Source organism: Gasterosteus aculeatus, chromosome Y (genome assembly GCF_964276395.1).
Source record: "Gasterosteus aculeatus chromosome Y, fGasAcu3.hap1.1, whole genome shotgun sequence".
NCBI lineage: Eukaryota > Metazoa > Chordata > Actinopteri > Perciformes > Gasterosteidae > Gasterosteus > Gasterosteus aculeatus.
This window is the reverse complement of record NC_135709.1, coordinates 3672100-3816278: the sequence shown is the minus strand read 5'-3', so window position 1 is coordinate 3816278 and position 144179 is coordinate 3672100. Positions and strand designations below refer to the sequence as shown.

The window sequence follows — 144179 nt, the reverse complement described above, 5'->3', positions numbered from 1 at the left end:
CTGCCAAGACACGAAAATAATAAATTATTGGATACATTTTTACAATAAATATAGATCAGTTGAAAACGTTGCAAACTTGTATATAATTGTATGTTGCATGTTTCGAAAAGAATGAAGCCGGATTAAGGATTTGATTGGGGCCTGGTCTTGGGGAAAACGGAGCACATGTTTTTGGAACATTACAAGATGGCGGGCGGAGATAAATAGAGAAAACAGTTAAAAGATGGCTGAGAAAGAAATTCTCAGCTTGGTCTACAGAGGGGATAACAATGACTTGTTATCCACCACTACTGGGGGTAGAGAACATGTGCTTTGGAGATTTCCAAAATGGCAGCCGGCAACAGTTAAAACAGTTTTTGTATTTCCCACCTCCACTCTGTATTTCCATTAAACAGTGTCCATTTCCAAATGATTCTAACATTTTTTTTCTTCCTCCATCCTTAGGACCATGTGATTTTTGCTTGCATTACAAACGGTCTATTGACTTTTTCTAGGCTCTATGTGATTCTTTATGTTTTAACATGTATATAATTGTTCTCTGCTTACATTAACTCAATTTTCCCATTTATTGTTTAAACATTTTTACAAATTACTGAGTTTAAGAGAGACTCTAATCAGAGTCTGCAACACATCACACATAGGCACACAGCAGCAGCACACCTGAAGATGCACATTAGCATGCACATTAGCACACACACCCATGGGTCTTGGGCAAGAGACAAAGGACAGGACGCTGTCTGTGGAGCCGGTCTGGTAAGACAAAAGGGAGTCGTTCCGAGAGAGGTGCGACCCATAGGGACGTAGAGACGGTCAACAGTCCAGTGGGTGAATATATGTAAATAGTTAGCACAGAGGGAGACGTTTAAATGAGTGGGAAATAATGTGATTTGAGCCAAATCTATAGACCTTGTTGTAAATAATTTGTTATTTTCTCTTAAACTTAGGCTGCAAGTTGTTGAGTGTGGATATGAGATGTACAGTGCACAGTACATCTCATACAGCATCTTGATGACGGAAGCAAATTTTAGATCATAGGGCAGTACAGAATGGGAAACTTTGTTACAGACCATCATCCTGTAATTATTTTGTCAACAAACCATACACACATGTAACTACATATGATATATTGATATCGTTTTCATTAGGAATAAATGAATGTTCTAGGTCACTAACAAACCATAAGTTGAGTTTTGAGTTCACAGGTAGAGAACGCAAGTAAGTTGCCCTGACGACTGAGAATGCAAATGAAAGTCCAATTGTGATGGAAAGTCACAAAGACAATGGAAGAGCTCGCCAGCCAGCGTCAAACTTTGAGACAATGCAAAGAAGTCTGAAGCTGACCTGATGCTGATTATGACACATTTATTTTGAGACATGTGTTAAAATAACACATGCCTCAACAGGAGGGATGTAGATATAGAAATATTTTTCCAAATTGAACGATGGGAAAACTTAACAAAAGAAGAGAACCAACACACACACACACACACACACACACGTAGGCACCCCATTGTGCTTCTCTATTCAACAGGTGACCAGGGAATCCTGATCTTCCAACACCTCGGATCCCCCGATCAGTCTGGTCACAGGACCTGCGAGATTCTCAGGATCAAGAAGACGGCGGATCTCAATCACACGTCAATGACGATCACTACGCGTCGCCTGACCAAGCAGAGAGGGATGACACAGAAGAGGAGAGACCACCTGTCAACAACCTGAGCGGCGCCAAAGGAACCGTGAGCAGTGACCAAACAACCGTCATCTCGCTGAGAGGAAGGACTTCCTCAGCCCAGAGTCTGCTTGACCACCGTGCAGGACCAGGAGGAAGCATCAGGACCCACAGAAGCAGAACCAGCACCGCAGAGCCGGACCAGAAGCAAGACAAGCATCGTTCTAGGAGACCAGAAAGTGTCCCAGCGAATCTCCCGGTCTCCCTTTTGAGCGACAGCACAGTTCCAAGACCACCTCACACTAATGGGGGACATTGACAGCCCAGCACAGACATAACCTCAGACCCACGGGTCACATCAGAGCCATCGATTTCCAGTACAGACACTTCCAAGTTTCCAAGCCCCTCTACAAACACTGCCCCATGGACAACAACAACCATTTAGCATAAGAGATCTTGAGAATGATCGAGAAAACACCCGCACACACAACTGGAGGTGAACCACTGCTGAAAGCTCTCACTGAAGAACCAGCAGAGAACAGTGGCATGGACAACCACTTCTCAGGTTTATTGGAGTAAATACAAACAATTGTTTATTTCTGTGATAACAGTCTCCATTATGGCCAGCATTCTATTCCTAGGTGGATGCTGTTGCATCCTCTGCATTAGGACACTTATCATTAGAATCATCAGAGAAGACCAGCCCCATGATGCCATTAGGTTTTATTAAATTAATGTGTCCTGTATCAATTTATACTGTACACATGACATCCGTGATGAAATGTTAAATCCTGGGAGAAGATCTTTCAATCTCTCCAACAGATTTCTTCCTCGTTTTATTTCCAAAAAGGGTTTTCGAGGGAGTTTTTGTTCTGTGCCAGGTACAAGTTAACAAGGTGTGTCCAGATGCACATTTTATGATTAGAATGTGTAGGATCAAGCGTATCATATTGGATCGAACGTTATGCTAAACAAATAGAGACGACACATCTGACAAAACTGAGGAATTTGATGAACCGATCCCTCTGATTGGTTTTTACACCAAAATTGGTGTAAAGGGATGGATTGTAGGATATTAGAAACAAATATACGACCCGGTTCATAAAATTAATAAAAATGCATATAGTGTACACCAGAATACAGCCATGATTCTGAAACTGTGTAATCAATAAAGTAATGACAATATTGTAAAACCACTGTAATTCTGCAACTGTAATAGAATAATACCAATGTACAGTTATGATTGTATTTGATGTAATGTAATCAACTGGAATGCATGCATGTAATACTTGCACCACAACTGATATTGACTATGGATCATTCGAAATCTGAGTTACATTGAACTCACCAGAAGACCACTCCCAGAGGTGTGGACACTGACTTTCACACCTTTAAGCATTGTTATAAATACCTGTAGGAACCATTGTTCTCGAGTTGGCTGGTGGAGGCGACAGACGGGCACTAGGGATGGTCAAAAGGACTGACCTGGGGCCTGTTGGTGGCTGAGACCAGCGGCTCCTCAGCTGAGATGTTCTGTTTACCGCAACGCCATCTCCTTTATTAAATACATTTGATTTAACCTTTTGATCAGCGATGACCTCTGTCCGTCCGGCGTTTCTTCATTTTTGAACACAACAGTACCCAGCAGCACCGTCAGGAATCTGGGAGTTCTCTTCGAACAGGATATGACCTTCAACTCGCATATAAAGAAGACTTCAAGGACTGCCTATTTTCATCTACGTAACATATCAAAAATCAGGAACTTCCTGTCTCAAAGTGAAACACCTTATTGCCCTACAAGGCAGCTGCGCTCCATAGATGCTGGGTTACTTGTTGTTCCTATGGTTTTAAAAAGTAGGCTGGGGACCAGAGCCTTCAGTTATCAAGCTCCTCTTTTGTGGAACCAGGTTCCACTTTCAGTCCGGGGGGCAGATTCGGTCAGCTCTTTTAAAGTAAAACTTAAACTTTCCTCTTTGATTCTGCCTATAGTTAGGGCTGGTTAGGGCAGGTTAGCCCGGACCAGCCCTTAGTTAAGCTGCTATAGGCTTAGAATGCCGGGGGAATTCTTAGGACACACCAAGCTCCTCTCTCACGCTCTCGTTCTACCATAATTCAAGTTTTGTTATTTATTCGGCTGAATTTTTGATAACCCCGACCAGGCTCCAATTCTTGAACACGTATTCTTTACATACCCCCCCCACCGGACCTTCTCGACCGGTCCGCGAAATATTGTCGGACATGAAACTGGTCCGTGAGGTAAAAAAGGTTGGGGACCACTGCTCTAGGCTTCTCACAATAATTACGGTGTCTCTAGAGAAGACTGTTCTTGTAGGAGCTATAAACATTTGGTATTATTTCATTTAATTTTGCTCTGTGCCACTAGGGGGCTGTATGTGCTTTGTGGCTCAGCTGACCTCGGATCAGCCCAGGTAGCTCATTTAACCTGCAGGAATCTCAGACACAGGTGTTACTAATTTGGGGAAGCAAACTGTTTTCGACTGTGCCAGTGTGCGTGTGTGCCTTTGTGGTGAGCAATGCGGTTTGTTATTTTGGGTACATGTATTATCAGTTAAAGTTTTGCCGTTTTATAATATTTGGATGTAAAATAAACATGCAAGGTAATTGTAACATCAGAGAACTCCGTTTTGCTGTGTTCGAGCGCACCGGGCGCACGTCTAAACTAATCCACCATATTAGCAACCAGTACTAGACTTCGTTTAGGACTTCGTCAGTACACTTTAGGTCGAAAACTGCTTCGATTTGGATAACCATTCATTGAGACGACGTGAACCTGTTACACTGTGGATTAACGGAGTTCGTTTGGAACCCACGGATGTGAGGTGGGCAAAATGTTTGGAGTTGCCGATTGTTGACTGAAGCTGCACCGGAGCCAGCTGCAGGGGCAAAAATACCAGCATCAGCTGACCGGGACAACATTCATCAAAGCCGGCCAACGCTCGATTGGGGTATGTGGTGATCAGCGCTGATATTATGAATGGCCATGGTTATTTGTGTGCACACTCGCAAACTCGCAACCGTCTAAAAAGAACTTTGCGCGTCTGGACGAGTTGTTGCGCAACATAAACTATTTTTCGGGCTTGTTGATTAATAAGCCAATTCACTTTGCGTGGTCATTATGGCCGAAGAGCAAAAGGGCCAACTGGGCCTTGAGACTGAACTTGTAAGTGCACGGGTAAAAACTGTAACTGAAAAACGTGTGGTTAAATTAACACCCAAAGCTTTGTTGGAAAAAATAAGCATTTTAGAAAAGGAACGAAAGTCTAAATTTTGTAAACTGTCGAATGCAAAAGAATCTATTTCTAAATTGATGGGTGATAAAGAGAATGTAAGTGAGGTTGAAAAAGAATTCAACATGTTCAATGGGTTCAGTGGCAAAATACAGCAGGTGCATACATCTTTAATGGGTTTATTGCCTGCCGATGAAGCAAGCAAACATGAAATATGGTACCAGGCTAAAATGTTAAATATCCATGAGTTTATTGCGGGTACAAATCAATGGTTGTATGACATTAAAGGATGTCCAGCCACCAAAGTAGGTGATGATCATGATGATGATTTCCCAGGTCAAACTGAAATTCAAACTGAGGGAAGTGAAAATGTAATTGGACCAACAGAAAAACTCACAGTTGTTGACAACACTTTAAAGGAGCATGAAAGGGATGGTCCTCAAACCGTTGATGTCAATGATGGAAGGGGAAATGAGGCTGATGCCAGCAATAGAATTGGAGTTGCTGGTGGAAAGGAAGAGGAGGATCAGATTCAACCTCATGACAGCATTTCAAATGTCCAGTCAAGGCACCATGGCTCAAGGAGCGGATCCTCAAGCAGCAGATCCTCCACTTCTTCAGCCAGACGCAGGGCGAAGGCGGAACAGGCCGCACTCTTGGCTCGAGCTGCCGCTTTAAAAGATAAGCATGCATTGGAGGAGCAGGAGCTCATCTGGAGGAGAAAAAGGGAGCAGCTCGAGCTAGACACGGAGATAGCCGCCACTTATGCTAAGCTAGCAGTGCTACAGGTCGGTAGCAGCGTCCATTCAAGGCAATCTAATGGAATCGCTTCCTACATCAGGAAAGGGGCTAGATCAAAGCTCCCGCGCACCCCTTTCAATCCACAGGCCTCGATATTTGTGCCTCAGTCCTCACAGCGACACGCATCTCTACCACTACAAAGCAATGCTTCACAAGTAGCCACGCCAACTATCATGCCAAAGCCAACCGTCATTCAAGGCTCTCAACTCCCTCAGTTACAAACAAAGACAACCTTCAGTCAAGGCTTTCAACCCACTCTAGGCCAACAAGTGTTTCAACCCCTGCAAGGCCAAAATCAAACAGCAGGTCTCTATAATGTGCTGCAACAACAGAACGACATAACAGCTCTCCTTGTTCAAATGCAAACCTCGCAACTGCTGCCACGCCGAGAAATTCCAATTTACGATGGAGATCCTCTAAGGTTCAATACATTCATGAAGGCGTTTGAGCACTGCGTGGAAGCAAAGACCAGCTGTAAAGGAGACTGTTTGTACTACCTTGAGCAATTTACTAGGGGGCAGCCAAGAGATATTGTGCGCAGCTGCCTTCATATGACTGCAGATAAAGGATTTGCTATTGCTAAAAAATTGCTCAAGGAGCACTTTGGAAATGAGTTTAACATAACAGCGGCCTACATGGAGAAGGTCACAGGATGGCCAAGTATCAAAGCTGAGGACCCCAAAGCGCTGAAAGCGTATGGACTTTTCCTCCGTGAGTGTTCTAACGCTATGGATGATCTTCAGTACTTGGAGGAACTTAACATGCCAGCAAACATAAAGATTCTGAGTCAGAAGCTTCCTTATAAACTCAGAGACAAGTGGAGAGCAAAGACATGTGAGATACTGGAGAAAACTGGTCGAAGAGCACGATTCTCAGACATGGTGAAGTACATCGAGCGCCAGGTCAGAATCACTTCAGATCCAGTCTTTGGTGACATACAGGACACTTCACCTGTTATCAAAGGAGCTAACAAAGCAAGCAAGTCACAGGTGAAACAACATCTGAGAAGAAACAGCTTTGCAACACAGGTGGTCATTGAGGATGGATGCAGCAAACCAGATGGTAACACAAAGGAAAAAGCTCAGAACAAAGTGACATCCTTTGCCAAGACTGATTCTATTTCCTGCCTGTATTGTGCTGCTGGTAATCATGTTCTGGAACAATGTTTTAAACTTTAAATAATATAATAATATGCAACAAGTGTAACCGAACGCATCCCAGTGTTTTGCACATAGAGAAGGAAAGGGTTACTCAGAAAGCCCAGAAGGATGGCGAGCAGAAGAATACTGAGAAGCCAAGTACTTCAGACAGTTGTACAACATCCTCCGCTTGTGGTCTTACAGGGGCTGGCCACTGCAATGGAATTCTTCCCATTTTGCCTGTTAAGGTGAAGTGCTCAAAGGGAAACAAAGTTATTGAAACCTATGCTTTTCTGGACCCAGGGAGTACAGGAACTTTCTGCACCAGGAAGCTCATTGACAAGTTGAACATGGAAGGACGCAAATTCAAGATTCATATCCGCACTTTGGGCCATAATAACGCAGTAGAAAGCTCTGTTGTTGAAGGTCTGGAGATTTCAGGATTTTCTGGTGAGTGGTTCTATCCACTTCCCAAAGTGTGTACCCAGAAAGAGATGCTGGTCTCTACAGCCAACATAATCGGTGAAAGGGAGCTGAGAAAATGGCCTTATTTAGAGGATGTTAAAATTCCCCACGTAAACGCTGATGTTGACCTGTTAATTGGCACAAATGCCTCCAAGTTGATGGAGCCTTGGGAGGTGATTAACAGTCGCGAAGGTGAAGATGGACCCTATGCGATCAAAACCCTACTGGGGTGGGTAATAAATGGTCCGTTACGGGGAAGTAGCGACTGTGGAAGTGAACACCCTTCCATTTATGCCAACAGAATTGCCATTGACAGAATTGAAGAACTGTTAACTAGCCAGTACAACTATGACTTCAATGAGTGAGCGTCTGCAGAACAGGAAGAAATGTCAAGGGAAGAAAAGAAGTTTGTGGAGATAATGGAAAGCTCTGTTCAGCTTCAGAATGGACACTACGTGTTTCAAATGCCTTTCAAAGGGAAAGATGTTTCGATGCCGAACAACCTCGGTGTTGCCATGCAACGTGTTCGTGGTCTGAAAAGGAGACTTCTGAAAGACGCAAGCTTTCATGAGGAATACAACAACTTTCTTGTTGATGTCATAAGCAATGGCTATGCCGAAGAAGTACCGCAGCATCAGTTGGAAACGCCAACAGGAAAGGTGTGTACCATCCACGGAAGGGAAAGCTACGGGTGGTGTTTGACTGTGGAGCAGAGTACAAAGGGATCTCGCTCAACAGTCAGCTTTACGCAAGGAGAAGGTGGAAACAAACACAGTACATCTCGGATCTCTTTTGGAAGAGGTGGATCCGCGAATACTTACCACTTTTACAGGAGCGTCAAAAATGGAACCAGGAGAAGAGGAATTTTGTTCCTGGAGACCTGGTCATGGTTGCGGACTCCACAGCACCACGTGGATCATGGATGCTAGGAAGAGTCCTGGAAACCTTCCCTGATAAGAGAGGTCTGGTACGTCTGGTTCGTTTAAAGACCAAGACAAACATCATTGAACGACCCATAACCAAAATATGTGTGATGGGTAGAGCTCTTCCCTCCCCCCCCTGCCTGTTTGGCCACACCACCTTAATTGGTGATGCCTAACAGGTGTGACCAGGTGCTCTTTAAATGGGAGCTTTTGCCCCACTAGAGCTAGAGGGGGGCTTGCTGTAGGTCTCCCACGGCATAGGCACAGCACTCGCCACGTGCGGATGGGTTTGAGCGGAATCTAGAGGTATGTCAGGGGTTTTCTGTTTCATGTTTTAATATGCTTTTTAGCAGTGAAATGTTTATTGGCGTTATTTACCTTTTCTTTCTTTTATACAAGAAATGATCAGGTGGTGCAACGCTGAGCCTGGTCACTGCTGTTTTTGCCTTTGATTTAAAATAGATTATGGTTACCCGGTTTATATAGTATCTTTGATTATGAATTGCTAATTTGTTTTCTTTCTGGGTTAGTGTCTTTGTTTTGTCCTACATAAACAACCATTACTGCGCCCTATACTGGGGGTCCCTTTAATGCCAGTGCAGGGGGGCATATAGTAGGCCTACAGGGGGTGGCTCACGAGGTGGAAGGCCCTTTCAGTTTATTTTGTTTGTTTGCTGTGTTTTAATTCTTTTTGATTTGCTGTGTTTTCTTTCCTTTGACCTGGTGGTGGCCCCCTTGTCCCCTTTCACTCCCCCGCCCCGGTGGGCCTCAAGTAGTCACCTTGTACTGGTAGGGTACCCCAGTATAGTAATCCTTTTTCAAAGCATAGATTATATTTTGCCATAAAACCGACCAATGTTTCTGGATTGATTATTCCTTTTCTTTTAAATATTAAACCTACTTGTAAATAAACAAAACATTGTTACAAAACTGGAACTTCACCTCTCTGCTCCCTTTCTTTTTCATTACAACTGATATTCTTTGGGTGAGAGTCCCAAAGTGACGTTGTCACCCTTGTGACCAGGCGAACGGCCGCCCCGGTTACAAATTGGCGTTGCTGGCAGGACTCTTTTTATTTATTTATTTTTTTATTATTATTTTTTTTTTTAGAGCAGAGACGTGTCCTTCTAGTTCACTTTTCTGACAGTTGCTTTATGTAGGACCCCCCCATGTGTATATTTTTCGGATAGCTTACTATTTATTTCTTTTTGGGCAAAAACAGCAGTTGGCCAAAGGTTCTTCTTAAAGAGGAAGAGGAACCTGTATCCCTGTTGGCTCCCAGGTGCCAAAACCACCCAAGTCTATAGAAATGGAGGAAGGCCAGCTGGACTTACGGGACTTGGTGATTCAACTCCGGGCTCAAAATGAACAACTTTCACAAGAACTTTCAGCAACGCAAGCACGTCCAGCAAGCTTGACTCCTGGCTCTTCTGAACTCCCTGGCCCCTCTGGATCTGCTGGTCTCCCAGGGGCAGCGCCTGAACGCCTACTCTACATCCCCAGAGAAAGGAAGTGCCCCATGTTTAGGGGGAATGTGGGTATAGGAGTGGTAGAATGGGTCGAAGAGGTCCGTGCTAGCATGTGGGCCAGGCATTTAGCTCGCATAGATCAGGCCTATTTCATTTACGATCATTTGGAGGGGTCTGCCAAAGATGAGATCAAGTATAGGCCCCAGCAAGATCGTGAGGATCCAGAGAAGGTTTTGACTATACTGCAGGAAGTGTATGGATGTTCACTGTCTTATGTTGCTTTACAGAAGGATTTCTTCTCCAGAAAACAGCTAGAGGGTGAGTCGTTGCAGGACTACTCTCATGCTTTATTTGAGCTTATGGAAAAAGTCATGAGGAATGCTCCTCAGGCTATACCTAACTCTGCCATTCTATTGAGAGATCAGTTTGTGGAACATGTTAATGATTCAGATCTCCGCAGAGCTTTAAAACAGGTTGTACGTGCTAAGCCATTAGTTACCCTCTTGGATGTGCGAGGGGAGGCAGTCAGATGGGAGAGGGAAGGTAGACAGCTGGAAAGTAGGCCCCGCAGTTTTTCCGTCCCCTCCATCTGTGCTACCCACCTTTCAAGGGTGTCTGAGCAGACGAGTACCTCATCTCAAAGTGAAATGGCGGAGATAAAAGAGATGCTTAAAGCACAACAAGAACAAATTAATCAGCTTTCCACCCACCTCTTGCAATTACAGAACCCCTCCAAATGGTCTCGGCCTTCGAATACAGGCCCTGTTCTCTGTAGACGCTGCCAGCAGCCAGGGCATTTTGCTCGTAATTGCGATAATGCAAGGGTCCCTTTTCAGCAACAGCGCCCCCAGGCGCATCCTATGCAAAGGGCAACTGCTCAAAATCAGCAGTCGGAAAACTAATGCCCTCTGTTTTGCAGAACCACGATTCAGAAGGGACCATTACAGGTTCATGTTATCCAGTGGATGAACAGTGTCTCTCTCAACTTGTTAGTCCTTGTCCACATGTTGCAGTGGTCATTGGTGGGGTTGAGGTAGACTGTCTACTGGATACGGGGTCAATGGTCTCCACAATTAAGGAGTCCTTTTTCCACCAGCATTTTGACAACTCTCCCCAGGCATGCCAGTGGCTACAACTTACAGCAGCTAATGGACTTAGCATTCCATACGTGGGGTATGTAGAGCTCGATGTTTCTGTAATGGGTACAGTTATTCCCAAAAGGGGGATTCTAGTGGTTAAGGATCCTCCTGGTTCTTTGCCCGAATCTGACGTTCCTGGTGTCTTAGGCATGAATGTATTACGTGAATGTTATGCAGAGTTGTTCGGGCAACATGCCTCACCCCTTTTTGATGTCTCACTTGTGAAAGAGGCCCCTGAGGCATGGAAGAAAGCTTTCCAAAAGTGTCACGAGAGCCGGGCCAGACCTGCAACAGGTGCCAGTGGAGTTGCTAGGGTGAGGGGGAAACATCCAGTCTACATACCCGGGGGGACAGTTAAATTGGTGGCCGCGACCTGTCCGCAGAGGTGTCTTCCACCTTTCCAGGCTTTGTTTGAACCTTTTGCCAACCAAGAAGCTCTTCCTGGTGGTTTGTTAGTATCTCTTGCGATGGTCACAGTGCATCATGGTACTGCTTACATCCCAGTTGTGAATGTTGGTGACACTGATGTTAAACTTTACCCCCGCTGTGCCCTAGGGATGCTAAACCAGGCCCAGATAGTGAGTTTACCTACAGGCATCAACGAGGTTCCCAGGAAGCCAGCAGGAATGGGTACCCTGGCGACCATGAGTTCTCAGACGGGGCAGGTGAAAAACATCTCTGATACACTAGCTTCTCTTGATCTTAGCAATGTTCCAGAGACAGAGCAGGCTGGGATACGGTCCATGTTTGAGAAACATCATGCTGTTTTTTCGGCATTTGAAGGGGATCTGGGATGTACTAACCTTATAGAGCATGAAATCCCATTGCTAGATGATGTGCCTGTGCGACAGAGGTTTAGGAGAATCCCCCCCTCAGATTACGATTCTGTTAAAAATCATATCAACCAGCTCTTAGAGACCCAGATAATCCGAGAAAGTTGCAGTCCATACGCGTCCCCAATAGTCCTCGTCAAAAAGAAGGATGGAAGCCTACGGATGTGTGTGGATTATCGTCAACTCAACAGCAAGACACGCAGGGATGCCTTTCCTTTACCTCGGATAGAGGAGTCCCTCGATTCCCTGGCAGGAGCACGTTGGTTCTCAACTATGGATTTGGCAAGCGGCTATAACCAGGTACCGGTCGCAAAGAAAGATAGGGCAAAAACAGCCTTTTGTACACCTTTCGGCTTGTTTGAGTTTAACCGCATGCCCTTCGGCCTCTGTAATGCGCCTGGTACATTTCAAAGGTTAATGGAACGGATCTTTGGTGCACAGCATTTTCAGACACTGTTACTATACCTGGATGACGTGATTGTCTTCTCTTCCACAGTAGATGAGCACTTAAAGCGCCTCGATGCCGTGCTGTCTCGCTTGCAACAGGAGAAACTGAAAGTAAAGTTCGAGAAATGCTGCTTCTTTCGCACGGAGGTAAACTATCTTGGTCAGATGGCGTGGCCACAGACCCAGGAAAATTATCAGCTGTGGCAAATTGGCCGAGACCAACAAATGCAACGGAGTTAAGGTCATTTTTAGGTTTTTGTAGCTACTATCGACGTTTTGTGGAGGGTTTTGCAAAAATCGCAGCCCCCCTACATCGCCTTGTAGCCAACATGATAGACGCTCGCACAAAAAAAGCATCTCGGAAGATAATTGGGGAGCTTTGGACTGAACAATGTGAGAAGAGCTTCCAGGACCTTAAATCCAGATTAATTAGTGCCCCTGTGTTGGCGTATGCTGATTTTTCTCTGCCTTTCATTCTAGAGGTGGACGCTAGCCTCAGTGGATTAGGGGCAGTGCTTTCTCAGGAGCAGGATGGAAAAGTGAGGCCGGTAGCATATGCCAGCAGAACCCTGACGCCAGCAGAGCGAAACATGCCCAATTACAGCTCCATGAGGCTTGAGTTTTTGGGCCTAAAATGGGCAATGGCTGAAAAATTTCGGGACTATTTGTTGGGTCAAAAATGTGTTGTATGGACTGATAACAACCCACTTAGCCATTTGAGCACTGCAAAGCTGGGGGCAACAGAACAGCGGTGGGCGGCTCAACTAGCAGCTTTTGACTTCTCCATTAGGTATCGCTCGGGTCGCTCTAATGGTAATGCTGACTCCCTTTCCAGGCAGCCTCACCATGGCAATAGCCCAGGTAGGCCATTTAACCTGCAGGAATCTCAGACACAGGTGTTACTAATTTGGGGAAGCAAACAGTTTTCGACTGTGCCAGTGTGCGCGTGTGCCTTTGTGGTGAGCAATGCGGTTTGTTATTTTGGGTACATGTATTATCAGTTAAAGTTTTGCCGTTTTATAATATTTGGATGTAAAATAAACATGCAAGGTAATTGTAACATCAGAGAACTCTCCGTTTTGCTGTGTTCGAGCGCACCGGGCGCACGTCTAAACTAATCCACCATATTAGCAACCAGTACTAGACTTCGTTTAGGACTTCGTCAGTACAGTTCTCTTCATTTCCCCTCTCTGTGCATAAAGTCCTTCACAATTAGGTATAGCGGGATTTTAATAGATTGGGGGAGGGAGGAGCTTACTCTACAGGATTGGGTTACGGTAAATTCCAGTGGCGTCTGGATTTGGTTCTGCTTAACATTTTCCACCCTCTCTAGAAATCCTATTCAATTAGGTACATAGGATATTTAATAGAGGGAGGGTGGCAGATAAGCGCTTTTAGTGTAAATAATAGTGTATATATTTGCTTGCTTGTGTGAGTGTTTGAGCAACGTGGTGCATGTGTTTGCTTGATGAATAGATGTTCCGGATTGTGAATTGCTGTGTGTATGTGATTGCCTAATATTGTGTATATATATATATAGAGAATCCGAACTGGAGACTGATCATCTCCGCGTCGGTTTGTAATACAGTATCAAATTAAGGTATTGGTGAACAGTCCAACCTAGATCACACGAGGCTGCATTGCTAGCAGCTAACGACTAGATCTAGATCACGACTCTTTGCTGTCCTGCTCCGAAATGGTGGAACGAGCTCTCTGAAGACACCAGGACCACAGAGAGCCTTCACATCTTCCGCCGCAAACTAAAGACACACCTCTTCAGACTCTACCTCGACTAAAAGAATTAACAAATTGTAGCACTTAAATTGTACTTATAACGCCACTCGTCTATAGCAAATTGTAAATTGGCTTATTTGAGGAAATTGCACTTTCTTGTTTCTTGTTCTTCTGAGTTTGTACCCTATGGTTGAATGCACTTATTGTAAGTCGCTTTGGATAAAAGCGTCAGCTAAATGACATGTAATGTAAGGCTAACCGGGTGTCTCATTGGTACTTCCACTGGCGATATAATGGGGCTGGCGGAATGCTGATTGCACGCTTGACAGATAGCTTGACTACTTCGTGGGTTAGCAGATAGCTTGATTCCATTGTTCCAGCATGCCGGCGTGCCCAACCAGTCGATCACGGTCTACCAGTCGATCGCAGGCTAAGTTGCAGTCAATCGCGAGAAATTAATGCCCAGGACACCCTATACAGCCGTTGAACACAGAACTTGACCCACAGCCATACGAAGTTGGGTCATGCTGCCAACACTCTTACACATTAAACAGTAACATTTCAGCACAACACAACAGAACCTATAAAAACACACATAAACTTAAACACTAGAACATGAACATAACAGATAGGGATTTAAATGGATCCAAAGATTGTCCCATAATGCAATGCGCCTACCAGCGCAGCCTAACGCGCTACTGTAGCGACTCTCCATAATGGAACTCGAGACATCAATTTGATTTTAATAGATTAATTTAGAAACAGGGAAACAGAGCTGCCGACTTTTACAAAAACCTTGGCGTGAGACCGGCCGGGGGGGGTCAGACGAACACCGACGACGCGCTTTCTGCTCCGCTGATGGGAGCGCGCGGACGTAGCCGTGCAGCGCGATACCGAGCGCGTTGTAAACGTGTCCATGGACAGGAAAGGGAACCTTACATTACTGTTGTGTTCTGGCGCCCCTCTTTTTCAATGGTAGTCTCCCATTTTTTTTTGGCGTGAGAAATCGGAGGTGTGGCGTGAGAGCGTGTGAAACAGATCAAATGCGTGGGTCTCACGGCCAATGCGTGAGAGTTGGCAGCCCAGGCTGTGGGCAAAGACTGGGCGGAGCTTGAGAGTGCACGTTATGATGAGCAAGTGCAGAGCATCTTGTCAGAATTTGACAGGCGCTTCACTGACTTTGCATCCATTGAGCCTGTTGTCATCTCTGTTTTCCATTTGGGGAAAATGTAGATGTGGATTGTATAACGTCCAAAGTGGCATTACTCTTCAACCTGGATAGCTGTGCTGTGGGGAATGAGATCCTCACACTGAAGAATGACATTGAGCTCAAATCCAGAGCAACACATGAATGTCCGATTCTGGAATCTAATGCAGAAAGAGAAGTACCCCAACCTCAGACAAACTGCAGAGAATATGACTGCACTTTTTGGATCAACATATTTGTGTGAGTCTGCCTTTTCACATATGAAAATCTTGAAGTCAAAATACAGATCCACCATGACTGATGACCACCTTGCAGTCTGCTTACGGCTGGCACTCAGCTCTTACTGTCCGGACTATGAGAGACTATAGTCCTCCTCTCAGTGCCAGAAAAGTTAGAGAAATGCCACTTTTCCAACTTTAATTAGTTCTTATAAAAGTTCAAAGAATTAGGCATTGTATTATTTGGGTTGTTTGTCTGTCGTGTTGTTACGGGCCAGTCCTAGGCCTACTTGTGCTTATTCTTTGCAAATTCACATTTACTTCAATAAATCTATTATGATTGTTAAAACTGTATCTATGTGTCAGAAAACAGTGTCCTATATAGGTGCGCAATAAATTGTGGCTACGCTACGGCTTTCGATATGGCTTGGTAGATCTCGATACACTATCAACTTTAAAAGTAGATCTTGGTTCAAAAAAGGTTGGGCACCCCTGTGCTAAGGTGTTGAGGTACTTCCTCTTTGGTAGTTCCTTGTTATATCGTCAGCTATTGTGTTAACAGCGCCTCATATGGTTTGGCGGAGTAAGTACATGATGTAGAGCAAATGTTGTCTGGGAGAGTCAAAGGGAAAGAGTGCATTTCATTTTCTGCATGTTTACCTTTTAACACTGATATACATAGAGTAGGTTTAAAAATACAACTTCAATTTTAATATCAGGGCTGAATAAGATTAATGTCATCATTGAATGTTACAGTTTGACTATGATACTTGGGTTTGTCATACTTTGGATTTGATTTGAACTTGATTAAGACTTAAAGAGTGGCTCTGATTTTGATTTGATGTACAAAATTGTATTAAATTTCAGATAAATAGGTTATCGTTGCATTAGGCTTTGAGGTAAGGTTACATCATCATTATTAGTTAAAGTTTGAATAGCATTCAACGTTTAAACATAAGAGGATTCAATTCCTGATCGATTATCATCGCATGTGGCTTAGACCTTCGCTTTCTTAATTTGAGTTTCATTTGAACTTTAGGGATTTCAATTTTACGTACAGATAATTCTGTTTTTTTGTTCTCCCCTTCTCTCTCCTGTGGCAGTGTTTACAGCGTAATTCTATAAATTTAGTCTTATCTTAATCGGTTTCCGACTAACATTGAGTTGGATTTTTATTTTTATTTTCTTAAGCCATAACTAGTTGGATTTCTTCAACGTTTGAGATTTTGCCATTTGATTTGATCTGTATTGTAGTTATTATTTTGACTCTGCGTTTTCATTGACTGTTTCCGTTTTAGATCCAGTAGTTTACCTTGCATTGCTGATTTCAGTTGGCAATTCAATGTAACATTTTGTAGGTTTCATTAATTTATCCTTACGTAATTTGCAGTTTCCTGCGTGTCAGTGACAGAGTAACACCTAGGACAGAAGGGACAGCTTGGCAGTTGTTTAGAGCAGTGGTCCCCAATCACCGGGCCGTGGGCCGTTTGGTACCGAGCCGCACCACAGAAAGCTTATATATATATTTTTTTCTGAAAAATGTTTTATCTTGAAAATTGACCGGATTTTCTCGTAATTATGTGTGCTCATGCCTCAGACAGATTCCCCACGCGTCACCAGGTCTGACATGAAAACGGTCCGTGAGGTAAAAAAGGTTGGGGACCACTGGTTTAGAGTACTGCAGGTTGCATGATGGCTGCGCTTACAACTCAGAAATTGCTTGGTAGGGCCAGAGAGTTCATGGAAGAACAAACTGAGTCCAAGGAAAGAGAAAGGGAGTGGAGTATAGGATGAAGAGATATTTGAAAAGATGGCAAAAGAATGGGTGGTTTCCAACTGTGTCGCCGCCAGCAGGTGAAGACAGGCGCAAGGTGTGGAGGGAGACTGTAACGGTGAGAATCAAGCCACTACGGCTTATGTAGAAGCCGGCCATTTAGATAGAATGAGTGAGAAGAGAGCCCTCAAAAGAGTGGATAAGAGATGTGTCCGCACCAAGCGGCTGCTTGCCTTCTGATCCAAACCTGCTGTTGGACTGATAGAAGAAGAAGCAGATTGTAAGCCCAGCGTATTTCTGCCGTGGAATCATCGAGACATGGAAACACTAGAAAAGGCACTGCCGCCATTGGATAGAGGAGCTAACCTATGGATCCTGCTCTTTGAAAGGCACACAATAGGTGATGAGTTGGTTCTTGGAGATATAAGAGCCTTAATAGCCCACATGGAGGGTGCTGAAAACCTAAAAGTCTTAGAAGCAAGAGCAGAAACCACTAACCAAGAAGATGAGGCTCCATTTGATAATGTCAGAGGAGTCTTTTGGGCCTTTTTTGCCTACAAAGCCAAGTATGTCGATCCTGGTGGGTCTGAGTATGAAACCAGATGAAGACATGTCTCAATATCTGAGGAGAGCAGAAACAGAATGGCATTTGGCCACAGGAGAAAGACACGACAATAACAAATCTACTGCAGTAATCTGGCGACACACTGTGCAGCAAAACTTGTCCCTGCCAATTCAAACAGCGTTAGAGGGAGTAGTGGGACTGGGAAGCATAGATGAGAGCACATGGAGAGACTGTCTCACCCATTACCACCAGAAACAGCAGGAGTGCCAACATTTTTGAACAAAAATCAAGAGACAGATGAAACGGCTTTTGAAGGTTTAACTGGCAGCAGCAGACGCAGAAGCAACGGAAAAACAGCGAGTCAGGAAACAACTGCCGGTGTACTGACGAAGTCCTAAACGAAGTCTAGTACTGGTTGCTAATATGGTGGATTAGTTTAGACGTGCGCCCGGTGCGCTCGAACACAGCAAAATGGAGAGTTCTCTGATGTTACAATTACCTTGCATGTTTATTTTACATCCAAATATTATAAAACGGCAAAACTTTAACTGATAATACATGTACCCAAAATAACAAACCGCATTGCTCACCACAAAGGCACACACGCACACTGGCACAGTCGAAAACTGTTTGCTTCCCAAATTAGCAACACCTGTGTCTGAGATTCCTGCAGGTTAAATGGCCTACCTGAGCTGATCCGAGGTCAGCTGAGCCACAAAGCACATACAGCCCCCTAGTGGCACAGAGCAAAATTAAATGAAATAATACCAAATGTATATGGCTCCTACACTCCAGCCCCTAATTGCGTCTGCCAGAGCAATTACCCCAAATCGAAAAGAGCCATGAACAAAACACAAAAAATAGTTACCAATAGAACCAATTACTCTTTAGTTTCATTAAGCAAGCATATTTTGGTTATGGGTCGTTCAATGATGTTTGTCTTGGTCTTTAAACGAACCAGACGTACCAGACCTCTCTTATCAGGGAAGGTTTCCAGGACTCTTCCTAGCATCCATGATCCACGGCATCGAAACATCTTTCCCTTTGAAAGGCATTTGAAACACGTAGTGTCCATTCTGAAGCTGAACAGAGCTTTCCATTATCTCCACAAACTTCTTTTCTTCCCTTGACATTTCTTCCTGTTCTGCAGACGCTCACTCATTGAAGTCATAGTTGTACTGGCTAGTTAACAGTTCTTCAATTCTGTCAATGGCAATTCTGTTGGCATAAATGGAAGGGTGTTCACTTCCACAGTCGCTACTTCCCCGTAACGGACCATTTATTACCCACCCCAGTAGGGTTTTGATCGCATAGGGTCCATCTTCACCTTCGCGACTGTTAATCACCTCCCAAGGCTCCATCAACTTGGAGGCATTTGTGCCAATTAACAGGTCAACATCAGCGTTTACGTGGGGAATTTTAACATCCTCTAAATAAGGCCATTTTCTCAGCTCCCTTTCACCGATTATGTTGGCTGTAGAGACCAGCATCTCTTTCTGGGTACACACTTTGGGAAGTGGATAGAACCACTCACCAGAAAATCCTGAAATCTCCAGACCTTCAACAACAGAGCTTTCTACTGCGTTATTATGGCCCAAAGTGCGGATATGAATCTTGAATTTGCGTCCTTCCATGTTCAACTTGTCAATGAGCTTCCTGGTGCAGAAAGTTCCTGTACTCCCTGGGTCCAGAAAAGCATAGGTTTCAATAACTTTGTTTCCCTTTGAGCACTTCACCTTAACAGGCAAAATGGGAAGAATTCCATTGCAGTGGCCAGCCCCTGTAAGACCACAAGCGGAGGATGTTGTACAACTGTCTGAAGTACTTGGCTTCTCAGTATTCTTCTGCTCGCCATCCTTCTGAGCTTTCTGAGTAACCCTTTCCTTCTCTATGTGCAAAACACTGGGATGCGTTCGGTTACACTTGTTGCATATTATTATATTATTTAAAGTTTAAAACATTGTTCCAGAACATGATTACCAGCAGCACAATACAGGCAGGAAATAGAATCAGTCTTGGCAAAGGATGTCACTTTGTTCTGAGCTTTTTCATTTGTGTTGGATCTGAAGTGATTCTGACCTGGCGCTCGATGTACTTCACCATGTCTGAGAATCGTGCTCTTCGACCAGTTTTCTCCAGTATCTCACATGTCTTTGCTCTCCACTTGTCTCTGAGTTTATAAGGAAGCTTCTGACTCAGAATCTTTATGTTTGCTGGCATGTTAAGTTCCTCCAAGTACTGAAGATCAACCATAGCGTTAGAACACTCACGGAGGAAAAGTCCATACGCTTTCAGCGCTTTGGGGTCCTCAGCTTTAATACTTGGCCATCCTGTGACCTTCTCCATGTAGGCCGCTGTTATGTTAAACTCATTTCCAAAGTGCTCCTTGAGCAATTTTTTAGCAATAGCAAATCCTTTATCTGCAGTCATATGAAGGCAGCTGCGCACAATATCTCTTGGCTGCCCCCTAGTAAATTGCTCAAGGTAGTACAAACAGTCTCCTTTACAGCTGGTCTTTGCTTCCACGCAGTGCTCAAACGCCTTCATGAATGTATTGAACCTTAGAGGATCTCCATCGTAAATTGGAATTTCTCGGCGTGGCAGCAGTTGCGAGGTTTGCATTTGAACAAGGAGAGCTGTTATGTCGTTCTGTTGTTGCAGCACATTATAGAGACCTGCTGTTTGATTTTGGCCTTGCAGGGGTTGAAACACTTGTTGGCCTAGAGTGGGTTGAAAGCCTTGACTGAAGGTTGTCTTTGTTTGTAACTGAGGGAGTTGAGAGCCTTGAATGACGGTTGGCTTTGGCATGATAGTTGGCGTGGCTACTTGTGAAGCATTGCTTTGTAGTGGTAGAGATGCGTGTCGCTGTGAGGATTGAGGCACAAATATTGAGGCCTGTGGATTGAAAGGGGTGCGCGGGAGCTTTGATCTAGCCCCTTTCCTGATGTAGGAAGCGATTCCATTAGATTGCCTTGAATGGACGCTGCTACCGACCTGTAGCACTGCTAGCTTAGCAGAAGTGGCGGCTATCTCCGTGTCTAGCTCGAGCTGCTCCCCTTTTCTCCTCCAGATGAGCTCCTGCTCCTCCAATGCATGCTTATCTTTTAAAGCGGCAGCTCGAGCCAAGAGTGCGGCCTGTTCCGCCTTCGCCCTGCGTCTGGCTGAAGAAGTGGAGGATCTGCTGCTTGAGGATCCGCTCCTTGAGCCATGGTGCCTTGACTGGACATTTGAAATGCTGTCATGAGGTTGAATCTGATCTTCCTCTTCCTTTCCACCAGCAACTCCAATTCTATTGCTGGCATCAGCCTCATTTCCCCTTCCATCATTGACATCAACGGTTTGAGGACCATCCCTTTCATGCTCCTTTAAAGTGTTGTCAACAACTGTGAGTTTTTCTGTTGGTCCAATTACATTTTCACTTCGCTCAGTTTGAATTTCAGTTTGACCTGGGAAATCATCATCATGATCATCACCTACTTTGGTGGCTGGACATCCTTTAATGTCATACAACCATTGATTTGTACCCGCAATAAACTCATAGATATTCAACATCTTAGCCTGGTACCATATTTCATGTTTGCTTGCTTCATCGGCAGGCAATAAACCCATTAAAGATGTATGCACCTGCTGTATTTTGCCACTCAACCCATTGAACATGTTGAATTCTTTTTCAACCTCACTTACATTCTCTTTATCACCCATTAATTTAGAAATAGATTCTTTTGCATTTGACAGTTTACAAAATTTAGACTTTCGTTCCTTTTCTAAAATGCTTATTTTTTCCAACAAAGCTTTGGGTGTTAATTTAACCACACGTTTTTCAGTTACAGTTTTTACCCGTGCACTTACAAGTTCAGTCTCAAGGCCCAGTTGGCCCTTTTGCTCTTCGGCCATAATGACCACGCAAAGTGAATTGGCTTATTAATCAACAAGCCCGCAAAATAGTTTATGTTGCGCAACAACTCGTCCAGACGCGCAAAGTTCTTTTTAGACGGTTGCGAGTTTGCTACCAATGCATTGGATTTACGCGAATGTGTCCACACAAATTACCATGGCCATTCACAATATCAGCGCTGATTGGTGTTAATCTTTCCTGAGTTGACTTGGGGGGGACAATAATCAGTTATGTCGGAGATTTCAATTCTTATAAATGAATTGCTCCTCAAATCGGTTGGAAACAAGGCTGTTTGAGACAGGCACTTTTTCAAAACAATGGGTAAATACTCTAGGGGGCAGATAAAGATGTGCAGAGGCATTCTTTACGTCAATGCATTACATTTTTCATTCAGCTGAGGCTCTAATCCAAAGCGACTTGCATTAAGCGAATTTGAAGAAGAGGGAACAGAACCAGAACAGCAGGAACAAAGAAGAGATTTTTCCTTTCAAGAAAGCAACATTTATGAGTGTCATCCAGGCGCTAATTACTTCAGTTGTAGTAGGTAGGTATGTGTGTTTAGCTCTACAGGCTTTACGTTGTCCTAATATCATTAGGGAACTCCTTCCACCATTTAGGAGTCGGGACAAAGGATGACTTTGTTTAGCTCCCTGTAAAAGAAACAACAGGCAGATGCTGAGTTGGGAGTGAATTAGGGACGAGTCTGAGAGGCTGCATTTCAGAGGAAATGCAGAGGTTGAAAGGTGATGGCGACTCGTCGTCGAGGAGGGAGTAAGCAGGCCTCCCTGAAAAACAATAAGGACTGATAAGAGGAAGAATCTTGGGGAAGTGTTGGAGCCATAAAATCCATCCACAGGTCGTATTTCGTCACACAACCAGGGTTAAGAATCACACACGGTTTGAATGGAAGCAATTATTTCACTATGATAAAATTAACTAACACATTTTTCCTAAAATACATGTGCATGACAATTATTAACTCTGTTTTGCTTCTCAATTAGGAACAGGCGACTTCAATGCAAGAAAGTCCAGATCGGCAATGACACCCAGTAGAAACGGCGTTGAGGGGTTTTTACGACATTGTTGGATAAGGCAGCAGGTGGCAAGGGGTGATTAGCATCACCAAAGGCTATGTGAAGAGACGTTTTAACACACACCTCAACATGAGGGACTGGGGGAGAACAGAATACAACTATCAAGTATCTGCCAAGTTGGGAATGATTGGATGGAGTGTAAAACACAATCATAAGGTTCTAAACAACAGAGATGTGTAGATGTCATTGATTTAAAGTGTTAAGAAGAACAATTAGTCTTTCTATCATAGAAACGACTCCCAAATTGACTAGAATGGTTTTAGCAAAACACCGGATGAGAGTTTAGATACTCAAGTGGCATTTTTGAGATAACAGCAGACGATGGCCAACGCAGGAGGAACCAACCTGACTTTTCTTCCTGGAACGAATGTGTAATGACATTGCTCTTCTCATTCACAGACACAAGGACTGATGAGACACACAGATGATACAATTACTCCACATTAAAAGAAATAGCTAAAACTGGGGAATAATTGGGTAAAATGTTGACTTCCAGCTATGTTTAAATGTGCACATACTAGGTGGTAGAACTTGATTGCTTGAAGAGTTTGGCAAACCAGAGTGAAGAGCAACAGGAATTGCGAGAGCACACACACACACACACACACACACACACACATCGAGACACAACTACACACACACACACACACACACACACACACACACATAGCTGCACCACTTGTGCTTCTCTATTCAACAGCCAATTGGGGAATCTTGTCCTAATGGGACCTCCGGTTTGCAGAGCAGTCTGCTCACAGGAGCTGAGGTGATCCGAGGACCAAAGAGGGAGCGTGAAGCTTAATCACACGTATAGGATGATAGCTACGTGTCATCTGACCAAACAGCTGACAACAACACTTATGGTAAAGAATGTTCAGTGTCGGGGGAGAATTTGTTGAGGTACATATTGTGAGAGTCTCAAGAACTCGTATGTGACCTTTCTTGGGAAACTCGTGACCTGACCTAGTCTACGATGAAATCCATATGTGGCTTGGACAGACCATATCATGTTCTTCTATTTACCTTTCTCCTCTGTTTTCCTGTCCGTCAAAATGATTGACTTGGTCCCACTAAGAGAGGGTCGCAGAGGTTTCCAAAACAACATCTGGTTACCATTCCTCGAACCTTCAGAGATGTATAAAAGCTCCTGGTCCCCCATAGAAACTTTGTCAGATCTTCCTGCTCCTTTTGGGGGAAGGAACATTCTGTCCCTTTTCAGCTGAATTGTAGTCATTTGACTTCTGTCTGTGCTTACGGCTTGTGCTGATGATTTCTGTATTCTTTATCATTTTTCTATATTCTAGTTAGTAATAAATACTTAATCACAAAGTAAGCTCGAGATACTTTTGATTTATCACATGGGCTAAATTCACAAATTTCCACCACATTCAGGAAGCAAACAAACAAATGCCAAGGATATTGAATTGAATTGAAGCCTGGCCGGGATTATCAAAAATTCAGCCAAACAACTTCTCTCGTTCTGGGAGATTTATTTGTCAGATCACAGGTCAAGTATCAGCGCTGCGTTTGCAAAGGCAGGAGCAGTTCAGGCAGCACACAGGCCGGAAGAACAACTAACTAACATCAGCAAGAACATCATGTTTTATAACCCTTGAAAGACAGAGAAGGAAAGATTTCTATTGGCCCTAAACTGGCGTAGAGGAGGACCTTCCACCTCCCGCATCTAAAGATCCGGTCACATCCAATGTCCAGACTCCTGACTTAACGTAAACATCAACGAACAGAGTGTGTATGTTGAATAGTGTTGGTGTGTCTCTAAACCCCCCTTAGGCTGGCAAATCTGCTAGTTGACCTGCAGACCTTGCATTCCTCAGCCAGGACAGAAACTGACTCCCCATCCTGTCAGACTCGTGTCTGCCTGCTCGGCACATCCTGCTTCCCCCTTAACTAACTCTTAAATCAAGACAAGACAGCGAACCCCCAACTAAGCCCATGAAAAGAACTTTTGATTATCACTGTTCGGTTGCAATGACCAATCATTACCAAGTAAGCAGCATTAGACACATTCACGGGGAACATCTGGACAGAAGGAGGAGAGAGAAGTTCACCATTTCATAGAATTGTGCCTATTCAGACAACTACACCATTGTCTCGGTTGAAAGGTATATATAATAATAAAAATTGTATTTAGGAGGCTAGAAGTTCTTGTATGTAATGTTTCTATTTCACACCAAACAGAGCTGAGATCGTCCTTGAATCCAAGTGAATCCACACAACAAGTGGAGAGGTTGTGTCAATCTATGAGGGAGAGTAAACTATGAAGGGCAGGGTCTCAACCGTTGACCCACTGGTTATGTTCTCCTCCTCAACATGAGTTTCCAACCTGAAGCATCACTGTGGCACTGCCACATATAGAACGGTTATTCTGTTTGATGACGTCATCCCTCCAGAGACCATCAGGGATGGGAGCATTTTTTGAAAGTTACATCCAGAGCTGTCCCTGGTGGGGGTAAATGATATGTCCTGTAGTGTTTTTCCTTTAGTTTCAGATACTTCGCCCCTATATAATGTGTTGATACGTGTTGAACTACTGAGACCAAATTCACTAAGAGATCCAGAGGAACATCTTCAGGAGTTTTTTCCAACAGCAGCCATGTGGGGAAAAGATCGAATAAGCTAAGAATTTATTTGTGTTAAGAACTACACTGATTCCTCAGGGGAAACTCGCGGTTTACCTAAGACACTGATGCGGTTAACAGTAGACACAATTACTGGTAATTAAGATCACATCACCAGGAATAAACACCACCAGAGAAAGCCTTAAGAAGGAAGACAGATCTACATTAGTTTGAAGGTCACATAAATAAGTGAAAAGGATGCTATGGAGGTGCCAAGGAGGGTGCCAGATGATCTTGAATTCCAGAATCAGATCACAGTTGAATTTGTGGACAATAATAAAATGTTGATTGGATAAAACTGCATTTAATAACAGGTGCTACAAATGAAGACCTGAGTTATTGGATGAAATGAGACTAGTCTTGAATGGCCTAGAATAATAAAGTAGCTTTAGACATGATGTTAGCTGGAAACCATAGCTTCTGTAAAATGTTTGGACCTGTTTGTTGTGCAATCACCTCCAACAACACAGCTCCTGATGGCTTAGTGACCAGAGCACCAGCCCCACTGACAGCTTGAACCAGCATCTGGCAGACAACTAAGGCGACGACAATCCTATCACCAACGGATTTGTCAGTATTTTTGCACAACGGAAAAGTGCATTCTTGTATACGTTAACCCTTCTTGTGTTACAGTCATGATCTAGTCCACTATGGATGAAGCTGCATCTCCTGCATCCCTGGATTCCTGCAGGGATTGGTCGATACTGCACTTAGTGAGAATAGTATACAGGGAAATCGGTAGCGAGTAGATGATGAGGGACAATCACTGTTGACGGATGTGACTGTATGATCATTTTTCAGTCCTTGAGAGATGCTCACAGTGAACTGTGAGCAAGGAGGAAATTGTTAGGGATTTAAGCAAGAAGTGCACCCCTAATGATGTGTTGTAATTAAAGTGTACTAGTTATAAGATGAAGACTTAAACTATGCAGTAATAGAGGATTCTCTGAGCAAGTCTAATGTGACTCATCAAAGCGGCTGCAGGAAAATTCTAACATTCCTTTCCCCGCTTTGGTCATTTGAAAACTCTTGAGGTGTGTCTTCTTGGCTGCGTTTGAATGTCATTGGCTTCTTCTTCAAAGTGTCTCCTCCTGGATTGTCCCCTTCACGTCGAGGTGTGAAGCTGCAGATGCAACCTAAATCCTCTCTGTCCTATCTGTCCAACACATTCAATGTGGATACATTTGGCTTCATGCCTCAATAAGTGAATATAACCAAGCATGCATTCACTTCATCTAACATGCTTTTGTAATAACTAATATCTAATAACACTAAACATTATTACACGTATTATAATTTCCACCACTAGGGGTGCACTTCTTGTTTAAATCCCTAACACTTGCAGTACTTGGTTGTCCATTAGATGTCCCTCCTAGGACAAGTCTATAGCAGGGGCCGGCAAACTTTTTGACTCGTGGGCCACAATGGGTTGTAAAATTTGATGGAGGAGCCGAGCCAAGAACAAATGACAAAAGTGTTTGTGTGAGCTAACATAAATTACATGTGAAAAATCATTACATGAAAGGATTTGGATTTTAACAAATAACAAAGCATTTATTTGCAAGGCAATTTAACAAATTGGCAAAGGTGTAACAACTTCATGAGGACCAGGGATCTAAACGCAACACTTTATTGTCTTTGTCTGTTTACTTGCAATGCTTTTGGCCACCGGAAACTTCATGGTCCTTTATTGTTTCCACTGTGAAATTGCTTGTCCCAACAAACGAGACTCCTTAACGTCCTACAATCGTTGCAATACATTATTTTCTTGGCTGCATCATAAACCAGCCATTCTAAACTGGAACCCCACTTTCATTCAACAGTCTTTTCTTTCTATTTGTCTCTTTGTTTATTTTTTGGTTTCATAACCAGTTCTTCTCTCTTGTGTCCTGCGGGTTTTCCTCCACCTGCTCTGTGCCGCCACATCCTTCACCTGCATTGCGCAGTTCTATCAAAAGCCTCCACCTGTCACGTGTGTGACACGTGTGTGGTGGAAGATTTTGCACAGACAATCGTTAAGTAAGAATCAAAGGCTCTGAGTCAAGTATGTCTTTTCTCCGTTTATTTCCTTGCAAGGGAAAAAGGGTCACAACAGCTACGTGGTCAGTAGACTGTCAAGAACCTCCTTTTTCTTCCCAACACATCGAGGCAGTTCTTATACCTAAACTTAGATATCGGTGGCGTCAACAGAAACCGTTAACCATCTTGTTGAGTCTCTACAGCCAGGGTACTGGGAACACCTTGTCCATGTGAGACACATCAGTTCTTTGACCGTATCCTTGCTCTCCCAACATGCTAAAACAAAGGTGGTCATAGACATAACAAACACTTTGTTCAATCTCTACAGCTATGACGCTGGAAACATCTAATCCAAGTGGGAGACATCAGTTTGTATGTCAGGGCCTTTGTGACCTAAGCACTTGCAACTAATAAACTGGTTATACAAATGAAGCATTTAAAAGGGTCACATATCATTTTCCCATTACATTCCACTCTTTTGATTACATAATAATCACAAACTACGCAATCAACTTAGAATGACTACTCTAAAAATTTACTATCTGATATCTACCACATCAAATATCACAAAACATGAACATCTGGACATCGCTCACAAAACTTTTCCTGCCACAGAACAAAAACTCCCTAAAAAAACCCTCCGAAATGGGAAAATAGGAAGAAATCTGTTAGGAGAAGATAAAGACTGGAAACCTTCTCACAGGATTTGAGCGTTACACCCCAGATGTCATGTGTACAGTATTGAAATAAAAAAGAAATGAAAACATGTTTAAATCACAATACTAGAACTTGATCCCCTTTCACACAATACAGATATAGAATATTGTGGAAAGGTCATTATATCAATCATATTTACGTTACATACTAATAAATGCAGGGATAAAAGCTGTTTTTGTGAGAATGTTATTTCTCATTGTTTTAGCAAGCTACTGTGAAACCAAAAACATTTAGAACACCAGGAATGCACACAGACAGTGTGTCACTATGTCACTATGCGTACGTGTCGAAGTCGTAAGTGTTCAGCTCGTCAAGGGAGTCCGAGTCACTGTTGGGGTTATTGTCAGAGTCGCGTCTAGGGAACAAGTTTGGTGGTGAGTCATCAGGTGACCCCATGCTGTACATAGCCATTTGTTTCGCCAGGAGTTGGGCAATCGTATGACGGATCAATGGGATACCGCAAATTACGAATGCGAAGAGAACACAGAGGATAGTAGCTGCTTGTATTAGTGTTCCTTTCCATGAATACCACACCCGTGTGAGCCAATCTGGGGAGGGAGATTTGTCTCTTGTCATAGATTCCTGAAGTTTTGTCATGTTTTGTATCGCCTGATGGATTATGCCTTCGTCTTTGTCATTCTCAGGGATAAACGTACAGCAATATTCTCCTACGATAGCACAAACACCTCCTTGGGCAGCGGTCAATTGGTCTAGTACCATGCGGTTCTGCATAATCATTCTTTGTCGCTATCATTGGATATATACAGGACTATGGGGGGCACATACCACCCACTAACCGAGAGCCCGCAGAAACATCCTTCAGACTTCCCCAGGGGGGCTACGGCTAGCCGTGGTTGATTAGTGCTGATGGGTAGCGGAGAACATACGTAACAGTCGGAAGCATTTTCTTTTGTCGCTACGTGTTGAGCATAGTGCCACCACATATTTGCAGAATATTTGTTCAATGGGTTCATCCCATTTTCGAACCGGTTGTCTAGGCGGGTCAGTGCTCGCTTGGTGGGGTTGCGAATGGTCGAGTTAGAGTGAGTTGAGTTGTTGCGTCGGTCAAGTAAGTCGTCTAAATGTTTCTGGTGGAGGACAAAATATGGAATCAACCCAAATAAAGTGACACCTGCAAATAAACACATGGTTACACGAGTCCCCCCCAGTCGTCTGAGGGGGTTCCATGAACGCTGTCGTTCCATGATAAGAGAGACCCACTCTTTAGGCAGCGGACTACGGAATCACAAAAAGATGCTGAGATTCAATGAAACTGAAGGAAGCAATAATATGAATAAAACTGTCGTGGCACAAACGACTACGGTGTCCATGTGGAGGGGTCCTGGCCGTGTTCTTCTTCTTGTGTTGGTCCGCAGGTACACGTTGGGATGTGGAGTCTGCCAACCCTCTTTCTTGTGAGGCATCCGCGTTGTAGACAGTCAACACAGATCACAATGCACTGTGTGTCTGTCGGTCAACTGCCCGTCCGTGGTCACTGGATCGGTGGTGTCGGTTGGATTGGATTGACACTTGTTGTGGGGTTAGGGTCGCCTGAGCCCACTGCTGGTACTGGATCTGGAACCTTCTTGCAATGGGATGCGTGGACCCAAGTTGCTCTTTCAGCTACCTTGACCGCTGTTTGGGTGACCAGGAGAATCTGGAATGGACCCTGCCACCGTTTAGCTTTCCAACTTTTCCTCCTGAAGTCCTTCACCACCACGAAGTCACCTGGTTGCAGTCGGTGTAGTGAACCTGTTGCTTCTCTTGGAAGTGCAGCTACAACCTGTTTTCTTACATCAGACAAAGTGGAAGACAGTCGAATGCAATAGGTTAACATGTCATTCTCGCACATTGTGGTGGAAGGGAGTGGTGCTCCTGGAGCTTCCACACCTATATGGGGAGGAACTGCGAAAAGGATTTCAAATGGGCTTAGGTTGCTGCGTGTTCGTTTCCTCATCCGCATGTACATCAGAACCAAGGGCAGTGCTTTTGTCCACGGTAGACCTGTGTCTGTGCAACATTTGGCCAGTTTTGTTTTCAATGTTCCATTTTCTCTCTCTACCGCTCCCCCACTAGCTGGGTGGTATGCGCAGTGTGTTTTTAAGTCAATACCCAGGTATGCACTTAATTCTGTGATTGCTTGGTTGACAAAATGTGAACCATTGTCGCTAGAAATTTTGCTTGGGATTCCCCAGCGGGGAATGATCTCTGAAATCAAGGCTTTAGCCACTGTGGAGGCTGTCTGCTTACTGGAGGGAAACACCTCAACCCATTTGGACCACATGTCTACCATTACAAGACAGTGTTTCTTACCTTCCGATGGGGAGAGTTCCACAAAATCCATCATTACATGTTCAAATGGTCTTGCAGGCGGTGGATGTGCTGCATGATGTGACACCTGTACTGAACGACCTATATTGTGAGTTGCACATGTTATGCATGCTTGGCAGAACCTTTGTGCGTAAGCTGCTAAACCTTTTGTGAACCATGTTGCATCAATGATACTTAACATTCCCCCTTTTGACACATGGTCTAACCCATGAGTCAATTTCGCATAGTGAGGGGAGAAATGTTTAGGTAAGCATGGATTACCATTTGGACCATACCAGATGCCGTCTATGAATTTGGAGCCTGAGGAGGACCAAAAACGTCTCTCATCTGAAGTAGAGAGGGACTGCACGGCTGCAAGAGAGGAGGGAAGAGAACACATGGCCGGAACTGGGCGTGATGGTTTGGGAAGAGGACGTCTAGCAGCCGCTTTTGCAGCTAAGTCTGCTCGCTCATTCCCCTTTGCGATGTCGCCTGTGCCGGATGTGTGCGCTGCACATTTACAAACGGCAATAGCTGTGGGCAACAAAATGGCATCCAATAGTTCTGCTATCAGAGTGTGGTGTAACACTGGTTTGCCATCCGATTTGAGAAAATTTCTGTGTCTCCACAGCGCGCCGAAATCATGAACCACGCCAAAAGCGTATCTGGAATCAGTGTGAATGGTTGTCGTTTTATCCTTAGCTAGTTTACAAGCTTCTGTTAGCGCGATTAATTCTGCTGCTTGGGCTGAGAGGTGACATGGAAGAGGGCCGGAACACAGAACAGTTGAGTCTGAAACAACAGAGAAACCCACAAGATTAGAACCAGTCAGGGGATCCCGTGAAGCAGATCCGTCAACATACATTACCATGTCACTGTTGAGCAGAGGTGTATCTGCGAGGTCTGGTCGAGGTGTGCACTGAGCTTCCAGCTCAGCCAAACAATTATGCTCCTCTCCATCCTCCGGAGTGGGGAGAAGAGATGCAGGATTGAGGACATTGCAGCGTTTTACTGTAACATTCGGCATGTCTAGGAGACATGTGTGATATCGAAGGTAACGCGCTGCAGATAAATGAGACGACTTCTGTTCGAGAAGAATCAGTGAAACCGAATGTGGAACCAATAATGTTAGCGTAGCATAGCCTACAATGTCACGAGAGGCTGTAAGAGCCTTTTCAGCAGCTGCCACAGCTCGAAGGCACTGTGGTAAGCCTGCTGCTACCGGATCGAGTTTTGCAGAGAAATAAGCTACTGGTCGTAGTTTATCGCCATGGGATTGTAGGAGCACTGATGTCATACATCCAGAACGTTCGTCAACGGTTTGTGTGAACGGTTTGTGAGGATCAGGAAGACCCAAAGTCGGAGGAACTTGTAACGCGCATTTCATGTCCGTGAAAGCTTGAGAGGCTGCAGGGAGCCCCTGAATTTTATCATGCGCGCTGAGATTTTTCCCATGTATCAATGCGGACAGAGGTTGCTCGAGTTGGGAGTAATTTGGAATAAATGACCTACAGTAGGAACACATTCCCAAAAATGACATCATGTGTTTCTTGGTTTGTGGTTTTGGAAGTGTTACAATTGAGGCGATGCGTTTTGGTGATAGTGTCTTCCCTTCACCGGAAATGTTACGGCCTAGGAAATGAACGTTCTGTGAAACAAACTGTAGTTTGGATAGGCTGGCCTTGTGTCCTTCCGCTGCTAAGTGTTGAAGCAATTTGAGTGTGTCCTGTTCACACTGCTGTTGTGTTGGAGCTGCAATTAAACAGTCATCAACATACTGCAAAAGCGCTGTTCCTGGAGACAAAGTGAGGCTCTCCAAACTTTCCCTGAGTGCCTCGTTGTAGATCGTAGGTGATTCTGTGTAGCCCTGACACAAGCGTGTGAAAGTGTAAGGCTTGCCATTGAAATTAAACGCAAACCAAAACTGACTGTCAATGTCCACAGGGACACTGAAAAAAGCATTTGAGAGGTCAACCACGGAAAACCATCGAGCATCAGGTGGAACCTGTGCCATAATGGTGTAAGGGTTGGGAACATTTGGGGCTCGTGCGTGGACGGCTGCATTAACTGCTTTTAGGTCCTGCACGAAGCGCCACTCAGTTGGTTTGCCTGGATCTCTGATCTTTTTAACTGGAAAAATAGGTGTTCTTACCGGCGAGTCAGGACATGGAACAATGACTCCGGCCTTTAAGAGGGAGTTGAACACCGGTGTTATACCGTCAATGGCCTCTTGGCGCAGTGGGTATTGATGTTTGTGGGGACGGAAGTCTGATCGAGGAGTGATGACCACAGGTTGAAATTTTTTGATGAGTCCCACGTCATATTTATGCGCTGCCCACAAGGTGTCTGGAACAGAACTGAGGGCAGGAGAAATAGAGGAGACATTAGTCAAAAATGTATCAGTGTGTGTGTCAGAAAATATGTTATTTTCATCCATGACATAAACAGATCTGAGAGCAGGTGTGCAAAATGCGAATGGCTGTTTAAAGAAGCCTGTCGACGGAGAGCGCATCACAAGTGGATCTGGTGTAGCCTCCCAATCTGTCAATGCCTCGCACGCTGCGACAAAAGGTCCCAAATCTCTCCATTGGTCTGTTGCTGCTTTAGACAAGGAGATGTGTGGGAAAGAAGAGTCCACATTAAAGAGGTGCTGCTGAGAGGGGGTGAGAGAAACGGAAACAGCACATTTAAGTGTGGACCAAAACAATGTCATACATGCAATTTGATCATTCAGATCCTGTAGAAATAATGCATCATATTGCTTATCTGGCCCATGTGACACATGAGCTGTGCAGTGGAGATATGAAGCATCCATGCACTCTGCCTCAGACTGGACGCGTGATGCTGCCAGGTGGGACAGTTCTGATTGTGGGTCAACCGGAAGCCACCACTGGTACACAAACATTGGATCACATATAACTGTCTTTGCCATCTGGTCAATGGCTCTGCATCTCACCACTTGCAACCCTGTAGGAGTGGAGATGAGGCTAATGCCGAAAGAACACATGAGGTCTCTGCCCATTAGATTAATGGGACAGCAAGAGGACAGCAAAAAGGAATGTTTTACTGTGATGTCTGGTTCAGGGTCAGTTGAGTCAGTGTGTGTACTGGTCATAGGTGCCGTAAATCTCTCTACAATAGTCATCCCTGAAGCTCCTTGTGAGAAAACCTGTTTTCCACTAAGTTTCTGACCTGGAAAATACTTCTGTTGTATTACAGAATGTGTAGCCCCCGAATCAACCAAAAACGATAAAAGTTTCCCTTGAATTTGCACCATAGTGGTGGGCATATTTTCAAATGATTTTCCTGAAAACTTTGCGTATGTGTGTTTAAGTGAAAGCTTTTGTTGTGTTCTCAATTGCTCTGTGATGTCCACGAGAGCTTGTTGTTGCTCTGGTGTGTGTGTGTGAGTGTGCGTGCAGGGAGTTAGTGCAGAAAGCGTTTCTTCATTGCAGGCTGCGGTGTGTGTGTGTTTTACTTCCCTTATCATGTGAGGCCTCAGCATGGTTGCCGTCTCCCCCTCACATGCAGCCTCCTCCCCCTCCGCCTCACGTCAATCGGAATGTGCGTTGCCACCCCTTCCTCGTCTGGCCAGTCCACGCCCCCATCCTCTACGAGGTGCGTTTTGTGGACATTCTCTGTGCCAATGTCCCTGTTCGCCACAGCGGAAACACGTATCATAGTCATTGGGTGGAGACAGCTGTGATCCCTCCTGGTTCCAGGAGGAGCGTCCCCTCGTCATATCCCGACCACGCCCCCTGAATCCGCCCCGTTGGTTGGGATCCCGTGGGCGGTCGTTTCTGGCAAGTTGAGTGACAGCTTGGAGCATAGTCAGTTGGGCGAGTTCAATCTGACGTGAGCGCCTTTTCCCCTCGTGGTCAGTTCTCTCTATGTCCATGGATTGGATCGTTTCTTTACATCCGCGAGTCGCGAGTCTTCCATTCCAGCCACAGAGCGCTGCACATTCATTTTTATGTCGGGCAATAGTCCATTCATGAAAGCACTCTTCAGGTGTGATTCCCACGTCCCCAGAGCGTCTCCTAACGCGGCGGGTTGTGGAATGCCACTGTTAAGATTAAACACTGTGAGAAGTCTTTGGTAGTAATCATGGACGGACTCACCCGCTGCCTGCTTGGTATTGTTGATGGGAGTCATATCCACTTTGTCAGGGAACAATGTCTTTATGCCGTCGCTCAAAGCCGTGAGTGCGTCTCTGTACGGCTTATTTTGATTTGAACTCCATTCAACGTCGGCCGCACTGGTGTCTCCTGCAACCAGCTGGTTGAGCTTCTGGTAGTGAGTCGGACCCACGTGACTCATTAGAACACGTCGAATTTCAGCAAAGTTGGGCAGGAATTGCTTACAGAAGTCCATGAATGCTTCAGCAAACAGTCTTCCCGAGTGCTGTATCGGCGGGAGATGAGCCATTGCAGCTCTAATGTCCGTATCAGTCCAAGGCCGGAAAACAAGTATGGGACCTGAGTGTCCTGGTACTTGAATCATTGGGGTTTGGAGCACAGATTTTGCATCCGGGGGAACTCCCTCTGGGTCGAAAGAGGGGGAAAAAACATCTGATGTAGATGGTTGCTCTGCAATCAGTTTGTTGATGGCAGAAGTGTCCCCTCCGGTTGCTCCTGGAGAGCGAGATCGAGTGAGGAGAGCAGCCTGTCTCTTTTCCTCCTCTTCGCCAAGGAGTCGTTCCTGTGCTGCTTTCACTGCCGCTTCCTTTTCCTCCCTCTGCCGGGTGTAGTGAACTTTTTGAGCTTGTGACCATGCAGACGAAGGTTGCTGGTTCGCAGATGAAGCAGGGTACGGTGGTGGGCATGTGTTGAGGAGAGGGCCCCCAGCCCCTGTGAGACTCGGATACAAGGGAGAAGAAGCACATCGGTCATTTTGTTCAATAACATTTGGATCTGGTTTTTCAACCAATGTGGTTTTTGCGCATGTCAATTCTTTAGCCATTTGTTTCCTTTCTCTACATTCACATTCATCCTCCCACCATTTTAACCATTTACTTTGTTTCTCAATGTTCTCCAAGTCTTTGCCTTTTATCACCCTCTGAGATTTTATACCCTTCTCTTTTCCCTCTAAGCCTGTTCGTAACATGTTCAGTTTTATTCTACTGAAAGAACCATTTGCAGGGAACCCAAAATCTTTTGACCACTCGGGCAAAAACTCTAGAGATTGATCTCCATATTTCCTTCTCATCAGATCCACAATGGGTCCCTCCGGAGAACCCATTTCCTTTTTACCTTTACCGTGTACACCACCCATCTTTCAGGCGTGGTGAAGTATACTTTTTATTACTTAAAATATAGTCGTCACTATAAGTCTTGATTTTCTTTTACGTAGGAAAAATACAAGTTAAAACCCAACCAGAACTATTGGTTAATAAATATAGGTCAAGGGCGCAAATATCTGTTTTCAGACTTCTGTCCGAAAACCCCGATATTGTTCCTGTCTTCCTGTTAGGTCAAGGGCTGAGATTTTGCGATTTCAGTGAACTCTCAAAATCCCTCCTATCTTCCCCTTCGGTCAAGGGTCACAATTGTCAATTGCCCCTGTCTTCCCCTTTGGTCAAGGGTCACAATTATGCGTTTTCAGAGTGTTAGTCTGAATACAATCGTAATACGCAAATTGCTCCCTGTCTTCCCCCTTTTGGTCAAGGGTCACAATTATGCAATTTTCAGATAGTTAGTCTGAATACAATCGTAAATGCGCACATTGCTCCCTGTCTTCCTCAGTAAAAAGTTGGATGCTGATGAACCGGAAATACTGTACAATTACTCTTATAATTTTATACACATTTTTCAAATAACCGGATAAAAAGACAAGTTATCATCATTAGAAGCCCAATCAAATAACCAAAATTTGGATTTTCTAAGAAGAGAGAAAAAAAATCCTAAAGTACTAAATACCCGTCTTTGTAATCTGTTACCACCCGTTATAATTCAGGAAGCCCCGTTTGAAAATCAGAATATCAACTTCTCACCCGATTCGTGTGAAAATCTTCCTCATCGGATCGTGTTGAAGCCAATCAGGTCTCTTTTGGTCGCCGGTCCCCTCTCTCTGAGTGTGATGAGGTATAGGGCAGAATCACGTTTGGTGGATCCTGAAGGGGCCCCTTCCCGGACGTCCTCGGAGTCCCGACGGAGCTTCAAACGATCCCACTTCTGACACCAAATTGTGGTGGAAAATTTTGCACAGACAATCGTTAAGTAAGAATCAAAGGCTCTGAGTCAAGTATGTCTTTTCTCCGTTTATTTCCTTGCAAGGGAAAAAGGGTCACAACAGCTACGTGGTCAGTAGACTGTCAAGAACCTCCTTTTTCTTCCCAACACATCGAGGCAGTTCTTATACCTAAACTTAGATATCGGTGGCGTCAACAGAAACCGTTAACCATCTTGTTGAGTCTCTACAGCCAGGGTACTGGGAACACCTTGTCCATGTGAGACACATCAGTTCTTTGACCGTATCCTTGCTCTCCCAACATGCTAAAACAAAGGTGGTCATAGACATAACAAACACTTTGTTCAATCTCTACAGCTATGACGCTGGAAACATCTAATCCAAGTGGGAGACATCAGTTTGTATGTCAGGGCCTTTGTGACCTAAGCACTTGCAACTAATAAACTGGTTATACAAATGAAGCATTTAAAAGGGTCACATATAACTGTCTTTGCCATCTGGTCAATGGCATTTTCCCATTACACGTGTCTATGTTGCTTATGTGACCAGATTTGACCAGATTTTTCCCCTCCCTCTTACCTGCACATAGGGGTGTGGACCAGCATACCTGGGGCTAATTCCGATTGATTGGGAGTGGCGGGGACATTACTTAAGCCTGTGGTGTGTGGACTCGTTCTGTTGTCTTCTCCTGCTGGGTGTCTGTGGAGACGTGTCTGGGAGGCGTGCTTTATGTTTTGGCCGCTGCCCTAGATCATCATTCTGCTGCGGTGTGGTAAGGGCACTTTCCCCATCTTTTGTGCCTTTTATTGTCCTGTGTCGCCGTGTATGCGGCACTAATGTGCATTCTTTCATATAGCGACACTGTCTTGGTCATGGATGTCCCTGTATGGGTGGATGTATGCCTGGACTGCTGGCGTTCGGTGTCTCGGTACGATGCATGCCTCCCTCTTTCGACACATTTGGGCGTTATTAAAACAGTGTGGGCCGCTGTCTGTGAGTGTGTGTGTGTGCGAGGTGGGTGCCACCGCCGGGGTCCGTGGGCGACCTGTACTGTAATTGGGTAAGTTGCTGTGTTTGCCTGTTTGCTGTACATTCATTGCGGTCGTGTTCTAACGGTGTGTTTCACAACACAGCTGGACCGGGCTGCAGCCTTGGACATGCTATTGTGGGGCTATCCTGGTGCCACGACTAATTAAAGGGCCAATATTCCCCAGCGCGTTCTCCCTCCCCCACTGAAGCTGTTCTGTTCTGGAAACTGGTACAAAACTGGCTCTCTATATTGTATTAACTGTTGTACATATTGCATGTGGGTCTTTTGCTTTTTGTTATTTTGTTTGAATTTGTTTGCGTCTTCCTTATTATGCATGCTGGTTTATTGATTTGAATTGTTTGTTTATTATTGTTTTCTTTATATCACTCATCTACTCACTTCTTAACAAAGAACATATTGTCATTTTAAAAAGAATATTTAACTAAATGAAACCGTATATTTCCAACATTTTTTTCCACCAATATTTTTGTCTCGTCTCGTTAACCAAAATTAGAACAGATTTAGTCATATTTTTTATTTTTTAAGATAGTTTTCGACTCGTCTTAGTCATGGAAAAAAAGGTTGTTAACGAAAAATTTTCATCGATGAAATTAACACTGGCCGACAGCAACAATGGGTCCGTCTGCCAGGAACAAATGTCCCCCCTGAGGTGAGAGCAGCTGAGCAATACCTCCGTCGATAAGCAGATCATAGACCTGATCAATACCTCCGTCAATATGCAGATCATAGACCTGATCAATATCTCTGTCAATATGCAGATCATAGACATAATCAATACCTCTGTCAATAAGTAGATCATAGACCTGATCAATACCACCATCAATACACAGATCATAGACCTGATCAATACCTCTGTCAATATTTAGATCATAGACCTGATCAATACCTCCATCAATATGCAGATCATAGACCTGATCAATATCTCCATCAATAAGTGCACAATAAAACTGAGGTAGATTATTATTTTGTTTTAAAACATGGTCCATCAGCACAACATCAATTCACAATTCTCCTTTCCAACAGGCAACAGTTTTTCTGATTTCTTCAGTGCCCGAACTGTGTCAACAATATCTAGACAGTCGCGGATGGCATCTAGATATTTCCCAGTAAAATCACCATGTGCTTTCCTGTATTCTGATCTCTAAACTCAGCAAACCTTTCAGGGGCAGCAATGGAAATTAAATTGTGATCCACTCCCACTATTTAGCCTCCATTGTAGCCTATACCCTGTACCTGTTAGCTACATCATGTAGTATCCTACCAAGAGGACCATCTTTGTGTGTCCTGCTTAGCCATTCAGTCCACTCAATAAGACAAAGATGGTCAGACAGTAAGCATTCGGTTTGATGACCTCTTTGCCTCCAAACTTCCAAAAAGCTCCTTAATGCCACGCCAGGCTCTTTCTATGTGCTGTGTGAGGGCACCTGTTTGGGGATCTACATACCACCTTGCGTGATTCACAGTCATATGATTGTAGCCAAGTGCAAGGAGGGAACGAAAAGCACGCCATTCATCACTAATGATGTTTGATCCTATCCTGACATGATGTGCATTCAGTGGGAGAAGGTCTTGTCGTCCTCTTCTTTCTACAAGGCGCAGCACTGGCTTTGCTCTCTTGCACCTCGGCTGCTGCACACCTAGCATGCCGAAGACCCATTGACCCCCATTCTTCCTCTCCCATACTGTTAAAAAAATAGAAAGAAACATAAATAGCTCCTGTGGTGTATTGACCAACCTTTAGGCAAACTCTATGACGACCTATGATGAACTAAATGTAAGAAATCAATGTATTTTTACTTTTTCCAGTGCGATCATATACAAATTACATGATAACGATAATGGTTGTTTTGTTTTGCATATATGAAAAACAATATGAGAATACTTATACATGCAGACTGAAAGTAGACTGAGAACGTTTACTGTAAGCTTTATGGTACAAGTAACCAAAAACATTCATTTTAATGAAAATTCTGTCCAGCCCACTAATTGAGACGGTGTTTTTACAATCAATTAGCATCACAAACCATTTACAGCAAGCCTTTTATTGCAGCTCTACACACCTTTCTCTTATGGCGGAAATGACTCTCATCAATTACAACAAATTCCCGCTGTCCACCAATGAGCTGTCCTTTTCGTCGTCTCATTCTCTCAACAGCCCTTCTGCAGACCTTAGTTTTTTGGCCATCTTGGAGAGGGTTGCAGTACTTGCAGCAATATTGTCCTCCATCATATCAACCTGTCTGAGACGTAGGCCCTGTGAAAATCTATAGAATACATAACACATCATGAGTTTACATTTTTTTCAAAAAGCTTTTCGAAGTAATGTAGCACTTTGAAATGTATCACCTATAAATGAACTGCATCCACTGAAAGAGTGAAAGTCTGGACTTACTGAAAAGAGATTGGTCCCTAATTGATTTCACTGTCTTGGTCCCTCGGTGCACTGCTCGCTGGCAAGTCCTTAGTAAGCGCACACAGTAAATAAACAGGTTATTGATATGATTGAGAGAATATCATTACTGTGCATCAATCACGGTAAATTTTACATACACCTTTGGCAAGTGAATGTCCGAATTTGACAAGGCATTGAACTGTTTTTTTGGCCGGTAAGTGCATATTTCACCAGGATTTGGCTGATGGCCGGTTTAATTGTGTGCACTAAATGCATCTAACAAATAGGTTGGTTAAGCATCCATCTTCCAAATACATTTGCGTCCCTTATAATGCCGGCTAAATAATGCAAGAATAAGCACAAAACTGCTTAGTCAATATCGCTGTTTTATAAAAATAGTTAAGAAAAAGATATTACCAGCTGTAATGGTCTCTGTCCTTGTTCTTTGTCAACTTCAGCTGGTGACAGATGCGGCATTTGATTTTTTATTTTTTTCCGAAGGAATTTAATTAGCTCCAACGTTTTTCTCCACGAACAACCTTCAAAAATCAGTTTTCTGACTTTGTCTTGGAGTGCCATCCTGGTAAACTCACTTATTAGTGAGCTATAAGCGTAGTGAGGCTAACTTCTCTGGTAAGTTTAACTGCTACTAACTATTTAGTGCAAAGTCAAACACGCATCCAGCTACTAGCTAGCTAGCTAAAGCTACGCGCATGACTGCTGCTGCCCATTGAGTGATGGAAGCACGTTAGCAGTCACAAGTCGGTCTCTGTCTATCAGTGAGCAATCAAGTGCCGATTTTCTGTTTTTTTTTGTTACAAACACCTGACATGTGGCTATGATATAGCTACTTGGTTGCATGAAAAACGCTGTCTATGCTTCTTGTAACAGTAATTGCAAACTTATTTTGTCTCCGGATATGCTGTATGCAATTTATATTGTGAAAATATATATTTTAGAAAATATATACACTGTCTGGTATGTCCTTTAAACATTTCTGCATATGACATTTGCTGTCGTTTACACTTTAATATACAGCAGTGATTTGAGTCAAATAATGAAAATTAACATCTGTAGAGTGTTATTACGGGATATTTCAAGACTTTTTAACTTTCTTTTAATTAATGTCAATATTATGTAAACAGATTGCAAGATAAAATGCATCATTATCAATACATATAACTGGAAACCCAAATATGTGCTTTATAGCCATTACTGCTGCTCTCTTTTTAAATTTTGTATGGAAATCAGCCTTTTTAATGTAACTACCAAATATCCTTTTTAATGACCATATGTTGATGATATTTGTAACAAATATTAGGCTACCACAGCAACATTTTAATAGCATGGCATTTCATTCCTCTTTAACGTTATGTACTGTGATTTGTGTTGTGATTTTTTCCCTGTGTCTATAATTATTGCATCTTTATACACCCTCCTGGAGCCCCGAATTGTTATTTTTTGTGCCAATGTCAGGTGATGCCCAAATGGCCCCCACTGCCAAGCTCCAGAAGCATACACATGAGCTGGAGCTGATGAAGATGAAGATAGCATGTCAGGAAGACCTGATCAAAGAGCTAACTAAGGCAAGAGACTTTTTAAAAGACCAACTGTCTCAGAGTAAGTCAATAATTACTGCTTTTCATCAATATGTTGAGTATTATGTTAATATATTTTGTAATAATGGGAGTGTTGGCTGTCGAGTGTGACGCCGAGGTTCTTAGCGGTCAAAGTGGGCGTTAGTACGGAGTTTCCAAAGTTGACTGTCAGGTCCTGGGTAAGCGAATCTTTTCCGGGAAAGAGAAGTAGTTCAGTCTTGTCGGGGTTGATTTTCAGATGGTGGGCGGACATCCACTGAGGAATCAGGAATCAGGAATCAGGAATCAGGAAACATTTATTAGCCAAAATATGTCAAACATACAAGGAATTTGTCTTGGCGGTTAGTGCGCGACAGTAGACAGACAAGACAACAGTGCACCGGTAATAAAATAAAGTGGAATGAAATGCTAATGCAATGGGTTAGTAAGAATAAGGCTAAGGCTATGGGTTAGTAAAAAACAAGGGAATAAAGTTAAACAAATTTTAAATATTAAAAAGTTAAAAAGAAAAGTATTAAGCATGAAGTGCACTAACAAACAAGTAACAGACAAGAGACAAAGTGACAAGTGACAGTGATGAGTTACAGTTAAAGTGGCATGTGCAGTGTGAAGGGGAGTGACCGGTGGAGTGTTATAGTCAGGCAGTGGGGGACCGGGCTCTGTTGATGAGCCCGACTGCCGACGGGAAGAAACTGTTCGTGTGGCGGGAGGTCGTAGTCCTGATGGACCTCAGCCTCCTGCCAGATGGAAGGGGCACAAACAGTTTATGTCCGGGGTGGGAGGGGTCGGCCGCGATCTTTTTAGCTCGCTTCAGAGACCTGGAAGCGAACAAGTCCTCCAGGGACGGCAGATTGCAGCCGATCACCCTCTCTGCAGAGCGGATGACACGCTGAAGCCTGCCCTTGTCCTTGGCTGTGGCTGCAGCGTACCAGACGGTGATGGAGGAGCAGAGGATGGACTCGATGATGGCCGTGTAGAAGTGGACCATCATCGTCTTTGGCAGGTTGAGTTTCTTCAGCTGCCTCAGGAAGAACAACCTCTGCTGAGCCTTCTTGGTGATGGAGCTGATGTTCAGCTCCCACTTGAGGTCCTGGGTGATGATGGAGCCCAGGAAACGGAAGGAATCCACAATAGTGACGGGGGAGTCACACAGGGTGATGGGAGAGGGTGGGGCTCTGTTCCGCCGGAAATCCACAACCATCTCCACTGTCTTTAGAGCGTTGAGCTCCAGGTTGTTCTGGCTGCACCACGACACCAGATGGTCAGACTCCCACCTGTAGGCGGACTCGTCCCCACCAGAGATTAGTCCAATGAGGGTGGTGTCATCCGCAAACTTCAGGAGCTTGACGGACTGGTGGCTGGAGGTGCAGCTGTTGGTGTACAGGGAGAAGAGCAGAGGGGAAAGAACGCAGCCTTGGGGGGAACCGGTGCTGATGGTCCGAGAGGCTGAGACATGTTTCCCCAGCTTCACGTGCTGCTTCCTGTCAGACAGGAAGTCTATGATCCACTTGCAGGTGGAGTCGGGCACGTGCAGCTGGGAGAGTTTGTCCTGCAGCAGAGACGGGATGATAGTGTTAAAAGCAGAGCTGAAGTCCACAAACAGGATCCTGGCGTAGGTTCCTGGGGAGTCCAGATGCTGGAGGATGTAGTGGAGGGCCATGTTGACAGCATCGTCCACAGACCTGTTGGCTCTGTAGGCGAACTGCAGGGGGTCGGTGAGGGGGTCGGTGAGGGACTTCAGGTGGGACAGGACTAGCCGTTCAAAAGACTTCATGACTACAGAGGTCAGGGCGACGGGCCCGTAGTCATTGAGTCCTGTGATCCTGGGCTTCTTGGGGACAGGGATGATGGTGGAGGCCTTGAAGCAGGCTGGTACGTGACATGTCTCCAGGGAGGTGTTGAAGATGTCAGTGAACACCGGAGACAGCTGGTCAGCACAATGCTTCAGGGAGTGAGGGGAAACGGAGTCCGGACCGGCTGCCTTACGGGGATTTAGTCTTCTAAAGAGCCGGTTAACGTCTCTCTCCAGAATAGAGAGGGTCGTTGCTGGTGGGGGAGGGGAAGGTGATAATGATGAAGAGGCGTGAGCACCTGATGGGCTGGGGGAGGGAGGGGAGGTGGACTGCAGCAGGTTGGTGGAGCTGTGGGGGATGGGATCAGGACATTGTCTTTCAAATCTGCAGTAGAACTCATTGAGCTCGTCTGCCAGGCGGAGGTCATTCATGGAGTGGGGGGTTTTTGGCTTGTAGTTGGTGAGGTGTTTGAGGCCTCTCCAAACCGAAGCAGAGTCACTTGCTGAGAACTGTTGTTGGAGTTTCTCAGAGTACAGTCGTTTAGCGTCTCTCACCGCCTTGCTAAATTTGTATTTTGCATTTGTGTACAAATATTTGTCCCCACTCCTAAATGCCTGGTCCTTCTGCAGGCGTAGTGTTCTGAGTTCCGCTGTGAACCAGGGTTTGTCGTTGTTGTAACTCACCCTGGTGCATGATGGTACACAGCTGTCCTCACAGAAGCCGATGTAGGAAGTTACAGCCTCTGTGAACTCATCCAGACTGTCAGTAGCAGTCCTGAAACCATCCCAGTCTGTGCAGTCAAAGCACGCCCGAAGATCCTCCAGCGCCTCACTGGTCCACTTCTTGAATTCCCTCACCACAGGTTTGCAGAGCTTTAGTTTCTGCCTGTATGCAGGAATCAAGAGATGGATGTCAGAGAGATGTCAGTTAGACAGGAAGAGATCCGAGCCGCCACCTTGTGGTCCGAGTGAGGGAAGGAGAGAATTAGTTGGGTGTCATCGGCATAGCTGTGGTAAGAGAAGCCATGCGAGCGAATGACAGCGCCAAGAGAGTTGGTGTAAAGCGAAAACAGGAGGGGACCCAGCACGGAACCCTGAGGAACTCCAGTAGTAAGAGGACAAGGTTCCGACACAGATCCTCGCCAGGTTACCCGGTAGGTGCGGCCGTCGAGGTAGGACGAGAGAAGGGAGAGAGCAGAGCCTGTGACACCAAGTTTCTGAAGGGAGGAAATAAGGATCTGGTGGTGACCATCGCTATGCTGATGACATCTAACTAATCCTGTCTTTCCCTCAATCTGAGACACAGATAGCAGCACAAATCTGCTGACTGACATTTCTCAGTGGAGGGCTGCACACCTTCTAAAGATGAACATTGACAAAAATGAAGTTCTTCTCCCATTAGGAAAGTACCGTATTTTCCGCACTATATGGCGCACCGGATTATAAGGCGCACCTTCAATGAATTACCTATTTTAGAACATTTTTCATACATATGGCGCACCATCAAACGTTTGCCGTTGGGGGGGATGTGGGGAGGGGGAGACGGTGCTTTCAGGGTTCGATCGATGCTGCAAGGTGCGTCCGCTCCTGCTGCCCCCTTGGACATCCACGTGTAGCTGAGTGGTACGGGTGCGTCTATAGTGCAAATTCCTGTAAATTTGTGTTTATCAGCCACTAATACAGAAGCTTAATATTTGCCTTCATATTATTTCCCCCCCCCCCCCCCCCCCCCCACGGTGTGAGCCGAAGATTTGAATCCTTCTTAGGGGTAAATAACATTATGCATGGTGTCTGTATCTTCATAATTCACATCACTAAAGTCAATTTGGTTTATGTGCTGCTCCAGAGATGTCTGGGAGAGAACGAGTTGGATGGCTGAAACAGAGAGAGACTCATACCGCATTTCATAATGTTTCTACTTCCTGCTCTGCAACTGGAATATTACATACAATCATACATCTCATATATATATATATATATATAGTATGTGTATTTAAATATATGTATGTATGTAATATATATGTATGTCGCTGGAAGAAGAAAGTGCGCAGAACAAAGAGGGTATCTCTAGTTGCTGCTTTCATTTAAGTCTGTTAAAAAACTGTCCATCAACTCCATTATTTTGATTATTAAATAATCAGATCATAATTCTTACTTGTCCAGAACTCAAAGACATTCAGAAGCCTGAGATATGAAACGATGGAGAAGCTGGAAGCAGCAGATGTGTTTGTTTTTTTATGATGAAAATGAAGTGAGTTCCAGCATGAAAAGGTGCTGATGAGAGATGAAAGGAGAGGAGAGATTTAAAATGCGGGAGGTTTGTGATAAGAGTGATCGTTTCTCCTCTCATCGCTCACAACACATTCTTCCTAGGAAGTAGGAATATTTAAAACAGTTCACAGTGAAGAAACCGACGTCTCTGGAAAACCTCAGAGTCACGTGAGGAATAATTACCCCTCTAAACCGACAGACCTGGAGCGCCGTCAGGATTTGAAGGGTTTTGAAGAAGCAAAGAAAAGAGAAAAGGTGTCAGTGTTATTAAGAAGAAGCTGTCAGGACGTTGTCTTTGAACCTGATCAGAGGCATAATTTACTCACATAACACAGGAGATGGGACAAAGGGAGCAGGATTCCTCCATCTGTCTCTGAACTCGCCTCTGCCTTCGCCTCTGTGAAGGCCGGGACGCCGCCACTGGACTCCCCCGCTGCCTCCTCGATGTCTATATGAAGGTCCTTGTCCGACATCTGATCTTGGTCTTGTATCGGTTGCATGTCCGGATTCTGCTACTGTTTCTGGCAATGGTACTGGACCTGGTCCTGCATTAGTTTCTGGTCCGGCATCTGGTACTGGTCCTTTACCTGATCCTGATGCTGTATTGGGTCCTAGTCCTGTATCTGGTCATTGTGGGCAAAGGTGTTTCCCTGATTCTGGACTCTTTCCATTTTCTGAGGTGAAGCTTTGTAAAATAAAATACTTTACAATCTAAACAAATCAAAGTTGAAAGAATGAGTCTTAGTAATGTGTTTAGTGTTATTAACAGATTATTAAGACTGTTAATTGTTGGAATGCAGCATTCCAAGTATTGTTCTTCTATTCTTTATTGTTGGAATGCATTAAGCATTCCAAGTATTGTTCTTCAAATTCTTATTCCAACATCTTCTATTTCTTCCGTGCAACCTTTCAACTCCTTCACACTTTCAGCTATTAAAACCGTTCAAATATTAAAATGTTCAGCTCATTCAGGAGAGGGGGGCTATCACTTTTCAGCTTTCTATCTCTTATGCTTGAATTTATATAAATCAATAATCATCAATATTTTAACATGGTTTTCAAATGGAGTTTGTTTTCAAATCCTCTTAAACTTTCACATTTTTGACACAAGTCTCAACTATTTTATAAAAAACTGCTTGTTGATATCTATTCTACTTTTTTCATAATCACTGATTATGTTTCACTAGTTCTTCGATCCGTTTCTGAGTTTACATGAATGTGTATTGCGTTTCTTAGAGTGAGACCTGGAGAGCTAGAGTGTAGAACAGCGTCAGAATCTGGTAAAAAATATGGAACTTCTGTCCTCAGAGCCAAAGTATACACTTTTGAGGCTTCTTTTCTTTGGTTAAATGATGGCATGGTTGTGCTGATTGGATTAATGTGTTCATGGAATCCCAGAGTTCTTTAGTTTTGGCTTCAGGAGTGTTACAGTGACACAACCTCTGCCAAAAGTCCCATAGGCTCCAATACAAATCTGGCGACATATTTCTCAAAAAATCCAGAAGGTACACGTTTTGTAAACTGCCATAGGAGCCGTATTTATTACCGGACAGTGGTAGATAGTGGTAGAAAGTGGTAGATAAAGCAAATGTGAATGATGTGTGGATGGAATGTTTTGTTATTGAAGATGGGGTGTTGTATACAATGCATGATGGTCATAAACGTCTAGTGGTTCCAGGTAGTGGTAGCCAGTTGATCATGTATTTAGCTCGTACAGTCCCCTGGACTGCAAACCCGTGAACACAACATTACAGTGGTAAGGAAACTTGGCCAAGTTATAAACCCACAAAAGAAATAAACCAAAAAGTCACCATCATGCTCTCTCAGAGGCTTTTGCCATGACCTGCCACAGCCACCCTCAAACAAAACCCTTAACTTTTCCTGCCATGAGGAGCTTCTTAAAACTGTTAAGCCCAGGAAACGGAAGGACTCCACAATGGTGACCGGGGAGTCACACAGGGTAATAGGGGAAGGTGGGGCTTTGTTCCGCCGGAAATCCACAGCCATCTCCACTGTCTTTAGAGCGTTGAGCTCCAGGTTGTTCTGGCTGCACACAACACCAGATGGTTAGACTCCCACCTGTAGGCGGACTCGTCCCCACCAGAGATCAGTCCAATGAGGGTGGTGTCATCCGCAAACTTCAGGAGCTTGACGGACTGTTGACTGGAGGTGCAGCTGTTGGTGTACAGGGAGAAGAGCAGAGGGGAAAGAACGCAGCCTTGGGGGGAACCGGTGCTGATGGTCCAGGAGGCTGAGACATGTTTCCCCAGCTTCACGTGCTGCTTCCTGTCAGACAGGAAGTCTATGATCCACTTGCAGGTGGAGTCAGGCACGTGCAGCTGGGAGAGTTTGTCCTGCAGCAGAGACGGGATGATGGTGTTGAAGGCAGAGCTGAAGTCCACAAACAGGATCCTGGCGTAGGTTCTTGGGGAGTCCAGATGCTGGAGGATGTAGTGGAGGGCCATGTTGACAGCATCGTCCACAGACCTGTTGGCTCTGTAGGCGAACTGCAGGGGGTCCAGGAGGGGGTCGGTGATGGACTTCAGGTGGGTCAGGATTAGCCGTTCAAAAGACTTCATGACTGGTCAGGGTGACGGGCCTGTAGTCATTGAGTCCTGTGATCCTGGGCTTCTTGGGAACAGGGATGATGGTGGAGGCCGTGAAGCAGGCTGGTACGTGACATGTCTCCAGGGAGGTGTTGAAGATGTTAGTGAACACCGGAGACAGCTGGTCAGCACAATGCTTCAGGGTGTGAGGGGAGACGTCCGGTCTGACTGCCCTACGGGGGTTTTGTCTCTTAAAGAGCCGGTTAACGTCTCTCTCCAGAATAGAGAGGGTCGTTGCTGGTGAGGGAGGGGAAGGTGATAAAGATACAGAAGCGTGAGCCCCTGATGGGCTGGTGGAGGGAGGGGAGGGGGACTGCAGCAGGTTGGTGGAGCTGTGGGGGATGGGATCAGGACATTGACTTTCGAAATCTGCAGTAGAACTCGTTCAGCTCGTCTGCCAGGCGGAGGTCATTCATGGAGTGGGAGGTTTTTGGCTTGTAGTTAGTGAGGTGTTTGAGGCCTCTCCAAATCTAAGCAGAGTCACTTGCTGAGAACTGTTGTTGGAGTTTCTCAGAGTACAGTCGTTTAGCATCTCGCACCGCCTTGCTAAACTTGTATTTTGACTCTGTGTACCGATCTCTGTCCCCACTCCTAAATGCCTGATCCTTCTGCAGACGTAATGTTCTGAGTTCCGCTGTGAACCAGGGTTTGTCGTTGTTGTAACTCACCCTGGTGCATGATGGTACACAGCTGTCCTCACAGAAGCCGATGTAGGAAGTTACAGCCTCTGTGAACTCATTCAGACTGTCAGTAGCAGTGACGGTGCAGTCAAAAGCACGCCCGAAGATCCTCCAGCGCCTCACTGGTCCAGTTCTTGAATTCCCTCACCACAGGTTTGCAGAGCTTTAGTTTCTGCCTGTATGCAGGAATCAGATGGACCATGATGTGGTCAGAGTGTCCCAGTGCAGCACGAGGGACGGCGTGATAAGCCCTGCTTACTGTGGTGTAACAGTGATCCAGCGTGTTCTCCTCTCTGGTGGGGCATTAAATAAACTGTCTGTATTTAGGAAGTTTATGGGTGAGATTTCCTTTGTTAAAGTCCCCGAGGACAATAACTAAAGAGTCCGGGTTGGTCCGCTCCACACGCCGTATCTGGTCGGCTAGTGTCCGCTGTGCCTCGTGCATGTTTCCCGCCGGCGGCATGTAAACACCGACCAGGATGAATGAAGCGAACTCACGGGGGGAATAAAATGGTTTGCAGTTGATGAAGAACGTTTCCAGATCAGGAGAACAGTGTTTTAGCTGCTGTTGAAGTAGAGGCAAATTCCTCCACCCTTTGTCTTGCCGGAGAGCTCCGTGTCGCGGTCCGCTCGGAGCAGCTGGAAGCCCGCCAGCTGGAGCGCGGAGTCCGGTATCAATCCGCAGAGCCACGTCTCCGTGAGGCACAAAACGGAGGATGTAGAGAAGTCTCTGTCTCTCCTCACCAGCAGCTGAATTTCGTGCAGTTTGTTGCATAGTGAGCGCACGTTGGAGAGAAAGATGCCTGGCAGCGGTGTGCGAGAACCACGCTTGCGGAGTCTCACCAGCGAGCCGGCCCGTTTTCCTCACCTACGGCGTCTCACCACGTGACGAAAGGTGAGCGCACCTTTGACTATAATGTCCACGGAAGATAGCAGAAAAGTTGGAAGTAACTCCGTTGGAGTTGTTCCACGGATGTTCAAGAGCTCATCTCTTGTGAAAGAGCTCCGGGAATCGCAGCAGGAAACATAATTAACAAAAACAACAAAAAACGAAGCGCGCCGAAGCACCGTGGCAGCCATCATCGGCGCCATCTTGGACCCATGGTTTTGTACAACAACATTTGTCTTTTTGAAACATCAACAATGCCAAGGAAGAATAAGAGGTCACAAGCTCAGAGCCTGCGCTGGCAGTAGCCCAATGAGAATCACTGCAACAACGACTGAAGGAGCAGAACGTGTTGGTCCTGAGAGCAGTGGAGAGGTAAAGATATCTGCAGAGTGTAAACGTGTGGAACAGGAAGGTCAGCCTGATGCTTTATGTGCACCACCGCCATCTTATGCAGATGTTGTAAAGAGAGGACAGCACAGTGATGATCCATGTGTAGCAGGACCTTCTAATGTGGACCAGGTGAACCAGAGATGTCAGTCTGATGCTTCATGCATATTGTAATGGTAAAATATGTTATAACATTGTTTTGTGCTAAACCCGTGTCCCAGGCGTCTGTATTTGACCCTGATGTGCAAAGAGCAGCATGATACAAAATGTTAGTTTGCAGCTGTGCCCTGAGAAGGGAGGGCGGTCGACTCGATCACATAGAAGCTTCAAAACAACTTCTGTTCATGGCCTTGGTTCATATCTTATTCGGTACGAAAGTTCCGGATCCACGTTTTACTTTATGTCAATTAATTATGATTTGCACCGGCCACTGAGGAGGATCTTGTGTGTGTGTGTGCTACCCTCAGCTTCACCTGGGTTCTCATCTCAACCTGCTTTGCAGCTTCTCGTAACTGGCACGGAGAATGTCCTTCACATGTGTATAAAAACTCAGGGTTTTTACTGGTCGGACACGCCATCTCCACAGAGCACTGTGAGTGTGGTCCATAAAGGCATTGAGGTTCCGACACAAACAACTAATGAAACAACAAATAAAAGACAGATATAAAAACAATCCTACACATTGGAGTATGCGGAACATGAGATGTGCAATGGAAATAAAAAGGAAATACCGACAAATAAATAAAACAACAGAAGAAAGTGACAACAGTTTGATCAAAGAGGCCATATCTGTTCACAGATGTTCAGGTCACAAATAAAGTCCGGTCCCACTTATGTTTACACCGTGTGTCACAAAGCATCATTTCCAAACCAAGTGAGAGCCTGTAAAAGGTTAAACTTTGTACGAAATCCAGACGTTGTTGCAGCATGCCTGACAGGAAAGTACGTCCATGTGTGTGATGATGCGTGCAGAGATGAACAGCAGTGTAATGTGCCTGATGAGAGAAGGGAAGAGTGGATCTGTCACACCTGCCACAATCATCTTAAAGATGGAGTCATGCCGACACTCGCTGTAGCCAACTACTTGGGGCTCGCTGACATTCCACCTGAACTGTGTGACCTCAACATATTGGACAGACATCTCATAGCCAAGTGCGTTTGCAAAGATCGTTCCTCTTCCCAAAGGACGACAGAGAGTGATACATGGCAACGTGGTTTGTGTCCCGTCTGAGGTGCAGGAAACAGTGGAAGCGTTACCCAGACTGAGAAGTGAGTCTCAAGTGATGAGAGTAAAGCTGAAGAGATGATTGTGTTACAGAGGACATCAGCTGTTCCAGACTGTCATCTGGTCTAAACTAGTGCAGGTGCTGCATAGACTCAAGCGTATTCATCCACAATATCAGGACATCACTATCAGAGATGAGGCCGAGCTTTGTGACCCAACACTTCCCGATGAAGATGAGGATGACGAGAGGATGCCACTATGGATGACAACAACTATGATGATGCTGATTTAAAGGAAATTGACGTGTGTGAGAAAAGTGCACTGTGTGAGACAGAAACTGAGCTTGATGGAGAGCAGGATGTTGTCTTATGATGGTGAACAACCAGAGGAGCAGAGAAATGAGAAGAACAGGAAGGTGAAATGCCTAACGGTGGTTTTGCTCTAGATTCATGTCTTCAGCCGTGTGATGTTTCAGAGGAGATCTTATGTTTCAGTGAAGGAATCTATTCGGTTGCCCCTGCAGAAAGTCCAGTTGGTTTCTTCAAAACTCCTAAACTTGAGGCGATGGCTTTCCCTGTGCAGTTCCCTACAGGCCAAAACACACTGGATGAAGGGAGACGTATTAAAGTAGTTATTTCAAAGCGAGGCTTTTCTGTGTTGATGATCGTTTTGCCACAAACTTCTTGTTCTTTGCTCAGTTTGTGACTGAAATACACTTGGCCACATCCAGCATAACAATACAGTTGAGGAAAGGAAAGCCAATGACTCGAGATGGACAAAAAATAACGTCTGGTATGCTGCAAAACAAACGAGAGGTAGAGAAACTGGTGAGGAAGAAAGATGCAGTCAGATTCATGCAGCCGCTGAGAGGAACACCAGCCTACTGGGAGAAAACCACACGAGACCTTTTTGCCATGATCAGACAGTTGGGAACTCCCACATTCTTTTGTACATTTTCTGCAGCTGAGATGCGTTGGCCTGAAGTGATTGAGGCAATAAAAAGTCAACAAGGTGAGGTGAACTTTGAAGGGCTCGACTGGTCAGCAACGTGTGACATTCTGAGAAGCAACCCTGTGACAACAATGCGCGTGTTTGATAAGCGTGTTTAGGCCATATTCAGAGATGCTCTTATCTCCTGCACAGCCTCTTGGCAAAGTCGTTGACTACTTTTACCGAGTTGAGTTTCAGCACAGAGGAAGTCCACACATTCACTGTCTCATATGGATAGAAGGTGCACCTGTGTTTGAGGAGGATGATGATCACACTGTGTCAGCTTTTGTTCCCAAATACCTCACAGCTCAGCTACCTGACCAACTCACACAGTACAAGAAGGTCACAGAGGTGCAAATACACAGCAAAAAACACTCACGGACATGTTTCAGAAGACCCAGCTCGGGTTTCAGATTTGGTTTTTGTAATGGGGAAATGATATGTAACCCTTTTAAATGCTTCATTTGTATAACCGGTTTATTAATTGCAAGTGCTTAGATGACAAAGGCCCTGACATAAGAACTGACGTCTCCCACTTGGATTAGATGTTTCCAGTGTCATAGCGGTAGAGATTGAACAAAGTCTTTGTTAGGTGTATGACCACATTTGTTTTAGCATGTTGGGAGAGCAAGGACACGGTCAAAGAACTGACGTGTCTTACATGGATAAGATGTTCCCAGTACCCTGGCTGTAGATACTCAACAAGATGGTCAAAGGTTTCTGTTGAACCTGTTGAAACTTAGGTATAAAAACTGCCTCGATGTGTTGGGGGCAGAAGGAGGTTCTTGACAGTCTACTGACCACGTAGCTGTTGTGACCCTCTTTCCCTTGCAAGGAAATAAACGGAGAAAAGACATACTTGACTCAGAGCCTTTGTTCCTTACTTAACGATTGTCTGTGCAAAATCTTCCATCACATTTTCCTAAACCACCTTCCAGAAAGACAATAATATTGACACATGGTGAGGGCGTTGCTCCCCTGCAACTGCAAATAGCAAAGTCTAAGCTCCAACCACTGAACCTGTTGCTGAATGAACCTGAAACTGCCTCACTCAGTTTGCAGCAGCTCCTCGTTAATTGCAACTTAACACTCCAAGAGTATGAAGGATGCCTCAATGTCATCAACAAATCCAGTGCGGTCATCCTGAGACCTGAGCGAAAGGACTGCTGGGTAAATGGATACTGGAAGCCTGGGATGCCAATATTGATGTCAGTTATATTCTCAATGCATATTCGTGCATCATGTATCTCACCAGCTACATCACCAAAAAGGAATCTGGACTTTCTGAGTACCTCAAAACAGTCATTGAAAACTCCATCAGAGACCACGTCAATGAATGTGATGAAATGAGGGAAATCATGCAGGCGTACTCTAAAAAGACAGAGGTTAGTGCTCAGGAGTATGTGACTCGTGCATGTGGAATAAACATGAAGAAATGTTCACGTGGTGTCATATTCGTACCGACAGATGACAACGCACTGAAAATGAGTCGCCCCATGTCTTACCTGGAGAACACAACATTGTGTGTGTAAATGTGTGGATGACATCTTTGACTGACAAATACAAATCCAGACCAGAAACACTAGAGGTTGAGCTGATGTGTTTGGCGGATTTCGCAGCTACTTGCAGAATTGTCTATGGCCAGCAGAAAAAAGGAAAAGATGTGTTGCCCCTCCTCAATGATATGGGATTTGTGCAAAAGCGTAAAAACGATAAGCCTGCTATCATCAGATTTTACCGTTGCTCACAGGAAAAATATCCAGAGAAGTTCTATGGCACATTACTGAAACTGTACATTACTCACCGATCAGACCTGGAACTGAAAAGATGGCATTTCCCCACGTACGAGTCCTTCTACAAGAGTTGTTGTGTCCCACTACCAGATTCTGACCATCCTGAGTATGTCCATCACATTGTGAAACGAAACAAATGTGAGAAAAACAGAGAGGACATTGAGAATGCAGTGGAAGAATTTGAACAGAACAGAGGAGTGATTGATGAATGGTGCAATCTGGCTCCAGAATATAAAGTGGAAAGGTTGGAATGTATCGAAGAACTGGAGGCAAGAGAGCCAGATCATGAACATGTTCAAGAAAATGTTCCAGAATACAGAAATCAGGCTAATGCTGCAAAAGAAACTAGAACCATCAAAGAGCCTCCAACCTGTGACCCCACACTGCTACGGCAAATGTATCAGAACCTGAACCAGAAACAAGCATGTGTGTTCTATGCAGTCAGAGACTGGTGCGTAAAGCGTGTCTGTGGCCTAAATCCTGAGAAGTTTTTCTTTTACGTCAATGGTGGTGCTGGAACAGGAAAGTCACATTTCATTAAATGCATCTACTCAGAAGCATCTAAGATACTGTGCAAACTGCCCAGCCATTCTGAGGAGGTCGACATATCAAACCCCACGGTCCTGTTGACAGCTTTCACTGGAACTGCAGCCTTTAATATATCAGGATCAACACTCTCTGCTCAAGCTTCCACGAAGTCTGAAACCTCCATTTCAAGGACTTCTTAACCAACTGGATGAAGTCCGATCAGAACTTTTAAATGCTGAAATCCTCATCATTGATGAAGTGTCCATGGTGTCAAAGCCCTTGTTTGCTTATGTGGATGCAAGACTGAAACCGATCAAAGGTAGTCCCAAACCCTTTGGAGGAATGTCAGTAATAGTAATGTTGGAGACTTTTATCAGCTACCACCAGTGCGACAGTCCAAGACCCTCTGTGTGTACGAGCCGTGTGAGATTGACCTATGGCAGGAACACTTTAAGACAATCACCCTGACCGAGATTATGCGGCAGAAGAATGATTGTTAGGTCGTAGTTAGAAACCACGAACCCTGCTGATTACTCCAGAGAACAGTCACAGCACGAGGAACAAATACACTGAGTCGACTTGCAGCAAGTTTTACTTGCTGCAAGGGGAGCCCGGTCAAGAATCTTAGAGTACTGGACTCTTCACTTGATCGCAGCCAACTCCGACTAGACTTCCCCATGCAGTCTCCTTTTATTGAGCTATGTAAGCATGATGAGCCGACACTTGTTTGTTAAAAAGGTCAGTAGTACAACAGTAGTAGCAAAAGGCATTGTACACCAAACTGAGTATGTCGACTCGAGGTTTAAAACAGCTAACACAGCTTACTTATGTGTGCGTAAGATAACGTATGAGTGTCTGCAAATGTGTCTTGGACTCCAATATATTGAGTTGCTATTCAGTTTGGTGGAGAAGATACAGTTGAGTCCACCATTTCCTGTTTTAACGCAATTAGAACAGGACAATGAAACAGTATATTGCGTAAAGATAATAGCACAATAAGAAGTATTCCCTAATAGCGCGAGCCGCGAGTTCTGGTCTCCTCCGGTTCCCCCCTTTGCTTGGAGTTGGTGCATAAACCAAATTCCTTCAGGACAAGAATCGATACACCTACAGTTGGTTTTCATTCTAATGCAAAATAAAGGAAATGTTCATTCTGTTTTTTTCTCGTTATTACACGTCATTTACACCTCTATCTTATGCTACTTCTACGTACTTTATACTTGTCTACACAAGCTGCACGTGTCCATGTGACCAAATAAAGATGATTGATGAGTATAAGAACATCGCTCAGTCCATACCTGTAAATTCTTTCCTTTCCCCCAGATGTTCATCCTAAACATCGCCTGAAAGACGCGGATCGCCTCTTTCTCTCGTCCCACCTGGCAAAGACAGGGAAAGAACTTAAGTAAAGACAAAAAAACTCACAAGATCCGAGAAAAAACAAGAACTAGGGACCTTTAAATACCTCTATGAGGAACTTAGGGCTCTCAGGCATCAGCACCCGGAAGAGGATGGCCGAGCTGAGGCTGGGAACAGAGCAGAGCTCTGGAAGTCCAGTGTTCTTAGTGAAAAATGTGCCCAGGTTCTTAGAATCACCAGCCAGGCCAGATCTGCAGACAGAAACCACTCGCTGATAAAAGACATTGAACTACGGTGTATTATTTTGAGTGCCAGCAGAGGAAGTTCCTGCTTTCCCCCAGAAGTTCAGAAGTCGGACTGAAGCAACTTGTTTTCCTGTTCTGACGGTAAGCGTGTTGCGTCACTTCCTGTTGCAAGCGTGTTTGATGTCATTGAACTTTTCACAGCTCTAGCTATACTGAGTTGACTGTAGCGTGATATTTTTCATCACAAGCAGTAAATTATCTCATCCATGTGAGGCGTTGTTAATCACCTCACCGTCTAGCAAATTTTTGCTCAATCGAATAGTAGCTTAGACGTTGTTTAGCGTCAACGTTACTTCTATTAGCATTAGCTTAGCAGCTAACCTAGTGATGTCTTTACATTACATTACATGTCATTTAGCGGACGCTTTTATCCAAAGCGACGTACAATAAGTGCATTCAACCATAGGGTACAAACTCAGGAGAACAAGAAACAAGAAAGTGCAATTTCCTCAAATAAGCCAATTTACAATTTGCTATAGATGAGTGACATTACAAGTACAATTTAAGTGCTACAATTTGTTAGTCTTTAGTCGAGGTAGAGTCTGAAGAGGTGTGTCTTTAGTTTGCGGCGGAAGATGTGAAGGCTCTCTGCGGTCCTGATGTCTTCAGAGAGCTCATTCCACCATTTTGGCGCAAGGACAGCAAAGAGTCGTGATCTGGTCGAGTGTTTTGCTCTCAGTGAGAGAGGGACGAGCAGTTTTGCGGATGAAAATATCAAAGTGGCAAAAAAAACACAATATGCACGCATTGCATTTAAGCTTTCATATGTTTTGTTAGAATTAAATGTGATCCATGAAGAGGATCTAGCTGTCAAAACAATGTAGTGTAGTAAAATATAGTGCAACCACTTCCTTAAAATCACACTGAAGTAGCAGCCATCGTTGAGTAAATAAGTGTTATAGTTAAATTGTGTGTCATGCACTACAAATTAGTTAAATGTTCTATTGTCCCGCGTGGACATCAACAACTTGTTTACCGTCATCCGAGTCCTGCTCGAGTGGGTTTATGCTAGAAAACCATCTGCAATGCCAGCGGTTAAAAGTTAATGGATATAAATAAATAAATCCTGGTCCGACGGGATGTATTAGCACCAATAGTTGACAACACGCACACTCGTTGCCCTTGGATCAGATATTTCTTTCCCTCGCATTGTGTCAGTGAGGGCCGAGCAGAGACAGTTCAAGGACGCAGAGTAAACGTGCGAATAAATTTATTTAAACCATAGATTTAATTATATTTAACTGTGTTTACGTTATTTATGATGGTTATTACAGATGTATTTAATGCTGGACTTTTGGTTTCTTTATATATACTCATTATCTGTCACACTTCAATCCTGAATGTAAACCGAAGAGGTCAAAGGATGAGAAGATCTAATGTTGGTCTGTGTTCCAAAGAAAATTACTTCAGTTTTATTGCCGTCAGATTTGTTACTATTTTGAAAAAAATACAGAGACATTTTATTTCCAAGAGGTGACAAGAGGTGGACTCATTAACACCAGTGTCACACTTTGGCACCGACAAGTGCTCATGATCAGGAAGCTGCAGAGATGTAATGTGCTTTACAAATGTTATTGTGCTGCTGGACAGTGCCGTCAATAAATTGCCACAATTTTTCAAGATGGACTCAAATGCCTGATTGGTGTTACAAGAAGACATTGTCAGCACTTGTTATATTTATCTCTTTCATCTACTTGTAAACAGGACAAATATAGAATGTGAAACGATGCCATGACACCATATTTCCCCGTTGGCGTGTTGTGCTCAGTGTTGGGTGTCCACCACATACAGCGTTTGGCATTGAGGCCAAAAAATTCAGTTTTGGTCTCATCTGACCAGAGCATCTTCTTCCACATGTTTGCTGTGCGTCTCACATGGCTTGTGGAAAACTCCTAAACGTTTCTTGCCACTCTACTTGTCCTGTGGACAGATTCTGTCCACCTCAAGAGATACCATGTGACTCCTCCAGTGTCCTCAGGATAAATGTGACCAGTGACTTTGGTGACCTGACAGTGGGATCCGTCCACAGCTCCAGAGATCACTCTAAGGGTCACATGAAAGGTAACATGGAGGCAATGACGAAAAGAGAATGAATTCATTTCTTTATTGTTCTTGTCTAATGAGAAAAATGTAAAATGTTCTAGAGTCAAAATGTCTGAATGCCATAAAGCCATACAAGTCATTTTCCTTATACCGCAGCATTTGACCAACAATATTTCCTATCATCAGGGCCCTTTGACCTCTTGGGCCTGACCGTTCGATTTTGGATGGAAGTGTGACAAATAAACCAGAATTAATGAAAACAAACATCTCTATTCATAAACTGACATTACTTATTGCTTAATAAACACATGTTCCCTCTTCCATGAAATAAATATAACAAGATGTATACAACAATGGTTGCAAATGAACCATAAAAATCACATACAATAAACTGCATTAAATACATCTGTAATAACCTAGATATGGTTTAAATACACGTATTCTGCCACCAACTGGTGGAGATGTGAACACGTTTACTCTGCCTCTCATTGGGTTGTCTGCGTTCACTCAAGCAACACAATACATGGTAAATAAATATCAGAGCCAAGAGCAATGAGTGTGACAGTAAGCCACTTTGATTGAATTATATTTTTAGCTAAATCATTACCTACATTATCAACTATATTGCGTCCAACAGTGAACCGATTTGAATGCATATTGCTGTGCACATGGATGAATGAAAATACATCTGTGTCACTGTAAAAAATGTAAGGGGTTTCAACTTACAAACATGAGTTCAAAAGCTGTCTTACGCTTTTGACTAGAATCAAATTGGATTTACAATTTGGTACAGTTCATAATGTGTTTAACTCTGCTCTGGACTGCTAAGTTCACATGACTGTAGTACATGTTTATTCAACTTAGCAATGCATGTTTAAAAGAAACTTAACATGCATTGGGTTCACTTGTCCAAAGTAGTACTTTCAATTTAGCAACACAAGTATAAACGATGTAGAACTTATTATCATGCTTTGTGTTAACTAGGTCTGATTATTTTAGTTAAAATTACTTTCCTAGTTAATTTAACTTAAAAGTATGCATTGTTTTAAATGGCAATTTATAGTTATGAGAAACACCACGAGTTGTTGCAAAAATCCTTTATTTCTCACATTAAAATAAATAGTTTTTACATTATAACATGCAGATATCTAACAACGTCTATACTGTATTTAAACAAAAATATTTAGTGGAGTTAAACAGAATATTCATAAAATATTCAGACAGAAAAACCTTTCAAATAAATGTAAAATGGCCTTCAATTTACAAATAATGAGCAACTTCATACATCTTTCTTGAGGCAGTTCAAAATGTCTTTAGTGTCTGCAGCTTTGTAGACGTCTGGCGCTCTTGGGATCTGGTCATCGACGACTGCGTCCAGCTGGCCTCGTAACTGCTTCAGATCACGTATCAGACAGTAGAAACGGTCCACCGTTCTCACATTGACGAACATGAATGTTGCTGTTTGCTTGCCTAGAGAAGAGAACGTGTTTTCAGCAGGGACCACGCATTTGATGGTGGAGAAACACGGATAAGACCGCTAATCTTACATCATCCTTGACAGCGGTGCGGAGGTCAGTGACCTTGGCGGACCCGCTTCCAGCCAGGTGCCCTGCAGCAGGTGTGCAACTGGCCTCCATCGCCAACCATCAAGCGATCTGTTTGAGGGTTACACTTTTACCGCAGCCGGTCTTCCCCGCAGGTACATCCGGGTCGCTCCAAAGTCACGGTTAGTCTTGTTCTCAGCCACCTGCACACAGAGAGCGGAAAAGGACAGACGGGTTTTCAAAAAGCGCCAGTTTCATGGGGAATGTTTGGAGCTTATACCTACCGATACAACGACCAGTGGCGGGGATGGTGCAGGACAAGTAGCCATAAAAGGCGTCCCTCCGATAGACCGCATGGAGCGGGAGGAGATCCCCTAAGAGAGAGATTGTACAGATGAGGCAGAACACGGCACGTGTCCGTGCGCACCAGAGAGCGCGCGTCCGCTCGAAACAACTGCAGATATTTTAGCCACAAGGTCCATCATTAATTAAAAGTTACATGAACGTTGGCTTGATTAAATTATATTTTTCTAAATGTCCTCTAAAACATTAATAATGAAAGGACTTTATGTACTATTGTTCAACAACCGCTCTGTCAGCCTCTGGATTTACGGTTCAATGGTTGAAAGCTGACGCTACTTTAACACGGTACTATTTGCCATATTGGAACAACTGCATTAAACTAACCTCTAGTGTCATGCATTTACGGACAATATATTAAAATGACAACAACTTTCTCTACATTTACTAACTGGGTTGAATGATATTTTGATGGATCCACTCACCTCAGGCTCTTTCTTTTCCGAGCTGTCGCGCCGGTTTTCAAAAGTCGACTCACTCTCGCGTTAACCAGCGACTCACTCTCACTGGTTAACGATATTCATCCGCCACTTGGTTCGCTGAGCCGACGTACTGCGTGATGAGGTCCAGGTCACGTTTGTGATCTGGCTGTTGAGAACGTATTAATCCGCCGCGTGCTTTAGGAGAGTTCGCCGTCTGGTATTTCCATTGGTTTGTGATGCAGCTGAGCAGACAGACAGCTCAGTCCGATTATACATAACTTAAAGCCTCAATATAATTTACATGAATTATTAAAAAGTCACACAATACACAGTTAAACGATAAACCTTTTTTGTAGTAGCAGAATGTATGCATTTGTATTTCTGTGTGCTGTAGATTGTGACAATTTAATTGTTGAAATTGGATTTCTAGCATATACAGGTTCCATTGCGTTGACTCTTGAAAATCTACGTACTTCCGGTTTAGTGGCTCCGCTTCGTATTTTCGTTTCATGGTCAAAACCCCAAAAGTGGAGTAAAAAGATGTGAGTTTGTCTCGTTTTTTGGTTCTAAAGGAAAAACGAGAAAACGACTGCCCCTTCCGTTTTACCGTTTTGGATTTAAAACGAAAAACGAGTGTTTTCGTTTTCTGTTTTTTACGGTAAAAGGGACTATCAAAACGTACACGTTTCTATCATGTCCAGCTCACTGCTGCATCCGTCTCATGGCTGGTGGCTAGCAGCGAAGCTAACCCGACAAGAAGGAGGACCAGGAAGTAAAAAGAGGACAGCGGTGCTCTGTGAACGTCCCGAAGCCTCCAGTCAGTCGCAGCTCCCGGTCCTCTGGTGAACTTCCGCCACAGCGGAGATTTTTTTTGCCTTTTTTTACTGAAAGGGTCACACGTCAGTCCGCCAGGCAGACACACACACACACACACACACACACACACACACACACACACACACACACACACACACACACACACACACACACATAGGGAGAGAGTGTGCGGAGCAGTTGACGTCGCCTCTCCTTCGCGTGTGTTTTAAGCAGATTGAAGATGGCGACCAGCTCGGAGCGCAGTCCTCCTCCGTTCCCCGACTCCGAGGACCACGATGTGCTGGACTCAGAGGAGGTGGGAGGCCGCGACAGCGACGAGGACGACGTCGGGGACGAGCTCTTCACGAGCGCGGTACGTGTCTCGCGCTAAGCTAAAGCCTTCTGGCGATATTCGGCGGACGCCGAAAGCTAACGAGGAGAGCTAATGGGGCACTGCGGGAAATAGTTTTGCAAGCGTGCTGACACAAGTTTAGCCTGTTTTAGGTAAGAGCATTTTTGGCGTTATTGTCAGATAATGGGACTGTGGCTGCAAACGCCCATTTTGGTATTTTTCTTTGGAAAGTTAGTAGTTGTGATTTTTTTAAATTATACGTTTTCTGTGCATGGTGTCTTCTAACATCTCGAGGTTAACTTTCGTGTCCTCTTCAACCCTTTTGGGAAAGCAGCAGCTCAATGTCGGACATGAGGTCTGCGCCTTGTTAGTGAAGGTTGATGATAATCTTGGATTCATTCATTAACACGACGATCAGTGGTTGAAATGCACTTTTCCTTTTTATTTTGAGGTCGAACGAGCATAAAAATCGGGCTCCCACAGCCTCCTGTCATGTGAGTGAGCTGTGTTCACGTGGTCACAACCCGGATGTTTTCCCACATTCAAAGTTCAGAGGAGAGATTGGAAGGTTGCTGTGGTATATTGGATCGAGCACTCGGTGCTCGATTGTGTTTGACTGTCACTACGACGGTGTTCTATGATTGTTTGTTCATGCCTGGCAGTTGTTTGATTTGCCGCCAGAAAAGGATCTAACTTGTGCTGCATCCTCGTTGAACGCCATCAATTCTGGTCACACGCGATGTCAGCAGGAATATCGGTAGACAGATTCATCACAGAGCTACGCCTGAAGAGCAAAGACTGTAAGTTTGGCAGAAATGAAGATGACATAATTAGGGATAAATTGGGGTTTAGCATAAACGATATTCGTCTGAAGGAGAGACTGTTACGTGATAATGCGCTCACTTTGCGCGGAGCCATGGACACATGCATGGCTGGAAAATACGAAAAGAAAACAGCTCACCAAGCTAAAGGCACTGTATGGCATGAAACAGCCACAGTCAGAGGCGTAGCAATTAACTCCACCTGGACACAGGCGCCGATGCAAATGTGCTTCCCATGCACATGTTCCGGAAGCTACCAGGTCTGATTCAGCTTCGGCCCACAGTGACTGTCCTAATTGCATTTGGTGGAGCCCGCCTGCCCACAGATGGTGTTGCATCTCTAGAATGCAGGGCGACCAAACATAAAGCTATGCTGGACTTTCATGTGTCAAGCCGGGCCGACAAGCCGATTCTGGGTGGAGATGAATGTGAGGACCTGCAGCCGGTGAGAAGAGTTTAGGCACTCACAGCAAGATCCCCGTCACCAGGAAAAGCTCCAGCTACCAAAGAGGAGATGCTACAGAGGTATGCAGAGGTCTTCACAGGATTGGGCGAGTTCCCCGGTGTTCATCACATACACATTGACCCCAGCGTCACGCCCGTGATTCATGCATGCCGAAATGTGCCCCTCTCCATCATGAATTCACTGAGAGAGACACTCAAAGACTTACATAACAGAAAAGTGATTGTCCCTGTCAATGAACTGACAGAATGGGTCAACAGTCTTGTTGCCACAAAGAAAAAGAACGGTGCGCTAAGGGTATGTTTGGATCCTTGCAACCTGAATGAGGCAGTTAAGCGTCAGCACTATTCCATTCCTACACCGGAAGACGTGCCCAGCAGATTAGCAGGAAAATCCATCTTCTTCATCCTAGATGAGAAGGATGGATACTGGCAGATCAAGCTAGATGAGCTATCGTCTAAGCTTTGCACCTTCAATACGCCGTGGGGCCGGTTCCGCTTCCTCAGACTCCCATTCGGGATCAGGTCTGCCAGCGAAGTGTTCCAACAGAAGAACTGCGAGACCTTCAGCGACATCCCAGGTGTGTATATCATAGCAGACGACATGATCATCGCAGCGTCATCAGAGCAGGAACATGATGACATCCTGCAGAAAGTGTTGGAGAGACCAAATACTGCACATGTGAAGTTTAACAAAGACGAGATCCAGTTCAAAATTGACACAGTAAAGTATATGGAACACATCATCACGGCAGCAGGACAGAAGGCTGACGACACAAAGATCAAAGCAATTGTCGATATGCCAACCCCAGAAGACAAACAAAGTCTCCAACGTCTGCTGGGAATGACAAAATTCCTGGCACAGTAGATACTGAATGAAGCCTCACTCACAGCATCCCTCAGGCAGCTGCTTAAGAAGGATGTAGCTTGGCAGTGGTGCACATCGCCGACACACTCTCACGTGCCACTGCAAGCAGAGAAGGTGAAAACGTTAACGAGGACCCCTGTGATGAGAGAGTTGTGTATGCCTTGGAGGCCACTGATTCCTTGAGCGAGGAAACACTTAACCAACTGAAAAGGGAAACGGCAGCAGATAGCGTGTTACAAGCGGTGTGTGAGAAACACAGGAATGGCTGGCCCACGAAAAATAAAAGTGTGGACAGGAAACTACACGGCTACTGGTCTGTCAAGGACAATAAAAGCATTGAGAATGACATCGTCATGGTCGGAGACAAAATCATCATACCCCAGAGCTTCAGGAGTATGATTCTGGAGAAGCTGCATCTTGCCCACCAAGGAGTGCAGCACACAAAAGCCAAAACAAGAAAATCCCTCTACTGGCCTGGCATGGCACGAGACATCGGCCGCTCATACCACATCAGATTCCAGAACTGCCATGGATGAAAGTCGGAGCCGATATCTTCGAGCTACATGGTCAGTCATATCTGTTGTTAGTTGATTACCTGACCAAAAATCCTGCTTAATCTGCCTGATAAAACAGCCTACACAGTGAACCAGAAAATGAAGTCTGTTTTTGCCAGACACAGGATTCCTAGGGAGATAGTGAGTGATCATGTCCCATTTGCCAGTTATGAGATGACGTCATTTGCAGCTTCATGGGAATTCAAACTCACACACTCCAGCCCAGGTTTTCCCTCTTCAAATGGAATGACTGAGAGAGCCATAAAGACTGTAAAACATTCGCTGAAGAAGGCAACGCAGACCGGCACCGACCCACATCTAGTGTTGCTGTCACTGAGGAACACACCGGTGACAGGACTGAATGAGTCGCCGCACAGATGTTGATGGGAAAAGTTCTACGGAGCACACTTCCGTGTTCCAGTGCATTCCAGTCCATTCAAATGTGTTAAAAAAAGGGAAGAGAATGAGGAGTGTTCAAGCTGAAATGTTTCAAGAGTGTTTAATGTTCTAAATGCTTAAATGTTTCTCCAGAATGCTTGGCAGGAAAGTGGTTTGTAATGTTTAATGAAAGCCATAAGTCTATTGGAAACATGCTTTATTAACCTTTGAAGTATGCAAGTAGAAAAGACATGTTTAATGTTGATGCCATAGCATTAATGGTAAGCAAAGAGTTAACTGTTGAGGTAACTAATACGTATGCCACTTCTCAGTCGGAAAAGAGGGATGTGGTATATTGGATCGAGCACTCGGTGCTCGATTGTGTTTGACTGTCACTACGACGGTGTTCTATGATTGTTTGTTCATGCCTGACAGTTGCCGCCAGTAAAGGATCTAACTTGTACTGCATCCTCGCCTCTGTGCATTTGTATTTAACAGTGATTTAGATAACCCACGAATACTATACAATAGGGTTCTCACGATACAAAAATTATGACTTTGATACTATACCTGCCAAAATATTACGGTACCCGATACAATACCACAAATAGGATAATGGAATATATTTATCTATGATAGTAATAAATAAAACATCTGTAAGTTTCCTTTTTTTACCTGATATCTGTTTGACTGTCTGTGGGATGAACAATGCTTATTTACTTGCATAGTTTGATATTCTCACATTCATATTTCCTTAACTTAAATTAAAAAGGATTAGGTGAAGATCCACCCTCAGGCTCCACAAGCATGTAGCCTATTGCATCAAGTGTGTATTATTTGGTACAATTTTGTGTGCATTCTGACCTCATGATCATATAGGCCCACATGAGTGAAATTGTAGGTTATTTTGCATGTATATATTTCTGCTGGACTATTCAGGAACTTATTTGGGGTCTTGCTTTGTCTTGTGTTGCTTGATGTTTGACTGTTAGGAACGTTGTTGTCAAGCTAGCAACAAAGCTACAGGGCTGCCAACTCTCACGGTTTCCTTGTGTGACACGCGTGTTTCCATGTTTTCACACGCACTCACGCCACACATCCAATTTATTACTCGAAAAAAAGAATCTGCGCTGGTTCATCTAAACGGCGCATCTATAACCCGATTCGCTGCACGTAGCGTAACTTACACCCCCCGTCAGCCGTAGCTTCACCCCCAACGTCTCACTCCAAGGTTTAGTGAAAAGTATCCCTATAACATTACAAAGAAACCGACTCGTGAGCACTTAATACTAGCATCAATATGCTAGCGTTTTATAACTAGCTTGCTAACATTGCTAACGAGATGTCTGCTAGCGGCTAAACTTACTTTGTTTATGACAAACTAGCAAGTCAACAATTTTCCAAACACAGTCAAACATCAAGCAAGTGCAACACAAGACAAAGCGGACGTCCTCTTATACCCGGACATTTCCTCTTTTCAAGACCTAAAAAATGCGTCCGGGTAAAAGAGGACGTCTGGTCACCCGAGCTAAGCTAGGCTAAGACTAATCGTGTTAGGCTGTATATGGGTGAGCAGTCTGCTACATGAGGGCGCGTCTCCCCTGATAACTTGTGTGAGACATGTGTGACATATTTAACATTTAACATATAATTTAACATGTGTGAGAGCTGCGCCATCAATGTGTGCAGGCAGCCTGACACGGAGCGGAACAGTGAGTGCGCTCCAATCGCTGCTTTTCTAAAGTACCGGTACTTGAACGCTTGAATTGTAGTGCATGTATAGGCTGATATAGAAAAGTGAAACATTTTTACTGTACAGATTGAGATTTCTTCAAAGTAAAAGCCCTATAATTGCATGGTCATGCAGTGTACTCATGTCAAGGACCACTCTGACTACTACCATGATGAATATCAAACATTTTTACTGTACAGATTTGGAGATTTTACCAAAGAAGAAGCCCTATAATTGCACATTCAAAAAGACAGTTTCTGCATGTTTGGACTGCCATAAAAAGAGAAAAAGTAGGGCTGCAACTAACGATAATTTTGGTAATCGACTAATCTATCGACTATTTTTTCGAATACTCGACTAATCTAAGGATTATTTCCCCCCCAAAAAAATATTGATTCAATGTTGAAATTTGAATTCAAATGTATTTGAGTAACAAGTTGTGTAAACATGTAAACATCATTATAAATAAACAAAATAGTAATATAAATTAAAGTGCAAACGTGCTTTTAAAAGTAAAGTGCAAATAAAGTTTTAAAAGTAACTCAAAATAACAATCAAGCCTATGCAAAATAACTCCAAAAGTCCAAAACTAAAAAAAATAGTCCATCCTTCCGGACAATTAAAGTGCAAGTAAGGGTTTAAAAGTAAATCAAAATGACTTCAGGGGAACACACAATTCATACACGTTTCAAATTGCAATGTAAAAACGTGAGCATATTGACATGCTCTGGAGTGAGGCTGGCTCTCTTCTTGGAGGCGATGTTCCCAGCTGCTGAAAAGAGCCGCTCAGAGGGAGTAGACGTAGCTGGAATGCACAAGAATGATTTGGCTAGTGATGCCAGAGCTGGAAACCTTGCCTCATTCAACTTCTTCTCTGATAATTCACTACATTGCGTAACATAACCGAAGTCGCGTTAGCAAGCATGAGACGTTCTGTTTTCCAACATGTAAGCGTAAACCTTACGATAAGTTAACAAGGCTAACGTTACTTAGGCAGTTAACTTAAACTTACCCATCAGCAGGAGAAGACATGGTGGCTCCAGGATGCCTCCGTTTCAAATGCTCATGCATTGCCGTGGTGCTGGAATGAAATGCTAATTCCATTTTGCAGATGTTTCTTTGTACTTTTTTATTTTGTTTGCTGGTAAAATATTCCCAGACTTTTGAAGCTCTCGGTCTAGCTTGTTTCGTCTCTCCCACACTGTTCCGCCATGATTCAAAATCGTTCTTCTTTGCCTTGGTGTATGGATGTCTATGCCTTGGTGCATATAGACAATGTAAGCGATACTGCCCCCTGCACTTCAGCTAGTGCATTGCAATACTGAACGAAAATTACCGGTAGCTCTGAATCTTTTTATAAAGACGCGTCGACGTTAAAAATCCACGTCGACAATTTTTCACAATCGACGTCGATTTAGTCGACTATTCGTTGCAGCTCTAAAGGCAAGACCAATGTACCTGTGTTAAGGACCTCTCTGACTACTACCATGATGAACTTGAAACAATTTTACTGTACAGATTTGGAGATTTCTGCAAAGTAAAAGCCCTATTTTTGCTCGCTCAAAAACACCATTTCTCAAAGTTTGAACTGCCATAAAAAGACATTCAGCAATAGTTCCAAGGCAAGACCTATTATTGTCCGGAATTTACTATTTAAATAGCCTTTTTTCGGGTTACTTGTTCAATACCGTAAATGTCAGCATATACGTGCACTAAAATTCAAGTGTCGGCTGAGTTGACCGCATAAAGGGATGCGTCAGAACGACCGGATGTAGCGAATACAAATGGCGCAAAATTAAACAATGACCAAGCGTATACTTTTAACCTCTAAAATAATGACGCACCACAGCTGAAAACTGTTGTTATGTTACCCACGGTAAAGGTTGCTGATGTGAACAGTTATATTTCTAAGTACATAGCAAAATAGCGCGACATCATTTCCCCCTCAACTTAGGAGCACCGGCCCGGAAGGCTAGATAAGCAGCCAAGAACTCCTGCAGCCGTCGGACAAAGTGTCCAAGAGTCAGTCGTCGTTAACCGTATGGAGCGACGCAAAATGTCATAGATCACCAAACCTACTCTTAAATCTCATTCACCAGCCTTATAATCAATTTCAGACTCAGGGATAAGCAAGATATTCTGATTTACTATTCCAAAATAAAAGCCTCTCAAAATACCATACATAAGCCAAAATATCAATCACATGACTACATCTGGTCAATCTCAGATTAGATTTAAAAGGAAAAAATCAATAGTTACACAGTATTTCCACTTCAGGCAGAAAGTACACATCCCCAAGGTGTCACTCGGTGTTAACCAGGACATTCTGATGTACTATTCCAAAATGAAAGCATCTCAAAACACCATACATGAGCCAATTTCCGTCAAATTCTCCATCAGGAAACTACTTTTGGTCAATTTCAGGTTAGAATTAAAAGGAAACAATCAATAGTTACACAATCATTTCACTTCAGACGAATACTATTCCAAAATGAAAGCCTCTCAAAATACCATACATGAGCCCAAATCTCAATGACAAGACCCAATTTAAGATTAAATAACAAAGGTAACAATCATTAGTTGCACGATAATTTAAATTCAAGCAGAGAGTACACCTCCCCAAGGTCTCACTCGGTGAAAACCAGGACATTCTGATTTTTAGAAATTAAAGCCTCTCAAAATGACACTTTCGTTTGTAATTGGACACTAGAAAATTTGACGTCTTGTTACCAGTAGGTGGCGCTATGACTTCTTGAGTCTCATCAAACATGTGTAAATTGGAAACAATCCGATGATGTGGAGTAGAGTTACAACGGTTTAGTTGTTCTTGGCGAAGGATCAACAGATATGCAGTCTCTGGCCACCGATTATCACATTCTTATAATATTCACAGTGAAGCATTATAAAGGTCTTAACTCTCTGTTAAGAAATTTTGAAAGCGTTCAGATTAACCTTTGAGGAGCATAACCTGTGAGGAGCAGGGTGTTAAATAAAAAAAACATTCAACTTCCTGTCTTCCCCAGGTGGAGCTATGACTAAGGTTAAAAATGATCTTATGGACGTGTACAGGGTGAGAGGTTCATGCTATATGAGAGCAGATTAGATAAAGTATGGTCAAGTTAAAACAATTTCAATTTTCATGCCGAATGGTGGTTTTTCAAAAATGCTCCCTACACACATAGTTTGGAATTTCTTCCGGCAAAATGCAATTCTTAGAGCCTAGGTCCTCAAAATCACACTGCGCGAATTTGAAAAGAAGTGGGTTTAATCCCTGGGAGGAGTTCGGTCTTTTGCAACTCTGAGAAATCCTGAAAATAGGCCAAAAGGGCAGATTTTCAATGATTAATTGCAGCACCCCCTATTCATCCCCCTTTCAAATATTCTCAAAAAATCAGGTTGTGTTCAGGGGTTCAATGTTCACATGTGTTACAAGTTTGGTGAGGGCAGGCCAAATTATTTGGAAGTTATGACTCTTGCAAGATTAAGCCACACCCCTTACAAAGTTCATTAGCCCATATCTTCTCAAAACAAGAAGATATCAGCACGATAAATTGTGACAATCGGACATAGCGTTTAGGAGAAATGGCCAAAAACGTGTTTTTCACAAAATTCAAAATGGCCCACAGTGGGGGGGGGGGGGGGAACTGGCCTAGTGGGGTACTTTTTTACCTTTCTAGGGGGCGCTATGGAGACATTTCTTCGTACCCAAATTCAAAACTCCCAAAATATCAAATTTTTCACCAGTTCTGATAAGCGTGCCAAATTTAACAACTTTTTGAATATGATAAAAGCCTGAAAAGGGCAATTTCCTTAGGGAAAAGAAGAAGAAGAATTCCTTGAAATACAATAGGTTCCTCTACTACAGTTGTGCCCAACCAGTCAATCACGGTCTGCCAGTTGATCGCAGGCTGAGTTGCAGTCAATTTTAACCCCAGGACTCTTTGAAGGGCTGTTAGACACAGAACTTGACCCACAGCCATACGAAGTTGGGTCATGGTGCCAACACTCTTACACATTAAACAGTAACATTTCAGCACAACACAACAGAACCTATAAAAACACATATAAACTTAAACACTAGAACATGAACTTAACAGATAGGGATTTAAATGGATCCAAAGATTGTCCCATAATGCAATGCGCCTACCAGCGCAGCCTAACGCGCTACTGTAGCGACTCTCCATAATGGAACTCGAGACATCAATTTGATTTTAATAGATTAATTTAGAAACAGGGAAACAGAGCTGCCGACTTTTACAAAAACCTTGGCGTGAGACCGGCCGGGGGGGATCAGACGAACACCGACGACGCGCTTTCTGCTCCGCTGATGGGAGCGCGCGGACGTAGCCGTGCAGCGCGATACCGAGCGCGTTGTAAACGTGTCCATGGACAGGAAAGGGAACCTTACATTACTGTTGTGTTCTGGCGCCCCTCTTTTTCAATGGTAGTCTCCCATTTTTTTTTGGCGTGAGAAATCGGAGGTGTGGCGTGAGAGCGTGTGAAACCGATCAAATGCGTGGGTCTCACGGCCAATGCGTGAGAGTTGGCAGCCCAGGCTGTGGGCAAAGACTGGGCGGAGCTTGAGAGTGCACGTTATGATGAGCAAGTGCAGAGCATCTTGTCAGAATTTGACAGGCGCTTCACTGACTTTGCATCCATTGAGCCTGTTGTCATCTCTGTTTTCCATTTGGGGAAAATGTAGATGTGGATTGTATAACGTCCAAAGTGGCATTACTCTTCAACCTGGATAGCTGTGCTGTGGGGAATGAGATCCTCACACTGAAGAATGACATTGAGCTCAAATCCAGAGCAACACATGAATGTCCGATTCTGGAATCTAATGCAGAAAGAGAAGTACCCCAACCTCAGACAAACTGCAGAGAATTTGACTGCACTTTTTGGATCAACATATTTGTGTGAGTCTGCCTTTTCACATATGAAAATCATCAAGTCAAAATACAGATCCACCATGACTGATGACCACCTTGCAGTCTGCTTACGGCTGGCACTCAGCTCTTACTGTCCGAACTATGAGAGACTATAGTCCTCCTCTCAGTGCCAGAAAAGGTAGAGAAATGCCACTTTTCCAACTTTAATTAGTTCTTATAAAAGTTCAAAGAATTAGGCATTGTATTATTTGGGTTGTTTGTCTGTCGTGTTGTTACGGGCCAGTCCTGGGCCTACTTGTGCTTATTCTTTGCAAATTCACATTTACTTCAATAAATCTATTATGATTGTTAAAACTGTATTTATGTGTCAGAAAACAGTGTCCTATATAGGTGCGCAATAAATTGTGGCTACGCTACGGCTTTCGATATGGCTTGGTAGATCTCGATACACTATCAACTTTAAAAGTAGATCTTGGTTCAAAAAAGGTTGGGCACCCCTGCTCTACGACTAGTCGTTGCAAGGATCCTAATAAGATACATTTAAAATGACAGTGTATTTCTAACTCTGTTTCATAAGGTTATTTACATTTCACCTCCACTGAGTTGTTTCTAATGTGGGGGTGGCACACATCATTTTTCTCACTATAAAACAACATAATTTAACTGCAGGTTGAGTTTGGGGAAGTTGTGTTTTACAACCACAAGTTTGGATAATGCTGCAGGAACAGGTGAAGAAGAAGAAGATTCTCCGACCCAGGACCTGACGGTCAACTTTGGCAACTCCTTGTTAACGCCCACTTTGACTGCTAGGAACCTCGGCGTGACTCTCGACAGCACAACTCTCCCTGACTCCCAACATCACTGCGACAACACGATCCTGTAGATACACGCTCTACAACATCAGGAGAATACGTCCTCTTCTCAATCAGAAGGCAGCGCAGGTACTGATTCAGGCTCTTGTCATCTCACGCCCGCATCCAGTTCTAAACATTGGTGCTGTGAATGGATCGGGTCCAGCTTACATCCAGGACATGGTCAAACCCAACATCCCAACCCGCACTCTCCGCTCTGCATCTGCAAAACTACTCGTCCCTCCCTCACTGAGAGCAAAACACTCGACTAGATCTCGACTCTTTACTGTCCTGCTCCGAAATGGTGGAACGAGCTCTCTGAAGACACCAGGACCGCAGAGAGCCTTCACATCTTCAGACTAAAGACACACCTCTTCAGACTCTACCTCCACTAAAGACTAACATATTGTAGCACTTAAATTGTACTCATAGCGTCACTCATCTATAGCAAATTGTAAATTGGCTCATTTGAAGAAAATGCACTTTCTTGTTTCTTTTTTTGTACCCTATGGTTGAAATGCACTTATTGTACGTCGCTTTGGATAAAAGCGTCAGCTAAATGACATGTAATGTAATGTAAAAGAAGGATTATGGACATCTTTATCTTCTTAACACTCACAGCATGAGGAAATATCTCATTTATTTTGCCTGTTCACAATATTCTTAAAGCGGAGAAGTTTATCTAATGTTTTCTTTAAACAATCAACATCTCATTCAGCTGAAGGATGTTGAAATTTGTGCCTATCATTATATTATCCAAATAAAACACCAATTAACAGAATGTTATGTACCACCCTTCTGGCATTTCCCCCTAAATCTCCAGGTTAACTCTCCACTGACTGAACATGGCAGCACGCCATCACCTGCCAGTCAACCCAGCGACGTTTCGATGAAGCCTCTCCGTGACATCTTGGATGATCCCTTAATCGAGCCCCTCAGCAGCCAAACGGAAAACAAACCGACGACCGAAGATGCAAGCGAGCCCTCGGATGACTTTGGCAACCTTACGAGCAACATTACTGATTCTCCCGGAGACACGGCCGCGGACGCAACTGAGATCCCTTTAGACAAACACGCAGATGATTTTGTTGACATATTTGGAGTTGAAGCTGAAGCTCCGCGAGGGAAAGTAGTGGTGGCGGACGTTACTATTGAAACAGCAGCACATAAGAGGGAATCGGCCAATGATGTCACCGATCCACCCGGAGACAGGAAAACAGGAAGCAACGATGAGGAACAGGAAGTAAAAGAAACGTCCACGGATTCAATTATTGACCTCAGCGATGATTTGCCAGCCAGTGACTCACAACAGCCGCCACCTGCTAGAGACAGATTCATTGACCCACTGGTGAACCTTCTAAGTGATTCTCCAGCCGCTTCTGATGCCAAAATACCCAGCCGGGCCACAGTCGATCTGTTCAAAGACGAGGGAAGCGACCTTTTCGCGGATCCTCGTCAGCATAAATCTGCCCATCAGCCACAGAAAAGCCTCCTTGACGAACCTGACGAGGATCTGTTCTGCGAGTCGCTCTGGGCCGCCTCGAAGAAACTCGTCAGCAAGGAGCCGAGGGGAAAGCCAGACGCAACCAAAGCCGCCAGTAACGTTAGCAACACAGGCGGCCCGCTACAGGAGGCCGCTGATCTCTTCTCTCAGGAAGCCGTCACTGCAGTGCCTGGCATCAAGAACGCCAGCACGGTCAACTCCAAGACTAACGGGGTCCATTCTGAGGAGGAAAAGGATATATTTGCCGGTGGGTCCACTGTTTTTTGGTCCTTATTGTGTAAGTGTTTGCATCATTTAGACTCAATTGTTTATCCTCTAATTTCAGTTGATTCATGTATCTCTACTGAGATAGTGGACACAGAAAGCCGACAGGAAGTGAATGGAGACAGATGGAGGATGAAACACTAATTGAGGGCTAATTTCATGTCAAAATCTTTAAATAATATAGCATCACAGTGTACATACATCTTCGGATTCATGACTGACTGTTAAAAAAATCCGGCTTTTTTATTTTATTTTATTTTTGATCAGGCCCATTTTTCCTTTGCAATACTTGATGTCAATGCAACTAGCATTCATTTTCAAACTAGTAGTCTTTAGACCAAACATCAGCAGACTCATGGCATTACTTTAGACGATTTAACTATTAGGGACACGTGCAATCAGACCTCAGTTTACACTAATGGGAGAATCCCAATAAACCAGACACTTGTGACTTCAGTTGACAAGCACCAGACCACATGTAATTTAATAGTATCCATTAAATGAAACTGTCCCTGTCTGTGCAAGCATTTGCATATTTGTTTGTGCCGGCCCGTCAAGTATGCAAAGAACATAATGCAAATCTCGCTTTACATTTCCCGTTGGCATGTAATGACCTCAGTCTGGCTTCTTGTGTTTTCTTTTTCCTCCAGAAGCTACCGTGGAGCTTTCTCTGGACAGTCCGCGGGACGAGAGACGGAATGACGTGTCGGCCAGACCGTCTGCGTCCGCCTCCGCCTTGTCAGCAGCTGCCAGCCTGGCCAAGTCCCAGTCTGCTTCCCTGGAAGAGGTACACACCAACTAATCCAAGCGCGGCGTTCCCAGATCGACTGCAACCAAGTAACGAGTGAAAAACTGAAAGTTTGGGGATTTTTGCAATTGATGATTTCTATAATATTTATCTTATATAATCTATAATATCTGTAATTTGCATTTTTTTTCTATGTTAAAAATACACTAAATGCCAGGTCTAAAGGAAAAGAAGATCAGGTGGTGTTACACTCTCTGTTCACTGTGTTTCAGTTGGATGAAGAAGAGCAGGAAGACAAATTTGAGATCTCCATCTCTGTCAAAGACCCTGAAAAAATAGGTGAAGCTTATTTATTTAAATTCTGTTTTCATTGGCTTTATTCTTCATTAGTAATGCAGAAGGCTGGTCATCGGTTAATGCACTATCCTATGTGCAGAGGTGTCAAGTAACGAAGTACAAATACTTTGTTACTGTACTTTAGTAGAAATTGTGGGAATTGTTGTGTTCAAAAATGAAGAAACGCCGGACGGACAGAGGGCATTGCAGATCAAAAGGTTAAATCAAATGTATTTAATAAAAGAGATGGTGTTGTGGTAAAAAGAACATCTCAGCTGAGGAGCCGCTGGTCTCAGCAACCAACAGGCCCCAGGTCAGTCCTTTGACCACCCCTAGTGCCCATTTGTCGCCTCCACCAGTGAACTCGAGAACAATGGTTCCTACAGGTATTTATAACAATGCTTAAAGGTGTGAAAGTTAGTGTCCACACCTCTGGGAGTGGTCTTCTGGTGAGTTCAATGTAACTCAGATTTCGAATGGCCCATAGTCAATATCAGTTGTTGTGCAAGTATTACATGCATGCATTCCAGTTGATTACATTACATCAAATACAATCATAACTGTGCATTGGTATTATTCTATTACAGTTGCAGAATTACAGTGGTTTTACAATATTGTCATTTCTTTATTGATTACACAGTTTCAAAATCATGGCTGTATTCTGGTGTACACTATATGCATTTTTATTAATTTTATGAACCGGATCGTCAATTTGTTTCTAATATCCTACAATCCATCCCTTTACACCAATTCTGGTGTAAAAAACTAATCAGAGGGATCGGTTCATCAAATTCCTCAGTTTTGTCAGATGTGTTGTCTATAATTTGTTTAGTATAACGTTCGATCCAATATGATAAGCTTGATCTTACACATTCTAATCATAAGATGTGCATCTGGACACACCTTGTTAACTTGTACCTGGCACACAACAAAAACTCCCTTGAAAAACCCTTTTTTGGGAATAAAACGAGGAAGAAATCTGTCGGAGAGATTGAAACATCTTCTCCCAGGATTTAACATTTCATCACAGATGTCATATGTACAGTATAAATTGACACAGGACACATTAATTTAATAAACCTTATGGCATCATGGGGCTGGTCTTCTCTGATGACTCTAATGATGGTTGACTCTCTCTCGCACCGAGACCAGTCGCACCGAGGAGCAGCTCCGCTCATTTTGTCCACTTTCACCTCTGGCAACGGCAATCGCTTAACGAAACAAAGAGCAGGAGCTCCTGGATACTTACAAAACCAGTGGGATTATATTTTCTTTTAGATAAAACAGGCATTTTTCAATATTTTTACGACTTCCTCAACGCTACGCGAGGAGGCCTACCAAACAAGATAATCCTGAGCCTGTGCTACAGTGCTAAAGGTAATTAGCAGAAGATGCCTCCCTTCTCTACGGAAGATTACCACAAACTCGTATAGAAGATTTGACTGCTGGAAACAAAAGTTAATCGGTTAGAGGTAAATGTAGAAGTAAATGGACCATGTGGGAACAACACCACTCTAGCAATGACTCAAAACAGTGGACAAGAGCATGCTAGAACCCAGCTAACTAGCAATGATGGAACTATGAAGAAACTGGAGGACTCTGTACAGGATAATAAATCTACCAGCGACAATCCTCCCTGGACCACACTTGGTGCAAAGCCAAAGAGAAGACCAGACAAGGGAGAACGGATAACTGGCAGGAACCAGCGGCCCGATATCTGTGATCTGGCCGACTGGCCTGCGTTACCATCCAGGCATAACGCCTCCTCAACCCCCGTGCTTCGTAGAACAAAGCAGCGGACAACTGAGAAGAGGGGAACTACCAAGAAACCTCCCCAACAAACAGGTGTAAAACTACAAAACAGGTTTGCTCCACTGTTGCAGGACCATGGATCCCCCTCTAAATTTCTGGATAACCCTCCACTACCACGCAGCAGGGTAAGACCTGCTAACTTAAAGCCACTGAGAAAGCTAACGACAGGGCCTGAAAATCTGATTGTGGGTGATTTTTCTGTAAAAGATATGAAAAGTAGTAACGACACCAAAGTACTCTGCTTCCCGAAGGATATGGTGTCTGATGATATGTGACCCTTTTAAATGCTTCATTTGTATAACCAGTTTATTAGTTGCAAGTGCTTAGGTCACAAAGGCCCTGACATAAGAACTGATGTCCCCACTTGGATTAGATGTTTCCAGCGTCATAGCTGTAGAGATTGAACAAAGTGTTTGTTATGTCTATGACCACCTTTGTTTTAGCATGTTGGGAGAGCAAGGACACGGTCAAAGAGCTGACGTGTCTTACATGGATAAGATGTTCCCAGTACCCTGGCTGTAGATACTCAACAAGATGGTCAAAGGTTTCTGTTGACGCCACCAATATCTAAACTTAGGTATAAGAACTGCCTCGATGTGTTGGGAAGAAAAAGGAGGTTCTTGACAGTCTACTGACCACGTAGCTGTTGTGACCCTTTTTCCCTTGCAAGGAAATAAACGGAGAAAAGACATACTTGACTCAGAGCCTTTGTTTCTTACTTAACGATTGTCTGTGCAAAATATTCCACCACACTTGGAAGAAAGAATTTTGGAAATTGTGGCTGAACACCCAACTGTGAAAAATTTAATTCTGCACATCGGCTCTAATGACATTGAAAAACAACAATCAGAAAAGTTGAAAGAGCACTTCGATAATCTCCTAGAAACAGTCAGCTCTGAATGCTGAGGTGTTTATCAGTGGTCCTCTGCCCCCGACCGGGAGAGGAGCTGAGAGATTCAGTAGACTGTTTTGGCTCAACAAATGGCTCTTAACTGCATGTGCAGTTCGTTCAATGCATTCTATCAACAATTTTAGCTTTTTCTGGGACCGCAGGCATCTTTTTAAGACAAATGGACTTTGCCTAAATAAGATGGGAGCAAAGCTTTTCATTACCAACATGTTTTACATCATGCGTCATCCATCTGTCCCCACTGCCAAGGACACGAGACAAGAAGAGGAGCCCACAAGAAAGGAAGAGAAAACACAGCTTATCAGAAACGTCGAAGGAGGACCACCATTGCCATCCCCCTCTAACCCTCCTTCCATTACGTGTGAGGATCCCTCTCCCACCCCCCCAGAGCCCCCATCCAGGTCCACGTCTCCCTCTTTCTCCCTCCCTTCAGTAAACCTTTCTCCCCTCTCCTCCCCCTTGGAGTTCCAAGAGTTACCCCCACTTACCCCCCGCCCTACTCCTTTTTTTACTCCCTTAGATCGACCTCAGCGCCCTCCCCCCCAGCGTCCACCTGCACCAGCTCATCTCAGCGGTGACGCCATCTTACGCCGATCTGCCCCCCCCACCTCTAAGAAGACGTGCTCCACCTCTACAAATTCATCCCAGCTGTGACGCTGCTCACTCCCCCCCCTTAGGCCCACCCCCTCCTCCTCCTGACAGCAGCCCTGAATATTACTGAGATAGAAAATGGTTCAGCAGTAGACCGCATTATCAGCTGGACCCAAGGTCGCCTACGTCAAAACATGGCACCTTCTGCATTCCCGTTGTGACCACCAAGAGAGTGAACATTGCGAAACTTAGACACACTGCTAATCTAACAAATCTCATTCCTATTCTCTCCAGCTCAAAGTCAACCCCAAAGCCTGTGAATAACACCATCAGGATGGCTCTGCTTAATGTTAGGTATCTTAATAACAAATCGTTTTTAGTCAATGATTTTATTACCACTTCTAAACTTGATTTTATGTTTTTAACTGAAACATGGCTAGAACAAAATAACAGTGCAAGCATTCTGATTGAGGCAGCACCCTCCAACTATAACTTGGGGTTGCTGCTATATTTAAAAATATATTTCAGGGGAAACAAATGTCACTCAGTGATTTTTTATCATTCGAATATCTTTGTGTTGTATTGAAAGGTTCTCCCAGAGTTCTCCTGTTAATTATTTACAGGCCACCTAAATATTCTGCACATTTTTTTGAGGATTTTACTGAATTATTGTCTAGCATTTCTACCGACTTTTACTGTCTAGTTATAACTGGTGACTTTAATTTTCATACTGACGATTTGAATGACAAGGGTGCAAAAGAACTTTTGACTATTTTAGACACATTTGAACTGTCTCAACATGTGAAAGAGGCTACTCATTGTAAGGGACACACCCTGGACCTGATTATCACAAAAGGTCTCATTGTTTCGGATGTTTTTGTGACTGATCCCTCATTGTCTGACCACTTCTGTGTTTTCTTTAATATTTCTTTCATTCCTGACACACAATCAGATTCGAATACTGTCAAAAAACGGTACATCAATGAACATACTAATGTACTCTTTAAAAATGTCATCTCCTCGTTACCACCTCTAATCCCATGTCATGCTGATAATCTTGTAAACAACTTTAATTCCAAAATTTTGAATGTTATAGATGACATTGCACCTGTTACGGTTAAAACCAGTTCTAGTAAGCAAAAGGCACCCTGGAGAAAAGCTGCTGTTGTAACAGCCCAGAGAAGAGAGTGCAGGAAGGCTGAACGAATCTGGCGGAATACAAAACTTCATATCCACCATGACATCTATAAAGAGCGCCTCCGGGCCTACAATTTAGACTTAAAAAGTGCTAGGGAAACATTCTTCTCCAACATCATTAACAACAACACTAATAAGGCAAAAACCCTATTTGAAACTGTTGACAGACTGACCAACCCCCCAACACAAATACCACCTGAACTCCATTCCACACAGAAATGCAACGAGTTTGCGTTCTTTTATACTGATAAAATTGAAGGCATCAGACGCGCCATTAATATCTCAAACAAAAATGTTGGATCACCACCCTATTTAGGAAAAGTAACACAGCAATGATGACAAGCTTTAATGCCATAGACTCTCAAACTCTAGTGGAGACGGTGACAAATTTAAAACCATCCACCTGCTGTCTTGATGCTCTACCTACCAACTTCTTTAAGAATGTTTTTGACTGCCTAGCAACAGACGTATTACAAATAGTTAATAACTCTATTCAGACAGGCCATTTCCCAAAAGCTTTCAAAACTGCAGTTATTAAACCTCTCCTAAAAAAGCGGAGCCTAGATGGCTCTATTATCAACAACTACAGACCAATTTCAAATCTACCTTTCATAAGTAAAATAATTGAGAAAGTTGTCCTACAACAACTTAATCACTTCCTGGCTTCAACTGGCTGCCACGACAATTTCCAGTCAGGATTTCGACCTCTTCATAGCACCGAGACGGCCCTTATTAAAGTTGTAAATGACATCCGTCTTAACACAGACTCTGGCAAAACTTCAATATTAATGCTATTAGACCTCAGTGCTGCATTTGATACTGTCGACCACTCATTACTTTTGGACAGGTTGGAAAACTGGGTGGGGCTCTCAGGCACAGTCTTAAGCTGGTTCAGGTCATATCTACAAGACAGGAACTATTTTGTTTCCATTGTGACTTCGTATCAGAAATAACCGACGTAACGTGTGGAGTCCCCCAAGGTTCGATCTTAGGGCCGACGTTATTCAACATCTACATGCTCCCACTAGGACAAATCATGCAAAGAAATAAAATTGACCACCATTGCTACGCTGATGACACCCAAATCTATGTAGCGCTATCACCAAACGACTATCGCCCCATAGATCTTCTGTGCCAGTGCATTGAGCAAATCAAAGACTGGATGTGTCAAAATTTCCTACAACTAAAATGAAGACAAAACTGAGATCATTGTATTTGGTGCTATAAAAGAAAGGTTTAAAGTAACCCAACACCTTCACTCTCTGTCCCTGAAAACATCAAATAAAGCCAGAAATGTGGGGGTTATTATGGATTCAGATTTACACTTGGAGAGTCACATCAAATCAGTAACAAAATCGGCCTACTACCACCTCAAAAATGTAGCACGACTTAGAGGGCTCATGTCAGCTCAAGACTTAGAAACACTTGTACATGCCTTTATAACTAGTAGGCTAGACTATTGTAATGGTCTCCTTGCAGGTCTTCCAAAAAAAAAACTGTCAGGCAGCTCCAGCTTGTTCAGAACGCTGCTGCTAGAGTTCTAACAAAGACCAAAAAATGTGAGCACATTACACCAATTCTTAATCCTTACATTGGCTCCCAGTATGTCAGAGAATTAATTTCAAAATCCTACTGCTCACATATAAATCACTACATGGTTTAGGGCCAAAGTATATCACTGATATGCTTCGACTACATAAGCCTTCAAGATCACTAAAATCTCTGACACCAATCTGTTAGTGATTCCCAGAGTAAATACAAATCATGGGAAAGCATCATTTAGTTACTAGGCAACAAACAGCTGGAATAAACTTCCTGAAGATTTAAGACTTGCCCCAACTCTGACCACGTTTAAAACAAGACTGAAAACTTTTATGTTCAGCTTCGCCTTCTGCTAAATTTTACCCACATTGCACTTTTAACCTCTGCCTTTAATTAAACAATTTAAATAAGATTTTAATTTACAATTGTATTTGCTGTATTTAATTGTCTTTTAATTCCTGCATTTTATTTCACTTTATTGTATGAAATGTTATAATGTGAAGCACATTGAGTCTGCCTTGTGTATGAAAAGTGCTATACAAATAAAATTGCCTTGCCTTGCCTAATGATAAGAGTCCTGATGCAGAGGATGCAACAGCATCCACCTAGGAATAGAATGCTGGCCATAATGGAGACTGTTATCACAGAAATAAACAATTTGTATTTACTAAATCATGAGTCCAATAAACCTGAGAAGCGGTTGTCGATGTCACTGTTCTCTGCTGGTTCTTCAGTGAGAGCTCTCAGCAGTGGTTCACCTCCATTTGTGTGTGCGGGTGTTTTCTCGATCATTTCAGGATCTCTTGTGCTAAATGGTTGTTGTTGTTGTCCATGGGGCAGTGTTTGTAGAGGGGCTCGGAAACTTGGAAGTGTCTGTACTGGAAATCGATGGCTCTGATGTGACCCGTGGGTCTGAGGTTATGTCTGTGCTGGGCTGTCGTTGTCCCCCATTAGTGTGAGGTGGTCTTGGAACTGTGTTGTCCCTCAAAAGGGAGACTGAGGTTGCTTGGACCCTTTCTGAATCGGTCCTAGTCTTGCTTCTGGTTCTCCTAGAACGATGCTTGTCTTGCTTCTGGTCCGGCTCTGCGGTGCTGGTTCTGCTGTGGTCGGTCCTGATGCTTCCTCCTGGTCCTGCACGGTGGTCAAGCAGACTCTGGGCTGAGGACGTCCTTCCTCTCAGCGAGATGACGGTTGTTTGGTCACTGCTCACGGTTCCTTTGGTGCCGCTCAGGTTGTTGACAGGTGGTCTCTCCTCTTCTGTGTCATCCCTCTCTGCTCCAGCAGGGGTAGAGGTGCGTCTTCTAGATCCTGTGTGTGACTTGAAACTCATTAGACACCCCCCCAGGTATTCCCATAGCTTCTATTCTACTGATGTGGGTTTTAGGTTAATGTAGTTTATCAATTATTGGTGATGCATTCCTGTCTGTTGTTCACTGTGTCTATAGTTATGTTTTGTTTAATCGGGACAATACTGTTATCTTAATAAGTACGACTCAACGGAAAGGTGAATCTCTTTCACCGTCCGACCAGATGTTCAATGTGAATATGTTTATTTACTGTATAGTTCTATATCAGGGAAATGTTTGGACATTATGAATCATGAACCTTGATCTCTTGTTCTCACAATAATATCAACCGTGTGTATTTGCTTGTATATCTCAATCATTTTAGCTTGGATTTAAATGAGGGGTTTCTGTCCCTTTTCTTAATTAATTACTTGAAGTTGTGTGGTAGTAACTTGTACAAAAACTAAAGTGTTTGTGGGATTATGCATGAGTGTATACTTCCTCTTGTTATCAAAGGCTTGGTCAGGCGACGCGTAGTGGTCGTCATTGACGTGTGATTGAGATCCACTCTCTTCTTGATCCTGTGAATGTCGCAGTTCCTGTGACCAGACTAATCCGAGGTGTTGGAAGATCAGGATTCCCTGGTCAGCTGTTGAATAGAGAAGCACAATGGGGTGCTTACGTGTGTGTCTGTGTGTGTGTGTGTGTGTGTGTGTGTGTGTGTGTGCGTGTGTGTGTGTGTATGTGTGCGTGTGTGCGTGCGTGTGTGTGTGTGTGTGTGTGTCTTGGTGCTCTTCCCAGGTGTTCCTCCTGGTCTTTGTATTTTGTGCAAATTTAAAACATTCCTTATGTAGTCCTTAATTCTTTCCGTTCTAGACATTATTTTCTTAATTTTAGCTTTAACTGTACCATTTACTTTACTATCAGTCCTGCTGACTGAATGAGAAGAACAATATTTCAAATTCATTCCAGAAATAGAAGTCAAATTGTGAGATTCAACTCTTGTGAGCTGTTCACAATACATTTCCTCTGGTATCTAAATCTTTCTTTTAGTAATTTATTTTGTTTTCCCATCGTTCAATTTGGAAAAATATTTCTATATCTACATCCCTCTTGTTTATTTTAAGACATGTCTCAAAATAAATGTGTTAGAATCAGAATCAGGTCAGCTTCAGACGTCTTTGCATTGTCTCAAAGTTCGACGCTGGCTGGCGAGCTCTTCCTTTAAATTGAAAAATAGAAATTAAGAAAACAACAGTCCCTATGCAGTGATATAGAAAAATGATTAAAGCATGATACACAGAATATTTGCATTCAAACAGTGTGTGTGGTTTTCAAATTCGGATCCGGGACTCTAAGACCATGTTACTCTCAACAGAACCCCTGTAAAAAATAGTTACCTTTATCCCGTTTGTTGTTGTATTGGGAGACCTGCTAAGTCCCTCCTGTTGGTCAGCTGTCTGCACCCTTTGACCTCTGCATCTAACCAATCCGTTCGCTGCTCCCTCCTGTTCTCCTTGCAGCCTCTCTGGGCTCCAGGATGTGATGTGATGTGATGTGTGATGTGATGATCTGTCACAAAAACCTTGAACAACTGTTTAACCTTCTAACCGTCTTTCCCATCTTTACACTTACGCTTACCATTTACTGTACCGTCAAACACCTTATGTGTGTCTTTCATCAGTTTTCAACTTCCCTTGTCCTACTTAACTTACATTTGCCCATCAAGATCAACCATCTGTTGGCCCACTGAGGGCCCCCACCATTACAGTCAATTTACCATTGTCTTTGTGACTTTCCATCACAATTGGACTTGCATTTGCATTCTCAGTCTTCAGGGCTGCAGCAGCTTTCGGGGGTTTCAGCAACACTTATTGTTACCTGCGTTCTCTACCTGTGAACTCAAAACTCAACTCATGGTTTGTTAGTGACCTAGAACATTCATTTATTCCTAATGAAAATGATAGATTATCAATATATATCATGTGTAGTTACATGTTTGTATGATTTGTTGATAAAATCATTACAGGATGATGGTCTGTAACAAAGTTTTCCATTCTGTACTGCTATTACTAATGTTATCCTATGATCTAAAATTTGCTTCCGTCATTAAGATGCTGTATGAGATGTACCATGCACTGTACATCTCATATCCACACTCAACAACTTGCAGCCTATCACTAGGTTTAAGAGAAAATTATTTACAACAAGGTCTACAGATTTGGCTCAAATCACATTATTTCCCACTCATTTAAACGTCTCCCTCTGTGCTAACTATTTACATATATTCACCCACTGGACTGTTTCTACGTCCCTATGGGTCGCACCTCTCTCGGAACGACTCTGTTGTGTTCAAAAATGAAGAAAACTCCGGACGTACAAAGGATACCGCAGATCGAAAAAGTTAGATCGAAAGAGTTTAATAAAAGAATAAGCGTTGCGCTAAAAAGTTAACACCTCGATCGAGGATTCGCAAGCTTCCCCAGTCCACAGGCCACAGAGAGTCCTTTGACTACAACGTAGTTAACTGTCTACCGGTTTCACTCACGAACCCCGAACGAAGGGACAAACACGTACATATATAGACAATCGGAAAGGTTTGAAAACTATTCTATTGGTTCACAGAGTTCTTCTATGATGATTGGGTTAAAGTTGGTGCGCTAGGCAGTGTCCACGCCTCTGGGCACATGACGTCTTCTGATGCGTTCAATGTTGACTAGTTATTTGAAGTGGTGCAATGTGGTATTACACTGGATGTCGCGTTCAGTGTAACCTGGGTTTTTTAGTGTCTCAGTCAATGTAAATGGTTTTATTACATTTTCCTGTATGCACATTACATTTAATACAATGATATTTTAGCTTATTGACTCAATTGATTGGTCTCAGAATTACAGTTATACATTGACATTACATCGTTCTCATTTCTTTATTGATTACATAATCCAAAGGAGGAGGATTGATTTTTAATAACCTACAATCCATCCCTTTACACCAATCTTGGTGTAAACAATTCACACGTAATGAACAAAATACATAGGTAGGGGAGTGACAGTCGGATCAATGTCAGTCTTGTCAAAAGAGTCATCTGTATCACTGAGATCCATACTTACCACCGGCATCATCCGGGATTGGTTTTCCTGTGCGGTGGGTATGAGTCTAGTCATGAGGGTTCTGATACAGGGGATACAACAGCATCCAAATAGGATGAGAATGCTGGCCATGATGATGATTGCGGTGAGTGCAGATATGAACAATTGCTTGTATTTACCAAACCACGAGTCCAGAAAACCTGTGAATGAGTTGTCAATGCCACTGTTCTCGGTTAGTTCTTCACTAAGGGAACTCAGTCCTGCCAATGCTCTAGTCACAGATCCGTCGGGGGCAGTGTTATTGGGAATAAAAGTACAGCACATAGATCCAAACATCTTACACACTCCGCCCTTCTCAGCCAGCAGCATGTCCAGAGCCATTCTATTTTGCCATGCCATTAGTGAGGTTTTATCCAATTGCTCTAACAGTCCTTCGATTGCATCTCTAGTGTAATCGACAAATCTTTGCTGGTTGTAATAGATGTAATTAATCCAATCTACATTCTTGTTAATAGTGGGCCACAGGAATATAGATTCAAATCCTGCAGCTATTTGGTTACAGGCTTTGTATTGGTCGGGGACCCCTCTCGGAACACCTATGGTGTCAATGTAGATGTTCTTGTCGAATGAAGTTGCAAGCATTTCTCTGCGGTTTCTGTCTAGTGCTTGGTTGCGGGAGGTTCTTATTTTTAGAATGTTGTGAGTTTGTTTGTGTAGTAGAATCATAGACATGGGCATGATTAGACGGACCATAGCACAGGTACCTGTCCAACTCTTAGGGAGGTAGACTCTAAGGATTCTGTCCCCACAATACCACCACAATACCAGTTTTGTTCAAAAACTCTGCTGGTCGTCACATTCCGCTCTCCCGCTGTAATGTTAAAAATGGTGGAACAGTCTGTCAAGATTCCAACTTCTTCTGATCCTTGACTGCTATGTAAACAAGTATAGTTGCCTGGATAATACATGAACGTCGGAGGATTAACTGGTTGCACTGCTGGGAAAAGTAAGTTTAAGGAAGTACAGTTGCTGCTTGTCTGCCCCTGGAAGAAAGACAACATGCATAAAAAACCATCTGGATCATTATTGGGGTTCAGGGTGAAGGGCACAGTGGCCAATTGAGGTCGATTAAGGTCTTTCGCGGTGTACAATAACCAATTAAGCCAGTGTACCCGGTTTCAGTTGCTATGGTCAGTCTTGTGGAGGAGATATTCAAATACTTTATTAATGGTTGAGGGATAGGAGATGTCTCCTTTGGTGGAGCTGTCGCAGTTTCGGATTCAGGCATTACTGTGGAAGATGGGGTTTCTGGGTTAGATACAGTCAGAACAATATCCCACCAGGGATCAGGTCCTTCTTTATCCACCCCCAGCTTATAGATTCCAGTCATGTCTAGTTGCTGGATGGATCTGAGGTTTTGTGGTGAATGTGTTTCTTTCCCTGTTAGATCGTTTGGTTCGGTGATGAACTTCTGCAAAATTCTGTCCCTGGGTACAATCTTTACCATTATGTACGGTGGAATTCAGTTGTGGTTCTGGTTTGGTCAGGGCGGTTTTTCCTCTTGCTTTTATTGGTCCTCCCCACCATAGAAGTGGAAAGAGTATGACACCAGTAAAGAAGACCATCCCTAACCAGAATTTAGATGCAGTGAGACCACACCTCTTTCTGATTCTTCTCCCTCCGAGATTCTCCATCCCTGTCAAACTCATTCCTTTGAATTTATCAAATCTTGCCGTGTAAGTGATCTAGTTGGTGGTTCTGCTGCTTGACAATGGGTTAGATGATGCCACTTAGTTTTGGTGTGACCTCTTACTTGGAGTGCGTGTGAAGTCCTTGCAATGACTTCAAACGGTCCAATCCACCACGGTTCAGTCCACTTTCTTTTGTGAACTTTCAACCTTACCCAATCACCTGGTTCCGCTGATGACACGTTCTCATCAGTTGGTGTCTGGTTGGCTCTTTGAATCTGTGTAGACAAAACTCCAAGCTGGTCACATAACTTTCCATAATATTCAGACTCTTCAACTTGAAATATGTCTATCATAGGACTGTCTCCCAACTCTCTGTCTGGACCCGGCATGGCTCTCCCTGTCATCAATTCATGAGGAGAAAGGAAAGTTTTCCCTCCCTGTGAGGACCGCATAGACATTAATGCAAGAGGTAAAGCATCCAACCAGGTAAGCTTAGTGGCGTGACAAATCTTAGCTATTTTGGACTTAATGGTCCAATTAGCTCTCTCGACTATCCCCTGCGACTGTGGGTGATAGACTGCTCCATGTGTGTGTGTGATGCCCAAATACTTTTCAACCTTGTGTAAGTGTTTGTTTGCAAAATGTGTGCCATTGTCAGAACTGATTCTTCTGGGAACTCCATATCTTGGTAGGAGCTCATTCTTCAGCCATTTGATTACCCTTTTGGCATCTTCTTTTTTACAGGGGATGGCTTCAACCCACCTGGTATACCGGTCTATCATTACCAGTAGGAATCTGTACCCCTTCACTCGGTTTTCTGCTCCCATGTCTGTGTAATCGATGCAGATTTCTTTGAAGGGGGCATCTGGAACTGGGAATGCTCCTTGTGGACATTTGTATGTTTTTTTCAGGTTGAAACTATTGCAAGTTGGGCATTCTTGGTGGTATAGGTTGACCAATTCTTTCATATATGGATGCCACCATATTCTGGAAACTTCTTTGGTTCTTTTGGAGTTGACATGCGAAGGGCCATGAGCCTGTTTGATGATACCTTGGTACAGTTTTGCTGGTGCCACAAGTCTTCCATCATGTGATCTCCACAGTCCTTCTTTCTGTGTTGCTCCCTTTTGGGACCACTGGTTCTGTTCATACACCGCTGCTTCTTTCTGCATTAGTTTGATGTCTTCAATTCCCAGTGTTGGCAGTTGTGGTGTTGTGATGGTTATCATTTGTCTGGTATAACCTCCAGCTTTCTTTGCTGCAAGGTCTGCTGCTTCATTTCCTTTTGCGACTGATGTTTGGGATTTTTGATGTCCTTTGCATTTCATTACTGCTACTTTAGTTGGCAGTAATATGGCTTTAATTAGTCGTTCTAATAGTTCTTTGTGTTTCACTGGCGTGTTTGCTGTTGCTACATGAACTGCACCATGTGCGTATGCAGAGTCTGTATAAATGTTTACCGTGTGGCATCATCATCTTTTGTGGTATAGTTGTATGTGCAGTGATAGGGGTCTTCTGGTGGGAACTATGGGATGTTGAATTAATATCCATGGCTTCCAATCCATGAAAGCCTTGATGATGCCTGGATCTTCAGGTGTCTCTGGATTTAGTGTCGTCCAATAGACTCTTGTGGATGGAGCAGCATGTGGTGCTGTGTCAGGGGCCATCAACATTATTCTCTGGCCGTTGGTCCGAGGTTCTAGTGCGAGACCTCCTGGGGCTGTCATATAGAGTCCATCTGGTGTGCAATATATTGTGATTCCTAATTTTCTTAATAAAACTCTTCCTGCTAAATCAATGGGCGTTGTGGGGGCGTGTAGGAAAGAGTGTTTAATTGTCGTGTTGCCGACTTGAATCTGTAAAGCTTTCGTGTAATATTGTTTTTGTGGCATTCCCGAGTACCCAACCACCATTAATGATTCTTGGGAGAGTGGGGGTGTTTGGTAATGAAGTCTTGCAATGCAGGATGCAGATGCACCGGTATCCACCATCAAGTCTTTCTTCTCTCCTTCGATGACACAGGTGATGATGGGTTCCCTGCCTAGTGAGACTGTCACCCCTGCGTCAGGGTCCTCTGGGCATCGTCAACAGTCTTCATACTGCTCCCATTCTCTGGTTGGCAGTTGATGGGCATGGGGCTATTTGGTCCTCCTCTTCCTCTTCCCATGAACTGTCCTCCATACTGCTGTGCGTTTGTGGCTTGGAAACAGTGTCGTGCCCAGTGCTCGTCTTTTCCACAGTAGTTGCAGTAATTTGTACGTGGTTGGAAACCAGTAGGGAGCTCTTTGGGTCCACTGTTGAGTGGGTTGTTGGGCCAGTGTTTTGGATTCATTTTGTGTTAATGCTTGTTTCACAGCGTCTTGAATTTGGACAGCAAGGTCGGTTATGGCGGGCATTTGTTTTTTGGGTTTCGTTTGGGCTGCTGCAGTGTCTTTCTCTGTCAACTGCATTTTGAGCAGCCGGAGCTCCATGGCGGTTTTACCTTCTTTTTCTTGTTCCTGTTTCTCCATGTATATCTTGGTTTGGTGGATGACATGATCTTTCCAGACATTATCAGACCGGTTTGCCAGACCGACTGTTTCTTTGAGTTTGGTCTCAACAGCTGTGGGGAGCCCTTTTATGACTGCAGTTTTCCACATGGCTTTGGTCGTTTTATCGGTGTCATGGCGGTATCCTGTTGCAGTTTCCCAAGCGTCTGCAGTTCTCTTGAGGTAGATGTGTGGTTCCTCTCCTGTCTGGTACTTGATTCCACTGTGGAGGTTGGGAGTGTGGGGCCATTTTATCCTAATAGCGTTGTTCAATTGTCCTGCAACGCGTGTGAGAGGCTCGTGGTCGGGAAGAGTGTGCACCTTGGCGTGTTGTTGTACTGCGATACTCTTCACCAAGCTAGAGCACTGGGTGAGGAGGGATCTCATATCTCTGAGAGCCAGCGTGTGTCCTGCTGTCAGTGTGTTTAGCGCTCTCAGCCATGGTTTCCCTCCATCTTCAATTGATGGCAGTTTCTCTACTATCATCTGGGTGTCTCTCATGCTGAAGGGTTGATATTGTTGTTGTCCATTGGGTAGTGACAGAAGGGGGGCTTGGAAGTCGGGATGGGCATGTACCGGGAGCTGATGACTTATATGACTTCTGGACCTGAGGTTGTGGTTATGTTGGGCTGGGGCGGTGTGGTCTCCTATCAGTGCGAGGTGTTCCGGGAACTGGACTGTCCCCCGGAATGGGAGGTCAAATGGTCGCTGGGCGCCCTCCGTATAAGACCTTGGAGAGTTCTGGTCTCCCTGGAGAGATTCTGGCCTTGTAGTGTGGTTGGGTAGACCAGTAGTAAGTGGGTGCTTTGTTCTGGCGGGATTGGGGTCGTCCAGTCACCGTTCGCGTAATTTCCGTTGGAGCCGCTCAAGTTGAGAGGGTCGACGGAGGACTCTCCTCTCTGGTGCCATGCTGGGTCATATTCCGCTGCTGCTGGGGTTGTGGTGTGACTTTCAGGTCCTGCTGAATTGAGGAATGGATTTGGGCTTTGTTGCATGCTGGCTTCATGGCTGTTCGTCTGACCGCGCATGCTGTTTTCCGTCAGCTCTTCCCCAGCGGTCAGGTGTCTTTTCACTGTGTCGGTGAGGTTCTCTATTTGTGTTGTGAGAATGCTCACGGCATGGTCAGTTAATGTTGAGCTTACGTCCAGTGTCCCTCCTTTGACCTCCAGTATGGGTGCTTGTAGCTGGGGTTCAAAAGGACGTCCTGCTGCATATGGGGGGGCATGAGAGAGGGATAAGGGAAGGATAGAGCGGGCTCGCTCCTGTCATTGTCTTTTTGTCTGGCATCTCTGTTGGTGTACTCTCGTGGTTTCAGGCATAAGGGGTAGCGTGGGAGAATCAGCATCAATGGAAACAGGAGACATGTAGGCAATTTTCATTTTGTCCATCCCATCTACTATTGTGGATTTGGATCTAAACCATGCTCTTTTCATATTGTTTACTTCGGCCATCACCAGTCTTTGGTGAAGGATTGTCAGCAGACTCTGCCTCTGTTCTTTGGTGGGGAGTGTCATATTTGATTGGTCCAACAGTCCGTCGGTTCTCCATTCCAAAATGCGCTCTTTATTCTCCTCTCCGTCTTGTGTCTGTCCTGAGGTGCGGTGACATCCCCAATTTTCCTGCACAGCACGTCAAGCCATGTATAGGTTTTTTTTGTAGTAGTCATCTTCAGGTCTGACTAAATGTTGTTGTAAACAATACCAACCGTTGAATGTGAAAGATACTAAGATTGGTTAGGGTGCTCGTAAAAATGTATGGAAATGGGAAAAAAACTCGTTAGATTATGGAAATATGCGGAAATGGGAAAAATGGTTATGGTGATTATAGAAATGTGCGAAAATGTGAAAAAATGATTATGTTATAGAAATGTACGAACAATGGGGAAAAATGGTTATGGTGATTATAGAAATGTACGAAAATGGGAAAAACAGGTTAGATTACAGAAATGTACGGACAATGGGAAAAATGGTTATGGTGATTATAGAAATGTGCGAAAATGTGAAAAAATGATTATGTTATAGAAATGTACGAACAATGGGGAAAAATGGTTATGGTGATTATAGAAATGTACGAAAATGGGAAAAACAGGTTAGATTACAGAAATGTATGGACAATGGGAAAAATGGTTATGGTGATTATAGAAATGTACGAAAATGAGAAAGATATGTTAGAGAGAATGCCGACGGTTTAACATGCAGTAAAAGAGATATCGTGCAGACAGAAATTCCAGTTTCGGAAGTGGGATGGTGAGAAAAAAATCAAAAAGGCACCACTGTCAGCAACAATGCTGGCGGGGAACAATAATCACATTGCGGCATAAGTTTGTCATAATTAATATCAATTATTTTCCAAACCGTTGAATATGTGTCAGGAATAATGCTCAATAAGTCTAATGGTTAATCAAAACAATAGGCCACTATGTCAAACTTTAACGTAAATAGCACTGTTCTCAATGCTTAAATGTCAGTATGGGTGGTTGGTGAACTCTTACCGCTTCGTTCATCCACTAGATATCAGTATTTAAAATTTGTAAAAGTATGTTAATTGGTTCTCAATCCGCCATTTTGTAATTACATTCACTATTCATTTCCGGCCTCCATCTTGTAATGTTCCAAGAAACATGTGCTCCGCGTTCCCCACCCCCAAACGATGGTGGTTTCGGTCACGGTTTAGACCATGTGCTCCTTTGTTCTCTATATTAGGCCACAAACCAAAAAAGGTAACCGGTTTCGGTCTTTTCAGAACAAACACATAAATTATATACAAATTCGCAACGTTATTCACCGACCGTTATGTATTGTAAATTTACCATTAATTTTGCAATCTGGGTCGTTTTTCCAATCTAATTAAATGCTGACCATGTCGCCATGACTCTGGCCTTGTTCCTGCATACAATACAATTTACCAAATTGTTGTGTTCAAAAATGAAGAAAACTCCGGACGAACAAAGGATACCGCAGATCGAAAAAGTTAGATCGAAAGAGTTTAATAAAAGAATAAGCGTTAAAAGTTAACACCTCGATCGAGGATTCGCAAGCTTCCCCAGTCCACAGGCCACAGAGAGTCCTTTGACTACAACGTAGTTAACTGTCTACCGGTTTCACTCACGAACCCCGAACGAAGGGACAAACACGTACATATATAGACAATCGGAAAGGTGTGAAAACTATTCTATTGGTTTACAGAATTCTTCTATGATGATTGGGTTAAAGTTGGTGCGGTGGACAGTGTCCACGCCTCTGGGCACATGACGTCTTCTGATGCGTTCAATGTTGACTAGTTATTTGAAGTGGTGCAATGTGGTATTACACTGAATGTCGCGTTCAGTGTAACCTGGGTTTTTTAGTGTCTCTGTCAATGTAAATGGTTTTATTACATTTTCCTGTATGCACATTACATTTAATACAATGATATTTTAGATTATTGACTCAATTAATTGGTCTCAGAATTACAGTTATACATTGACATTACATCGTTCTCATTTCTTTATTGATTACATAATTACAAAGGAGGAGGATTGAGTTTTTAATAACCTACAACTCCCTTTTGTCTTACCAGACCGGCTCCACAGACAGCGTCCTGTCCTTTGTCTCTTGCCCAAGTCCCATGGGTGTGTGTGCTAATGTGCATGCTAATGTGCATCTTCAGGTGTGCTGCTGCTGTGTGCCTATGTGTGATGTGTTGCAGACTCTGATTAGAGTCTCTCTTAAACTCAGTAATTTGTAAAAATGTTTAAACAATAAATGGGAAAATTGAGTTAATGTAAGCAGAGAACAATTATATACATGTTAAAACATAAAGAATCACATAGAGCCTAGAAAAAGTCAATAGACCGTTTGTAATGCAAACAAAAATCACATGGTCCTAAGGATGGAGGAAGAAAAAAAATGTTAGAATCATTTGGAAATGGAGACTGTTTAATGGAAATACAGAGTGGAGGTGGGAAATACAAAAACTGTTTTAACTGTTGCCGGCTGCCATTTTGGAAATCTCCAAAGCACATGTTCTCCACCCCCAGTAGTGGTGGATGACAAGTCATTGTTATCCCCTCTGTAGACCGTGCTGAGAATTTCTTTTTCAGCCATCTTTTAACCGTTTTCTCTATTTATCTCCGCCCGCCATCTTGTAATGTTCCAAAAACATGTGCTCCGCGTTCCCCAACCCCAACCAATGGTGGTTCCGATCACAGCCCTTTGTTTCAAAGAACAAAGCCTTGTAGGCCCTGTTTAGGCCATGTGCTCCTTTGTCCTCACGAGTTTAGGCTACAAAACAAAAACTTCACCTGTTGTGGTCTTTTCCAAACAAAACCATACAATATTCAATTATATACAAATTCGCAACGTTTTCAACTGATCTATATTTATTGTAAAAATGTATCCAGTAATTTATTATTTTCGGGTCTTGGCAGACGGCCGTGGCACTATCCTCACGTGCAAGGCGAGTTATATGATGATGATTATATGATTTCTTATCTTATCCCTTCTTATTTTAGGGCTATTCATCCCTGCACTTAATCACTTAGTCAGTTCTTGGCAACTACGGCGCGTGGCTCTGTCCTCACAAGTTCCAAATTTTTTAATCTTGTTATCTAGCCTAGACAACGAAGGACCGCTATTACAACGCAAACCTCTTCCACTAAATTACTGCTGGTAACACTCCTGGTTCCATCAGGCCTTGTGGACTTAACTCTGCTAGCGCGTTATACACAGTGCATTACGTATACAGTCTATAAATTGCTATACGTTTATCCCCAACCGGTTAGAGGCCTATACTAGGTTTCCATTCATTCTATGACTGATCAGTTAAATAACGTCGCCCATTCACTTAACGTTGACGCTACACAACCGAGCTTTGTTGATAACACACACAGAGACGTCCAAACAAACACTATATACAATGTGCTTTTTATCACAACGGCCATTCAAGCTAAGAGAAAACATTTTTTTTCTCTAAAATGTAGTTTACCTCAAAACATCGTATCTTGTCCACTCACACCTAAATGTTCTATGATAAACTATACAGCATTTCGGTTTTAAAACAACTGGTTGCCGGTTACCTTTTCGATGGCGCCGTGTGAGTGAAGAAAATCGATCGCTGGGCTTTGTTCAGATCAGCTGTTCCTCCGTCCGTCCATTGCTCTCCATCACGTCGGGATCACCAAATAGTTGTGTTCAAAAATGAAGAAACGCCGGACGGACAGAGGTCATCGCTGATCAAAAGGTTAAATCAAATGTATTTAATAAAAGACATGGTGTTGTGTTAAAAAGAACATCTCAGCTGAGAAGCCGCTGGCCTCAGCAACCAACAGGCCCCAGGTCAGTCCTTTGACCATCCCTAGTGCCCGTCTGTCGCCTCCACCAGCGAACTCGAGAACAATGGTTCCTACACGTATTTATAACAATGCATAAAGGTGGGAAAGTCAGTGTCCACACCTCTGGGAGTGGTCTTCTGGTGAGTTCAATGTAACTCGGATTTCAAATGGCCCTTAGTGAATATCAGTTGTTGTGCAAGTATTACATGCATGCATTCAGGTCGATTACATTACATTAAATACAATCATAACTGTACATTGGGATTATTCTATTACAGTTGCAGAATTACAGTGGTTTTACAATATTGTCATTAATTTATTGATTACACAGTTTCAAAATCATGGCTGTATTCTGGTGTACACTATATGCATTTTTATTAATTTTATGAACCGGATCGTCAATTTGTTTATAATATCCTACAGTATCTATACTTTACTGGAGTATTTATTTTTCAGACAACTTTTTACTTCTACTCCTTACATTTTAAAAACAGTCTCGTTACTTCCGGCTTGTTGCAGTTCAAAAACACAAAGATGAAAAAACCCATCTAGATAAATGGCGCTATCCGGACAGTGAATGATACTGTGGTTGGATGAGAAGTATAAACATTTAGCATCCCCCCGATTGGTTTTCTCCGCGATGCGCCGTTAGATCGGAGCGACACCGGGTGGGAAAAGTGGTCGGTGGAAAGTTGGTATTTAGCGATATGGAGCTGTTGACAGGTAGGCTTATTTATTCGGCCTACCTGCGCGGCGGAACAATGATTTCCGGAGAATGAACGGACGTCCAGGCGTTTATCTCTTTAGCCATCCGACTCGTGGCATTCTTTAATGTAAGCAGAACATGCTCAACTGCCCGCTCACGGGAGTGACGGGTACACACAGAGAAAAGGGGAGGGAACACTGCCCTTATATGGGAATGGTGCTCTTGATATCACGACCCAGGAAACAGTTACAGGTACATGCATTCATACACTCTTAACACTCCCACTTATGAATGACATGTATGCTGTGCAAAACTTACATGACCAAATAAACAAAAAAACAGAACAAAAACATGGCATAGTCAAATATCAACATTTTATACACCAAACATGATTTCCCCGAATTTCTTTAACTTAAGTTTGGAGGCAGGCTTTGTCATAACGTCTGCGACCATGTTGTCGGTGGGACAGTAAACAAGGGACATCTTGTCTTCCCTTATGGTAGACCTGATAAAGTGATATTTTATGTCCACATGCTTAAACCGTTGTCTGCACACCGGGTTCCTAACAAGCGCAATTGTTCCCTGGTTATCCTCGTAGACAACCGTTTTCTCATACACATAGGAATCCATCCCTCCCAGTAGTTGCTCCAAGTGAATACACTCCTGTATTGTCAGAGCTAGAGACATGTACTCGGCTTCGCATGTGGAGAGTGCTACTGTGGGTTGCTTCTTGGTTTTCCAAGATACTAATGAACTACCTTTACTCATACTCACACAATACCCGGTGGTACTGCGTCTGTCACTAACATCCGCAGCCCAGTCTGCGTCGCTATATGCTTGTATGCCTAGGCTTCCTTGGCTTTTTGTGAAACAGAGCTGTTTGTCTGCAGTACCTCTGAGGTACCGCAAAACATGTTTCACCGTGACCCAATGCTCATCTGTAGGGTCAGCAAAATGTTGTGATAACTTGTTCACTACGAAACATATGTCTGGGCGTGTACAGGTTGTCAGGTAAATGAGGCTGCCGACAGCCTCCCTGTACTTCTTCACATCAGAGATTTTAGGCGCACCTTCAGAGTATTCTAGCTTTGGTTCACATGGGGTTTCTCTAACCCTACACTCCTGCATGTCGAAACGATTCAGTAGTTTTTCAACAAACCTCCTTTGTGACACTTTTACCCAGCCGTCAGACTGGATGAAGTCCATGCCCAGAAAATACTTCAACCTGCCTAGGTCCTTCATCTTAAATCTGTTAGAAAGCATGTTTTTCACCCTCTCCAAACTCTGGGTGTTGCTGGCTGCGATGATCAGATCATCCACCCAAATGACCACTATTACCTTCCCTGTCTCTGTAGACTCTTTTGTGTAAACACAGTGGTCTGTCGGGTTCTGAATAAAGTTGTCATCTACTAGGCAGGTGTGGAGCATCTCATTCCAATTTCGCCCCGACTGCTTCAGGCCGTAGATTGACTTCTCTAGTTTACACACCAGCTCATCTCCCTCCTTTTTGTAACCTTCAGGTTGTTCCATGTAGATGTCTCGATCAATAGGGGCATGTAGGTAAGCGGTTTTCACATCCATTTGATGCAGAATCAAATCGTCTTGGGCTGCCTTCTGCATCACTACACGAATACTTGTCAGATTTGCTGTCGGTGAGAATGTCTCGCCATAATCTATCCCTGCTCTCTGGCTGTATCCTTTCGCTACAAACCTAGCTTTGTACTGGTCGTTTCCGTCAATGTCTCCCTTAATCGAATATACCCATTTTCCTCCCACTGTCTTCCTGCCCTCTGGTAGCTTAGTCAGGGTAAAGGTTTGGTTGTCTTCTAGGGACCCCATCTCCTCGTCCATTGCTTTCTTCCACTTTCCTGACTCAGTTGATGTCATGGCCTCTTTAAAGGTCAGAGGCACACCACAAACTGCTCGGTAGCAATAATCTACACTAGTTAGCGTACTGTCGTCATCAGCATCTTCCAGAGAATAATCTCTTAGATACCCCGGGGCTTTACGCTCTCTGGTAGGGTATCTCCCACTGTCGTGTGGCGTCTCCCTAGGATGCTTCTCGCAGTCGTCCTCTGATGCGGATTGTGGACGGTCAGTCAATACATCGGTGTTCGGTACGCTAGGCTGTGAAGTCTCTACTCCCTTATCACAACCCCCTTTGGGATCCAGTCCTAGCTCCTGAGTCTGAGTCTCATTTTCACAGGTTGTCTTGGTGACAAACTTTACCAGCCTGTGCTTCTGTACTTTTCCTTTGCCCGGGTAGTAAACTAGGTAGGCGGGACTGCCCTTGTCGTGCCCTACAAAGAATCCTCTGTCACACCTAGAATCTAGTTTGCCTCTGTCTTGCTGGTAGGCATAACACTCGGACCCGAATTTATGCATATCGGCTAAATTGCACTTTTTACCTGTCAGTGCTGTGTATGGGGTAGTGCCTGTGTGCTTGTTGAAACACCGGTTCCTGGTATAGGCTGCTTCCTGGATGGCATAGTGCCAAAGGCTCTTAGGTAAGCCACTGTCAATGAGCTTACATCTGGCCATCTCGAAAAGAGTTCGCCCTTCCCTTTCAGCTGTCCCGTTCTGGTGCGGAGAGTAAGGACAGGAAGTCTCGTGCCTGATTTTGTTCTTTCTCAGTAGTGTCTGAAACTCTCGGTTAGTAAATTCAGTCCCGTTATCTGATCTGATGCACTTCACAGTGCCGTAAGGCGCCACATCTGCCAGGTACTTCTCTGTAGCCTGAACTGCATCGCTTTTTGCTTTCAGAAAATAGACCAGCACTGCCCCCGTACACACGTCTGTGAAAGACTGCATGTATTTAAAACCATCTATGGACTCATTGTTAATTGGGCCGGTTAGGTCTGTGTTCACCAGCTCAAGCGGCGTCTTTGCTCTGTTAGTCGGGTCTCTGTTTCTCGTCTGCGTGAACTTCCCCTCTATGCATACTGCACATTCTTTATCAGGCCTGCGCTTTGGACCTTTAATGTGCATGCCCTCTGTCACGTCCTGCAATTTCAAGATATCGTCGTAATTACAGTGACCCATTACCTCATGCCATGTCTGAATATCATAGCTGACGTGACACACATCATCTAGATCACACTCGGTTTGCAGGTAGTACATTCTCTTACATACATAGATTTCAAACCTTGTGCCATCCGTTGACTCTAGAACGTCTTTTCCTTCATCGAAAAACACTTTGGCACCGTGGGCGGTAGCAGACTTCACTGAGAAGAGTTCTTGAGGGTACGAGGGAATGTAGAGAGCGTTCTTTAATGTCACTGTACACCGGTGCCCCCCACTGCTTATGAGACATACCTGTGCGTCTCCCCTGCCTTTCACCACACCGACAGTACGCTTCCCATCTGCAAGCTCCATACTGTGTCTCTCCGGCCTGAAGGTGCTGTCAAAGCTTTTGAACTTGCTTCTATCGTTGATGATGTGGGACGACGCGCCCGTGTCCACGATCATTCCCCTTCTCTGGGTCTGCAGCATTTTCCTTGAGAGACTGGCATCTTCTGTTTGTGCCCTGAAGGTGCGGTCTTCTCCTCCCGCGGCTCCCCGGTCGCCGTCTGGTTCACACCCGGGCCTACGGCCACCGCCGCCATCTTGTACACATGCGCACCGGGCGCCCCGCTCACGCTACTTCTTTGTGCACGCTTTGTCGGTGTGCCCCCTGCTTCTGCAAAAACTGCACCAAACTTTCTCTGTGCAGTCATCCCTTCTGTGGCCCTTTTCTCCGCACCGCCAACACACCATCTCCACTAGTCCAGTCTTTTTCCTCGGCGCCGCTTGCGCCCTCAGCACCCTTTCTCCTGCCTCTTCTAGGACTGGGTCTGCGTCTTCTGAAGCCTCAAAATTTCTTAGCTTTGCCTTGAACTCTCCCAGTGTCATGTCAGCTGAACCATGCGTCACCATCAGTGTGAACGGCTTGTACTTCTCCGGTAATCCCCTCATGATCATCGCCATCATCAGTCCCTCGCTCGGTGCTTCGCCTGCGCTCCTGAGTGCTGTAATGATCTGCTCAGCTCTGATGATGTATTTGGTTACGGTCTCGTTGTCAGCTTTCTTCAGCGCTGTCATTGTTATGTACAGGGAAACAATCCGGGGCCTACCTTTTCCGATGTAGTGTTCTTTTAACACTCTGAGACTCTCTCGGCCCTTGTCCTTTGTGTCTCTGAATATCAGCCCCAAGCTCGTGTTGTCAAGCAGCGGCGCCAATGCACAGTAGGCGTCCGCATTCAGCTTATCGTCTTTAGCCCTGTCTTCCTCCGACAGTGGTTCAGCGGGCTCTGTCAGGATTGTCTGCTTCAGCCCCACCCCGTGCATGCAGCACAGCATCCTCTCTTCCCAGAGCTCATACTCTTCTGCCCTCCCGTCAAAAGTGGGCCACTGGCTCTTGCTTCGGTTTGCCATGGCTGTTTGTAGTTCGGTTTAGCTCCCGTTTATTTAGCCTAGCTTTAGCTTCCCGGTTCTCCCGATGCTAAACTAGCTCTTTTGGATACTTCTGTATGCTAGCGCGGTCATGCTAGCCATCGACGCGCAAGTCCGTCAAACTTTGGAATCATTCCCGGTTCCTGGGCCCATAACCTGTTGACAGGTAGGCTTATTTATTCGGCCTACCTGCGCGGCGGAACAATGATTTCCGGAGAATGAACGGACGTCCAGGCGTTTATCTCTTTAGCCATCCGACTCGTGGCATTCTTTAATGTAAGCAGAACATGCTCAACTGCCCGCTCACGGGAGAGACGGGTACACACAGAGAAAAGGGGAGGGAACACTGCCCTTATATGGGAATGGTGCTCTTGATATCACGACCCAGGAAACAGTTACAGGTACATGCATTCATACACTCTTAACAGGAGCCTCCTCCTCTTCCTCACGCAGATTCCATGTAACGTTAAATGAGTATCTTCATACCCGTGGGTTTGTCCTAAATGTTTTTTTTATTATCAGGTCACGTGATCTGCAGGCACCTCCCGATCACATTGTAACGGACTGACGTGTTGTGTGAGCGAGGTTACGCATTAAGAGTTTGTCCCTAATGGAATTTCTTACATTACTTTTATACTTTAAGTAGTTTTGAAACCAGTACTTTTATATGTTTACTTAAGTAAAAACCTTGAGTTGATAATTCAACTTCTACAGGAGTCTTTTTAAACCCCAGTATCTGTACTTCTACTTGAGTAATGAATGTGAATACTTTTGACACCTCTGCCTATGTGCTATAAACATTAAGCAAGCACCGGTTGTTTTCAGATACTTGATTACATTTTTCAAACTTCGAGACTAAGCCCTTAATTAGTGAAACTAGTGATTTCTTGCACTGACTTTAATAGTTTTCTTTGTCCAGGTGATGGGATGAACGCCTACATGGCCTACAAAGTAACCACACAGGTAAAAACGTGTTGAATGGAGCATTACATTTAACCTAGAGTTGGTCATCTTTAATCCAGAGGACGTTTGCCCAGTTGGATGTGTGGTGACATTTTGTCATGAGAGGAAGGACTGTTCAGCGTCTTGTACGGAAAAACGCACCGGTCTTGAAAAGGGAAACTGAGATTACATGAGAATTCTTTAGTAGTAGCTCAAGCTTAAAGCCTCGTTGGTGGATTACACTCGACCAACGACGTGAATGTGTTTCAGACCCAGCTGGCCATGTTCCGCTACAAGACCTTTACAGCGAGGCGACGCTTCAGCGACTTCCTCGGCCTCTACGAGAAGCTGTCTGAAAAGCACGGACCCAATGGCTTCATCGTGCCTCCGCCCCCCGAGAAGAGCATTCTGGGTAGGCTGACTCGGCTTTACTGATGATACCGCGAGTTTAAGTGTGGTCTCTCAGTCAGCTTTAAGAACGGTTGTTATCTCGCTAAGGTATGACGAAGGTGAAGGTGGGAAAGGAAGATTCCTCATCTGCAGACTTTGTGGCGAGAAGAAGAGCTGCTCTGGAGAGGTAAAGGAGGGGGGAGGCAATTAAAGCTGCTTCATGTCAATTCAGTCACAAAAACCATAAAGCTCTTTATTGGCGATGGAAAGTTAGGCCTCTCTTTGCATTTCCTCATTCAACAGATATCTCCAGAGGGTCGTGAATCATCCGTCTCTTCTCCAAGATCCGGATGTTAGAGAGTTTCTGGAGAGAGAGGAAGTAAGCTGCGTTTGAAGGGCAGTGGGGATGTTGTGTCTCTATGAAATGAACAGTTATTTAGTTCATGCGTGAGCCACTGTAAATGTGTACTTTTTACATTTTTTAAAGAAATACTTACTACCCTCTGAGTGTCTGACATTTTGCTATATTCTTAGCTGATCGTCTGTATTGTAAAATGCGTTCATGCTCTCAGCTTCCCAGAGCAGTGGGCACACAGGCTCTGAGCGGCGCCGGCTTCCTGAAGATGATCAACAAAGCAACAGACGCCGTCAGCAAAATGACCATCAAGATGAACGAGTCGGACGTGGTGAGTTCAGCTGTGATCAGACGCTTTGTTGCATCACGGCTTCTCAGGAGTGAAAACTGTTGTAAGCAGCAGATTCATCTTCGTTATGATGAAATCCGAGTAAAAAGAAGAAAATTCAGAGGATTTTAAGATGCATTTAGTCATTTTTCTGAGATAAAGTCTCCCAGAGAGACATAAAAACATCAACACTTTTTATTTTTTGCATTATTATTATTATTTGCATACATGTAGCATTGAGGTGCATGTGTGAAAGTATAGAAAATATTTGGATAAAATAAGAGTTATGAATCAGTTAACTCATGTTAAAATTTAATTAATTCACCTCGGTAGCCAATAAACTGTGGTAAAGTACAAGCATACAACTGTAATGTAATAGAGCTAAACAGATGTTGCAGTCGTAGAAACTCTTTGGCGTGTGTGTGTGTGTGTGTGTGTGTGTGTGTGTGTGTGTGTGTCTTGCAGTGGTTTGAAGAGAAGCTGCAGGAGGTGGAGTCTGCAGACCAGCAGTTCCGGAAGCTTCACACACTGGTCGAGTCTCTGGTCGTTCACAGGAAAGGTTAGTCGCCTTAGGCCTTCAATACATGTCCAAAGCTGATTATGTAATAGTCTGATTTTGATGGCAAAGAGAAGAGGATCATTTTAACACACAACCTCTGGGTCTGAAAGTTACGCCCATGTTGAAATGCCTAAGATTGCATTCTCTCTAAGGGCCAGCAGGGGGCTCCTCATCCGATCTCATTACCAATGTTCTACAGAGAAAGTGTTATTTTCACACAAACCCACGTCCAGAAAGATCTCCAGACTCCCTAGATGCCCCTCATTTATTGTTCATCTTTTTGGTGGACAGCGCCTGCGTCACATAGATGTTCGTCTCTCTTTCCCTCCAGAGTTGTCGTTGAACACAGCCAGTTTTGCCAAAAGCACGGCCATGCTGGGCAGCGCAGAGGACAACACCGCCCTGTCCCGAGCTCTCTCCCAGCTGGCAGAGGTGGAGGACAAGATGGAGCAGTTACACCAGGAGCAGGCTGCTAACGACACTTTCAGCTTCGCCGAACTCATCGCGGATTACGTCCGCCTTCTTGGAGCCGTGAGGGTACTTGGAGTGTTAATGTTTAACCAAATCGCTTCCCCTTAAAAAAGTTAGGAGGTGAACATTTAAGTGAATTTAAACCAGATATGTGATATGAGTCATTTTTTTAATTAAGATTTGTGTGATGATATTTATCATCAACTATTTGCTCTATACAGACATGGTAAAAAGTTACAACGTTCACCAAAGCAACTTACTAGACTGAGAAGTGACTTTTGATTGATCAACGTCTCAAGCAGTGAGTGTGCCCATTTTTATTTGATTCAAGTAGTACAGAGAATCCTTCTCTCAAAATGAGACTTTCAGAGACAAAAATACATTCCTGTGAAGATAAATATCTCACACACACACATAACCACAACCGAAATAACGTTTTAACAAACACTAAAGCGGCGTCATGTAGTTAAACTGTTTTGAACATGAGCCTCGGCTTCACGACAAAAGGTAATGTCCAAATATAAACGTAGTGTGTGTGTGTGTGTGTGCGTGCACGTCCTGCAGGGGTCGTTTGATCACCGGATGAAGGCGTGGCAGCGCTGGCAGGACACTCAGGCCGCTCTGCAGAAGAAGAAGGAGACGGAGGCCAAACTGCTGTGGGCCAACAAGCCCGACAAACTGCAGCTGGCCAAAGAGATCGCTGAGGTACGAACCCACCAAAAGCGGCAGATTGTTTCAATCAAAATGATGTATCATTCTGAATAGCACTGTGAAACTAATGGAGTCACATTTTATTTGCATTTATTTGCATCGATTTTCCTGTCATTCAAAAACATAATTTCTTTCAGGAAGATGAGATTATTTCTGACTTGCAGAACTGAATTTTCACTTAATAACCATTCCTTCAATCAATATCCTGACGTGCCCGTACTGGTCTGTGACCTTCGACCTTTTCCTCTCCTCCACAGTGGGAGGTTAAAGTGACGCAGTACGAGAGAGACTTTGACAAAGTTTCTGCCACTGTGCGCAAGGAAGTGAACCGCTTTGACGTACGGACGCTCCTCTTTATGCATTCACGTGCACAGATGAAAATGACACTCATGACTGATTTGTATCTTTTATGTGACGCTACAGAAAGAAAAGGCCAAGAACTTCAAAAGAGAGATAATTAACTACTTGGAGTGTCATCTTCAGTCTAAGCAACAGGTGAGTGTCGCACATTTAATATTTCACATTTCTATATGGAAATATTGGTCCCGTCAGACACTGACGTCTCTTCTTTCCTTCTTCCCCAGCTCATAAAGTACTGGGAGGCTTTCTTACTAGAAGCAAAAGCGATCGCCTGATTCTCGAGCAGCAGGCTTTCGGAAGACTTAACGGGCGGACTTTTACTTACACACTTTACCTCTTGCCTTTGAACCAAGGAAAACGCGTGCATTGTAAAGGGAGATACAATCAACCTTTTTTTTAATCACTTTTAACATATAGCTCTGTACTCTATTGTAATACTAATTGTATATTTCCATTTAACCTTCCACAAATATTTTCTTAAAAGAGAAGTTTGCCTATACAACGATATGGACACAGGAGAATAGATGAATGATTCCAGTAGTTTCCAGGAGAGACGGGAAGCGAGTCCGTCGTTCTCAGGATGATGCGATCGGGAGCTTCTTCACATCCGCTCGCTCGTCAAATGTTTCTAGGGAGCCAGAGAAAGAAAGTGGCTGTGATTCTCCCTGTTTTCTAAGATTCATGAGCACTTACCAGGTGGATAAAGTACTTAAGTACCATGCTTTTTTTGTTTTGTCAAGATTTGAAATGCTATTGATGCTGATGGGGGGAGGCGCGTCTACAGCTGGGGTCAAGGGTTGCATTGTAGGTCAGATGTTGTGAGCTCAATGTTTCAGAGATGATGTCAATCACAAACTTATAACCACACATGTCTGTACCTTCTTCAGTCCGAATGGTGTTTCTTGGTGTTTTCCCACTTTGGGGCTTGGAAAATACAAATATTTTCCCTTCTCTATTTTCCTGCTTAAAACTGTGAAAAAAGTAGCATATACAAAAAAAGAAAAAAGCATCCCGTCTCTTGAGTAACTGTTATCTACAAAAAACAAGCAACGGTGATTTGAGTGAAACCGACGGCTGACACGTCGATCATATGCAACATTCCTGAGCAAGTCTCAAGTCTGCAGGTTCCCGCTGTGGAAGTGAAATGGATGGAATGCAAACGCTGCCTGTTGGGTTGTGAATTATGCTTTAACGTGTACTTGGCGGTAATATGCATATAAAAGATAATTTCAGTGTATTGTTGTGTAATATGTGTAATACAGTGTAAATGCCACCACGCCCAGAACAGTTGGATTCTTCTTTACATTTTGAAGGTAAACTGTGGAGGTATGTAGCGATTTCTTAGTTTGGGTCCCATCCAGAGTTAGTGACAGTGACGATGTAGATTACAAATGCCTCCACACAAAAACAGGAAGAGAGATTGATACACTGCGGTGAATGTACATCAACATCAAGCAGATCATCACATTTGAGGAGCTGGAACCAGCAACAGTTTTCTTTATTTGCATGACAATATATACGCATCAGTACTTTAGTGTATTCAGTTCATCACTAATTAATTGTAAATGGGAAACGTGCTAAAACAATAAATAATTTGTGTACTAAAAGTGATGATTAACCTCATGTTTGTCTGCAGTTGAGCAGAGTTGAGTTTTATCTTTTCATTACACCTTTAATTTCCCGTTTTTGATCATTGGACTGTTTGACAGTCAGATACGATTGGTTGTATGTGCGCCTCGTACTGCATGTGTCAATGTGCAGTACGAGGTGTCTGTATCAGTACTGTGCCACACAAATTTCTTTTAAAACAAATCAATAAAAGTTGCACTGTTTACACTTGGATTTTCCAGAACTTCAGAGTCTTATTTCTCCACATGGGTTCTTTTCATATTATATTAGATACTTATGGTAATGTTATGAAGTCATACTATAGAATAGTATATCTAAATATTCCATAGAATTAAATCTGATAGTTAATCAAAAGCATGCAGTGAAAGTCATCCGATGTCATGGTATTGAGAATGTCAAAAGAAATCACAGAAAATATTTTAAACATTTTATAGTATGTCAGGATTTGCTATATTTCCTGTTTTGACATTTGTCAGCCAAAATCCATTTAAAAGTATAAAGTCATAGTATAGCTTTTATAGTCCGTAGTGTAGTTGTAACAAAAGCATAGTGTTTATTTAGCGCTATACCGCTCAGATGTGTGCACTTTGATCACATGCTGAATGAAGGACTTAAAACCTGTGCGTTGAGACACGAAGGGGTGCAGAAACAATGACTCTGCAAAACTTTTAAAATAACAAAATAGAAACAGCGAGTTTCAACATGTTACAGAATAGTGTAACCAATAAATAACTTCTCTTCAACACAGCCAGAATTATACGATGCTGTCTACAAAATACAAAATCATAAAGGATGCAGTCTATCTTGTAGATACTTTGTCAAAATGATACATAGCTAACAGAAAAACACTTACAAGTCCAGTACCTCAGCATGTGTAAGTTCTGAAGAAACACCTGTAATATAGTCCAGTATTGGTGTTCTATTCACTTCTCCTTCGATTTAAACTGCAAATTCAAATGAGAATGTATTATCAGTCATTTTTTGCAATTCTGATTATTTTATAATCTCATGCAAAGGCCTTAACTTAAAGTCAATAAGTCTGGCAGAAGTCAGAGTGAGGAAGATATGGAGCAATATGGTTACACTTCACTGCAGCTTTGATCACTACTCGCCACCAGTTTGCATGAAATGTTACTGTTACTGTTAAAAATAACTTAAATACATATTTTTTTTTGCTCCAAAGGAATCAAACCGTTAAAAGTATCTGCAACTTTGTGGATTAACACTAATGGATTTTCAACTTTTGTATTGTATACTTTACTTTAATGGGACACACAGGACTGTAGACCATTCCATTCTATGCAGCCACAAGAGGGAGTTCACCTTTCTCACAAAACATCAGTTCCACAAAGAGACTTTACTTGGTATGTTGGTAAAAACGGGGTCCGAAATGAAAAACTAGGTATTCACGGCATCGTACTGGGGCACGTGTCTGCCTTTCTAGGCATGATCGAAGCTGGACTCATTTCTTTTTAGCTCAACCGTTCACTCTGGACGCAGCAAAATCTGGCCTTCAACCCAATAAATGTCCGAAGGTCGTTTTGGGTTTACATTATTACATTACATGTCATTTAGCGGATGCTTTTATCCAAAGCGACGTACAATAAGTGCATTCAACCATAGGGTACAAACTCAGGAGAACAAGAAACAAGAAAGTGCAATTTCCTCAAATAAGCCAATTTACAATTTGCTATAGATGAGTGACTTTACAAGTACAATTTAAGTGCGACAATTTGTTAGTCTTTAGTCGAGGTAGAGTCTGAAGAGGTGTGTCTTTAGTTTGCGGCGGAAGATGTGAAGGCTCTCTGCGGTCCTGGTGTCTTCAGAGAGCTCGTTCCACCATTTCGGCGCAAGGACAGCAAAGAGTCGTGATCTAGTCGAGTGTTTTGCTCTCAGTGAGGGAGGGACAAGCAGTTTTGCAGATGCAGAGCGGAGAGTGCGGGTTGGGATGTAGGGTTTGACCATGTCCTGGATGTAAGCTGGACCCGATCGATTCACAGCATGGTACGTAAGCACCAATGTTTTGAACTGGACGCGGGCAGCCACCAGTAGCCAGTGAAGAGAGCGGAGGAGTGGAGTAGTGTGGGAGAATTTCGGAAGGTTGAAGACCAGTCGAGCTGCTGCATTCTGAATGAGCTGCAGAGGTCGAATGGCGGTGGCAGGGAGAACAGCCAGGAGGGAGTTGCAGTAGTCCAGGCGGGAGATGACAAGAGCCTGAATCAGTACCTGCGCTGCCTTCTGAGTGAGAAGGGGACGTATTCTCCTGATGTTGTAGAGCGTGTATCTACCGGATCGCGTTGTCGCTGTGATGTTGGGAGTCAGGGAGAGTTGGCTGTCGAGTGTGACGCCGAGGTTCTTAGCGGTCAAAGTGTGCGTTAGCACGGAGTTTCCAAAGTTGACTGTCAGGTCCTGGGTAAGCGAATCTTTTCCGGCAAAGAGAAGTAGTTCAGTCTTGTCGGGGGTTGATTTTCAGATGGTGGGCGGACATCCACTGAGAGATGTCAGTTAGACAGGCAGAGATCCGAGCCGCCACCTGGGTGTCCGAGTGAGGGAAGGAGAGAATTAATTGGGTGTCATCGGCATAGCTGTGGTAAGAAAAGCCATGCGAGCAAATGACAGCGGCAAGAGAGTTGGTGTAAAGCGAGAACAGGAGGGGACCCAGCACGGAACCCTGAGGAACTCCAGTAGTAAGAGGACAAGGTTCCGACACAGATCCTTGCCAGGTTACCCGGTAGGTGCGGCCGTCGAGGTAGGACGAGAGAAGGGAGAGAGCAGAGCCTGTGACACCAAGTTCCTGAAGGGAGGAAATCGAGGAGATTGGAGAAGATCGAGAAGAGTGTTTTGGGGTTAGAAAATGAAGATTCAATTCTGGATTGGTAGAAAGAGCTTTTGGCAGCAGAGATAGAAGCAGAAATCGAGGAGAGGAGAGATTGAAATTTAAGCAGGTCATCAGGTGGTTTATATTTACACCATCTCCTTTCCGATGCTCGCATGGTGGCTCTCATGGCACGCACCGGTTGAGACAGCCACAGAGCCGGAGGGGATATGCCAGTCAGTCGTGTCGTAAGAGGGCAGAGAGAGTCTAGAGAAGAGGAAAGAGTTGAGAGGAGAGTCTCTGCAGCAGCGTTCGGATGCAAGAGTGAGAAGGAATCAGTTGAAGGGAGAGCTGATAGAACAGAGGATGCCAGCGAGGAGGGAGAGAGGGAGCGAATATTGCGACGAACAGGTACAGAGTCAGTCAATGAGGGAGGTTTGTTAGTTATAGAGAGTGGAAGGGAGTAAGAGATGAAGAAGTGATCAGACACATGAAGTGGAGTTACAGAGAGGTTAGTGGTAGAGCAGTTTCTAGTGAAGATGTAGTCCAGGTGATTGCCGGCTTTGTGAGTAGGAGGAGAGGGACTGAGTGACAGAGCGAAAGAAGAAAGTAGGTGTAAGAGGTCAGATGACTTCTCTGTCTGGATGTTGAAGTCACCCAGGAGGATGAGCGGAGGTCCATTTTCAGGGAAATTAGACAGGAGAATGTCCAGTTCTTCCAAGAAATTACCTAAGGAGCCTGGCGGACGGCTGGGGTGGATGTGTTCTCAGGTGTGATCCAGGTCTCGGTGAGAGAAGTCAAGTGACTGCTGGATAGCGAAGCCGGAGATGAGGTTTGACTGGCAGTTCCAGAGACCTCCTGTGACGAGGTGCTGGACATGTGTGGAGCGGGTGGGATAGGTGAGAGAGGAGAGGTTACGATAGAGAGCAGATCTAGCCCGAGGCCTGTAGTATCTGCGGGAAGAGATTCGAACAGGTACGGGTAAAGGGGTCAAACACATTATTAAAAATAGCAGAAGAAGGCGCCGGATTCAGCCGCCCCGAAGACTCCACGAAAGACTCTTTTGTCTTTGTCCTGCTCGTCTTCGTGCTGCGAGGATAAGCAAATGCTAAAGCTGACGCTTCCCACGATTTCTAGTTAAATACTCTCTCGTTAGTGGAAGTCAGCTGCGGCTGCGCTGGCCGCTCCCCCGTCGTTTAGGAGACAAAAGGTTGATTGGCCTCGACAGAAACTCAAAATGCAAAACACCAATAGCTTGACACCCTAATCAGTGAACAATCACCATGTGGTGTTTTGACAAAATGAGAGTTTAAGGATTCAAGTCTTATTTGAAGTAGTTGGCCCGCACGCAGTTACACAGGTGCCCAAATTGCTTGTTGCCAGACAGCACTCCGCAGGCCACCAAGTCCCCCTGAACACAGCAGGTCAACGATTGATAAGAGAGACCCTCTCTTTTTCTCTGTGATCTACAGAAAAGCTCAATATTGCGTCAGAGCTCTGACCTGTTTGCTTGCTAGATAGATTAAAACAAAATTAACATATGTCACATTTTTTTAATTCATTAATCACAGTTAAAAATGTATTTTTCTTCTCAAGACTAAATCTTATAAATTAACAACTATTCACTATTGTGACTATTGTATATGTTGACAGAAGTAACCTAGCCGCTAGCCTAGCTTAGTCTAGCAGCTACCAAATGTTATGGGCACTATCAGTGCTAATGTGGTCCGTTTACCACTCACCGCTTCTGTTTGACACGTGGATGAAATCCGCTGTCTGTCACGCCTGTTTTTTGGACTTCCAATGCAAAAAGCTCTCTCCATCTTCAACTGCCGTGTCGATCTCTCTCGTATGACTGACTGTAGGAACGCAGCCGTATCATGTCGGGACTCAACGCACACCGGAAGTTGCGTTACCTGTAGTAAAAAGTTAGTGTAAAATCTATATTATAATGATATATTTAATAAAAATATTATTTTAGCAGCGATTTGGACCAAAGAATTACACATTTAATATTTGAAATGTTTACTTTGTCACACTAAAACAACACACCATACTACCGATAACACTGATATTGATACAGGCAGAGCTACCAACTATCACGGTTCTGCCGTGTGACACACGCACTCACGCCACACAACCAATTTCTCATGGCAATAACTTTTTTTGGGCCAAAGCGCGTTCGTTCCTTTTCAAACTCCCCGACGATAGATGGCGCTAAGGGGCGCATCTGTAAACCTATTCACTGCATAGACATCCTATTTACCCCAAAGAGTCATGAAGTTAGCAACAGAAGAAGATTTTCAAACAGACACAACCGCGGGAGAAACTCAGGAGGAGCAAAGACTAAGGTATGTTAATGACATGTTTTTCAATTAGGTGCTCACTCTCTTAAACTTTGTGTAAAATACGACACAAATAAGACATTTGACCACTTTTAGGGAATACTACTTATTGTGCTATTATCATTACGTAATATACTGTTCCATTGTCCTGGTTTAATTGCGTTAAAACAGGAAACGGTTGACTCAACTGTATTTTCTCCACCAAACTGGAAAGCAACTCAATATATTGGAGGAAAGTCCAAGACACATTTGCAGACACTCATACGTTATCTTACGCACACATACATTCACTTGTGTAAGCTGTTTTAAACCTCGAGTCGATATACCCAGTTTGGTGTACAATGCCTTTTGCTATTACTGTTGTACTACTGATTAATGCACGTAAGGCTGCTGGCCCTGATGGCGTCCCCGGACGCGTGCTCAGGGCCTGTGCTGGGCAGCTAGCTGAGGTCCTGACTGACATATTCAACCTGTCACTAGCCCAAGCTACTGTCCCCATGTGCTTCAAAACCTCCTCTATCATGCCAGTGCCAAAGCACTCCACCGCAGTGAGCCTAAATGACTTCCGCCCAGTTGCACTCACTCCAACCATCATGAAGTGCTTCAAGAGGCTGGTCCTGGCTCACCTCAAAACCTGCTTACCACCCACACTGGACCCCTTCCACAAGAACAGGAGTACGGAGGATGCCATCTCCATGGCATTACAGTCCGCCCTTTCTCACCTGGACAATAACAACAGCTATGTGAGGATGCTGTTCATAGACTTCAGTTCAGCTTTCAACACTGTCATCCCCTCCAAACTAATCACGAAACTCAGTCACCTGGGTATCAACACTTCCCTCTGTAACTGGATACTGGACTTCCTATCTAACAGACCCCAGTCTGTTAGGGTAGAGCACCACACCTCCTCAACCCTCATCCTGAACACCGGCGTGCCACAGGGCTGTGTGCTAAATCCTCTCCTCGGGGTAATGGGGGAAGGTGGGGCTCTGTTCCTCCGGAAATCCACAACCATCTCTACTGTCTTTAGGGCATTGAGCTCCAGGTTGTTCTGGCTGCACCACAACACCAGATGGTCAGACTCCCACCTGTAGGCAGACTCAGGTGGGTCAGGACTAGCCGTTCAAAAGACTTCATGACTACAGAGGTCAGGGCAACGGGCCTGTAGTCATTGAGTCCTGTGATCCTGGGCTTCTTGGGAACAGGGATGATGGTGGAGGCCTTGAAGCAGGCTGGTACGTGGCATGTCCCCAGGGAGGTGTTGAAGATGTCAGTGAACACCGGCGACAGCTGGTCAGCACAATGCTTTAGGGTGTGAGGGGAAACAGAGTCCTGGGATCAGGACATTGTCTTTCGAATCTGCAGTAGAACTCATTCAGCTCGTCTGCCAGGCCGAGGTCATTCATGGAGTGGTTTTTTTTTGGCTTGTAGTTAGTGAGGTGTTTGAGGCCTCTCCAAATCTAAGCAGAGTCACTTGCTGAGAACTGTTGTTGGAGTTTCTCAGAGTACAGTCGTTTGTGTTTGTCGTTGTTGTAACTCACCCTGGTGCATGATGGTACACAGCTGTCTTCACAGAAACCGATGTAGGAAGTTACAGCCTCTGTGAACTCATCCAGACTGTCAGTAGCAGTCCTGAAAACATCCCAGTCTGTGCAGTCAAAGCACGCCCGAAGATTCTCCAGCGCCTCACTGGTCCACTTCTTGAATTCCCTCACCACAGGTTTGCAGAGCTTTAGCTTCTGCCTGTATGCAGGAATCAGATGGACCATCTGGTGGTCAGAGTGTCCCGGTGCAGCACGAGGGACGGCGTGATAAGCCCTGCTTTCTGTGGTGTAACAGTGATCCAGCATGTTCTCCTCTCTGGTGGGGCATTTAATAAACTGCCTGTACTTAGGAAGTTTGTGTGTGAGATTTCCTTTGTTACAGTCCCCGAGGACAATAACTAAAGAGTCCGGGTTGGTCCGCTCCACACTGGAATTTCGTCCAGTTTGTTGCACAGTGAGCGCACGTTGGAGAGAAAGATGCCTGGCAGCGGTTTGCGAGAACCACGCTTGCGGAGTCTCACCAGCGAGCTGGCCCGTTTTCCTCTCCTACAGCGCCTCACCGCGTGACGAAAGGTGAGCGCACCTTTGACTATAATGTCCACGGAAGATAGCAGGAAAGTTGGAAGTAACTCCGCTGGAGTTGTTCCACGGATGTTCAAGAGCTCATCTCTGGCGAAAGAGCTCCGGGAATCGCAGCAGGAAACATAATTAACAACAAAAACAACAAAAAACAAAGCGCACCGAAGCAATGTGGCAGCCATCATCGGCGCCATCTTGTATGCCTTGCTTTGGTATGGTATGGTATTTTGAGAGGCTTTCAGTTTGGAATAGTAAATCAGAATATCCTGTTTATCCCAAGGTCACACCTTGGGAATGTGTATTATCATTCTGAAGTGAAACATCAAAACTATTGATAGTTTCCTTTTAATTGTAATCTTATATTGACCTGAAGTAGTCTCGTGAATTAGACTTTGAAGGAAGTTGGCTCACGTATGGTATTTTTAGAGGCTTTAGTTTTGGAATGGTACATCAGAATATCCTGGTTATCGCTGAGTGACACCTTGGGGATAGGTCCTATCCGTCTGAAGTCAAATGATCATTTAACTATTGATAGTTTCCTTTTAATTCTAACATGAAATTGACCAGAGCTTGGCTGGGGAGTTGCCTAAGACCTTAATAATGTTAAAGATGAAATTTGCGAAGCGGGACTCTTGGCGTCGCTCCACACGGTTAACGACAACTGACTCTCGGACGCTCTGTCCGACGCCCACAGGGGTTCTTGGCTGCGTATCTAGCCGTCCGGCCGGTGGCCCGACGTGCGGAGTTCCGAGGACCCGTCCAACGCTGCTCGCAGCTTTAATTCTACCTTGAAATGGACCAAAAGTAATCTCGTGATGGAGAATTTGAAGGAAATTGGCTAGTAAAGTATGGTATTTTGAGAGGCTTTCATTGTGGGATAGTAGATCAGAATATCCTCCCTATCCCTGGGTGACACCTTGGGGATGCGCAATGTCAACCGTAAGTGGAATTATCATGTAACTATTGATCGCTTCTAGGACTGTTTTCAAAGTCCTCTGCCCTAGTCCGTTACAGGGTTAGTTTGGTTTTGTGAGGGCAGGTTCCGGTTGAGTTGGAGGAGAGTAACAACATCAGTTTAAGTTTTAATCCCCTCTAAAAGAGCTAATAGATAATAATTAAATATTTAATATAGAATTAAATCCCTTTCGTCCTCCTCTGCTTTGTATCACTGCTAGGGAATTTTGGCAGAAAGATGGGAGGGGAGAGGAGAGAAAAAGAGACCCCGTGGCTACCTACGTCTGCAGAGGCCGCTCTGTGTCACCCCGTGCTGCCCTTTCATCTCCAGACTAGAGGGCGAAAAGAGAGAGACATCCACTTCAAAAGACAGTTTGAAGACATGAGGAGATTATACTCAAGACGCGTCACACTGAAGTATTTTATCATCATGTTTATTACTCCGTTTCACCAGCAGAAAGAATACACGCCAATCACTTACTTGATAGATGCCTTTCATCGGTCAAGAGAGGATCGACAGCGCATAAAACTTCGTAGTGACAATAATTACTCCAGTGACGGTGACGATGACGGCGACGGTCAAAAGAAAGTTTGTTCCCCATGCTCACCCTGCAGCCATGTTCCAAACAACTCGCCGTGCCCCACAGGTGAACAGACACACCTTAATATACACATCACACCCCCTTGCGGTGTCGTAGATACAATTGACGTCTGTAAGAATACGTGTTCAAGATTTGGAGCCTGGTCGGGGTTATCAAAAATTCAGCCGAATAACTTCTCTCGTTCTGGAAAATGTATTTGTCAGATCACAGGTCAAGTATCAGCGCTGCGTTTGCAAAGGCAGGAGCAGTTCAGGCAGCACACAGGCCGGAAGAACAACTAACTAACATCAGCAAGAACATCATGTTTTATAACCCTTGAAAGACAGAGAAGGAAAGATTTCTATTGGCCCTAAACTGGCGTAGAGGAGGACCTTCCACCTCCCGCATCTAAGATCCGGTCACATCCAATGTCCAGACTCCTGACTTAACGTAAACATCGTAAACAGAGTGTGTATGTTGAATAGTGTTGGTGTGTCTCTAACCCCCCTTTGGCTGGTAAATCTTCTAGTTGACCCGCAGACCTTGCATTCCTCAGCCAGGACATAAACTGACTCCCCATCCTGTCAGACTCGTGTCTGCCTGCTTGGCAGATCCTGCTTCCCCCCTTACTTAACTCTTAAATCAAGACAAGACAGCAAACCCCCAACTAAGCCCATGAAAATAACTTTTGATTATCACGTCACACCACACGCACACATACAAACAATGTAGAAGGAAAGAAGAAATAATGCAAAAGACTAATCAAACCCAATGTATGGCTCCTACATTCCGGCCCCAAATTATTTCATAGTAATAATTGACCAGCATATTCACCTAGTGGGAGACAGACATCAATCAAAATGCAAAGTGAACCTTTAGTTCTCTTAAAGTCCTTTAATGTCAATGTTCATGTCCGAGGTATCCAAGGATCTTCACTGCCCCTCTGCTTCATGCAGAAGGCAGACTTTAGTTATTGGTCGTTTCAGATAACTGGTTTTAGTTTTTATCTGTACACGTCGCACCAGTCCACTTTTGTCCGGAATAGTATCCACAATTCTTCCGGTAATCCAAGTATTGCGAGGAGCCATATCATCCACTAGCACCACCAGATCTCCTGAAACAAAGTTTATTTTCACGGAATTCCACTTCTGGCGCTCCTGAAGTCCAGGAATGTACTCCTTTACCCAGCGCTTCCAGAACAAGTCCGACAGGTACTGAACCTGTCTCCAGCGACGACGGGAATAAACATCCGCCTCCCTGAACAATCCTCTTGATCACAGATCTTCCACGCTTAACTTCGAATGGTCCAAAACAGTCCAAACCAACTCGACTGAAAGGAGGCTCATCCGGAGTAATTCTGTTGTGAGGAAGATCAGCCCGGCCGTCCATTCTCCTACAACAGAAGAGGGCAAAGGATCATCCCATCCCAGACGTCTCCTACAAAGGTCTTGGAGGATTTTCTCGGCGCACAAACAACAGGTGCCAAGAAACCAAGAGGGTCGTAAATCAAACTAGTCACGGACAAGATTCCTCTGCTTGTGAGTGGGTGGGGCTTAAGTGTAATTTTAAACTTGAATGAGTCAGATTGGACGCACCACTGAGCACCCAAGGCACGCTCTACAGGCAAAGCATCACTGTCCAAATCCAGATCTTTTACCTCTTTGGCCCGCTCCTCCTGAGGGATAGTAGCGAGGACGTTGCGTTTGTTACTAATCCATTTCGTAAGCTTAAAACCCCCTTTAGCACACAAGGCACAGAGCTCTCGACATAAGGATACTGCTTCCTCTTCACAGCCAACAGACACCAAACAATCATCGACGTAGAAATGGTGCAGTACAGTGTTAACTGCCACAGGACTGAAGCACTTTCGATTGTCTTCAGCACACTTCCTCAGGGCAAAACAGGCACAGCTAGGGGAGGAAGTAGCACCAAATAGATGCACCCTCATTCTGTACTCCACTGGCTCCTGAGTGCAATCTCCATCTGGCCACCACAATTATCGGCAAACCAATATTATAATGACCATCAATGAGCTTGGCAGATTCAGAAACTGACTCAATGAATCGCTTATCCTCTCTCGACAGACCAGGTTGTTCATCATGCATATTTTCAGGAAAATCCACCTTCAATTGTTTTTCCCAAAGCTCATCAAGTCTCGCCACGGAGATGCGATTAACTGTGATGTCGGGCTGTGAACACTGGTCACGGATCTGATTATCTCCTCGTAGCGGACCATTCACGGTCCAACCCAGAATGGTCTTAATTGCATAACGGCCACCGTTCACTGAGCGAACCCCCTTCCAACGGCTCCAGAGCTTGAGGGACGTTAGTGGCGATCAAAAGGTCCACCTCGGCGTCAATCTCTGGTATTTGTATGTGTCTCAGGTGCGGCCATCTTTGGAGGTCTTTTGAGCGTGGAATGTCTATGAACAGTCATGCTTCTTTGAGTAAAATTCTCAGGCAGGTTACAAAAGCTGTCAGAATCCAACCTGGAGACTTCTGTCCACCACTTTCTCTTGCCCCATAGTTCTAAGGAGGATTCCGAGCTTCTTTCCTGTCAGAATGAGCCGGTCCATGAGGCGCTCTGTACAAAACGAGGCGGTACTCCCCGGATCCAGAAATGCATACGTGACCAAGGTCTCTTGTCCCCTTTTGGATTTCACCTGAACAGGCAAGATAGAAAGTGTACAGTCCTGCTTACCAGCCCCAGTCAAGCCACTGGACTGAACAGACACCACAGCGCTTTCTCTGGCTGGTTCAAAGCCACCATTGGCCTGAGTCGAACTCTTTTGTTTTCTTTTGTTTTGCTTTGGGATGGAAATGCAACAACATGGGGTGCCTATAATCGCATACTCTACATAGACGTTTTCTGCAATCTTTACTCATGTGCCCAACGCACACACATCCAAAGCACATATGGTTCTCCTTCAAAAGGGACAATTTTTCATCTTGTGTCTTTTTATCTAAAAGAAAGACAAACATCCAACGAATGTCCAGCTCCACAAAAAAACAGACTTTCACAAGCGAGTTCTTTTCTATTTTGTTGCCAGACTCCACTTTCTTCCCAGCAGGTGTTACAGTAGTGGCAAAACTACTACTAACCAGTTTGAGAGTGCAACTTGACCAATTCCTTTCTTCCTGTCACATGTGTATCTTGTATATTTCCAAAAAGAGGGTCACTTGCTATCTTGACTTGCCTATCAACAAACTCCACAATGTCCGAAAATGTAGCTCTACGGCGAAACTTCTCCTGAATATCACCAACCGCACTTCTCCAATGATCCCGCAACTTATAAGGCAGCTTTTTCACAATTGTTTGCATATTCGTAGGTACATTCAGATCATTTATGGCAGTCCCCATGGAGTTGCAACATTCCTGTAACATTAGACTATACACCTGCAAAGCCTTGATATCTTCAGCTTTAACCATCGGCCATGAAAGCACCTTCTCCATGTAAGCGGAGGCTATTTTGAATGGATCGCCAAAATGTTCTTGAAGTAGTGACTTTGCCTTGGTGTATACACGAGACAGGGGCAGATGTTGACAGCTACGGACCAAATCCCTGGGCTGACCTCTCGTATACTGCTCGAGGTAATACAAACTTTCTTTTGACAAATTATAGCGGCTTACACACAACAAAAACTATCCAAGCCGCAGCAGGCTAAGACATGAGGAGATTATACTCAAGACGCGTCGCACTGAAGTATTTTATCATCATTTTTATTACCCCGTTTCACCAGCAGAAAGAATACACGGCAATCACTTACTTGATAGATGCCTTTCATCGGTCAAGAGAGGATCAACCGCGCATAAAACTTCGTAGTGACAATAATTACTCCAGTGACGGTGACGATGACGGCGACGGTCAAAAGAAAGTTTGTTCCCCATGCTCACCCTGCAGCCATGCTCCAAACAACCCGCCGTGCCCCACAGGTGAACAGACACACGCTAATATACACACCACACCCTCTTGCGGTGTCGTAGATACAAATGACGTCACACCACACCCACACATACAAACAATGTAGAAGGAAAGAAGAAATAATACAAAAGAATAATCAAACCCAATGTATGGCTCCTACAATAACTAAAATGATAAAATCTATTTCTGCTTACAGACAACTTAACATTGTTTTGATACAATACAATCCTGTAGATTTAACTAATCCAAGTATTAGATGATGTCTCATTTTGAAATTAAATATTGTATATAATGTAGCGTGTCTTAAGTTCCTAAATGTATATGGTTCTGATTACTGTTACTTAGGCCAGGGTTGGGGTACTGCCCTTTCCGGGGTAATGTGTGTAGATTTTGGGGAACACAGGAAGTGGGAATTGCGGGGAGTTGTGGGTAGTCGAGTTCTTACTGGTGGAAAAACCGGGTGTTTTTGGATGGCATGGCTGTGGCCGACAACAGTCAACAATAAACCCGAGTAATAATAAACTGGCTCTTTATTGACACAGAACGTTACAACTGGTGTCAGAAGAAAACTTAGTCTGATTCTGATAACGTAGTTGACCGCTCGGGCATTAGCGGACTACTGTTTGGGGGACACTTTTTCTGGTGGAGATGGAGCGTTCTTTTGGCAGAGGTTTTTGTGTCAAGAAGGAGGAGGAGGGCAATGAGTACGGACATCCTCGTCCTGTTCAGGTGCTGGGAGGACGTTTTTCCGTGGACAGTCTAGGAAGGGAGATGATACGTGAGTTACAGCCACCAACATCCGCTCGGGGTCCACGGCGCACGAAAAATTGCCGCCCGGGAACGTGCATGGACAAAACGTATACAAAGATGGCGGTGCCCAGGGACAGCGAGTGCCGGCAGCCATAAAAACGCCGAAATAAGTTGGACTGGGAGGCTTTTCATGCTCAGTTCGAGCTTTTGGCTTGTGCAAACAGCTGTTCAGATGAACAGAAAGCCCTACAACTCGCCCTTTGTTTGACGGATGATGCACTGTCTTGCCTGCTGCTTTTAGACCCGAGTGAGCGAGTTCATCAGGGCTCTCTCTCCATCTGATCGGCGAGTTCACACTCAGCTGGCTCGCCCCCAAACACTGACTGACGCACTGGAGAGGGAGATGGTCATGAGCACTGCACAGCACGATGCTTCTCCAATAGTCAGGGCGGTAGGAGAGACAATGTCAGAGCGGCCGCTGTGGCTGGATGAGGTGACTGAGATGATAAGGCTATGCCTTCTGCCAGGCGTCAACAAACACAAGCCCCGGTGCGGCCACAACAACAGCCGTGCCTCTGCTGGGGGTGTGGCCAAGCTGGACACCTGGTGAGGAATTGGCCGGCCTTGACTAAAGCTCTGAGAAACGGCAAGGGGGCGCTGCGTGCCCCCACCCTAATGTCCTGTTCATCACTGGTTGAGGCCAGCAGCACCTCTCAGTACAGCATGGGCCGGGGGCAGCATGTGGTTGTGGTGGGAAGGACTTCCATATCAGACCTCTGCCATATTCCCATTTGCATCGAGGATGTTTCATGCACCGCCCTAGTGGACACAGGGTCAACGGTCACAGTGGTCCGGCCAGAGGTGGACACAGCAATTCAGCTCCGCACAGTAACTGGTGAGCTAGCACCAATGAAAGGGAGAGGGCAGCTGATATTGACTGTGGGGGGACGGAAAATGAGACACACTGTGTGGGTAGCGGAAGTACAAGATGGAAGTGTCCAGGGAAGTAGGAATTGCGGGGAGTTGTGGGTAGTTGAGTTCTTACTGATGGAAACTGATGTACTGTGTTTTTGGATGGCGTGGCTGTGGCCGACATCAGTCAACAATAAAGCTGAGTAATAATATTATATTATTATAATATATTATTATCTTTATTATTATTATAATAATAATAATAATAAACTGGCTCTTTATTGACACAGAACGTTACAAATATCAAGCCATGAAAAGCCATCTTGTTAAATCCATAAATGAATAAAGCGGTATTTGGCGTGAGTGGTGGAAAACACAACAGACCAAAAAATAAACAGACCAAAAAGCTGCCAAATAGGCCCAGCTAGGAGGCTGGTGAGCGGGTGCCAGTTGTGCTATATGAAAGCAGATATGGGTCATCCCTAAATAGCTGAGGCCAGCAGTTGTCCGGGGGCCAGTTGGTGCAACTTGTTGGGTGAGAATTTGATGAGCTGCATATTGTGAGTGTCTCAACAACTCGTATGTGACCTTTCTTGTGAAACTCGTGACCTGACCAAGTCCACGGTGGCATCCTGCCTTCCAGATGGGGCCTGGACAGACCGTATTATGTTCTTATCTCCTTCCGTCCATTTCTGTCCGTCAAATATGATTGACCAGGTCCCATTAAGAGAGGGTCGCGGATGTTCCCAAACGACATCTGTTCACCACTAATCTCCCTTTGTGGGGGGGGTGAGGGTATTTCTTTTTCCTCCTCCTCAAGCCTTCAGAGATGGATAAAAGCTCCTGTTCTCCCCTACAAACTTTGTCAGATCTTCCTGCTCCTTTTGGGGGAAGGAACAGTCTGCCCCTTTTCAGCTAAATTGTAGTCATTTGACTTCTGTCTGAACTTATGACTTGTGTTGATGATTTCTGTATTCTTTATCATTTTTCTATATTCTAGTTAGTAATAAATACTTTATCACAAAGCAAGTTCAAGATACTTTTGATTTCTCACAAGGGCTAAATCCACAAATTTCCACCACACAACTCCTTGACCTCCCCTGCACCTCTATACCGTAGAACGTTTGACCTTCCCATCTTGGATCTTCAATCATCAAGTGTACTGTTCCAGTTTTTTCTGACGGACTGGTTCAAAGCCACCGTAAAATGTCTAATAAACACAATGACGGCATCCTGCTAGGGTTAAGTAGTAATGTGCCATCGAGCTAAATACATTTTTAAAATACCCAACTCATACAGGAACTAAATGGGAGTGGCTTGGTATAAAAAGATGTTGAGCCTAACAGCACATCTTGGGAGTAAAAGTCACTTGCTATCGTTACTTAAGTTTAGATTGGATGATTGTAAAATAAGCAGCAGTGGAGAAATTCTGAATTGGACCTAGTTGAGGCTAACGTCAGGAGCCCTCTCATTCCACTCATGCAACCTTTCACAGCAACAGATACAGTACGCCCTTTGACCCCTCCTCTGTTCGGGCCGACCCAGGCCACATCAGCCCTTGGGCTTCTAAATCAACCTGAGGCAAAATTGGAGTTTCCAGGTGAAGGTTGAATCATTGGGACCCCCACCCCGCCACAGAAGTCATATGAAGACAGTACAGGGTTAGACCATTTTGTAGTAGTATTTTTAATCATAAAAGGGAAGTGGAAAAAGAACATGAGGCGTGAGGATTACTAGAAAAACTGGGGCAATAAAGTCTGTGATAAATAAATAAACAAACCAACGACTTCCACACACAAAGACGTGACTCTCTAGGTCGTCTTCCACAAAACACATTACTCCACCTGTTGTTCTGGCGGTGAATTGCTCTGCAACACACGCAAGACTTTTTGAACCATGATATGAAACGAGTGCGTCGACACAACTGAGCGTAAAGACGCAGAAACATGCGCCAGCCTTAAGCTGACAAGCATGTGCCTTTATTGAGTGTGGCCAGCAAAGCTGAGCCAATCTCCTTCTTATATACTTATCATTATGCTGTTATTCTCCTTCCGCACAGAAGTCTGGAACGCATCTCCTCCTTCACCGTTGCTCGGAATTGACAACATTTCAGTAAGTATCAGGACTCATCGGGAATCGTGTGCTATTATCTAGCCAAAAAAAATGAAAAAACAAGCTGCAAACACCATTGGAAAGAATGGATTTTTAAGAAGAAAAGAGGAAAAAAAACCTTACCGTAACAGGTGGCTGAATTTACGGCAGAGCGGGGCCGGACAATTCGTTGGGGGCGAGGTTACCCACCTGCACACTTCAGCTCCCCCAGACATATACACACAGAGAGCTGCCACCCATTGCTGCAGGTGTCTTCGTGTGTCGGCTGCACAAGGAGGAAGCAAAGAAGACCTGCAGCAGAAAAAGACGTGTCAACTTGAGGTAAAGTCACTAGAGGTTAAAGAGTGGTTAGCGCCGCATTGGGCCAATTCTTATGTAAACTAGAAAATGCATTTCCTGCTGAAAATGCGTTGGAATGCAAAAAGCTGAAAGCTGAAATGGACTTCAGAAAATTGCTGAAATTACAGAAAGTTGAAGGGAATTTGAATACATTTGCTGAAATTACAGATATTAGAAAAGCTGAAATTAATTTGAAATTGCTGAAAATACAGAAATGGGAGAAGCTGAAAGGAATTTCAATAGATTTGCTGAAAAAGCAGAAATGAAAACAGCTGAAATAAATGTGAAATATTGAAAAAGAAATACAGAAATGAATATTAAAACATTGCTGTTAATAGAGGCATAGGAAAAGCAGAAATTATTTTTAAAAACTGCTGAAAATACAGGAAGTGGGGAAGCTGAATTTCAATAGATTTTCTAAAAAATACAGAAGTTGCAAGAGCTTAATTGAATTTTAAAAAGTACAGAAATAACAAAAGCTGAGATGAATAAAAAGAGGTTTAAAATTGTTTGTAGTAATATTAGTAGTAGTGTTAGCTCTAGTTGTAACTGTGGTATTAGTAGTACTAGCAGTAGAAGTAGGTTTAGTATCAATAGCAGTAGAAACAGCTGGAATACTAATACTATTACCCATAGTAGTATTTGTAATAACATTAGTAGTAGTTGTAGTATTAATAGCAGTAGAACTACTAGTATTATGGTAGTAGAAGTATCAGTTGTAGTACTAGTAATATTCGTAGTGGTTGTATTAGTATTTGAAAGAGCAATACATATTTCAACGAAACCGCTTCATTCTGAGCTTCATGTTTAAGGTACAGATAATCATTGAGGCTTTTATTTTGTAATGATGGAATTGGGTGAGGGGGGGTTGGGAGACAGAATGTTTGTTATTCAAACTAAGAAGTTTTTAATCTATAGGCCTCATCACAGACATTACAGTAAGAATTCCCTCCATGGGGCTTTTATTTTGAAATTATTGGATTGGGTGGGGTGGGGTAGATAGAGGGAGGGAGGGTGAGAGGGTGAGGAAGGGAGGGGTGGTGAGGAAGAGAGAGAGGGAGAGGGGAGGAGAATTAGACAGACAGACAGACTGAGTGAGTGATTAACAGTGAGAAGAGGTCAGGGGGGAGGGGGGCGAGTGTCTTTATCATATTGGTCTGTTGACAGAAAGCATAGCTGCGTCATGTGACTCCACTAATCAGGTCATAGGAGCAGCTGTGAGTCACAGACAGAGATACTGCAGAGTGTGTGCGAGTAACCACGGCAACGGTGCACCTGGGCTCATTAACGAGCTGCTGCAAAGGGCAGACACAGGACAGCGAGTTACACAGAATCCACACCTCAAACAAATGACCACCACCGCAAAACTATAACAGCTATCTAAAAAATACGTTTTTACGAGACCCAAGACTCTACCGAACGCATGGATGCATTTTTTATGTCTGTCCAGTAATAAATACGGCTCCTGACGCAGTTTACAAAACGTGTACCTTCTGGATTTTTTGAGAAATATGTCGGCAGATTTGTATTGGAGCCTGTGGGGCTTTTGGCAGAGGTTGTGTGACTGTTGGTCTCCGTAGGCCAAAACTAAAGAACTCTGGGATTCCATAGCCACATGACTACAAGCAGCACAACCATGCTGTAGCGGCCTATACACAACAAAAACTATCAAAAGCCGCAGCAGGCTAAGACATGAGGAGATTTATAATCAAGACGCGTCGCACTGAAGTATTTTATGGTCATGTTTATTACTCCTGGCTCACTAGCAGAAGCACGCCAATCACTTCCTCGATAGATGTCTTTCAGAGGATCAACAGTGCATGAAACTTTGTTATGACAATAATTACCCCAGAGCCGGTGACGATGACGATGACGGTCAAAAGATAGTTTTTGTCCCAAGCTCACCCTGCAGCCATGCTCCAAACAACAGCAAAGTGAACCTTTAGTCCTCTTAAAGTCCTTTAATGTCAATGTTCATGTCCGAGCTATCCAAGGATCTGCACTGCCCCTCTGCTTCCTGCAGAAGGCAGACTTTAGTTATTGGTCGGTTCAGATAACTGGTTTTAGATTTTATCTGTACATGTCGCACCAGTCCATTTTTGTCCAGAATAGTATCCACAATTCTTCCGGTAATCCAAGTATTGCGAGGAGCCATATCATCCATTAGCACCACCAGATCTCCTGAAACAAAGTTTCTTTTCACGGAATTCCACTTCTGGCGCTCGTGAAGTCCAGGAAGGTACTCCTTTACCCAGCGCTTCCAGAACAAGTCCGACAGGTACTGAACCTGTCTCCAGCGACGACGGGAATAAACATCCTCTTCCCTGAACAATCCTGGTGGCAATAACGGCCGTGATTTAAGCAGAAGCAGATGATTATGAGTCAATGCCTCCAAATCTTGGGGATCTGTAGATGCTTTTGTTATTGGACGACTGTTAACAATCGCTTCAGCCTCACAAAATACCGTTGCCAAGCTTTCTTTGCCAAGGGTCTGAGTTTTAAAGACAGAGTTCAGCACTCTACGTACTGACCGAATTAATCTCTTCCAAGCACCTCCATGGTGTGATGCTTGTAAGAATACGTGTTCAAGATTTGGAGCCCGGTCGGGGTTATCAAAAATTCAGCCGAATGACTTCTCTCGTTCTGGAAAATGTATTTGTCAGATCACAGGTCAAGTATCAGCGCTGCGTTTGCAAAGGCAGGAGCAGTTCAGGCAGCACACAGGCCGGAAGAACAACTAACTAACATCAGCAAGAACATCATGTTTTATAACCCTTGAAAGACAGAGAAGGAAAGATTTCTATTGGCCCTAAACTGGCGTAGAGGAGGACCTTCCACCTCCCGCATCTAAGATTGGGTCACATCCAATGTCCAGACTCCTGACTTAACGTAAACATCGTAAACAGAGTGTGTATGTTGAATAGTGTTGGTGTGTCTCTAACCCCCCTTTGGCTGGTAAATCTTCTAGTTGACCCGCAGACCTTGCATTCCTCAGCCAGGACATAAACTGACTCCCCATCCTGTCAGACTCGTGTCTGCCTGCTTGGCAGATCCTGCTTCCCCCTTCACCTAACTCTTAAATCAAGACAAGACAGCGAACCCTCAACTAAACCCATGAAAAGAACTTTTGATTATCAATTCCCCCTTTTTACATAAGTCATTATGTAAACCAAAAAAATCAAAAGTTACCACTAATCTAAACGCTAAATATCTATATCAGTGAATACGGGTGAATGCAGCAGTCATGGAAATCCCTAAACAGTACAAAAAAATCTAAACCGAGTATAATAGACACAGAATACATCCTAGCCTAGAAATATCACACCATCTACGTGTATGCATCCACTATATATGATGTGTGCAACAGTTAGCAGATCACGCAGACAGGAATGTTGAACCTAAAAGGATTTCTTCTTCAGGTCCCTCGAAGTCGGTTCTTACCATACCTATCTCCTCTCCTATCTCCTCCGGCCCTAACAATTGGATCCTTTCATGTAACAAAGCCATCTGGTATGGCAGGGGTATTTTAGCATCTATTGCAGAGGTGATGCATCGGAGACATAGTTGTCTGATACAGAGGATGCAGCAGCATCCACAAAGAGCAAAAAACACTATTGCGATTACTAAGGTCAGAAAAACTGACAGGAAGAAGCCCTTCCATTGTCCAAAGTATTTACCAAACCAATTACCGACGGTGCCGTCTATACCAGAGTGTTCAGCTAATTCAACAGACATGGCTCTTAGTCCGTGTAATGCTCTAGTAAAGGATCCATCTGGAGCGGTGTTATTGGGGATAAAAGTGCAGCACGCTTGGCCAAACATCGCACACACTCCTCCTTTTTCAGCTAATAACATATCCAAAGCCATTCGGTTCTGGTAAGTCATCAAAGAGATAGTTGGCTGTGCACCCCTTCCAGAGCATCTCTCGTCATATTGGTGAGCCGCTGGATATTGAAATGTACATAATTTAGTTGATCCACATTTTTGTTTACAGTTATAAAAAAGGGAACAATGATTCCCATCCAGCCGCTATCTGATCCGTTAACTTGTATTGATCAGGTACCCCTCTCGGCACCCCATCGCACAGTGCGTGGTTACTTCTGCAACTTTGTATAGACCTTCCCAGCGGGGATCAGTCCAACTGAATCTGGCTACTTTACGTAGTACCCAGTCATCCACCTCCACTGGTGAACACTCTCTTTCTTCTTCAGAAAGGATCTCTGTCACCTGTTGAGAGATACTCATCACAGTATTATTACACATTCTCATATAGTCAGATATTTCCACATGTTGGTACTGCAATGGGCTGACAGTGGTAGGCAAAGTGGTTGTTAACGGACAAGGCATCTTTCTTCCCGTTCATACCTCATGGGGGTAACTTAGAGTTAGGACATGATCTTATCCCATACTGCACTATCGGCAGGGCTGCCACCCATGTCAGCTTCGTTTCAGCACAGACTTTAGCCAAACCTTCCTTTATGGTTCTGTTAGCTCTCTCAACTAGCCCTTGAGACTGAGGATGATAAACTGCCCCAAATTTATGCTTGATCCCAAACGTTTTCTCTATTTCTTGTAGTTCAGCGTTCGAGAAGTGTGAACCATTATCCGATCGTATGACTTCTGGAATACCAAATCTGGGTATTAGTTCTCTGGTCAGCCATTTTAATACGTCTGCTGCTCTTTCTGATTTTGTGGGGATCGCCTCCACCCACCTAGAAAAAGGATCAACGCATACCAACAAATACCTCTTGCCACTTTTATTGCTCTTCAGCCGAAAAGCAAAGCAGAGGGTGGGAAACATGTCTGTTACTTGCAGATACAAACTCAGCTCATGCTTAGTTTGATCCAATCCATACATTCGTTACTGATAGATCACCAACCTCTCGTGGTTAGCGTATCCAAATGTAAGGGTGTACTACCTGTTGAACATTACAGGATGACCCCCTGTAACAAGTTTCCATATTTCGTGTACTGGTGCTATAAATGTTCCTTTGATCAGACATTTGCTTCCATCATCAAGATACTGTATCAAGTGTATCGTGCACTATACACTCAATAGCAGCACTCAACAATTTACCGCCCATCTCTGAATTTAGGAGAAAACTCGAAAAACTACAAACATTAATCCAAAAAATGGACAATATATACAACAACTCTCCTAATTCCTTATCACCTTCATCCCTCGTTTAAATCTTTCACAACCTTATCTCTTAATTTTCAATGACTGATTGTCTTGCCGTGGAAAGTGTGAACGTGTTTGACTGTGAGAACGCAACTATTCCATGTGATGTGTGCACAACAGTCTGGTGTTCCATTGTTATATGGGCCGTTTTAATCAACGCTCTTCCAATAGCAGCTACGTTTCTGACACACAAGGGATGCCCTATTTCCACGTTATCCAGCTTACCACTATAGTACATCAAAACCTTACGATCTGTGTTACCCCCCCACCCCCCTTCGAAACAGAACGGAATTCACAAATCCGTTCTTTTCATCAACATCCAGATGGAAGGGTTTCGAGTAGTCAGGGGGGTGCAACGTGGCTGCGCCGGCCATGGCCTGCTTGGTGGCAATGAATGCAGCCTCTGCCTCCCGGGTCCACACCAAAGGCTTTGAGTAGTTTTTATAGCCTGCACCCAATATTAGCGCCCTCAAGGGGGCCACCTGCACCGAGAAATTAGGTATAAAATTCTTGCTCCATGTCACAAGTCCTAAGAATTTCATAATTTCTCTAACCGTCGTGGGCCGAGGATGTTGCAAAATGGACGACTTCTGTGTGTCAGTCATAGCTTGCCCTGATGGTGACACAATTCTCCCCAGAAAAGTCACCTTCTGTCTCCCAATCTGCAATTTCGATTTAGACACTTTGAAGCCGTTTTTCTGTAACCACTGCAGAACCGTTCTGGTAGCGGACATAATCGTTTCTGAGCTAGTCCCTGCTAGCAGAATGTCGTCCACATATTGTAGTAAAACAACTCCTTCTGGTAGTTCCAACTCGGCCAAAATGGTCTTCAGAACATGGTTAAAAATTGATGGTGAGTCCACATAACCCTGTGGTAACAGGGTTATGTGTATATTGGCGCCCCTTATACGTAAACGCAAACATTTGTCTCGAGCTCACAGCTAGAGGGACACAGAAAAAAGCATTCGCCAGGTCAATGCAGGTGAACCATCTTTTATCAGGGCCTATTGCATTTAACATTGTATAAGGATTTGGGGTGTCATAGTGAGTTGGTACTACAACTTTGTTGACGAGCCTCAAATCATGCACCATTCTATAGTCAGGCTTTCCGGGTTTAGGGACCGGGTTAATCGGGGTATTCCAGGGGGACTCCGTCCTCTCCAATACACCTGCCTGCAGCAACCCTTCAATTGTTTTTTCTATCCCTGCTATTTGTTCCTCCCTTAAGGGGTACTGAGGACGGTAAATTGGGACCGTTCCGGTTTTTAATTCAATTACCACTGGGGCCATTGGAATCAATCCCACATCAGCTCCCCCTTTTGTCCAAAATGTATCAGGAAAATCATCTAGCATGAGCTGTGTGTTCTCATGGTCAGTATTTTCCCTACCATGTGTGCGGCTTAGCAGGTGTTTCTCTGGTATAAGTTTTACTTCTGAGGTATGTGCAATACGGTACATGTCATTAGCCTGAGAGTAATGTAAGTTAACATTTTGAGTGGGCACCCAGTCCGTGGCATCAACCCCCGCTTTAACCATCGGCCCCATGTTCTTAGCTTCCCCTCCGCTTTGGATGAGCAAGGTGATGTGAGGAGCAGAGGTCTCTTGTAGCGCATATAGAACTTGTAACTCAGAGGTTAGTTCCACCGCAGCTGCCACACCTTGTTTCCCCACATAGATCTCTCGGACCTTAACAGCAGGATGTCCATGGACCTCGCTTTCAAACTCAAGTCCACTCCACAGGGTGTCATAGTTCTCATCAGGAGACAGCGAATAGTTCATCGTGCAATGAGGAGGATCCGCAGGTGGTTCAGTCGGGTGTAACACCTTGAAGCATGGGCCCCAACGGCGGACAGTCTCATGCAGAACAGTTCGATCATAGTCCTCCACTCTCCCCCACCAGACCTCTGCTTCGTCATTCAGCGTCTGTTGAACTTCAGCTTGCAGCAACTGGTGGCCATAAGAGTGGGGTGTGGCACATCGTTGCTGTGTCCCATCCGGGAATGTTACAGTGATACATCCCTTCGTCATTTGCATAATGATATTTTGGGAACACAAAATGTCTCTTCCCACCAGGTTAATCGGGCAGGCAGTGGAAACCAAAAAGGATTGGTCAAAACAGAGCAATTTCCATTTACATGGGACTCGAATAGAAAGTGGCCACTCCTCTGATTGACCCGAAAATCTGATAACTGGCACAGTATTCCTTGATGGTGGCAGTGGCGTGTTTATTGTGGAATACCTAGCACCCGAGTCCAGCATACATCTGTAATCTGTTCTGTTGATTGTCGGAGTCACCATGGGTTCTGGAAACAGGTTACCGTCAGCCGTCGGATCTGGGCACCCCTATGGCATTTGCTGATGACCTGGGGCCTGATGCCGCAGGCTATTACCCTGTTGTAGTGTATGTGGTGCTTGTGGTGGATAGATATCATAAGGGTATTGAGCTGGGTTGGACTGAGGTCTCTGACCCTGAGGTGGATGGGGGCATGCGTCGGACCAATGTCCAAGCTGCCCACAGCTGAAACAAGTATTCTGTCGTTGTCTAAACTGCCCTCCATTGTTTGGAACTCGGCCACGATTTCCCCCTCCCCACTGTCTTTTCAGTTGCCTGAAGCCACCGTACAGTGGGGCCCCCGTCATGTGTTGTGGTTGCGGGGCATAAGGTTGGGGATGGTAAGCCTGTGGAGGAGTGTACGCGGCCTGTTGTGGTTGCTGGCAGGCTGGCGCACATGGGAAGGGAGGGGGGTCTGGCCATATTGAGGTGGCCCTTCCCCCTGAGATGGCGCTGTTGTTTGGGTCATCTGTTTGGCTTCACTCTTGCCCTGGTTCACCTTCTCTCTGCTTTCCTTCAGCTGTGTTTTTGCCAATTGTAACTGAATATTGTTTAATTCTCCCTTTTCCTTATCATATTTTTCTTTGCTCCGGTCCACATAGTGTTTAATCTGTGAGGACCAAGCATCAAAATTCATGTCAGACAACCCCACTATTCCTCTTAGTTGGGTCTTCATTGTCTCCGAGACAGATGACTCTATGGCGCCGCGAAGAAGAAGCTCGGTTCTGTGATCATCCATGACACCTTCCCCTAACTTGTTGTCCCATAATTCTCTGACTCTCCTTAAATAACTATTTCCACCCTCACTGTCGTGTGGGGGAACATAAGTGAGTTCTGTGGTAGCCACCTTCACAGGATATTGGAGTCTGAGGTTTGGCCAGAGCACTGACACCCAATTTGCCAGAGGCTCCCCGTCAGGGAGGTCAGAGGTCCCGGCTTCCCCCTCTAACTTCTGGAGGTCAGCCAGTGAGGCACACGCCACAAAAATCCTTCTAAGATCCCCCAAACCGGGAACACTACCCGCACACTGAGCAAGGAACCCACAAATCCACGCTGCACCACCCTTCTCTATTTTAGGTAATGCGAGCTTCATCATGCTTAGGTCTGACAATGCGAGTGGCGCATATGTTGTTTTTTCACTTCCGTCTCTACAAATAGCCGTTAACAGTGGTAGTTGATGAGAGTCCGGAGCATCCCGTCTGATTTTTGATTTAGGTTTCAAATCATTACATTGATGCACATTCGCTCTGGCTGCATTCCCCTGATAATATCTGTTCCTATTACCTCTTAACCCCCCTGTCTCATGGCGCTCCATCGGAGTAGATGACTGTGGTTTTTGTGACTCTAGCTCTGCTCCATGCTCCTGAAATTCCTCGTCCCAATCATCTGCAGGGGCAGGCTCATCTTCCTCTGACTCAACCTGCCTCCCCCGCTCATCCTGTCCACGCCGGGTGATTGATTGCCGCTCTGCCTGGGCTATGACTTCTAACAAAGTATCTTCTCCTGCAACTCTTCCTGCCCCTACATTAAATGAGGTCATAGGTCTGTGCTCGGGTTGCCGCTTCTTTACGACTGTCGAGTGACCCTGTGGTGTGTTAGGATTACTCCAATCGACAGGCTCCGGCTGGGGCCTGTCCTCCAAATATTGTACCGTCTCTGAGAGAAAAGCAGAATCAGGAATCAGGAAACATTTATTAGCCAAAATATGTCAAACATACAAGGAATTTGTCTTGGCGGTTAGTGCGCGACAGTAGACAGACAAGACAACAGTGCACAAGTAATAAAATAAAGTGGAATGAAATGCTAGTGCAATGGGTTAGTAGAATAAGGCTAAGGCTATGGGTTAGTATAAAACAAGGGAATAAAGTTAAAAAATGTTAAATATTAAAAAGTTAAAGAAAAGTATTAAGCATAAAGTGCACTAACAAACAAGTAACAGACAAGAGACAAAGTGACAAGTGACAAAGTGATGAATTGCAGTTAAAGTGGCATGTGCAGTATGAGGGGGAGTGACCGGTGGAATGTTATAGTCAGGCAGTGGGGGACCGGGCTCTGTTGATGAGCCCGACTGCCGACGGGAAGAAACTGTTCGTGTGGCGGGAGGTCGTAGTCCTGATGGACCTCAGCCTCCTGCCAGATGGAAGGGGCACAAACAGTTTTTGTCCGGGGTGGGAGGGGTCGGCCGCAATCTTTTTAGCTCGCTTCAGAGACCTGGAAGCGAACAAGTCCTGCAGGGACGGCAGATTGCAGCCAATCACCCTCTCCGCAGAGCGGATGACACGCTGCAGCCTGCCCTTGTCCTTGCCTGTGGCTGCAGCGTACCAGACGGTGATGGAGGAGCAGAGGATGGACTCGATGATGGCCGTGTAGAAGTGGACCATCATCGTCTTTGGCAGGTTGAGTTTCTTCAGCTGCCTCAGGAAGAACAACCTCTGCTGAGCCTTCTTGGTGATGGAGCTGATGTTCAGCTCCCACTTGAGGTCCTGGGTGATGATGGAGCCCAGGAAACGGAAGGAATCCACAATAGTGACGGGGGAGTCACACAGCGTGATGGGGGAGGGTGGGGCTCTGTTCCGCCGGAAATCCACAACCATCTCCACTGTCTTTAGAGCGTTAAGCTCCAGGTTGTTCTGGCTGCACCACGACACCAGATGGTCAGACTCCCACCTGTAGGCGGACTCGTCCCCACCAGAGATTAGTCCAATGATGGTGGTGTCATCCGCAAACTTCAGGAGCTTGACGGACTGATGACTGGAGGTGCAGCTGTTGGTGTACAGGGAGAAGAGCAGAGGGGAAAGAACGCAGCCTTGGGGGGAACCGGTGCTGATGGTCCGAGAGGCTGAGACATGTTTCCCCAGCTTCACGTGCTGCTTCCTGTCTGACAGGAAGTCTGTGATCCACTTGCAGGTGGAGTCGGGCACGTGCAGCTGGGAGAGTTTGTCCTGCAGCAGAGACGGGATGATAGTGTTGAAAGCAGAGCTGAAGTCCACAAACAGGATCCTGGCGTAGGTTCCTGGGGAGTCCAGATGCTGGAGGATGTAGTGGAGGGCCATGTTGACAGCGTCGTCCACAGACCTGTTGGCTCTGTAGGCGAACTGCAGGGGGTCCAGGAGGGGGTCGGTGAGGGACTTCAGGTGGGTCAGGACTAGCCGTTCAAAAGACTTCATGACTATAGAGGTCAGGGCGACGGGCCTGTAGTCATTGAGTCCTGTGATCCTGGGCTTCTTGGGGACAGGGATGATGGTGGAGGCCTTGAAGCAGGCTGGTACGTGGCATGTCTCCAGGGAGGTGTTGAAGATGTCAGTGAACACCGGAGACAGCTGGTCAGCACAATGCTTCAGGGAGTGAGGGGAAACGGAGTCCGGACCGGCTGCCTTACGGGGATTTAGTCTTCTAAAGAGCCGGTTAACGTCTCTCTCCAGAATAGAGAGGGTCGTTGCTGGTGGGGGAGGGGAAGGTGATACAGATGAAGAGGCGTGAGCACCTGATGGGCTGGGGGAGGGAGGGGAGGAGGACTGCAGCAGGTTGGTGGAGCTGTGGGGGATGGGATCAGGACATTGTCTTTCAAATCTGCAGTAGAACTCATTCAGCTCGTCTGCCAGGCGGAGGTCATTCATGGAGTGGGGGGTTTTTGGCTAGATCCTCCAGCGCCTCACTGGTCCGCTTCTTGAATTCCCTCACCACAGGTTTGCAGAGCTTTAGTTTCTGCCTGTATACAGGAATCAGATGGACCATGACGTGGTCAGAGTGTCCCAGTGCAGCACGAGGGACGGCGTGATAAGCCCTGCTTACTGTGGTGTAACAGTGATCCAGCGTGTTCTCCTCTCTTTAATAAACTGTCTGTATTTAGGAAGTTCATGGCTGAGATTTCCTTTGTTAAAGTCCCCGAGGACAATAACTAAAGAGTCCGGGTTGGTCCGCTCCACACGCCGTATCTGGTCGGCGAGTGTCCGCTGTGCCTCGTGCACGTTGCCCGCCGGCGGCATGTAAACACCGACCAGGATGAATGAAGCGAACTCACGGGGGGAATAAAAGGGTTTGCAGTGGATGAAAAAAGTTTCCAGATCAGGAGAACAGTTTTGTAGGATCACCGTTACGTCGTTGCACCAGCTGTTGTTGAAGTAGAAGCAGATTCCTCCACCCTTCGTCTTGCCGGAGAGCTCCGTGTCGCGGTCCGCTCGGAGCAGCTGGAAGCCCGCCAGCTGGAGTGCGGAGTCCGGTATCGATCCGCAGAGCCACGTCTCCGTGAACAAGAAACCTTCTCCACCCCATCATTCTCTTCATGTGGATATGGGGTTACCTGTAACAACCCTTTTTGAACTACCAAAACCTGAGATTCTCCTGGATTAGTAGCTTTCCATTGCCTCAGTGGCATCTGATGTGGTTCATTTAACAACCGATTAGCCTCCGCATATGGGCCTGTCGAGTAAGGAGGAGGCGCACTAGATTTACAACCGGTCTCATGCTCTTTCTCTTCTCCTGCTTTGGTTTGCGGCAACTGCATTGCCGTCTTACTCACGAATACCGCATTTATTTCTCCCAGAAATGTTCTACAGTCCACTAAGAACTCATCTGCCTTTTCTGCACTTTTCTTCTCTTTACCACAAAATCTCCCTTTAACGGCAAGGAGCGCATGCGCTTCGTCTTTTCCTCTTATCGCCATCCTAAGATGGTCCTGCAGCTGCTCGCCTGTTGGTTGAGAATCTGTCTCCCTTCCAAACATTCCTCTTTCCTGCATCTGTGCAACCCACTTCACATATTTTTTTGTTACACATTTCCTATCTTTTTCTAGGGTTTTATCCATATGTCTCTTATAAGTCTTAAACAGGGCGAAACCCAGAGTGCCTTCTTTACACCTCTCCCATATCGTTATGGTTTCCTCCATTTTCATCACAGGTTATTTATTTATTCACACATGGTTTTTGAACACAAGAGAAAGGACTCAATGCCCAATACTGTGAACCCAATCAAGAACCTTCTACTGTATTAGAGGAATACAGCGCTCGATTGTTGAGGCTTATAACACCAGTTCACTCGTATTGTTTTATTTCTCTCGTATTTATACCACCATCATTTAACTATGATTTTCCCTTTTACCCTTTAATACATATCCCCACAGATGTGTAATCCGGTCAAACACTTTTGACTGTCGGATTCTCAGTCCTTTTTCAAGTCCTGATACGCCCAGCTTCCAGGTTCGGTAAAACACAAGGAGTTACACCAACCACCCACACATTTCCCAGTATGAAAAACAACAAATCTTTCCCTGTGTCCTTATTTCTTCATCTAATATTCTAACCTGCCAGTCCAAGAATCACACGAGTAGGACTGCAGGACCAGAAGTATCTACGTACCACACGGATTGCAACTTGGATTTCTACAGACTAAGATTAACATAAATCCCTGCTCTATTCTAAACTGCCAGTCCACGACATGCAAACGTGGGACTCCAGTCACCAGAGGTATCTACGTACCACACGGATTGCAACTTGGATTTCTACAGACTAAGAGTCGACCTCAGGGAACTCAAGTGAGCCCCGTCGTTCCTTTTTAAACTCTTCATATATTTACCTAAGTCCCTAAACCTATGGACACTTATTCACTTTCCCTAACGTTGAATTCAGTGTGAGTATGTGCTTATACTTTACATGTGATCAACAGGAAATTTTCAAATTTAGTGTAGTCCCCTGGTGACCTTAGGACTATAGTCATACTTTCAAAACTAGGTGCCTGCCTATAAAAAGAAAAAGTAAATGTTTATTTTACATTAAATACATAATAGGGGACACCTGATTTCTAAGTGGGGAGATGTTTATTTGTTGTGCATGGAGTAATGTTTGTCATAGTGATGAATACTAATGTTAAGTTCATGTTTAGTTAAATACTATCTCCAGAGGCTTTAGGCCGTTAGTCTTTTAGTACTTACTGTTTGTTACCGTATTATTGGTCAGTGGTGTATTCGCGCTGTATAGCCAATGGTGATTGGTTGGGAAAACAACGGGGAAGACACGTGACTGGAAAGTTCTGGAAGTTTTGGGGGTTCGAGGAGGAGAGAAGAAGTCGTGAAGAGACGGGACGCCGGCGTTTTTGGGGAAGAGAAAAAGACGCTAGCAGGAGACAAGAAGGCAGAATAAACCGGCGCGGGAGGCTGGAAGGAGTGGACCGCGGACTCGGTGTGTTTGTGAGCCTGGAAACGGAGGAGAAACCAAAGCGGAAACCCCGTCGGACGGAGCGGGGGAGAAGCAGCGGAGGTCGCCATCGAGGGAGCCGAGCTAGCTAGCCACGGTGGGCGTGGCCGGGCGGACGTGTCGGTGACTCGCATCGCGGACCCGAGTTTCCACGCTCTCAATGTTTTGAAAGTGATTTCGGCGCTCTCAATGTTTTGCCAGACCAAACAGGTCTGCAACGTGTTTTCTTTCCGTACATATCGTTGCCGTGAGTAACTGGAACATGTGTAGCTGTGTGTGGTGATTGGGCCCAACACCGCATCGGCTGATACTTGTTTCATGACACTTGGAGGGGAAAGTTTTTGTTGTTATTGTTGAACTCTGGTATTCTCCGAGTTGAGGAACGGGAACATTTCGAACATATATTTTGATGTAACGTCCTTGATACTATTGGGTTTGTATCACTGAATTTGGAGTTTATTATTTATGTTTTGGGGAAGTTTTGGTTATTTATTTTTCTCTATTTGGTAATATTGGGTTTTGGGGGAAATTAATTATTGTATTCAAATAAACAAGGGCGTTGCCCTATTAATTTTACTTTTGTTAAAAGAACATCCATCTCTGGGTCTCATTTATTTTTTAAATAGCTTCTTGGTAAAAGGTTTTACCATACATCGAACCCAAGCACCCCCCATTCTCACGTGAGTGACTCACAGAGTGGTGATACGGGTGCTACATTAGTTTTAAATTTAGTGGTCTTATGACGACCTTATTCAGTCAATGGACAGAGAAGAATTCTGCAGTTGACAACAAATCTTTTTAGAAGTATCCCATCACAGACATTTTATTCATTTAGAACAAAAGGTTGTCTGCTCACCTGATTCTGTTTTGGGCCCTTGTTGTCAATGCTGAACCACGCCGCCGGTCCTTTCAGCTCGGTCCGGAAAACGGACGTCCCCGTCTTTCTTTGTCCAGGTCAGCAAATCACGTCGGGGTCACCAAATTGTAAGAATACGTGTTCGAGATTTGGAGCCCAGTCGGGGTTATCAAAAATTCAGCCGAATGACTTCTCTCGTTCTGGAAAATTTATTTGTCAGATCACAGGTCAAGTATCAGCGCTGCGTTTGCAAAGGCAGGAGCAGTTCAGGCAGCACACAGGCCGGAAGAACAACTAACTAACATCGGCAAGAACATCATGTTTTATAACCCTTGAAAGACAGAGAAGGAAAGATTTCTATTGGCCCTAAACTGGCGTAGAGGAGGACCTTCCACCTCCCGCATCTAAGATCCGGTCACATCCAATGTCCAGACTCCTGACTTAACGTAAACATTGTAAACAGAGTGTGTATGTTGAATAGTGTTGGTGTGTCTCTAACCCCCCTTTGGCTGGTAAATCTTCTAGTTGACCCGCAGACCTTACATTCCTCAGCCAGGACATAAACTGACTCCCCATCCTGTCAGACTCGTGTCTGCCTGCTTGGCAGATCCTGCTTCCCCCTTTACCTAACTCTTAAATCAAGACAAGACAGCGAACCCTCAACTAAACCCATGAAAAGAACTTTTGATTATCATGCTGCTGGGGGATTAAAAACCCATTTAACACCCTTTTGCAACAGTACATCATTTATAAGATCGTGATTCAGATTTTCAAAAGCATGCCTCAATTCACGTTCAGCGCCCACGAAGTTAGTGCCGTTATCTGAACAAATTTCTAGGACTTGACCACGTCTCGCCATAAACCTTCTGAAACCATTAATGAAGGACTTTGTGTCTAAGGACGAAGTCCGGAGTAATTCTGTTGTGAGGAAGATCAGCCATTTTCTGATGTCCAGGAGAAGCAGACAGTTTACGACAGACAACCCTTCTGATGGCAACACAGGCCCCAGGAATCCAATACTTCTGACGCAAGTGAGAAAGCATGTGGTTTCATCCACCATGGCCTGTTTCTTGATGTACATGAGCAAGGATAAGATGAGAAATGTGTTGATCTTTAGCCAGTATAACTGGATGTTTCGCTTCAAGTGGCATTGCTGCTCTACTGAGCCGTCCTCCAACCCTAATGAGATCACCATCCAGGATTGGGTTGAGCTTGTAAAGATGACTTGTCCTTCTTACACACTCTCCTTTCTTCAAATGGGACAGTTCCTCCGAAAACTTCACCTTTTGACAGAAACTGACAATACTTAACTCTGCCATGACCATATCCTCCACGGATAAAACCTCTTTTGGTACTTGAGACTTAATACCTTCCATCTGAACCTGTATCTTTTTCTCCAGCTGATCAATACTTAGATCCGTCTTAGAAAGGTCTTCTCTCACCAGCTTTCGATGTTGCACCAAGGATAGGAGCAAGGTCTTAAACCTAAGAAGCCAACCGACAGCCCTCTTAAGACGGAACCAGGAGGAAAAGTAAAAAATGAGCTTCTGCACAGGACTAACCTGCTCAACCTGAGAAGCGTTGACCACCACGGCCTTGAGCTCTGGGTCTCCAGAGAGAGCGCTTTCCAAGGTCTCAGGATTTTTGGGCCACCTGTACTCTGGCTCACGAAGAAAGTCAGGACCACAGAGCCATGCATCAGTCTTTAGAAATGACTGAACACTCATACCTCTGGAGGCTAGATCCGCAGGGTTGCTTGCTGTATCCACGTATCTCCACTGTGATGTGTTAGATGTTTTCAATATTTCAGACACTCTGTTTGCTATGAAGATCTTAAACCTAGAGGTCTCATTTTTTATGTATTTCAGAACAGAAGTGCTGTCCGTCCAAAAAACCGACTCTTCAAGGTCCATATGCAGCTCTTTCCTCCACAAGTTGTCCATCCTGCTAGCCACCACCGCGGCAGTCAGCTCCATAGGGGGAATGGTGACAAGTTTTAAAGGAGCTACTCGTGCCTTTCCCATTACAAACGCACGGTGACTTTGCCCGCTATCGTCATGGAGTAACAGGTAAGTCACAGTCCCAAACCTTTCCTCACTTGCATCTGCAAAGTGGTGAAGCTGAGCAGAGGCAAGACGACCACAGTCCACTGGTTTTAAACACCTACTGACCTCCAAATTTTCAAGATCATGAAGGTCCCTCAGCCAGGCCGTCCATTCTCCTACAACAGAAGACGGCAAAGGATCATCCCATCCCAGACGTCTCCTACAAAGGTCTTGGAGGATTTTCTTGGCGAACAAAACAACAGGTGCCAAGAAACCAAGAGGGTCGTAAATTGAACTAGTCACGGATAAGATTCCTCTTCTTGTGAGTGGGTGGGGCTTAAGTGTAATTTTAAACTTGAATGAGTCAGATTGGACGCAGCACTGAACACCCAAGGCACGCTCTACGGGCAGAGCATCACTGTCCAAATCCAGATCTTTTACCTCTTTGGCCCGCTCCTCCTGAGGGATAGTAGCGAGGACATTGCGTTTGTTACTAATCCATTTCGTGAGCTTAAAACCCCCTTTAGCACACAAGGCACAGAGCTCTCAACATAAGGATACTGCTTCCTCTTCACAGCCAACAGACACCAAACAATCATCGACGTAGAAATGGTGCAGTACAGTGTTAACTGCCACAGGACTGAAGCGCTTTCGATTGTCTTCAGCACACTTCCTCAAGGCAAAACAGGCACAGCTAGCGGAGGAAGTAGCACCGAATAGATGCACCCTCATTCTGTACTCCACTGGCTCCTGAGTGCAATCTCCATCTGGCCACCACAAGAATCTCAACAAGTCGGAGTCTTCAACTGGCACCCTGACCCGATGAAACATGGACTCAATATCGGCCATGAGCACGACAGGTTCTTTGCGGAATCTTGTGAGGACTCCCACTAACGAGTTTGTGAGATCTGGTCCCTGAAGAAGCTGTGAGTTCAAAGACATCCCCCGAAACGTGATCCCACAATCAAAAACTACTCGCAACTTTTTCTTTTTGGAATGATACACCCCATGATGGGGTATATACCACACCCTTCCATCACAACGGGCCAGCTGCCCAGTAGGAACTCTCTCTGCGTAGCCATTAGTCAGCATCCCGGACATGAATGTAATATAATCGGAGCGAAAAGATGGATCTTTATTCAAGCGCCTTTTGAGACTCAACGTACGCTGTTCTACAATGGTCTTGTTGTTTGGCATTTTGAGGTATCTTTGTCTTACTGGCAAACCAATATTATAATGACCATCAATGAGCTTGGCAGATTCAGAAACTGACTCAATGAATCGCTTATCCTCTTTCGACAGACCAGGTTGTTCATCATGCTTATTTTCAGGAAAATCCACCTTCAGTTGTTTTTCCCAAAGCTCATCAAGTCTCGCCACAGAGATGCGATTAACTGTGATGTCGGGCTGTGAACACTGGTCACAGATCTGATTATCTCCTCGTAGCGGACCATTCACGGTCCAACCCAGAATGGTCTTAATTGAATAAGGGCCGCCGTTCACTGAGCGAACCACCTCCCACGGCTCCAGAGCTTGAGGGACGTTAGTGCCGATCAAAAGGTCCACCTCAGCGTCAATCTCTGGTATTTGTATGTGTCTCAGGTGCGGCCATCTTTGGAGGTCTTTTGAGCGTGGAATGTTACCTCTATGAACAGGCAGGCTTCTTTGAGTAAAAATCTCAGGCAGGTCACAAAAGCTGTCAGAATCCAACCTGGAGACTTCCAAGTCTGACAACTTGTAACTGTCCACCACTTTCTCTTGCCCCATAGTTCTAAGGAGGATTCCGAGCTTCTTCCCTGTAAGATTGAGCCGGTCCATGAGGCGCTCTGTACAAAACGAGGCAGTACTCCCCGGATCCAGAAACGCATACGTGACCACGGTCTCTTGTCCCCTTTTGGATTTCACCTGAACAGGCAAGATAGAAAGTGTACAGTCCTGCTTACCGGCCCCAGTCAAGCAACTGGACTGATCAGACACCACAGCGCCTTCTCTGGCTGGTTCAAAGCCACCATTGGCCTGAGTCGAACTCTTTTGCTTTGCTTTGGGAGGGAAATGTAACAACGTCGGGTGCCTATAATCGCATACTCTACATATTAGACGTTTTCTGCAATCTTTACTCATGTGCCCAACGCACAGACATCCAAAGCACATATGGTTCTCCTTCAAAAAGGACAATTTTTCATCTTGTGTCTAAAGAAAGACAAACATCCAACGAATGTCCAGCTCCACAAAACAAACAGACTTTCACAAGCGAGTTCTTTTCTATTTTGTTGCCAGACTCCACTTTCTTCCCAGCAGGTGTTACAGTAGTGGCAAAACTACTACTAACCAGTTTGAGAGTGCAACTTGACCAATTCCTTTCTTCCTGTCACAGGTGTATCTTGTATATTTCCAAAAAGAGGGTCACTTGCTATCTTGACTTGCCTCTCAACAAACTCCACAATGTCCGAAAATGTAGCTCTACGGCGAAACTTCTCCTGAATATCACCGGCCACACTTCTCCAATGATCCCGCGACTTATAAGGCAGCTTTTTCACAATGGTTTGCATATTCGTAGGTACATTCAGATCATTTACGGCGGTCCCCATGGAGTTGCAACATTCCTGTAACATTAGACTATACGCCTGCAAAGCCTTGATATCTTCAGCTTTAACCATCGGCCATGAAAGCACCTTCTCCATGTAAGCGGAGGCTATTTTGAATGGATCGCCAAAATGTTCTTGAAGTAGTGACTTTGCCTTAGTGTATCCACGAGACAGGGGCAGATGTTGACAGCTACGGACCAAATCCCTGGGCTGACCTCTCGTATACTGCTCGAGGTAATACAAACCGTCCTTTTGACTTTGTGTTCTAGCTTCAATGGTGTGTTCAAATCCTCTTATGAAGGTTTGATACTCCATCGGAAACATGTAGGTCTCGCTTAGTTAAGAGAAAAATTGACTATTGTTCAACCAATAAAGATGTAATTTTATTTTGTCTTTCCAGAACTGAGAAAACGCTGATCAGAATTATTCACTGTTACGGGTACAGCTCCAGATTGAATGTGGGTAACTGGTGGATGAAAAGCACCTCCTTGAAGAGTGGACATACCAACCCCAGTCGCAGCAGCGGGCTGAGAAAGCAAAGCAGACGGTCCGGCCCCAGTCACAGCAGCAGGTGGCTCCATTCTGTTGTGTGTCTTAGGCCTCACAGCCGAATAACCCGAAAGCAACGCTTCACCTCCAGACTCCGCAGGTTGGGTGTTGAACTCAGGAACAAATTGTGCAGTGTCAGGTCTTAACTGTGTTCCTTTTCCTCTTTCCAAATAGGAGTTCATCCCATCTGATTTTACAGAAACATTAGACACACAAGATCCTTCTGCAGCCTTCAACACACTCACTTTAGCCGTAGACGCTGCCAGCTCCATGTCCAGGTCCAGCTCCTCCTTCCTCTTCCTCAATAGTTCCTGCTGTTCTTCCAGGGCATGTTTCTGACTCAGCATTCTTTGACGAGCCATCAGAGCAGCTGTCTCAGCCTCAGCCCTTAATCTGGCTGATGAAGTAGTGGACATAGATTTACTTATTACTGTACTGCGGCTCTTTGACTTCACTGATACATTAGAAACATTAGAAACACTATCAATCGGTCTAATCAGTCTAATGTCATCTACTGCAATTTCCACAATACATGCCTCATCATTGGGAACGGATCCTAAACATGGTGCGACTACACACTCTTCTGGTGTGTCTGGCACCTCAAGCAGCCATTTATTTGTCTACAATTTATTTGTCTCTACAAAAGCAATTGTATGCTCTTCAATGCTGACAAACCAAGCATTTTGTTTTTCTTGTTCTTCCGGTGGGAGCATAGGAACCACATCACCATGAAGATGACTTGCTTCTTTGAACAAGCTTGATACATTTTCAGGACATGACCGAATTTTTTCGGCATTATCTGCACTTTGCATTAGGTCTTTAATTTCTCTTCTTGCACTTTTAATCTTTCTTATTTTTACTTGGCGTTCTTCTTGGAGCTTTTCGAATTTATACTAAAAAGCTTTGGGTGTAAGTGTTATTTGTCTTTTCTCAACTTGGCTGGTATCATTCAACTCCATTTTTCGTTTACAAAAGAAAATCCAATAACTCACAAAAATATTTGCAAATGACACCGAAACATAGCGCCTTGTAATTTGTATTTCCACATAAAAATAGTACAGTGCATTGTTTTGATTCCCCCCTAACTTCCGAGGCTAAGCTAAACTCGACCCTAGTCTTCTGTGCGTACTAGCGGTGGGTATTTATGTACCTAAATACCGATAGTCTCGAACCAGACTAACAGTCTTAGAACCAGAACTACGGCGGCACTCCCAAGCGCAATGCTTCACCCGCTTGACGCACGAACAAAAACACTACAAAAGGTCCCAAAACAAACAAACAAACCAGTACAATCACCTTATGCGAAAGTACTACTAAGCCTAGCGGGAAATACAATCAATCTTTGACAAACAATGCACAATGTTTATAATGTACCTTTCATTCGAAGCGCTGTGCTTACAACGGCATAGTAGCAGCAAATTGTGAATGAATGGGCTTTACGCGAG

The 144179-nt window shown here is 44.4% G+C and overlaps 1 protein-coding gene, 1 long non-coding RNA gene and 1 pseudogene across 9 annotated transcripts; 1 reads left to right on the top strand and 2 right to left on the bottom strand.

Annotated features, from left to right (window-relative positions):
- Positions 1-27306: 27306 nt before the first annotated feature.
- Positions 27307-46098, bottom strand: LOC120812173 (uncharacterized; annotated as a pseudogene). The gene is made up of 4 exons (XR_013455256.1): positions 45925-46098; positions 39602-39799; positions 36298-39227; positions 27307-29785 (listed from the first exon to the last, which is right to left on the bottom strand). The product of XR_013455256.1 is annotated as an uncharacterized LOC120812173 (transcript).
- A 13387-nt stretch (positions 46099-59485) lies between these two features.
- Positions 59486-61571, bottom strand: LOC120812430 (uncharacterized). The gene is made up of 5 exons (XR_005710617.2): positions 61203-61571; positions 60733-60971; positions 60232-60321; positions 59951-60150; positions 59486-59873 (listed from the first exon to the last, which is right to left on the bottom strand). It is a non-coding gene; the product is annotated as an uncharacterized LOC120812430 (long non-coding RNA).
- Positions 61434-106356, top strand: LOC120812429 (sorting nexin-1-like). 7 transcript variants are annotated; one of them, XM_078097346.1, is made up of 16 exons: positions 61434-61571; positions 61780-61918; positions 73276-74203; positions 74871-75007; positions 75241-75307; positions 101318-101361; positions 101611-101752; positions 101839-101917; positions 102034-102109; positions 102303-102416; positions 102879-102972; positions 103304-103509; positions 104008-104148; positions 104412-104492; positions 104578-104649; positions 104739-106356. In XM_078097346.1, exons 2-16 carry the CDS (start codon positions 61787-61789, stop codon positions 104787-104789), a joined length of 2364 nt encoding a protein of 787 aa, XP_077953472.1. In that variant the 5' UTR covers positions 61434-61571; positions 61780-61786; the 3' UTR covers positions 104790-106356. The 7 variants fall into 7 exon arrangements, 5 of the variants coding, with proteins under 5 accessions (XP_077953472.1, XP_077953471.1, XP_077953474.1 ...); XM_078097345.1 differs by having other exon boundaries at positions 61489-61628; XR_013454675.1 differs by lacking the exon at positions 61434-61571 and adding an exon at positions 103665-103744 and having other exon boundaries at positions 61632-61918.
- The last annotated feature ends 37823 nt before the right edge of the window (positions 106357-144179 follow it).

Bases quoted from the DNA above. Each gene is read 5' to 3' on its own strand.
- LOC120812429 (XM_078097346.1), top strand. From the start codon at position 61,787: ATGGCGACCAGCTCGGAGCGCAGTCCTCCTCCGTTCCCCGACTCCGAG. The intron at 75,008-75,240 runs GTACACACCAAC...ACTGTGTTTCAG, and splicing joins AGTCTGCTTCCCTGGAAGAG to TTGGATGAAGAAGAGCAGGA. The intron at 101,918-102,033 runs GTAAAGGAGGGG...CTCATTCAACAG, and splicing joins AGAAGAGCTGCTCTGGAGAG to ATATCTCCAGAGGGTCGTGA.